Source organism: Solanum dulcamara, chromosome 12 (assembly GCF_947179165.1).
Source record: "Solanum dulcamara chromosome 12, daSolDulc1.2, whole genome shotgun sequence".
Taxonomy (NCBI): Eukaryota; Viridiplantae; Streptophyta; class Magnoliopsida; order Solanales; family Solanaceae; genus Solanum; species Solanum dulcamara.
This window is the reverse complement of record NC_077248.1, coordinates 2,741,513-2,884,751: the sequence shown is the minus strand read 5'-3', so window position 1 is coordinate 2,884,751 and position 143,239 is coordinate 2,741,513. Positions and strand designations below refer to the sequence as shown.

General features: G+C 32.5%; 13 protein-coding genes, 2 long non-coding RNA genes and 4 other non-coding genes across 30 annotated transcripts; 8 read left to right on the top strand and 11 right to left on the bottom strand.

The window, feature by feature from the left end:
* Positions 1-111: 111 nt before the first annotated feature.
* Positions 112-4,133, top strand: LOC129877193 (eukaryotic translation initiation factor NCBP). The gene is made up of 6 exons (XM_055952675.1): positions 112-367; positions 1,668-1,763; positions 1,846-1,950; positions 2,067-2,144; positions 3,582-3,701; positions 3,794-4,133. Exons 1-6 carry the CDS (start codon positions 227-229, stop codon positions 3,923-3,925), a joined length of 672 nt encoding a protein of 223 aa, XP_055808650.1. The 5' UTR covers positions 112-226; the 3' UTR covers positions 3,926-4,133.
* An 832-nt stretch (positions 4,134-4,965) lies between these two features.
* Positions 4,966-5,037, top strand: TRNAM-CAU (transfer RNA methionine (anticodon CAU)). Its single transcript has one exon. It is a non-coding gene; the product is annotated as a tRNA-Met (tRNA).
* Positions 5,038-5,268: 231 nt separating this feature from the next.
* LOC129876814 (ethylene-responsive transcription factor ERN1-like) lies at positions 5,269-6,912 on the bottom strand. The gene is made up of 2 exons (XM_055952307.1): positions 6,238-6,912; positions 5,269-5,538 (listed from the first exon to the last, which is right to left on the bottom strand). The coding sequence occupies exons 1-2, from the start codon at positions 6,910-6,912 to the stop codon at positions 5,269-5,271; spliced, it is 945 nt and encodes a 314-aa protein (XP_055808282.1).
* Positions 6,913-14,368: 7,456 nt separating this feature from the next.
* On the bottom strand, positions 14,369-17,624 carry LOC129877828 (IQ domain-containing protein IQM6-like). Its single transcript, XM_055953367.1, has 8 exons — positions 17,135-17,624; positions 16,924-17,038; positions 16,777-16,842; positions 16,593-16,681; positions 16,410-16,497; positions 15,803-16,042; positions 15,603-15,704; positions 14,369-15,337 (listed from the first exon to the last, which is right to left on the bottom strand). Exons 1-8 carry the CDS (start codon positions 17,602-17,604, stop codon positions 14,582-14,584), a joined length of 1,926 nt encoding a protein of 641 aa, XP_055809342.1. The 5' UTR covers positions 17,605-17,624; the 3' UTR covers positions 14,369-14,581.
* A 7,573-nt stretch (positions 17,625-25,197) lies between these two features.
* LOC129875532 (pre-mRNA-splicing factor prp12) lies at positions 25,198-36,856 on the top strand. Of its 2 annotated transcripts, XM_055950839.1 has the most exons (15): positions 25,198-25,559; positions 27,755-27,889; positions 27,975-28,054; positions 28,192-28,275; positions 28,406-28,493; positions 28,594-28,748; positions 28,906-30,916; positions 31,258-31,568; positions 31,751-32,066; positions 32,159-32,314; positions 32,541-32,682; positions 33,650-33,729; positions 34,803-34,942; positions 35,684-35,792; positions 36,236-36,856. In XM_055950839.1, exons 1-15 carry the CDS (start codon positions 25,380-25,382, stop codon positions 36,431-36,433), a joined length of 4,185 nt encoding a protein of 1,394 aa, XP_055806814.1. In that variant the 5' UTR covers positions 25,198-25,379; the 3' UTR covers positions 36,434-36,856. The 2 variants fall into 2 exon arrangements, with proteins under 2 accessions (XP_055806814.1, XP_055806815.1); XM_055950840.1 differs by lacking the exons at positions 25,198-25,559; positions 27,755-27,889; positions 27,975-28,054; positions 28,192-28,275; positions 28,406-28,493 and having other exon boundaries at positions 28,721-28,810.
* Positions 36,857-39,275: 2,419 nt separating this feature from the next.
* Positions 39,276-48,526, bottom strand: LOC129877833 (uncharacterized). Of its 3 annotated transcripts, none has more exons than XR_008763626.1 (4): positions 48,442-48,526; positions 48,265-48,347; positions 46,951-47,648; positions 39,276-39,579 (listed from the first exon to the last, which is right to left on the bottom strand). It is a non-coding gene; the product is annotated as an uncharacterized LOC129877833 (long non-coding RNA). The 3 variants fall into 3 exon arrangements; XR_008763625.1 differs by lacking the exon at positions 39,276-39,579 and adding an exon at positions 46,392-46,858; XR_008763624.1 differs by lacking the exon at positions 39,276-39,579 and having other exon boundaries at positions 46,392-47,648.
* On the top strand, positions 42,991-45,221 carry LOC129877834 (uncharacterized). The gene is made up of 4 exons (XR_008763627.1): positions 42,991-43,079; positions 43,189-43,261; positions 43,724-43,800; positions 45,024-45,221. It is a non-coding gene; the product is annotated as an uncharacterized LOC129877834 (long non-coding RNA).
* A 6,026-nt stretch (positions 48,527-54,552) lies between the features above and the next one.
* On the bottom strand, positions 54,553-56,000 carry LOC129877089 (F-box/kelch-repeat protein At1g15670-like). Its single transcript, XM_055952568.1, has one exon. The coding sequence runs from the start codon at positions 55,944-55,946 to the stop codon at positions 54,912-54,914; it is 1,035 nt and encodes a 344-aa protein (XP_055808543.1). The 5' UTR covers positions 55,947-56,000; the 3' UTR covers positions 54,553-54,911.
* Positions 56,001-72,890: 16,890 nt separating this feature from the next.
* On the bottom strand, positions 72,891-72,962 carry TRNAG-UCC (transfer RNA glycine (anticodon UCC)). The gene has a single exon. It is a non-coding gene; the product is annotated as a tRNA-Gly (tRNA).
* Positions 72,963-73,397: 435 nt separating this feature from the next.
* Positions 73,398-76,571, bottom strand: LOC129876772 (fatty acyl-CoA reductase 2, chloroplastic-like). 6 transcript variants are annotated; one of them, XM_055952270.1, is made up of 7 exons: positions 76,040-76,571; positions 75,629-75,698; positions 74,846-74,937; positions 74,590-74,751; positions 74,422-74,503; positions 73,949-74,352; positions 73,398-73,863 (listed from the first exon to the last, which is right to left on the bottom strand). In XM_055952270.1, exons 3-7 carry the CDS (start codon positions 74,866-74,868, stop codon positions 73,686-73,688), a joined length of 849 nt encoding a protein of 282 aa, XP_055808245.1. In that variant the 5' UTR covers positions 74,869-74,937; positions 75,629-75,698; positions 76,040-76,571; the 3' UTR covers positions 73,398-73,685. The 6 variants fall into 6 exon arrangements, with proteins under 6 accessions (XP_055808245.1, XP_055808242.1, XP_055808240.1 ...); XM_055952267.1 differs by lacking the exons at positions 75,629-75,698; positions 76,040-76,571 and adding exons at positions 75,296-75,400; positions 75,499-75,622; XM_055952265.1 differs by lacking the exon at positions 75,629-75,698.
* A 2,570-nt stretch (positions 76,572-79,141) lies between these two features.
* TRNAG-UCC (transfer RNA glycine (anticodon UCC)) lies at positions 79,142-79,213 on the top strand. The gene has a single exon. It is a non-coding gene; the product is annotated as a tRNA-Gly (tRNA).
* A 5,592-nt stretch (positions 79,214-84,805) lies between these two features.
* On the top strand, positions 84,806-85,594 carry LOC129876650 (zinc finger protein 8-like). The gene has a single exon (XM_055952139.1). It carries the CDS (start codon positions 84,879-84,881, stop codon positions 85,557-85,559), a length of 681 nt encoding a protein of 226 aa, XP_055808114.1. The 5' UTR covers positions 84,806-84,878; the 3' UTR covers positions 85,560-85,594.
* A 2,454-nt stretch (positions 85,595-88,048) lies between these two features.
* LOC129876986 (60S ribosomal protein L21-1-like) lies at positions 88,049-89,771 on the top strand. Its single transcript, XM_055952463.1, has 2 exons — positions 88,049-88,365; positions 89,388-89,771. The coding sequence occupies exons 1-2, from the start codon at positions 88,129-88,131 to the stop codon at positions 89,643-89,645; spliced, it is 495 nt and encodes a 164-aa protein (XP_055808438.1). The 5' UTR covers positions 88,049-88,128; the 3' UTR covers positions 89,646-89,771.
* A 126-nt stretch (positions 89,772-89,897) lies between these two features.
* LOC129876983 (probable protein kinase At2g41970) lies at positions 89,898-93,266 on the bottom strand. 2 transcript variants are annotated; one of them, XM_055952457.1, is made up of 8 exons: positions 93,223-93,266; positions 92,850-92,980; positions 92,006-92,256; positions 91,724-91,850; positions 91,305-91,578; positions 90,820-90,952; positions 90,653-90,739; positions 89,898-90,364 (listed from the first exon to the last, which is right to left on the bottom strand). In XM_055952457.1, exons 2-8 carry the CDS (start codon positions 92,947-92,949, stop codon positions 90,239-90,241), a joined length of 1,098 nt encoding a protein of 365 aa, XP_055808432.1. In that variant the 5' UTR covers positions 92,950-92,980; positions 93,223-93,266; the 3' UTR covers positions 89,898-90,238. The 2 variants fall into 2 exon arrangements, with proteins under 2 accessions (XP_055808432.1, XP_055808433.1); XM_055952458.1 differs by having other exon boundaries at positions 92,850-92,971; positions 93,223-93,262.
* An 857-nt stretch (positions 93,267-94,123) lies between these two features.
* On the bottom strand, positions 94,124-96,724 carry LOC129876984 (E3 ubiquitin-protein ligase SINAT2-like). The gene is made up of 3 exons (XM_055952459.1): positions 96,125-96,724; positions 94,898-95,284; positions 94,124-94,681 (listed from the first exon to the last, which is right to left on the bottom strand). The coding sequence occupies exons 1-3, from the start codon at positions 96,326-96,328 to the stop codon at positions 94,352-94,354; spliced, it is 921 nt and encodes a 306-aa protein (XP_055808434.1). The 5' UTR covers positions 96,329-96,724; the 3' UTR covers positions 94,124-94,351.
* A 2,187-nt stretch (positions 96,725-98,911) lies between these two features.
* Positions 98,912-103,743, bottom strand: LOC129876985 (DNA-3-methyladenine glycosylase). Of its 2 annotated transcripts, none has more exons than XM_055952460.1 (6): positions 103,324-103,742; positions 103,043-103,114; positions 101,573-101,696; positions 100,789-100,859; positions 99,528-99,585; positions 98,912-99,448 (listed from the first exon to the last, which is right to left on the bottom strand). In XM_055952460.1, exons 1-6 carry the CDS (start codon positions 103,675-103,677, stop codon positions 99,285-99,287), a joined length of 843 nt encoding a protein of 280 aa, XP_055808435.1. In that variant the 5' UTR covers positions 103,678-103,742; the 3' UTR covers positions 98,912-99,284. The 2 variants fall into 2 exon arrangements, with proteins under 2 accessions (XP_055808435.1, XP_055808437.1); XM_055952462.1 differs by having other exon boundaries at positions 99,309-99,477; positions 103,324-103,743.
* A 545-nt stretch (positions 103,744-104,288) lies between these two features.
* TRNAS-GCU (transfer RNA serine (anticodon GCU)) lies at positions 104,289-104,370 on the bottom strand. Its single transcript has one exon. It is a non-coding gene; the product is annotated as a tRNA-Ser (tRNA).
* A 4,371-nt stretch (positions 104,371-108,741) lies between these two features.
* LOC129877497 (protein trichome birefringence-like) lies at positions 108,742-112,178 on the top strand. Its single transcript, XM_055953005.1, has 5 exons — positions 108,742-109,971; positions 110,452-110,644; positions 110,736-110,929; positions 111,020-111,178; positions 111,332-112,178. Exons 1-5 carry the CDS (start codon positions 108,872-108,874, stop codon positions 111,681-111,683), a joined length of 1,998 nt encoding a protein of 665 aa, XP_055808980.1. The 5' UTR covers positions 108,742-108,871; the 3' UTR covers positions 111,684-112,178.
* Positions 112,179-116,889: 4,711 nt separating this feature from the next.
* LOC129876573 (homeobox-leucine zipper protein HOX11) lies at positions 116,890-120,230 on the bottom strand. Of its 2 annotated transcripts, none has more exons than XM_055952039.1 (4): positions 119,816-120,230; positions 118,624-118,982; positions 117,931-118,010; positions 116,890-117,446 (listed from the first exon to the last, which is right to left on the bottom strand). In XM_055952039.1, exons 1-4 carry the CDS (start codon positions 120,123-120,125, stop codon positions 117,128-117,130), a joined length of 1,068 nt encoding a protein of 355 aa, XP_055808014.1. In that variant the 5' UTR covers positions 120,126-120,230; the 3' UTR covers positions 116,890-117,127. The 2 variants fall into 2 exon arrangements, with proteins under 2 accessions (XP_055808014.1, XP_055808016.1); XM_055952041.1 differs by having other exon boundaries at positions 118,624-118,979.
* Between the last annotated feature and the right edge of the window lie 23,009 nt (positions 120,231-143,239).

The window sequence follows — 143,239 nt, the reverse complement described above, 5'->3', positions numbered from 1 at the left end:
AACAACAAATTTATTTTCGTTGGAAAAAAATAAATCCTCGGTTTGATACCGGATAGAACCGATTGTCCGAATGGGTCATCAAACATTTGGGACAACCCGATTCGTATCATATATACAAAATCCCTCTTCATTTTTATTCTGAAAACTCCTCTCTTATCGAACACCAGGTCGGAAATCGGTGGAGTATACACACAAAGAGTTGTCGCCGGAGATTCACCGGAACTAAATGGAAGTGACACCGGAGAAGAAAGAATTGGATAACAAGAACACGAACAACACTCAATCTCTAATCATCGATCCCTCAATAGCCGCCGAGGATCGTGAACGAATCGCCGTTGACCTTAAAGCCGGCTTGCATCCTCTCAAGGTTTCATTTTGCTTTTACTTTTTCCTGCTGTTTCAGAAAAATATTTTATTTTATTTTATTTTTAGGTTCATCAAGTTCAAACGTAGGTTGTTTGATGCGATTTGCAGCTATTTCCCCTAAGTGTTCTCTATTTGATTATATTTTAGTTTTTACGTTTATGGAGTTCAAATTTATATGCTTTTTGTTCACACTAGTTGTTTTGTTAGGGTTTGTATGCAATTTGTGACTATTTCTCAGAAAATGTTTCTGTTTTATTTTGCATAATTTTTAGGTTAGTACAAATTTGTATGCTTTTGTTCATACTCATTTTTCTGTTAGGTTGTTGATGCAATGGGGCTGAACTCGATTATGTGTCACTGCATTATCGAAAGTTCTACAGTACTTTTTATTGAAAAAATAATATTAAGTTGGTATTTTGGTGAATAGTTGTGCTGCACGCAGCTTGGCCCGGACACCATTGTCATAAAAAAATTATTTTCTTAAGTTACCGAGTAATAAGCTGGTTATAGGACCTCATCACATTCATGCAAGAATATAAATTTATCCAGAGGCTTGTTGAACTAAAGAAATAACTAATTACACAACATAGAAACTACTAGTAAGACACATCCTACTAGAGAAAGGAAATACAACATGTGGAGTTGTGGACAAATAAGGCAATGATTTCAGGTGATAAGAATTGGACATAATGTTTCTGAGAGAATCTGCATTAAAATCATACCTTTATACATGATATACTCCAGAGATTCGGGAAATACAATAGCTTCAGGATTTGGAACTGGGCTCATGAGTATGAAGTAACAAATTTTGGGCATCATATGTCCCATATAAGTGATGCTTACTTCCTGAAAGACAAAGACCATCGTAGAGTCTGATGATCTTGTAGGATTCTGTGATTCAATATGCTTTCATTCCTTCTCTGTTTTACTAGTAGCTACTATTTCTTAAACAATCAACACCCACATTGGTGGTCAAATTCGTGACGTGCCTACAAATTTCTGCTTTTCTTCTTTGGAAATGGCCGAAACAAACATGTTCATCACTGTGCCAGTCAGGCCAGGAGGATTTTAGAATTGTAGATGTCTAGGAGCATGCGCACATGATGACTAGGATATGCTTGCAGCATATTATCATGCTCCGTTTTCCCACGCTCTATAAAAATAAATATGCTAGGGACACGACTGCGTAGTTCCATATGCACAGTATTATTTTCTAGGCATGTTTACTTTTCATCTTTTGCTTTCTTTTTCTTTTATGAATTGTGCTTCTGGTGCTCACTTAGCTTCATTGTCATTATCAGAACAAGTTTGTTTTCTGGTACACTCGCCGGACACCTGGGGTTCGATCACAAACATCATATGAGGACAATATAAAGAAAATTGTTGATTTTAGTACTGTAAGTTAATTTATTTGTGGTCATTTTGTCATTACGTGAATTTGACTGCCTTATTAATCTATTATGTGTTCATCATCCATAGGTTGAAGGTTTTTGGGTTTGCTACTGTCACTTGGCTCGTCCAGCAACATTGCCCAGCCCAACTGATTTGCATCTTTTCAAGGAGGGTATTCGTCCATTATGGGAGGTTAGTTTTGATGCTCATGCTAACTATTGCTTTTCTACGTCTTCAGTTTTGTTAAAGTCCTTAACTATGTATATCTCTTACCTGAGTTAATTTCCTGAATATATTTGTCTGTGAAGGATGCTGCTAATTTCCATGGTGGGAAGTGGATAATTCGTTTTAAAAAGGCTGTCTCAGGACGTTTTTGGGAGGACCTGGTAAGCAAACTGCCCCGTGATTGCTGTTTTCTGTCAACTTAACTGGACTTTTATGGCTATAAAACCATTAAGTGCAGATTTAAAATTTTAACTCAATCTATGGGAAGCCATGACGAAATTAAGATCATAAGCTTCAGACAGTATAAAACATGAATAACTAAACAGAGGAAATTTTTAATTGCGTTTTACATAATGAATGCTGAGATGCCCCTTAGCAAACAATCTCACATAGGTTTCCTGCCATAAGTAAGTACTAGAAGCTGACAAAAGAGGATAGTCTAGTGAAAAGGACTCTCTATCTCCAACTATGAGGGGGGCCTCACCAAGGGAGGAGTTGGAAAAGACTGCTTATCCATATGGGGGTTTAAGGAGCAGTGTCTACCATTAAAAGACAAGAGAAGAAGAAGGAAGAGCACTAGAAGCTGAAGTGACTTCTCTGCCAGACTTTACATCAGTATCCTCTAATCTGTTGTCCTAAAGAATGTGTTGTTGCATTGATGTTCCTCATTTTTTTGGTCAGTAATCACCCAGCTGGATTTTTCATGCTGCCTTAGATTCCCAGTATCTAACCAAAAAGTTGAGTCAGTTTGAAGTATTCTCATCTTGGAGTATATGCATTTGCTTATTGTGAATTTACTCAAACAGATGTTGGGAGGTAGGATTGATGTTATTGTTTCCAGATATAACGATCAAAATAAAATCAATCAATCAACTCCTCAACCGTACATCAGTCGGGTCAGCATTAATTTGGTAAATTTCACTAGACAAGTTAAGCATTAATTTGGTGAACTCTTTTAAAATGATTCGTCAGGCTACCCTCATGAGTCATGATCATGTTTGTTTCCCAAGCTTTGCCAGAGGAGGAGTTATGATACTTTATGCATCATTATTATCCTTTTGGAGAATAAGAGGATGATATGTTATGTGCACATTCATCACTACAGCTCATCTGAATGTTGTAATAAAATTCTTTCTACATCCTCAAAAAGGTAAAATTGCTAATTTGGCTTCATCCAAATAAGGTCGATGTGACTTTAGATGCAAATTTTGGCAACTGTAGTAATTTGTCCCCATTTGTTCAAGCCTTGGTGGACAGAGTTACCCGGTGCACGCAAGTTGGCCCGGATATCCCAGTTATTTAAGAAAAAGGAAAGATAGGAACACACTTTAGTATTTAGCAATAAATATTTTAAGGTGGGGTGCACCTGGCCAAGACTAGTGCAACGCCTAGGCAGTACTTGAAGGCCTGGTGTTGTAAGCGACTTTGATGGGCTTTTCCCCTAATAAATGGAGTTAATATCATGTGGACCGACAGTCCACATATCTACGATTGCCTCCAACTGTGGTGTATCATGCTCATAACATCAGGGTCCCTGTTTTTTTGGTAATGTTTGTGTTCCTTTGAACTTATGAAACTGTGATGGATTTCTTGGCTAGGTTCTTGCTTTGGTAGGTGATCAACTCGATTATGGTGACAACATATGTGGTGCAGTTCTAAGCATTCGTTTCAATGAAGACATATTGAGTGTATGGAATCGTAATGCGTCAGATCAGCAGGTATGCTAATTGTATCCCTTAATTCACACCCTCTTATTATTCCATATTAGTCTAAACAAGTAAAACACACTCACATCTCTTGGTTTTGCTAGGCTGTGATGGCATTGAGAGATTCAATCAAGCGACACTTGAAGCTTCCTGGTGGCTATGTCATGGAATACAAAGCCCATGATGCTTCCTTGCGCGACAACTCATCTTACCGCAATACTTGGATAAGATCATAATACTGTAGTTGCTAAACTCTTATTTCATTGTTAAACTTTTAGAAGAGAGATTCTTCGGTTGGTATTTGGTCAAGTGATTTTCATGGTAAAATGGATAACCTTGACCATGTATTATGAGTTAACAATCATGATCTGTTTAATGTCTGTTTCTTCTAAAGTGTATGCACTAAACTCTATTGACAAATGGATTATCCCCAGTAGTTTGTTACCGGTTTAAACTAGCAGTATTAGCTCAAGTATAATTGACAATTGAGTCATTCCCAGTAATACGTTATGCTAGTTGCCACCACTTTAAAGTAGTTGTATTGGCTGCATACTGGGATCATATTAGCCAATGGAACACCGGTGAAAACTGACATCCAAACAGTTTTTTGGGGTATAGAATTCCAGATTTTGCAGTTGTGAGGTCCAAAGTATTCGTTAGGAGAATTATTGTAAAGGAGTAGCAAGGGAGTGAACCCCGATCTTCTTCAAAAATTTGATGAGAAGTTTAAAATTATCTCATATGCCATTTATGATTTGAATTGAAGAAGAAAATCCTACAAAGATCGCTTACGTTATTAAAGTAACTTTTGGATTAGATTATAGAACAAAATCTCCTCTTTCAATCAATCCACAAGGAAACTTCTAAATTTTCTGAAAAAAGTCCAAAAGTTACTTTCATACGAAAGATATCTGAAATCTTTGATAGTCTGAAAAGGGTACACGAATCTAGCCATCTCTTTCTCTATTTAAAGATAAAGGAGGGTGCGAGTTAAATGTCCATCTTTGCACCCATTAGGAATAGTGTGTTCTATACATGACTGATTAATGATGATTCTCAACAAGTAAGATCTCGAGGCTTACTAGATTGAAATTCGATCAGAAATGATTATTTTGGATATTTTTCTAGAATTACCTATAGATTTGTATGTAAGTGCATGATAAGAATTAAGAGAAAGTTGTGGATCAAGAAAAAACACATGCTGAAGTCAAAAACGGTAGTGTGGCATAGACGAACTTACTATATATATACTAAATTCCAGTAGTAAGATCAACAAATCAGAGTGGCGCAGCGGAAGCGTGGTGGGCCCATAACCCACAGGTCCCAGGATCGAAACCTGGCTCTGATATATTTATTTTGAATAAAAGAGTAGCTTCCATTCTCAGCCCTCTTTTTTTCAATCATATTTTATTCAAAGGCATTTTTGCTTGGACTACTAATAATCAAGAAATGCTTTATTATAACATATTTTACTCATTCCATATCAGGCAAAACACACAATGGTATTTCCTTTTCATAAAAATAATATATGAAAACAAAAAATAATAGTAACATACATCCCCTAAATAAAACTTTAACATTACCAAGAATAAGAGAGGGGACGATGATCCCAATGAGACTCATAAGGATCATGAATAATTTCCATGTAATCTTGAACACCATTTACTGCATAAAGTGATGCTGATATCTGTCTTTCCACTTTCATTACCTCAAATTCTGTAAATCCCATCTCTGTATTGAAAGGAATATCCAATAATTCTTTGAAATCCCACGATAATTCAGTCCGCGAAAAAGATGAAAAACAAGAAGAGGAACATGATGATGATGATGTGCCTATGTCTAAATCAGGCTTGTATGTGTTAAAATCATCAAACAGATCACAAGAAAGTATTGTTTCTCTATCGGAAACAACCTCTCCACCTTTCAAGGTAGGGGTAATGTGTGAGTATACACTACCCTCCCCAGACCCCACTTGTGGGATTATATTGAGTATGTTGTTGTAAGAAAGGTGTGTTTCATAAAGATTGCTCCTTTTTGCATTTTCACTAGAAATTGGATCATCACAATTGCTGATGTTTGAACTAGTCACACTAGTAGTACTACTTTGAACAGAGTTACCATCAAACAGTTGACGACTTTCTTGTATGATTTCTTGATCACAAGAAAGTACTGTTTCTCTATCGGAAACAACTTCTCTACCTCCCAAGATAGAAGTAATGTCTGAGTATATACTACCTTCTCCAGACCCCACTTGTGGGATTACACTGGATATATTGTTGTTGTTGTAAGAAAGTATTGTTTCATAAAGATAGCTCTTTTTTGCATTTTCACTTGAAGCTGGATCATCACAACTGCTGATGTTTGAACTAGTCACACTAGTAGTACCACTTTGAACAGAGTTACTGTCGAAAAGTTGACAACTTTCTTGTATGATTTCTTGATCACAAGAAAGTATTGTTTTTCTATCGGAAACAACCTCTCTACCTCCCAAGATAGAAGTAAAGTCTGAGTGCATACTACCTTCTCCAGACCCCACTTGTGGAATTACACTGGGCATGTTGTTGTTGTAAGAAAGTAGTGTTTCATAAAGATTGATCCTTTTTGAATTTTCACTTGAAATTGGATCATCACAAGTGCTAGTGTTTGAACTAGTCACGCTAGTAGTACTACTTTGAACAGAGTTACTGTCGAAAAGTTGACAACTTTCTTGTATGATTTCTTGATCACAAGAAAGTATTGTTTCATCAAGATTGCTCATTTTTGTATCTTCACTTGAAATTGGATCATCACAATTGCTAACTAGTTCACTAGTAGTACTACTTTGAACAGAATTAGTACTACTACTTGTGGAATCAGCTAAGTAATCCAGGCTTTTTTCCTTCGCAATTTTCTTGATATTGAGAAGATTCCTAATCCTGGAAGCAAGAGGGGAATCATGAGAAACACGAGTACTAAGAAAGTTGGTTCGTGTGTTTGATCCACGAAGAAGAATAGCAGCTTGATCGTAGGCACGAGCAGCTTCCTCAGCAGTTTCATAAGTTCCAAGCCACATTCTTATCTTTTGTGTTGTGTCTTTAATCTCAGCTATCCATTTTCCTGATGGCCTTTGTCTTACACCAACAAAACTGTTTGACCCTTTGCTTCTTTTTCTCCCCTTGAATTTTGTTACTTTGTTTAGTGAAATTGCTTCTGTTAGCTGATGTTTTTGGAAGTTAATTTCCATTGTGGAAAAAAAAAAAAGAAGAGTGATATAAGAGAAATTCAAGTAGTAGTAGTAGTAAAACTTTTAAAGGAAGTTGTTTACATGCCTTTGTTCTTATTGTTTGCTTGTTTATATATAAGTTGTGAGATATCTATAATGTTTAAAAGTTTGCTTCTGTCTTATGTTATGTTGTTTTGTTGTGTTTGTTTTGTAGAGGTTGATATATTCTGATTCTTTCTTCTTCTTTTTTAATGTCCAAATAGAAAAAGATTTTACTACTGAAAGATGACTCATTCCTCTTTATGTTTTAGACCTTTTCCTTCTAAAATTTGATACCTCTTCCTTTTCAATTTATGTGATGTATTTGATTTGACACAAAGTTTATGAGTGAAATTAGAAAAACTTTTGAAACTTGTGATCTAAAATAAGTTATATAAATGTATATGTGGCTGTAAATCATCTCATTAAGGGTGAGATGAATATTTTAAAATTTGAAGGATGACTCATTCCTCCGTATGTTGTAGACCTTTTCCTTCTAAAATTTGATACTCGCTTAGTCTTAATTTATATGATGTTAGTCTCAATTTATTTGATTGATAGTTGACACAAAATTTAAGAAAGAAAAAAAGATTTTTGAAATTTGTGGTCTAAAATAAGTTATAAATATTTGTGTGACTATAAATTATTTCATTAAGGATGATATGAGTATTTAATGTTAAATAATTACTAAATATAAAATAATACGTCCTTTTTTTTAGAATTAACTAAAAAGAAATACGAATCATATAAATTGCGACGGAGGAAATACCTATTTTTGTGACTGATTTTCTCCAAGATTTTTTGACTTTCCACACTTGTCATCAAAAGGAGCAAAAAACTAATGAATTTTATGAATTCTTTTTACAAGAAATTAATAAAATATAATATGTGAGACCCTAGAAAGTTATTTTCTCCCATTCAAATTATAATAGGTTACTAAAAGAATCCTCCATTTTGTTACATTCAAAGATGCCATTTGATCCTTTTGCCAGAAAACGCCAAATTTAAACTTTTGCTGGGAAATAATAATCTATTACAGTTTTAAAATCAAATGATTAAACTGGAATATTCTCATCGAATTATTGGTAAATCTTGTTTAGCTAAATACTCAAGGAAATTATAATTTAATAGAGAAGATTAACATCTTTTTCAAGTGTTGTCATCCCTAGTTTTTTAATTTTGTTGAGCCTAATAATGCCAAATTTTCACTTTTGATGGGCAATCATATTCGATTACTACTATAATTTTAAAAGTGTAAGATTTTAGGCAATTAGTTAGCTAATGGACTAACGGTGTTCTAATAAATTACAATTAACAATATTCAATAATGTGGTTTAGTGGTTAATAAAGTAGGTTGAAAATCATAAAATTTGAAATTCAAATTCTCGTGGAGTCAAGAATACTAGGTGATTTATTAATATGTATTCAAAATATGGTGGAGGCAAAAATTGTGTGAGTGTGCGGTTATGCTTCAGTTGCTTCTGTTGGGTGATTGCCCTGACTTTCCTAGTATAATTAAGTTTTCGTTTTCCTAAAAGAAAAACACAATGTCTCCATATTTGGCTATTCCTTTTCTTATAGAAAAAGATTTATGACTCTATAAATAGAGGTTTATTCCTTCTAACTTGGTAGCATTCATAATGTAGTCATAAGGGACTTTGAGAGTTTTGTGTAGTGGGAGAAACGGTGAGACACAAGTGTTACGTTAGCACTTGTGTGAACCTCTTTGTATTCCGAGTGAATTGTGTGAGGTTATTTCTCTCGATATTTTGTACTCTCATATTTATAGTGGATTGCTCATCTCCTCTTGTGGACGTAGGTCAGTTGACCGAACCACGTTAAATGTTTGTGTCTCTTATGGTATATTTCTCATTTGTCTTCTTACTCATAGTCATTCAAGGTTTGCTTTGCTAGCTTTCGCATGACACCTAATTATTTTCGGTCATAATAGCTTCACCCTAAAATAGACTGATGTAGTTATTGTTCTTTTTCGATGAGCTAGATTTATATCTTCGACACACAAGGAAGGACGTGATGCAAAGGAAGTAGCCCTAGCTTCTACCAAGCCGATCATTTCGGTAGCATCTTGCATTTACGCCCTCGTTCGACTGTCACTCGAAAATGTAGTTGTTGATAAGTCAGTCTTAGTGAATCGTTGGCTCCACATGAATTACTCATACATGTGTTAGCGAAAGGCAACAACCCAATTGGTACTATGTGAAATTGGTTAAGGTGCACACAAACTGACCTGGACACACAGTTACAATAAAAAGAATTACAAATCCCCAAATGATACCATATAACATATACCATCAATCGCTTAACCTAGTGAAAAACATACAAAGTTTAAATATCAATAACTTGATTAAGAGATTAATTGTTTGATAAAATTAAACTAAAAGATAATGATGTAACTAAATTAATTAGACAATATAATCGTGCAAAGCTTGTTCTTATTTCATCACCCAAAAAAAAATTCTCTTTTTTGTTACATTCAAAGATTCCATCAATCCTTTTGCCACAAAAAGCCAAATTTGCACTTTTTATAGGAAATTATAATCTATTACAAAGTGGAATATTCTCTCGAGTTATTCCTAAATCTTCTTTGCTAAATCCTTAAAATAATTACAAAAATGAGAACTTAAAAAAAGACAATTATAAATTATAAGATAAGATTAAACATCTTTTTCAAATGTTGTCATGCCATAGATTTTTAATTTTGTCGAGCCATAATTGTACATACTGGAAATATGCCCCTTTGGTATTGCACTTTTGATCCTTTTGATTATTGATAAATCTTAATTTTGGTCATTGAAATAATTGACTAAGCATATATTAACATAACATAACATAACACCTAGACAATTGAATGATTTAGGCAACACAAACTAACATCCTGTTAATATCCTAGGTCATTTGATCGAGCCCCACACTAAGCAAACTAACTTAATTTGGTATTGAAGCGGAGAAGAATAAAGGGCCGGACCCATCATTCACAAGTTTCAAAGATTATGGTTGGCTCGAAGGATTGATTCTAGACGAATTTAGATGTTTGTTTAACAATCTTTTATTATTCACCAAAACTGAACCATTTAGCCAAGCATGCAAATCCACTAATAATATTCTTTCACATCATCAAAAATTCAAATATCCTAATTCTTCACATCTTAAAGGCATCATTCATAACCTCAACACAACCAAGCTGTAAATCAAATTTCGTAATCCTTTCATACACACAGTGCAAAAACCAAACAACATCTAATAATTTTATGCATTGAAAACATATTCAACCCCAATAACGAATAAGGTCTTCTCATGAAAAAATGTACTCCCCTATAAGCTTCTTTTTTTTTTATGACAAGGAAAATCCGCAGTTGCTATTCTTTTGAATGCGCACAGGTTAAAGCCTCCACTCCTAAGCAATAGCTCACAAACCGCACAGTATAAGAACTTGAGGGCCATTTGCTATACTGATAATTTTGGTTAAGGAGTTTTGGAAATTGATTGTTGTTATTCAGATTCTTATCTAGAGTCAATGAATTTAGAATAACTATTAATATTATTATATTTATACATTCTGATTCTTTTTACATATATATTTGAAGTAATTTTCTTGCTCGGTAGATAGATACAAGCTAGATTAGTAGTTAAAGGATTCCTTCAAAAAATAGAGTTGAACACCCTTTCCTTACCGTCAAGTGGCTTTCATCCCCTTTATAGAATAGAGAAAATATTTGCTTCAGGTTGCTAAACACGGATATTGTTAGCCTCATGTCATGACCCGCCACTTGATCATGAAGATGGGGGAAAGATCTAGAGTCTTGGAGAGGTTAATAGAAGACTCTAGAATGTCCAAGAGAATTCTTGAAGAAGGTAGAAGAACCTAGAGTCTTGAAGAGGTTAGTGGAAGACTCTAGATTCTTATAGAAGCTTGTAGAGAAGTCTTGAAAGACTTGGAATTCTCTAGAGTGTGTGGAGAGTTCTAGAGTAGGGACTTCTTTGTAAATATGGAGGGACTTGTATAGCAATTTCTATTTACACTTGAGCCCCTTAGGAGTAGTATAAATAGAGGGGGCATTCATTTGTAGAAAATCATCAAGCAAACAAGCATTCTTCCAAAGCAATACAAAAGCCTTCTTCATAAAAACTCTCTTTTCTTTCTTACAATCTAGCATTCCCTTAGCGATCTAGTCTTAAAGGCTTACTTGAGCTTACAAGATCGTGAAAGATTCGTGAGTAAGTTGTCAAGTGCCGCACGGAGGTCTTAGTTGAAGTCTAAGTCCGTGACAACGTGGTATCAGAGCAAGGTTCTACTAAGGGATATGGCAAGTGAGGGAGACATCAACGCCACTACCGCCACCAACGTCAAGCAAGATGTTGGAAGAAAGCACCGCAAGGGAAAGAAAAACTCTAAGAGAAATGAGGAGGTGCCGCTTGAGCCTACACCAACCGAGGCCCTAACATCCTACTCACCCTCGGCCACTGAGGTGAGTGACGATGAGCGAGGCGAGGAGCCCGTGGACGTCACGCCCGGCATGGAGTGGATTTCAAGGGTGGATGCCGCCCGGCAAGCTATGGAGATATTAGGCAAGCGCTTGAACAAGGTCGACGGCAAGTTCAAGTCTCTAGAGGAATTCACCCTTGAGGAGAACGACAACATCCGGAAGGAGTTGGAGGTGCGCAAGGCTGCCGAGTACGAGGTGAAGGAGGTGATCACTTCCTTGGAGTGTCGGCTCATGGACGCGCTAAGCATGATGGAGACCATGAAGGCCGAGATGGCAGCACTCAAGGGAGATGTGGAAGCGGGAAGATGCATGACATCCAGCGCGGACAGGAAGGCCAAGATTGAGGCTCCCAAGCCACCTATGTTCAAAGGTGCCCGTGAGGCACAAGAGGTGGAGAACTTCCTTTGGCACTTGGAGAATTACTTCAAGTGTAACAAAGTGAAGAGAGACGAAACGAGGATCAACACGGCCGTGCTATACCTCTCGGAGATGGCCATGTTATGGTGGAAGCTCAAGGAGTCCAAGATCGGGAAGGGTCTATGCACCATCAACACCTGGGAGCAGTTCCGGGACGAGTTCAAGAAGGCCTTCTTCCCCAATAATGTCATCTATGAGGCCAAACGCAAGTTCCGGGAGCTGAAACAAACGGGTAGCATACGGGCCTATGTGAAAGAGTTCACTACCCTTACGCTTCAAATCCCCAACCTTACAGATGAAGATATGCTCTTCCACTTCATGGATGGGCTGCAGAGTTGGGCCAAGACGGAGTTGGAACGCCGGCAAGTCAGCACCATCGATGAGGCCATCACCCAAGCCGAAGCCTTGACAGACTTCAGGCATGACCGAGGAAAAGGAGACGAGACGAGAGGTAGTCATGATCAAGGTGGGGGAGATTGTGAAGAGAAACAACCTCATCCCAAAAACTACGACTACTATAAGTCCGATGGTAAAAAGGCTGGACGACAAGGCAATGCCGATAGAAAGGCACAGAATGCGAAGGGGAATGGATGCTACATATGCGGAGGGCCGCATGGCTATGCAAGGTGTCCTGAACTGAAGAACCTTGGTGCCATCCTACGGGAATGGAAGGGGAAAGATGCACAAGGGCAAGAGCAAGGTTCAGACACAACGCAATTGGGCCTGATTGGACTATGCGGAGCTATCGCAAAGCAATCAGGAAAGCCGAAGGAGTACGGCGCACAATATGTAGACATCATGATCAATGGACGACCCGTTCGTGCAATGGTTGACACAGGTGCAGAGGCCAACATAATGACCAAGTCAGCAGCTATGAAGTTGGGACTAAGTTACAGTCCAAGTGATGCCCGCCTCAGGACGGTTAATGCACCCCTTACACCTGTGTGCGGAGTCGCTCAAAGAGTAGACATCACATTGGGCAAGTGGCGAGGTAAGACCAACTTTACCGTCGCTCCCTTAGATATCTTTGATATCGTCCTTGGGCAGGAGTTCTTCCAGCGATGCCATACGGTGATCGACCCCTACCTCCAACAACTCATGGTTATGGAGCAAGAGGGATCATGTATGGTACCCCTAGTCAAGGTGCCGAAGATGGAAGGACCAACCCAACTTTCGGCCATGCAGCTTGAGAAGAGCCTAGAGGAGGGAGTACCGACGTTCATAGACACCATTGCGAGCTTGAGTGAAGACAATAGTGCTAGAGAGGCATTTTCACCTTGCATGAAGAAGGGCGTGATGCCGAAGAAGTTGCCAAGACACTTGCCTCTAAAGTGCCAGAAAGAACGGAGGCCAGTGTTGACTGAACCAAGCAGGAATAGGGACAACATGCCACTGTCATTTTCCTCGTCCACTAGAAGGGACAATCTCTGGAAGAGGCCACATAAGAATGGCATGAAGACTTGTGGCAGTTTCAAGACTAAGTCTGGAGGCTTTTGTAGCAGCAGTGCGCCGAGGTCGTCGCCATATCAGGTGGGGGAGAGTGTCATGACCCGCCACTTGATCATGAAGATGGGGGAAAGATCTAGAGTCTTGGAGAGGTTAATAGAAGACTCTAGAATGTCCAAGAGAATTCTTGAAGAAGGTAGAAGAACCTAGAGTCTTGGAGAGGTTAGTGGAAGACTCTAGATTCTTATAGAAGCTTGTAGAGAAGTCTTGAAAGACTTGGAATTCTCTAGAGTGTGTGGAGAGTTCTAGAGTAGGGACTTCTTTGTAAATATGGAGGGACTTGTATAGCAATTTCTATTTACACTTGAGCCCCTTAGGAGTAGTATAAATAGAGAGGGCATTCATTTGTAGAAAATCATCAAGCAAACAAGCATTCTTCCAAAGCAATACAAAAGCCTTCTTCATAAAAACTCTCTTGTCTTTCTTACAATCTAGCATTCCCTTAGCGATCTAGTCTTAAAGGCTTACTTGAGCTTACAAGATCGTGAAAGATTTGTGAGAAGTTGTCAAGTGCCGTACGGAGGTCTTAGTTGAAGTCTAAGTCCGTGACACTCAGTAGCATAAAAAAAAGTCGAAGGAGGTCCAATAAATACTATACATACATAAAGAAATAATTCTAATCATGTATAAACAGTGTGAAGGGGAGTCTTGGAGTAACTGGTAAAGCTGTTGTCATGTGACCAGGAGGTCACGGGTTCAAGCTTTGGAAACAACCTCTGGCAGAAATGCAAGATAAGGCTGCGTACAATAGACCCTTGTTGTCGGGCCCTTCCCCGAACCCTGCGCATAGCAGGAGCTTTAGTGCACCGGGATGCCCTTTATGTATAAACAGTGTAATTTTCCTCCAAAGGGGGTTCGGATGAACCCCGATGAACCCCTGAATCCTTACTAGTTCCGCCCCTCCCTTCACTGCATCACAATATTTGCAATTTCCCACACTTATGCACATAAACAGTATTTGGATTCTTAAAAGTGAAACAAAGAACAAATAGATGAACAATAGAGGAGAATTCTCACTGATAATGAACTTTGACAGACTTCACTTGATCTTTTTTTTTTCTATATATCTACAAAAGAATGGGGTTAAAGAATGAATGTGTCCTGCTTGACAAATCTATGGGGCTTTGTCAAGAATGATCAAGAAAAAAAAATGTTGATAATAGTTTGCTACATGAAAAAAATACAAAAAAGTTTTGCAAGAATGATTTACTTTCTCCTAACTACTAACCACAATATTTTTGCATCTCTTCTAGTAGTGAGGTTGATTGAAAGAATACCGACGATTCAGAACCAGGACATCGTTTGCCTTCAGTTGCTTCTATAGAAAAGATGCTAGGAGGTCGAGCAGATTTTGGTGGAGTTAGAACTGTAGTAGTTCTTGGAGACAAACACACGTCCTCCATAACACGAAATTGGAGTTCTGCTGGATAGTCCCTCATACATCCAATCCGAGGTCCAGCTCCCGTTGTCCATCTACAAGATAATTGATGAGCTAACTGGAATGACTTTGTTCTTCTATGTGTATCAATTCTCTTCATTATCTTTTCTGTGGGGATAGTTTCTTCGTAGTCTTTTTCATCTTCATCGTCAAATAAATTCAGCTTTGAAACTGAAAGTTCTGTATCTGATAAATATTCTTCTGCTGTTTCATATCCATCTATTGGAGTATCCAAAGACTGTGTGTTGTCTTTTGATCCTCCCAGCTGGCCAGCCTTAGTGAACAACTCAAATGTGTCTTCCCTTGGTGGTATTTCGACTACAATTTTGGGTTTTAATCCTTGGGATCGTCTTGACAACGGAATTGAATTTTCTGTATCCTTGAAATATTTTGTAGTAGGATTAGTCTTCTCCTGGTCTGAGCATTTGGCGTTGCTCTCTTCATTGGCTTGGCTAAAATCTGGTGCAGATAAGCTGTTACGAAGGCCAAAACCACCTTCCTTCCTACAAAAGGTTGCTTCCTCCCCATCACCTGGGGATTTCTGCAAAACAAGGAGTAAAGTTAACAAGTTAAGCCACGACTAATTAATCAACTCAGATAGGTAATGCAATAAGTCTTACAACCGAGTTTATTTACATGAAAACTTTCTAATTAGCTTGACGGCTTCTTCTCTTGCGCCAGTCCCAAACACTTAATTCATTTGAAAAAATATAAAGTGACTTTGCTTATACTTAAGTTTTGATCATTTAAGAGAAATTCACCATCCTGTATGGGGGGACGGGAATAAGAGAAATGTTGTATCCTACCTGAATAATAGTGACATCAATGTTGTGTTGTTCAAGAAATGTCATAAATTCTTCGAAATTCTCCCTTGTTGGGAGATAATGTCCGCTGTGTGGCCAGACAGCCTAGATTATGCAAAAAGATTTAGAGTCATTTAAACCAAATTTAAGAAAAAAACTTGTTGCAGGTTCGGTAGAATTATGATGTTTTATTGGATCTATACCTTTAGAATTCCATCTTCTATCACTAATCTGCCAGCAGATAATGTGGCTCCGCCAGCTAAAAAACTTGAATGCTGAAAAGTGCCTTTTTGCTTCATCCCAATGTATAAGTCCTTCGACACGCTTAGCACAAAGATCCACTTGGCTTCTTCTGGTCCTCCCCTCGTATCAAGAACCCTCCCGCTCTGCTTGTAGATGAATTTTCCACCCACAATTACAACTTCATATGCCTCCCTCTCAACCTGTAATTATACATAAACTGGTGAGTTGCATTAAACATGTATTCTTGACATTTCGTCTTACCTCATGCTGTCATGCAGCTAAAGAAGTATAATCTCCTTAGAAGTGCAAATACTTGTTTTCAAATTTTACAAAGAAGATTACAGATTAACTTCTCTACATCAGATGTTAGTATCATTACCTATATCAAACAATTTCTTTCAGAATTGAACCAAAAGACATTAGTCAAGCCACACGAGTATCTAATGTCCATTAAGCACAACTTATGTCCTTGCATACATATCATAAACTGATAAACAACCACAGGTTTGAACACCTTTTCTGTCAAATGATAACCTTTGTGCCCGGCAGAAAGAAGAGAAAACTCACCGGACCAAAATACTTGATGCATTGTTGAGTAAGTTTTGATCTAGGGCACTTCTCAAGATTTACTTCTTTACCTTCACCTATGTCTAACCTGCCACATTCGAGAGAAACACATCTAATTTAGTGACGTTGAAACTGAAGTGAAGTTATTTGTTTGAATTACTTGTTGATCCAAGAAAATCTCACCAATAGAAGAAGGGTTGTTTACTGTCAGCTTGGAGCCACTTGATGTAATAAAAATGAAGATTATGCCCATAGCGATGTCGAGGATCGATCTGTTTTCATAGTCACGAAAGTAAATCAATGAAAATCTCATAAAAAATGAGAATTCCTGACATTGTTAAGTAAACTTTTTGAGAAAAGTGCTTACTGCTTCAAGCCAATGCTGTAAAGCAAGCTTACAGGCTTTTTCATCTTTCGACAGACCTTTACCAACCTACCAACACAGACAAAGTCCTAAGTATAGCACAACTTAAATAAAGATTCTGAAATGGAGTATCGTAAAATCAATCGATACCTTTGCAGCTCTTGTTAAAGCTCTCGACCAACGAGAAAAAGCTGTTTGGGGTTTCTGAATGTCAAAGAATGATATAGAACTATGCTTGAGTTCAACGGAATCTAGTACTTTCCACCTGTAAATTACAAGCAGAATTATGCATTAAGGTATGAAATATCATGACACAGCTGTCATAAAAGTTTGCTAATCATAAATGATTAAACTACCATACCATCTCTGCTCAACCAGAATAGCACAATCCGCTAGTCGTCTTCTAGTACGAAAACTTTTGTACGTTTTCTGCAACTTCACTGCAGCCTCATCTCTTTGTTTCTCACATACCAATGGTATCATTTTAGTATTTCTGTCAGGCATGCTATGCTTTTCTTCAGAAATATCTTCACTGCTCATAAGGCTGTCTGATCGACTCATCGTCTTCTCCTCGTTATCAAATGCACTCAGTCCAATCCTGGCCTCTAATTCCCTCCTTTTATAGCTAAGCGTTCCTTCAAGGATCATCTTCCCAGAACTGTAAGACTTCTGCATTTTTGATTGATGAGGATTTTGGTCATTGAAATTAATAGGCGGTAAAGCATTCTTCGTAGCATCACTTCCAAAACTCAGTGTTCTCACTAAATAAGACTCGAATTTAGTATCTGAATCGTCAAAATTGGCGAAAGGACATGAATATGTTATTCCCATATCCCTATCAAAAAATTGATAGGATGTCCTAGATTCTGATAGAAGTTCAGAGAAAACAAGAAAAAGAAATTACCTCTGCAGAAGTAAAGACAATGTCATCAGACACTAATATCATCAATGCTTTTCAGGTGATGACACTCCTATGATGATAAAAATAAAACTACACTACTCTTATGTACTTGGTATATCAGAAAAGCTACCAAAGAAAAGGTATTAATACTCAAAAAAAGCAACATTACCAAAGAAACATAGAGTTTGCATAACCTCGAACGAGAGAGAATACGAGGAAAGCCTAAAGGATATAACATTACAATTTGCAAGAGATGCCAATGGATTAGAAGAGTGAGTGAATGAAAGAAAAAGCTAAGCACCATCGAGACAGAAGAAGGTTTCGAATTTTAGCTAACAAGATTGAATTCAATATGAATGCCTCAAGAACACAATTAAAAAAAAATTGTTCCCAAATAAAAATTTCATGGCAAGCAACTACAACGTCCGAAAAGCAAAATTTTGAGATCCATTTGAACAGATAAACACCAAAATATTTTGTCCCAAAACAAAAACTTCATGCCAAAGGACTACAACGGCCGAAAAAGTAATTCTTTTTATATCCATTTTGACAGATAACCATTTTCTTTATATGGTGCTGATCGTTTAATACAATGCCTAACACCCCAGTGAACTTCAATCAAAGCTTCATAGACACAATATCCCCCTTTCTTCAAAATAAGCAAACAAAATGCTGAATTCCATGTCTGACACAACAGGTACCCGATAAAATAGTCCTGGCATGCAAGTTGGCCCGAGCACCATCATCATTAAAAAAAATGCAGAACACCAGTGATGGAGAATATGTGTTTTTCTCAAGGAATGTAACAGGTTGAAGATAACAGAACATCCACTACAGGAATAAAAACATTGACTATGATAATAAAACCATGAAACAAAAAGAAGTATGCAAAAGGTATAGATGATAATATTCCATTAAATGATCAAAACAACAAATGCAATGCTAAAAATGCAATCTTTTTACAATAAATCAAGAAAGAAAGGAAAAGGGTACACATATTTACCAATCAATACATATGAAAATGACAAATTGAGTAACACAAATCAGAATTCACAATGAAACAAGAAATGCATTAAGAGGGTATTACAACATTTTAGCTAGCAATACCTATGAGAATGACAAAGTTACAATACATCATAATAGAACAAAAAGATGAAAAGGGTACAAAAATTTCACCTTTTCTAATACAAAAAAAATGTTCAACTTAAAAGAAAAAGGAAATGCAATAAGAGGGTATATAACAATATTTTACCTAGTAATAGCTATGAGAATGACAAATTAAGTAACAACACATCACAATATAACAAACAAGAAATGAAAAGGGTAAAAAAAAATCACCTTTTCTAGTACAAAAATGCTCACCTTGAAAGAAAAAGCTTGAATCTTGTGAAGCAAATGGGAATGAATGGAACACAAGAAAGTGAAAGATTTAAAAAAAAAAAAAAAGAAACAGAAAGAGGAAAAAAGGAAATTTTAGAATGGAGACCAATTTGAGAGGGAGCGCAAAATATGGGGCTTTGAAGAATTGAAAGAATTTTGGGGGGAGTCCTTATTCAGAGGGCCATGCTCACAGACACTAATTTGTATTGAGATCTCAAAATGTACATTTGCTTATTCAGTCCAACAATTAAAACAATATTTATAGGCAGACCAAAAGAAAAAAAAAGTATCAGTAGGATAAAATAGTGAGTATACTTTACAACCATGTGTCGTTCTTCTTGACCACATAAAGGAAGTTTCCGACCAATATACAACACCATGCTGTGATTTTCGCGTAGTGTATACACATATCTTATTTGTATTTTAGAAGATAGAAAAATTGTTTTTTTGATAAATATTTGATAAGTTTCGGATGAATATATGAGACATTAATTAACTTTAGATATATCTTATTTGTATCTCAGAACAATAGAATATTATTTTTTGATAAATATTTGATAAGATTCCGATAAATATATGACACATTAATTAAGGAAAAGATAAGTTATGTACCTTGATAGCATAAATTAGTTTTACTTGATATGTGAATTTTAGTTGTAACAACATTTTACAAGAGTACTTATTGATTAACATTAATTAAGAGTTTTTAATTATTTGTAATTATATAAATATTTGTGAAACTATCATTACATAAAACTAAAAACTTATGATGCAAATAAGTTAATACCTTTTCTTTTAATTTTTTCTTTGCTTGTTAAATTATACCAAGATGAAGAAAAAATCAATTATTGTTTTCATTTTTCACTTTTCGTTATCATATCATTTTATCGCTTGCCGACACTAATTTTTTTTTCATTACTATTTTCAACGTTCGAATCCCACCTTTCTTCCGAAAAAAGGGAAGGAGAACGATCTTCTTCAGTGGATTCCTGGGAAACCTACAGAAGTAAGAATGGAAGAGGAAAAGGAAATCCTACGGATTGGTGATTGTTTCACTACTATATTTATCTCACATAGTACATATTTTTTCACATATTTTTCTTAAACCTATGATCTATCAGAAATATTTTTATTTTTTTTATTAAATAAAAATAAAACTGCATACATACCACAAACAATACCGCAAGTATGCCTACAATCATGAATTGGATAACATAATAAGAAATGAATCTTGATTTATTAGCTCATCTTCAAAAGTTATTTCTTAAAAGTAAACTTTACGATACAAATTTAAATTAATCGAGTTAGTGAAACTAGCACTCAAAAGACAAAATGATCCTTGGCTTAGCAACTCCATATAATGCTTATACATAGTGGTTTTATTATTGCCGTACATGAAAATTTGAGTGACAGTGTACAGCTAGCTGACTAATTACATTTGTTCTTATACTATTAATATTATTACTATCGTCGTTCGATGCAAATTTCCATATTCCACCGTCACCGACATGTGGAATATTATTGGGTAGACATTTCATTTGCATTATTAATATTTGCTGTTTCTTTTTCTATCTAATCTAATAAAAGTCATCGAAAATGGCAAGATATATAGTTGTTGTCTGTCGATTCTCATAGAATGTAGAAAGGATCTAACATACTATTGTTAGTACTTTTTCCGTACGTAAAACTTTTAAGTATCTTAAAGAAATACTGCTTTAGACGTGGGATCGATTTAGCAGATGCTATAGTTTGTTTTTAATACAAATGTCTATCAAAAATAACTCTACTTCATAAAATAGAGATAGTATCTATCTATATACATGCTGTTCTTCATAATTTTATATACAAAATTATACTGATATATTATTATTATTATTAAGTTTAGTCAAACCTTTTTCTGTAGATCTAGTGAGGCATTCGATTAACGATAAAAATTAAAGGTTAGAAAAAAGAGAATTTCATAATTAAGGACTAAATTAGTTCTTTCTAGTGATGGCAAATGAGCGGGTTGGGTCATATTTGGAAGGGTTGAAAATGAGTCAACATAAAATGAGTGATGATTCAATTCGTCCATATTTTATACGGATAAAAATGGGTTGGGTAAAAAATGGATATAAATGGTACACTATTTTAAAATTCAACATGGAGAAAATATTTTAGTCTTTTCTTGGATGAGAAATGTTGAAAATGTTTTATTTAATTTTATTGTATCATAAAATTAAACCCGACCCCTGACGCGGGACCCGACTTCTAAATCGGACCTCAACCCTAACCCAGGACCCGACTTTCATATCGAGACCTGACCCCCGACTTTCGACTCGGAACCTGACCCTGACACCCCGACTCGAGACCCGACATTCGAATCAGGTTCGATCCTGAATAGGGATCGAAGTCGACACCCAATTCGAGACCCAACTTTCGAATCAAGATTAGACCTTAACACCCAACCTCGATAATTGATTCGGGATCCGAATCTGATACCTAATTTAAGACCCAACCTCAACTCTTGACTCGCAATCCGACTATCGACTCGAGACTGGACAATCGAATGGGATCCGAGCTGACCCCGACATTGATATCCAATCTCGTTGACTGATTCAGGAATCAATCCTGACATCCGACTAGGAACCCGATCCTGATCCGGGATCTGAATTGAGACCTAACACCCAAACTGGAATTTGACTTTTGAATCGATTTGACCTTCGATATTCAATACGGGACCCGACTTTCGATCTGAGACTTGACCTTGACATCTAATCCGGTAATCGACTTTCAAATCAAAATTCGACCTCGAGTCTCAATTTTCGATTGAGACCCTACTTTTGAATTGGAATTCGATCCCGACATTCAATTTGGAACTTTCAAATCAGAATTTGGAATTGAGAATCATAAGTCGAATTTTAAATTTTGGATTAGCACCAAAAATCGGTACCTGATATTTGAGTTTGGGTGAAAGTTGAGGTGTGAGGTTGAAAAAGAGTTTTGAAAAATATTTTTCTTACTTTTTGGAGATAAATCATTTTTCCTAAATTTGAGAAAAATATGATGATTTGAAAATATTTTTACCCATATTTTATCCGTAAATACCCATATTTCTATGGATTGAATATGGATATAAACTTATATTTTATCCATATAAAAAATCATTTATCTAATCTATTAAAATATGAACGAATTGGACGAATTATCAAAATATGGATCCATTTTATCGACACTAATTCTTCCTATTGAATGAAAAGTGACATACAAGAAGCGAGATTATGGAAATGTTGAAGATAAGGGAAGCTAGAGATATATATGAAACAGGAAGCTGAAGATATCAACTTGGTCCAATCAACGTACAACTGGAGTTCGAATCACACTAGGATTGGACTCCTATATTAACTAGGCTACTACTTCCTGTACTAGCTGAAGTCGACTATGATTAGATTATTTATAAATTGTAGTATTGTTATAGTAGTAATAGTTATTGTAGTATGACTCTAATTATAGCTAGTTTAGGACTCTACAATTCACTTCTATATAAGGAGCATGTACTCTATAGTTGTAATCATCAATACAATCCTTGATTTCTCTCATTCTTTTGTTGAGATTCTACATAGTATCAGAGCATTAAAGTCCTTCCTCTATCTCTGAATATTGATATATATAAAAAAAAGAAACCACACGTTCAAACTACAATGACCACCCCCACTAACACTCTGTCTATCTCCTCGCTTCACTACCTCATTGCCTCTTGCTCCATTAAACGTAAATCAACAAACTATCTCATATGGATGATGCAGTTGATTCGGACGATGAGACTAACTTATCTCATTGTAGAAAATGAATCAACTAAAAATAGTTGTTCCACTGGAAAACCTGCTGAGAAAGTTGTGGCTTGAAAAGAGAAAGATATGTTGCTAACTGATAGGATCTCAGGCACCTTGATAGAAGAAAGCATATACTTAATTGTGAGTTGCTCAACTGCCAAGGAGATGTGGGAATGCTTGGAAGAAACTTATCTTCAAGCAAAAAAAGATAAAGAGTTTCAATTCAAACACCATCATTGAAGTGTAAGGCTAGGAACCAAAAAGACTGATGAATATATTAAGAAATTCAAAAGCATATGCGATGGCCTTGTAGCCATACACAAACCATTGGATAAAGATAGCAAAGTAATTAATTTTGCTAGAGATTTAGGTGTCAAATACAAAATCTTCATGAATGTCATGCTAGGTAAGACACCATATCCCACTCTTAATCAATTTGTTAATACTTTCACAGGTTTTGATATAAGGGAATATGAAGAAAAGGAGTCATAACAGAATCCTAACATGTCATTCTCTGCCCAAAAAGGCAGGAGAAGAAGAAACAATAATCTCAACTCCGGAAGAAGAGACAACAGCACAAAGAAGAAACTGCTAGAAAACTGGAGAGAAGCAAATTCAATGACATTATTGAATGCCTTTGAAGATTATCTTCCTCAACAGGAACAACTACCACAAATGTATTACACGGGTGAAGGCAACAATAGTTGGTATACATCTTTTGGAGTGAACATTGAATTGGGTTGGTATATGCTTGCGCAAGATCAACAACAACTAGGATGCTATTCATACCGAAGCATTGACAAAATAGGTCTTTGTTGGATTTTTTTTGGTCTAAGGATCAACTAGGCAGCTATTCATACAGAAGCATTGATAAAACATGTCTTTGTTAACATAGATCAATCATTTGTCTTGATTTGTCAAAAATGATAAATAAAAAGAAAAATCAAATTATAAAATATTTGACAAGTAAATAGGGACAGAAGCCGGAGGGAGTATCATACAAGCCTTAGCAATGCTAGAACCTAGCATAGGAGGACTTATAAATGATCAATCATTATAAAAAGGGGAACTCAAAATATATTTGTCTTTGATAATCTTATCTATTTGTGTTGAGACTTATCTTTTTCTAGAAATGTGTTTACAAAAAAAAAAAGAAAAAAAAAAGAAGAAAGAGGTTGCTCCAATTTAAAATCATAATTTTACAATGATAGTTAATGTTGTGAGACGAAATGATACATCCTTGTTAGTCGGTGCATCTGCCATCGCATTTTGCTCTTGACACTTTTTACAAAACAAAAAGTATATATTATGTTTAAGTTCTCTGTCCATTAGACTCTCCTCATTTATAGATGGCTCTACTATGTTCATTGCCAAGTTTTTAATGTCAAATTAGTTTGTAAATTAAATTGGTATAATTGGAAGCATATGTCTAAATAATTGAAATGTCCAATTATATCCTTGAACATTTGTATGTAAAGGTTCTAAATAGAATTTTTTTTCGAAAAACATTAGTAATAAGATATATTTAAGATCCGAAAATAATAATGAAGGTTTTCATGAACAAAGTACTAATGTATTTATTACTTTTTCCGTCTTAATTTATATGACTTAGTTTGATTTAACATGAAATTTAAGAAAAAGAGAAAAAAATTTAAAACTTGTGATCTAAAATAAGTCATAGATGAGTATAATTTATTTCATTAAGGTAGGTAAAATGAGCATTTTAAAATTAAATTGTTACTAAATACAAAAAGTGACATACTTTTTGGAACTGACTAAATAGAAAAATAAATCATATAAATTGGGACCGAGGGGGTAGGAAAAAGACATTTCCAACCCATTAAGTAATACTAAGGGCAGTTTTGGACAAACATATTGTTGGTGAGGACATTTTCGAACTAAACTATTAGTTGAGAACATTTTTACTAATTTCACAGTGTAAGAGCATTTTTTTACCCTTTTTAATTTACAAAAAGATAATACTTTTATGAATAAAATAATTAATTGACGAAGAAAATAAGGAGTAATTAGATTATTAACAACCACCAAAGGATGTGGTGCAATGCATCAGAGTTGTATGAATTCTTTGCGATGCGCTTTTCTTCAGTAGAACCTACGTGATACGAATTTGGAGCAATTGGAGCCCAATGCCAAATTTAAATTAATTGAACTTTAATATGAAAGATTTCTTTAATGTACCTTATGTCGTACAAACTTAGATTAGTCAAGCTACAATGTAGATATCGAAGAAGGAAATATTAAAAATTAGATTATTAACAAAGTTTAAAGATGTCTCCGCCAAAGGCCACATGGAAATGTGGAATGGATGACTGACTGGTAAGTATAAGTAATTATTAACACGAAACTTTCTCTTCTCTTCTTTTTTTCCCCAAAAAAAACTTCAACTGGAACGAACTCAATGCAATAAACCCTAGTTTTCTCTGGAAATTACCTGATTTATCCGTCCAATTTCGAGTAAGAATCGGAAAAACTGAATCGAATCGTGGTCGTTGATGGCGGTTTCGGAGGAAGAATCATCGTCTTCATCATCTGCCGGTAGCAGCAAGTCGCGATCATCTGCTTCTCGTGGTGCCAGTTATTTGGCTAAGACTGTTCTTAGAGGAAGTGTTGTTCTCCAAGTGGTTTATGGCCGTATCCGCTCTCCTACTTCATACGACGTCGTCTTTGGCAAGGTAACACGGTTTTCAACTTCATTTTATAGATTGGTTGTGTCACCATGTGAATTGCAATGTGTGATTCTTTCTGTGCGTTTTCGCCCTCGATTATTATGTTTTGGAATTATTGGATTGAAATTGGCCTGGGAAAAACAAAATTGATGTATAAGAACATATGTCCGACTTGGGTTTCTTATTCAGGTAAGCTAATAATGATGATTCACTGAGTAGATATGATCCCATTTACTCTAGTACTACATGTTGTTTCCTTGCTTCAATTATTACATTATTTGTTGTTGCTGCTGGTCTCGTTAGCATTTTTTTTCACTGCTGTATTTGCTTTTCACACTTGTTTTTTTAGATCTTCTTTACCTGAGCTGAGGGTCTATCGGAGATTGCTTCTCTACCTTTACAAGGTAGGGGTAAAGCTGCATACTCTCCACCCTCCTCAGACCCCACTCGTGGGATTATATTGGGTATGATGTTGTTGTTGTTTGACTAGTTCTGATAGGGAACTAGTTATGTATTATTGAATACTTTAGCAGACTTAAAAGCTGTTACCTGAGTTGCTTAATCTAGGTAGGGGCACTTATCAATCATTTAGATTTGGAGTATGTCTAAATATAATTTGAATGATGACTAGTGTATTTGAAAGTGTTGTGTAATGGAATGAGGATCATTGTTCCAAAGAGGAGGTTAGGATTGACTTAAGTAAAAAAACTATTATTCTATGATTGATCATGTTGATTGATCTATTTTTATCTTGAAAATAGCCCCTTTTTTCTTTTATTTGCTCATGCAACTATTTTTGGGGTTCCAGTTGATCTTTTCATAGTGTTTTCCCCCTTCTGTTCTATTTAAAGCAAGTGTTGCACCAGTGGCCAGTAACGGTAATGCTGCTGCACCACTATTCCCATTTTAGCAATCCTACAAATCTTTTTGTGAGACTCTCTTCTGCTTTTGATGTTTGAAAGCGTTGATGTCTTATGAGCAGGTTTGTACCTATTAGAGGGAAGTGTCATGATTTAAATTCTTATGTTAATACCAATTCAACCATGATCCAATTATTCATTAGAGGGAAGAAGTAGAATAGATGTATCTAGAGGGTTGTATTAACACAGTTTTAAGTCAAAAGAAATAAAATTTAAGTATGTGTACAAAGTTTTTAAGTAATCTTGTAATATCATGCTGTGTTCTTTTTTTTTTCCACATACATATTCAATTTCTAGAAGAAGTACTCTCTTTATTTTAGATCGCGGAAACAACCTCTTGTAGAAATGCAAGGTAAGACTGTACATAAAATCAATGTGGTCCGGTCCTTCCTTGAACCCCGTGCATGGGAGGAGCTTGGTGTGCTAGGCTGTCCTTTTATTCTGTTTAATGTAGCCTATTGGTGCCGGTTTGTCAAAATTTCTATCACAGAGACCCAGTTCAGAGGGTTTTGACCATCTCACTAAGCTCCCCTGGTTTTCAATAATACCAAAAGCTTTCTATTTGGGATTTGTCTCCTTCACTTGATGAAAAAGTTTGTTGGTCAAGTGTTTTTGTCCAGAGATAAAATCACTTCCTTTAGTAACTAGAGGAGTTTCCAGTTTGGTATCTGCATACTGAATTCCCTTAACCACCAGCCACCACCAGCCAATTCCAGTAATAGGAAGAGACATCAGCAAGATCAGTCATATTGACTGATCTAATCTCCTGACTTTAACCTGACCTCACTGCATATTGGTGGCTTAAGTTCTTCTAGAGCATACACTGCACCTTGAATCAAATGCAAATTGAACTTTCTGTTGTTTAGAGAATTAGTACCAGTGGAAGGAGATCTGGTATTAAATTGTCTGAATAACAGTATACCAACCAAAAAATGTATTTATCAGCAGCAGAGTGTAAACAGGCTATATATTTCTTGAGATATGGCAATTCTGCTTACATATTCCTATCAGGTACGACCAAGTTAATTACATGAGGTTATATAAACTTTGTTTTCACTCCTGCGATATGTTTTCTAGAAGCACTTGTATGTTCTCTTGATTTCCAGATGCTTGAATTATAGTATCTATGCTTATATAGCACAGGTGTGCCGCGTGCTTACTTGTTTATCTGAGTGGATTCCTTACATGTGGACTTCAACATACTGTAGAATGTTAGCTACTTGGTTGCAGTTTTTAATTAGCAAGTTTCAGTGTGTGATATGACAACGGATTTTGATGCAGGAAACATCTATAGAGTTGGTGATTATAGATGAAGATGGAGTTGTGCAATCTATTTGTGAGCAGCCTGTATTTGGCATAATAAAAGATATAGCTGTCCTTCCCTGGAATGAGAAGTTTCGTGTTGGAAGCCCACAGGTGTCTTAGATTGTTTTTCCGACTAATCCTTTATTTCTAAGATTTATACTTATAGCATTTTCCTTTCACTTTTTCTTTTAAATAGCTTCTGGGCAGGGATCTCTTGGTTGTCATTTCAGATTCAGGGAAGCTGTCAGTTCTCAGATTTTGCAATGAAATGCACAGGTTAAATTATTTTTCAACTGTATCTTTTTTCTTTTATTTTTGTTCCACATAAAATGAGCCGTTATTTTTCTTAATCTTAATTCAACCAAGTCGCTCATCTATTTCATTAACAGCGTACCTTTGCACTGTTCACATAGGTTTTTCGCTGTAACACATGTTCAACTTTCGTCTCCTGGAAATCCTACAGATCAAATTGGAAGGATGTTAGCCGTTGATCCCAAGTAAGTTGTATTGTAGATCGACAGATGAAACCAATTAGATGGTTGGCAACAATTGAAATCAGTCACCTTGGGCTACTACTTAGAGATTTTAGATGTCCTTGTTGGTAATTTCTCTCTCTGCTCTTTGCAGTGGTTGTTTTATTGCTGCTAGTGCATATGAAGACAGTTTGGCGCTTTTCTCCAGCTCTGCTTCAGCTGGTAGTGATATAATTGATAAGGTTAGTATTGTGCATACGTTTCCATCTAGATATGTATGCAACTTAATTGCTTGAATAGCTATGTTTTATTCTACTGATACTCTTTAAATAATGATGCTAGAGAATCTTTTGTCCCACTGACAAGCAAGGGAAGATCGAAACTGCCAGTGGTTTCACCAGTATCTGTGGTACCATATGGAGCATGTGCTTTATCTCAAAAGTTGTTTGCCAACCAAATAAGGATTACAATCCTGTATTGGCCATTCTTCTCAATAGGTATGAATGATGGATGAAGTTTGAAAGCATAAGTAATTGTCAGAATGGCTTTGTGATGCAAAGTGGGTTTTCTTCTTTTAAGTTGCATATAACAAATCATCATCTTATAATTTATGGTTTTCTAGTATCGATATGATGTTTCAAATTGGCCCTGCAGGAGGAGATCATATAGGAGTGAGCTCATGTTGATAGAGTGGAATACGAAGGAGCATTCGCTCCATGTAATATATCAGTGTTCTGAACTCGGACCACTAGCACATCATATCGTAGAAATTCCTCATTCTTATGGACTCATGTTAGTATTTCGTGCTGGGGATGCTATAGTGATGGACATTAGAGATCCTCATAACCCTTGTTTTCTTTATCGAATAAGTTTAAATTTTACATCTCCTTCAGTTGAGGAGCAGAATTTTGTACGAGAGACTATTAGAATTCCCGATATTATAGACGAAGAAGGTATATATAGTGTTGCTGCATCTGCATTGCTTGAGCTCAGCGACTTGAATAAAAATGATCCTATGAATATTGATGATGATAGCAATGTAAAGCCGGGTTCGAATTTCGTGTGCTCATGGAGTTGGGATCCTGGAAATGAGAACAATCCTAGAATGATATTTTGTGCGGACTCTGGAGAGCTTTTCCTGATTGAATTTTTATTTGATTCTGATGGCCTGAAAGTATCACTGTCTGATTGTCTTTACAAGACTCTACCAGCCAAGGCACTTTTGTGGGTGAGAGGTGGATTTTTGGCAGTTATTGTTGAGATGGGTGACGGGATGGTGTTAAAAGTTGAAGAGGGAAGACTTGTTTATAGAAGTCCAATCCAAAATATCGCACCAATATTAGATATGTCGGTTGTGGATTACCATGATGAGAAACATGATCAAATGTTTGCATGCTGTGGGATGGCACCTGAAGGATCTTTAAGAGTTATACGTAATGGCATCAGTGTAGAGAAATTGTTGAAAACTGCTCCCATTTATCAGGGTATTACTGGAACTTGGACTGTTAAAATGAAACTTGCTGATTCCTATCATTCTTTCCTTGTACTGTCTTTTGTTGAAGAGACCAGGGTGCTATCTGTTGGTGTGAGCTTTTCTGATGTAACCGACTTCATGGGTTTCCAACCCGATGTTTGCACGTTGGCATGTGGTCTTGTGGATGATGGTCTGCTGGTGCAAATCCACCAAACTGCTGTGAGACTGTGTGTACCTATTACTGCTGCACATCCAGATGGTATTGATTCGTCATCACCAACTTTCACGTCGTGGTCCCCTGATAATATGACAATAAGCCTGGGAGTTGTTGGGCCTAATTTGATAGTTGTTGCAACGTCCAGTCCATGTTTCTTATTCATTCTTGGCATCAGGACAATATCAGCCCGTCATTATGAAATATACCAGATGCAACATGTGAAATTGCAAGATGAACTCTCCTGCATCTCTATTCCCCAAAGACGGCTTGAGCAAACATCTTTTATCTCTAGAACTAGTAATACAAATGGAGTTCCTCTGGATTCTCTTCCGGACGAATTGGACATCAGTAACACCTTCGTTATTGGTACACATAAGCCTTCTGTAGAAGTTCTATCATTTACTTCTGATAAGGGCGTGAGTGTTCTTGCTGTAGGGTCTATAACCTTAACAAACACTCTTGGAACAACTGTAAGTGGATGCATCCCTCAAGACGTAAGACTTGTACTCGTCGACCGGCTTTATGTTCTTTCAGGATTGAGGAATGGTATGCTACTCAGATTTGAGTGGCCTTCTATCTCGGCAGTTTCCTCACTAGTCTCACCTGGCCTTCAGAGTTTTGACAATTCTTGTATGGCTAATTGCACTAGTTCCTCAATTTTTGCATCTCAGAATTTTAGAACTCAACCTACACAAGTGTCCAGTTTATTGGACAAGACGAAGGATTTTCCTGTTTATCTGCAGTTAGTTGCAGTTCGTCGGATTGGCATCACTCCTGTTTTTTTGATTCCATTAAATGATTCTCTTGATGCTGATGTGATCGCTTTAAGCGATAGACCCTGGCTATTGCAAACTGCAAGGCATAGCCTCTCGTATACTTCAATATCTTTTCCACCTTCCACACATGTTACTCCAGTCTGTTCAACTGAATGTCCCAAGGGAATTATCTTTGTTGCTGAAAACAGTCTTCATTTGGTAAGAAAAGTACACAATGTATTGATAACAAAGCTCAACATTGACATCTCATCTCCCTAGTTGCACTTGTCATTTACATATTATATGTTGGATAGGCAAGTACAAGCCATATGATGTGGATTTCCTCTTGTTGCCCTCATATCAGGTTGATGGCAGATGTTCAATATCAATTTATTCATGTTGTCAGTAATCCTGGTCCCCCCCCCCCCCCCAAAAAAAAAATGGAGAAATAAAACTAAAGAAAGGGAGGTCAAGGTGTTTAGTTGTATATATTGATCTTCACCTTTGTACACCTTTAATAGTCAGACATAATGGCCATCCTTTTTTTGTTCTTGTTTCAGGTTGAAATGGTGCCTAGTAAACGGCTTAATGTGCAGAAATTTCATTTTGGCGGCACTCCTCGAAAGGTTCTATATCATAGTGACAGCAGGTTGTTGCTTGTATTAAGGACTGATCTCAGTGATGATTTATGTTCATCTGATGTCTGCTGCATAGATCCTCTCAGTGGATCAGTGTTGTCATCCTTTAAGTTTGAGCCTGGGGAGATAGGAAAATGCATGGAGTTGGTAAAAGCCGGAAACGAACAAGTTCTTGTTGTTGGAACTGGTCTCTCTTCTGGTCCAGCTATAATGCCTAGTGGTGAAGCTGAAAGGTTGGTGCCATCCTCTAAAAGGTTATAGCATTTTACGTCCATAAATCCACAAAGCATTTATTGTGATTGATTTTATTTTCTTCCTCAATAATATATCTTTTCTAGGTAAATCTTTGTTTTTCTGAAGTGTATGCATGAATTTCATGTTTATTTTTTGTTTTAATAAAGATAATTTTTGACAGTACAAAGGGCCGTCTAATAGTTCTTTGCCTCGAGCAAATGCAAAACTCTGATAGTGGATCAATTGCATTTTCTTCGAGGGCTGGATCATCTTCTCAACGGACGTCACCTTTCCGTGAGATTGGTGGGTATGCCGCTGAACAGCTGTCTAGCAGTAGTCTCTGTAGCAGTCCTGACGATAACAGCTGTGACGGGATTAAGCTTGAGGAAAGTGAAGCATGGCACTTAAGATTAGGTTATTCAACCACTTGGCCTGGAATGGTGCTTGCAGTCTGCCCGTATCTTGATCGTTTTTTCTTGGCCTCTGCGGCTAATTGTGTAAGTTGAAAATCTCACCTGTGGACTTTCATGCAAAGTTGGTGTTACCTCTTACTAAAAATATGTTGTTTCTTTTTTCATTCTCCCCGCAGTTCTATCTTTGTGGTTTTCCAAATGATAATGGCCAAAGAGTCAGACGCGTAGCAGTAGGGAGAACAAGGTTCATGATCATGACTCTTACAGCACACTTCACTAGAATTGCTGTTGGCGATTGTCGTGATGGTGTCCTCTTCTACTCATATCAAGAGGTCAGTAGCTAGAGTTGATTTCAAAAACCTCTGTTTCCTTGGGTTGTTCGTGTTTTGTTGGGCATTGGTTTTTGTATTCCATTAGGTGGATGGAAATCAGGAATTCCTTTTCTAGGTTGTAGTTTGCAGGTGACATGAAAATACTTATATTGGATATCACCTCCTTGCATTGGTAGATTTGGAAACTTGTTGCCTTACAAGCTATCTTCTTCTGTCTTGTGGTCAGGATGCAAGAAAACTAGATCAAGTTTACTGTGACCCTGTCCAGAGGTTAGTTGCTGATTGCACTCTTATGGATGTAGACACAGCTGCCGTTTCAGATCGAAAGGGGAGTCTAGCCATTTTATCATGTCTGAATCACTTGGAAGGTAAATTCCACTTACAATATCTATGTAAAATCCGATTTTTAAAATACAACAGCATAGGAAAAGAAAGATCAGGATCTCTGTACATATTTACTGGTTTATGCTACCTTTTCTGTTATTTTTATTAGCTGATATTCTTATGCACATCCTCATCATCATGTTTCTCATACTTTTCTTCATCTACAAACAGCAACATACCGAGTGTATTCACACAAGTGGGGTCTATAGAGGATTGAGTGTACGCAGACCTTACTCCTCATGGGATAGAGAGGTTGTTTCCGAAACACATAACACAACAATTTGAGAGACAATTCAGAGGTAGAATAAAGCATATCAAATAATAGAGAAAGCGTAACAAACCGTACATAGCAGAATAATGTGCTAAACTAAGCATAAGAAACAACAGGTAGTAGCAACAATTAGAGAACAGGAAACTATGCTAATAATGCTAATATTATCTACCGACCTAGCCTCACCCCAGGAGAGCGAGACAACCTCAACTACCATTTATCCTAATTCGCGACCTTCATATCCTCTTATCTAAGGTCATGTCCTCGGTAAACTGGAGTTGCGTCATGTCTTGTCTTGTCATCTCTTCCCAATACTTCTTCGGTCTGCCTCTACCCCGCGTCAAACTCGCTCATGTTAACCTCTCACCCCTCTTACCGGGGCATCTGTACATCTCCTCTTCACATGTCCAAACCATCTGAGTCTCACATCCCTCATCTTGTCCACCGCAGAGGCCGTTCCTATCTTGTCCCGAATATCTTCATTCTTATTTCTCCTGTTATGCCTAAACATCCACCTCATCATCCTCATCTCCGCAACTCTCATCTACTAGACATGAGAGTTCTTAATTGGTCAACACTCCTCATACAACAGAGTCGGCCTAACCTTTTCTTCATCTACTAACTATTTTTAGTTTAAATGCTTTGTTCTAATTTTTGTTTTATTTGGATTTGTTTTGCAGATGATTCGAATAGTCCAGAACGCAATCTAGTTGTAACCTGTTCATTCCACATGGGCGAGATAGCTATGAGAATTCGAAAGGTAAGCATTTGGTTGGAGCTTTTCTGTTTTGAATGATGGTTTAGACCATATTTGTCAAAGATGATAATTTTTAAGCCCTATAATGCACCTTCCGATGGATCTTCTTCTTGTTTGCCCAATTGAAGTAGTATAAATGATTTAAGCAAACCATATATAATACTTGTCGTTGGGAAGCAGGAGAATTTTCCTATAGGAGATAATGGTTGGATGACAAGATGGACATTTATGGTATTTATGGTCCAGAAAGTAGATAGAATGGATATCATAGAATATGCAGAAGACGACTAATCCAACACAGGCGTGAACTCACACGGAATTTGTGCTAGACCAGAAAATTTGATTTTAGCTGATATTTCATATGTCAAGGGATCTGAAAAGACAAAAATCACCTTTTACTGCATTGCAAGGTCACGAACCACTGAACCAGCTACATAATCCTCCATTTTAACATTTATGTATTCTCTTAGATGATGCCCCCAAGCTGAGAAAGAACAAATATGGTGCCCAGTGGTGATGGGGGTGAGGTTCTGCTTAGACAAACATGAACAATTTCCCCAGTTCCGAATATGATGCTTGAGGGAGATGGAGAGGAAAAAATATTTTCTACTCTGTCCATCTATAGCAAATTGTCTGATTTCATTGTTTATTTACTTTTTTAACTTTAAAACTTGTATTTTGTATTATATGTTTAACAAACAGTATTCAACTTTAATTCAGATAATTCTTATACTTCTTAGTCAATTAATTTAATTGTGTACATATGTATTTTCAAGTTAAAGTTAAATGAATACTCGAGCACCTTTGCTTTAAAAAGAGAGAATATTTAGTGATATTGGCTTTAACAAATCGTAAATAATTTAATGGTCATTCTGAAACCTGCTTCGGGTTTTGCTTATTCCCACAGATTGTTAGCAGTTTACTGGAAGTGGGATTTGAAATTTGATGATTTGCAAAAAGAAATAACGCTGCAGCATCATTTCCTTGACTTAATTTTTATGGCAGCTTCAATTGATTTGAGCAATAATAATTTTTGTCGCAGCTTCAATTGATTTGAGCAATATTATCTTTTGCAGGGGTCATTCTCCTATAAGCTTCCAGCTGATGATGCACTTAGGGACTGTCAAGTTGCCAGCAACGTCGGTGACATATCACAAAATAGTATCATGGCTAGTACACTTTTAGGGAGCATAATTATTTTCATTCCTCTTGCTAGGTATCTTAAAACATCCTGTCTAATTTATTGTTCAGGTCACCTGAAAAAGTTAGTGTCCATCTTCATCGGATGTGCTTTGGTCATTCTTCGACTCTGTACCTTCTATTTATCATGCATCTTTTTCTTTTTTAGTCTAGTATGTGAGCTGCTAACTTTTGAAGTATGAATTATCAGATAACAACATTTAGGTGATTGCTTTAGTTCAAATCAGCTAATTCTCTTCATTGAGATGTTAAATAGTTAATATATGCATTTTTAGATGTCCCACCATGTTGGCTCTACTGCAGCATTAGAATGCCAGTGGGACTTCTCCTGGTTCTTGTTTGTGATATTCGAACTGATTGAATTCAACTTTTCTCTTGAATGGCTAGTATAGAGCATCCCAAGATGGATTTTCCTGCTTTACAGTAGTTTTGGAGTTATTAGTCCCTCTTAAGTACTGTAGCCAGTGTCTCTTTTCTTCTTACCCCACTCCTGTCCTGCAGAAATGAAAGAGGAATCAGGGATTGGAAAATTGGAAGGAAAGTGGTCATAAGTAGTTTCTGGAGTGTATTGGTACTCTGTTTTATCCATAAAAGGGAGATGTTAATCTGTTATTAAGAATTAATTATTCGTAACATGGATCAAATGTTGAAGGACTTTAAGTAAATGCCAAAATGTAGTATTTTCAATTGGCTTCATCTATTTCCTCTGCAAAAAATTATTATTGAAGTAACTTTGAAAAGATTTACTTTCTCATAGGGAGGAATATGATCTCTTAGAAGCAGTACAGGCTAGGCTTGCCATCCATCCACTGACTGCTCCTATATTGGGAAATGATCATACTGAATATCGTTGTCGTGGGAGTATGGTAAGAGATATATCTTTTGTTATATATCTGAAGAACTTCTAGTACCTTTTATTTTTATTATTTTTATTTTATATAATGTTTTGGAACAACATGGTCAATGAGGCTTCATATAGCTGATCCCAACGTGCGTGAGACTGAGGCGTAGTGAGGGTCAAGCCACCAAGGGAATAAAAGTGGGAAAGGGCCATTGTTGACTGCTCAGTTGGGGGTGTGCTGGAATAGGATTTACCATATCACACCAGGGGAAAAAAAAAGAGGAGATGTAAACAGTGGAATATGTCCCTCAATCTTGCTCTCTGTAGTTCTCGTTTTCCTTGACAAATCGTTTTAGGTTTGCAAGGCAGAAACCGGAGAGCTATGTTTTTTATATTGCTGTTTATAAATCCACGTGAAACTGTCACTCATCATTCTTGTGCTGGTCTTTTGCCTTTTCAAATTTACAGGCTAGGGCACCTAAAGCTCTGGATGGTGATATGCTTGCTCAGTTCTTGGAGCTTACTAGTATGCAACAAGAAGCTGTATTAGCATTGCCTCTTGGTGCACAAAACACAATTATGTTCAATTCAAAGCAATCTCCTGCTCCAATTACTGTTAATCAGGTTGTGCGATTGCTAGAACGCATTCATTATGCCCTGAACTGAATATCAAGTTTATCTTTGTCCCTGATGCTATGAGGGCTGTTAAATTGGGGTCTTTGATTGACTATCAAATCAAAGCGGCCTTTGCCAGTGCCAATCTGTTCATATTTATGGAAAAAGTTGATCTGCGATTGCCAGAAGATGTTTGGAGCTGGGTTGAACACATGCCAGACAATTCTACTTTGTTTGGCTGTTGTGGTTGGGTTGGGTTTGGGGGGGGGGGGGGGCGTGATTCAGAAATAATTTTGCATTGTGCCTCTTCCCTGGTCATATTGTCTGTACCAGTTTTGTATGTAAAGGCTTCGAGTTTATGTACAACGCCTTTATTTCCGGGCTGGAAGAGGAGGGTTTACATTTGAGATTCTTTATGTAAATTGTGCACTGCAGTAGCTTCTGTTAATTGTTGTAAATATATCTCTTGATTTATGGGCGGCTTTGATAGACATAGTTATTCAATATTTATTTGATAAAATAATTGAGGTGTGCACAAGAAAAAGGAAAGAAAAAATGAACCTCGATTTAATTGGTACAAGTAGTAAATCTTTCTACGTCATGTCATGATCACTTTGGTTAGTGTGGAGTTGCATGAGTGGAATGGAATTGAATGCAAGGCTTTTTCACGTACCTAAAACAAATTAGACGTGATAATACTCATTAAATTTAAAAAGCTGACTACTGATGACTACTTCAAATTGTGTGATTAGAAGTTGGGTGTATTTTGATGGCCTTAATTACAATTAAGGGTGTGTTCGATTCGAATGAAAATGTTTAAAAAGAAAATGAGAGGTTTTTTATTTATTTTTTTATGTTCGATACCTATGCAAAAAATATTATTTTAAAAATATTTGTATATAAGGTGAAAATTTAGTTAGCCAACCAATCGAGTTATTAGGATTACTCGGACTAACTTATCTAATTAAGAGATTTGACTTACTTTCAAAGTATTGAATTTATTATATTCATCTCGTTCATGCACTCGCTATCTATTTTCATTATTCAAATTTTTGACAGCACGAAAAAAAAAACATTGTTCAATTCTTTGACGAAAAGCAAAAGCTCTGCAAATCATTAAAGAAAAAGTATCATTTTATTTATTACAACTTAAAAAATGCGTCAAATCAATACGTAATAAGTAACAAGTAAAAATGGTCGTAACATGTGGCATATCACATTATACTTGCTGCATGGAAAACTTATTGATTATTATTATTAGGATATATATCAATGACTTATCAAACTCTCCGGATTCAGTCTTGCTTCACTGGAGTGGAGCTCCACTATTCAACAAAAAGAAAGAAAGATGCGCTAATTCGATTAGAGGACAGACATATTCGATTCACACCCTAATACCGCTTTTGACATTCTAGAAGATGGAACCTTTGCTTTTGATTTTGATTTAGGGATCATGAGTGGGTGCTGATGATCCACCATATTTGTGGGGGAGGCGGTGGAGGAATTAGAGGACTGGTTCTAGAAATCGTAAACAAGCTGGCTGGGGTCTGCCATTAATTAATTAATTTTTTCAGGAAGAAAGAAAATCCAAATCTGTAGAATTTATTGGAGAATCCCCATCCATATCCGAATTGACTAAATCTAATATAGTATTTTCTACTATCTAATGGTTATCTTAAGCAGGTGGGCAGCCATACGATTGATTGTGTATTCATATATAGCTTTAATTAGTGTTGAAAATCAGTGCACTTTTTGGCCGGCCATTGACCAATATTATGAAATCATAAATTCTTGGAATAATGATCAAGAAAAGATCAACACATCTGATTAAGAGAAATATGAGAAAATGATCTCCTATCCAATTTATAATTTGAATAGATATAAAAATTAAACAAAGAATATCTTATACGTTTAATTTACATATTTTTGTAATACGTACTTTATTGATTTTCGTCGAAAAATGTTAACAATAATAATAATAATATTTAGTGTAATCTCACCAATAAAGATAGACTATATATAAAATCATATCTTTGAGCATGAGAATTCGGACGAGTATATTATTTCCTCCGCTTGAATTTTATTTTGAAAAAAGCAGTCCAAAGTATGACTTCTCCTTTACTAGTTTGTCATGTCTTTACTTCTAACGAAATTTAAAAAGGAAAAGAAGACTTTTTAAAAATATATCAAATAAATGTACTAAAATGTTCTTTAATTTTATAGTCTTATACATGTCATTTAAAAAGCTGAAATAAGAAGTTGTCAAAAAAGAAAAAAAATATTATGTTTAAAAGTTAAAACGGACTAAAAAATAAAAGTAGAACACATAAATTGAAAGGGAAGAAACATTAATTTGACTGTTTTTTTTTTTTGGAAAAATCTATGTTGAGCCGTTCAAATTAGACTTGTCATTTTCAAGAAGAAATTTAATCCATACTTGCAATTTCATTAGTTAGTTTAATTAATAAAGTCTATGGCTAAATATTTTTTCATGTTATCCTTTTTTCTTTTTTCTTTTTGCTATCATTTTTCTTTTAAAATTTATGCATTTCGTCAATTAGTGTGTCATTCTTTTAGAATATCGAAGCTTAATGACATTGTTTACATTTATAATCAGAAGAAAGAAAATACTTAATGCCCCGTCCTTTCATTAATTGATTGGCTTAAAGGGAATTCCACACAATAAGCCATCCAAACGATGTTTGTCTTCCTAAGTCAAGTAATGATGATCCATCAAAGATTTGAAACTTGGTAAAGTATTAACGAAGGTCCTAACTAAGGGTTCTCATTAGAGGTTTCTAGGGAAATGGAGAATGACGTTGTTTCCTTGTCATGTCAATTAGTCTTAAGAATATATATATATATATTTATTTTTATTTTTATTTTTGGTGATGATACAAAACGATATTTTTTACATAAACACAATCAGTAAAATACATTTTATTGTCCTTTGGGATGCCTCAGTTGGTTTGGAGGGTGTAGTGGCTGTCTAAATGCAATCTTTGGTTTGGTCTGACCTCGACGAGAAGGAAATGCAGTAATCCACATGGATGATCCGGGATCAATCCTCCCTCAATACCTTCTAAATCAAGCTTGTCGCACATGAGGGCTTGTCTAGTGCGGTTTACATCCTTTGTGTGGTTTGTAGGCTATTACACAATGACCGGGGGTATATCCAATGCACACAAAGTGCTCACCTGAAGGATAGAGGCTATGAGAGACGTTATAGCGACTGCGGGTTATCATGCAGTTTCAAATATATTTTATTTTTATTTAGAAAGTAACAACTAACAACACAGCCAACCACGACAATATATAATGCAGTAATAATATAATAATAGTCAAAAGAAGGATATATATATAAGAATAAAAAATATGTAATTAGACAAACATACTAAACATTCAAAAACACAAATTATTATCATGTATAATTAAATTAACTTGTCAAGCAGTCTCAAATGAAAAGGCATGTTCTTGTTTTTATTTTTAGTTTAATGAGACAACAAACTTAAATATAATTATCTTTACTATGAAAGTCATCGTTTCACCTTTTTTTTAAGCAAGTTGCCAAATATATACTCTGATTAATGATGTTTTGAATTTAAATCCCTCTCTTATCGTTTCGAATACTTTTACATGACTCAGAAACATATCACAAATCTGAAGTATTTTATTATAATATAAATAGTACACTTGTGGCTTTTCCTTGCGGAAGAGGATCGATAACCATCACGATTTAAGTTATTAGTTAGATCTTTATAATACAGATGATTTTTTTTATCCACAAAAACTAGATATTCAATTGTGATGCAAGAAAGTAGTAACCCATAGTCAGATGTTATTTTTTTCCCACCAGAAATGTCAGTTCATTAATCACGAAACATGAATTTAAGATTATATCAACTTTTTGTGTGTTAATGTTCTTCAATTTTCTGAAATATGTTTGATCGGCTCTATTTGAGCTTAAATTTTCGGGGTCAATTCGTTACGATCTAGTAAATGATACTCATATTTTTTCAAGTATGAATGTTGCTTTTTTTCAAGTTTATCGCTCATGAGACAAGAGTTTAGGATTAACTCAACTTTTAATGTGTATTAGTCCATGAATTTTCCGTAATATGTGATCGACTCTGTTTGAGCTCAAATTTTGTGGGTCCATTTGTGACGACCTAGTAATTGATTTTCATAGTTTACTTGGGGCAGACATTGCTTTTGGAGTATATGGGTCACAAGAAAAGAATTTAGAATTATCTCAATATTTTGAGTATTAGTCCATATATTTTTTGAAATATATCTGACGGACATTGCTCGAACCCAAATTTTGTAGGTTCAGCTATGACAACCTAGTAAATGATACTCATAGTTTTCTAGGAATAGACATCACTTTTTTGGAATTTATGGGTCTCAGAACAAAAATTCAAGATTATATCAACTTTTCATGTATATGTATTAATTAGTCCATAAATTTTTTGAAATATGAGTGATCGACTTTGTTTGAATTCAACTTTTGTGGGTCCATTCATGAGTACTAGTAAAAGATACTCAGAGTTTCTTAGAGGTAGACATCCGTTTTTCTTCTGGAATTTATGGATTATGAAACAGGAATTCAGGATTATTTTAATTTTTTGTGTGTATTAGTCCATTATTTTTTTGGAGTATGTTATGTGTGAATGACTCTATTTGAGCTAAAATTTTGTGGGTCCATTCGTGATGATCTAGTAAATGATACTTATTGTTTCCAAGGGAGAACATTTCTTGTTTGGGAGGGTTAATGGACCACAAATATGAATTCAGAATTTTTATCTCGACTTTTCATGAGTATTAGTTTAGTTCATTAGTTTTTCAGAATATGTCTAACCAACTTTGTTTAGGCTCAAATTTTGTGGGTCCATTCATGACGATCTAGTAGCTTATACTTAGAGTTTCTCAAGTGCCAACATCATTTTTTGGGTGTTTATGGATCACAAAATAGAAATTCAAAATTATCTTGATTTTTTGTGTGTATTAATTCATGAGTTTTCCAAAATATATGCGACCGACTGTGTTTAGGCTTAAATTTTATGGATCCATTTGTGACGACCTAATAATGATACTCATAGTTTTTAGGGTCAGATACAAAATACGAAATTTTGAAATATGTGTGATGAACTTAATTTTAACTCAAAGTTTATGATGTCTATTTGTGATCACCTGGTAAATGTTATTTACTATTATTTTCAGACACACGTCACTATTCACGAAATATTAGTTTTGTTTGATACACATTTTGAATTTCTCAATTAATGTAACACGTAAAGAAGAAGCATTTTTTTAGGCAAAATACTCCATCTATGTACAAACATTTTACACAGACTCAAGAATTCATGAAAACTTATTGTTAAAACAAACGTTCAATATTAATAACAGACATTGATAAGCGATCCTAAATAATTTGATTATAATCAATTCGTGACGATCATAAATTGAAAATCATTATTTTCATTTAAAAAAAGATAATATATATATATAAGTGAAAATCCCCAATCATATTGTAATGACCCTCAAGGTCATTTTTTTGAAATTTTTGTAAAATGACCATTTTACCCCTCCCTTTAGATGCCCCGAGTCATTTCTAATTGTTATCGGGTGTTGATTTTTAGAAAATCCTATGAAGAGTTAACTCCTTGGAAATTTTGAGTTTCATAAGCTTTAAGTATTAAAAAGTGGTATTTGAGGTCAATTGGAGCTACGGGTCTCGTAATGGAATTTCGTCGATTCTAGCAGCTCCGAAATGTCGATATAGGCTTAGGAGACTTTACGGAATCAGTTTTGGAGCTGTAACGAAGATTTGAGGCCTTGAGTTGAGAATTTGAGGAACTTTAAGCCAAGGTTTGACTTTGGTCAACTTTTGGAGTTCCGATGCTCGAAATGGAATTCTGATGACTCCGTTGAATTCGGGAGATGGTTTTTGGTCTAGAATAAGTGTTGGTTGAATTTTTAGAGGTCCCGAGTCCGTTTTGGTATTTTGAAGGCCTAAGTTGGTTTAGTTGCGACTTTTTGAGTTTTGGGCCAACGAAATCTCGAATTCAAATTCTGATGGTTCCATCAGCTCCGGAATGACCAAATTAGGCTAGTAGCACTGTTGGAATGACTATCGAGTCAATCGATACGAGTTTGGGGCTATTTGGCGCTTTTGACTTTGAAACTTAGCATATAGTTGACTTTGGTCAACATTCTTGGAAAATGAGCTCGAATAAAAATTCTGACAGCGCGGTTAGTTCCAGAATGTTGATTTTGGTCTAGAACGACCCTTCGTTCGCTTTTTGAGGCTTTCGGACTAATATCGAGGCCCGTTGTGGAATATGACTTAAAATGGCTCTTGGGTGTGGGACCCATTTTTTATTAAAATAATCTTGTATGGAAATTCTGAATGAGCCATTGAGTCCGGAATGTCGAATTTAGTGGGGTAGCATATTTGGTTTATTTTTATCGGATTCCGAACGAATTCCGACCACCCCATCGGAGATTTTGGATTCTCCAAAATCTGAAAATCACAGCAGCACAGCATCCCCATTTTTTGGGATTTTTCTCCAACTTTAAAACCCCATAACTTGAGCATTAGGGCTCCAAATTGGGTGATTCAAAAGGCAAAATTGTGAGGTTTTTCGTGGAGAACGCATTGGAGAGATTGAAAACTGATTTGGAGCATTCGATTCAGGTAAAAATCGCGATTTTAATTGCAGCTGTCTCCATTTTCGGATTTAGTTTTTGAAGAACTTTGAGTAATTGTTTCTTGACCTATATAAACCCGATTTTGGTGATTCAAGGGTCTAAATTCAAGAGAATTTCGTGAGGAATCTTTTGGTAATCTCAGAAACGTGAGGAGAAGCTTCGTTCGAGGTAAAAATGTGTTTTAAGTTACTGATTTAGTCATTTTCGGAATGAAATTTTGTGGAATTTTGGAAGAGTGTATCTTGGTCAATATAACTCCGTTTTGAGTGATTCTTGAGGCTAGATTGTGGAATATTTCGCAAGGAACGTCATGGTGTAATTTGTTTTGATTAACAGATTTTCGTTTTTGAGAAATCGACGTGTAAAGAGGCTGCCTTATATCGTTTTCTTAGTTTGAAAATGTGGGAATTGATTTTTGATCGTCTTACGTAATTTCCCATCCCGAATTATGTTATAAATCTGATTTGTGAGCTTGGGGTGACGTTTAGAACCTATTTTGGGGGTCAAATCCGGAATTTCGTATGTGGGTCCCACAATTCCCGTTTTCGACCCCAAAATTGGTCCGTCTCCAAAAATTATGAAATTAGTGTCTAAAGGACCGTATCGACGTTGTGGTTCTATTTTTGACAGCTTGGCAGCGTTCCAAGGCCGTTTGAAAGGGAAAAGCTCCAGCACAGTGATTTAGAGCCTGCGTGTTTGGCCTACAGGTAGGCTACGGTTTACCTTTCTTTAGATTGAGCCGTAATGTGTGAAAGCATGTTGAAATAGTTGGAATTTGGGTTGGATAGTTTGATTGTATATCTTAGGTGTTAGAAATCATGCTTTAGGCTTATTATCGGATTTTAGGATATTTAGAAGCATGTATATCTTGTCGTTATTTGTTAGTATTATAAGTAGAGTTGACTGAGCATGTTGTTGATGCGGTGGGGTATGTTGGCCTTAGTATAGGATGTAAACTTGCTTTAGACGTCCCGGCATCGCTCCGGTAGACTTAGATCCTTGTAGAATGGTGTAGCGGGCTAGTGCCTAGTAGTTTGGCCTTAGCTAGGCGTTACTCTTGCTCTTAAAAATACCATCATCCATAACTTGATATAATCGTGACTTTTGTGAGGCGTTGGCAGGACTAGATTTCGTGATCGTTGACTTTGGCTCCGGTTTTAGTTTTGGCGGCATATTGGTTGACTCATTGGAAAGGAGATTCTCAGTACTATTATTATTTAGTTGGAAAGGAGAATATTCGGCACCATAGGATAAACTATCTGTGAGTATCCGGGTACCCAGTCCCGACCTCCATTCTGAATTATCGGGGAGCATCCGGGTACCCAGCCCCGGCCTCCGCCGACTTGCTAGTATGACGAGCATCTGGGTATCCAGTCCTGGCCTCGATCATATCGATGTGTTACGGCGAGCATCTGGGTACCCAGTCCCGGCCTCGACCGCACTTATGTATTATGGCAAGCATCCGGGTACCCAGTCCCGGCCTTGGCCACTTTGAATATTCGGGTGAGCCTCTGGGTCCCAGTCCCAGCCTCGACCCCTAAGTCACCACTAGATCGATTGACTCTTAGAGATTCTGGGTTTGGAAATGATATAGTACTTCGGCTCCTAACATCGCAGATTCTTGGTTTCTAGCCTTGGTAGTTGTAGCTATTTTGTGTACTCGGCGGGCTTATGGGGGTTCGTCTGAGTTTTTATTTAACTTGCGCACGAGTGTCCCGGTTGGGCTTATGGGGGCCCAGTTGGGTATAGTTAGCTGTAGTTTTCATAGGTAGTACTCTTTTCCCTTTTGATGCTTATGTTGACTCCTATTTAGGCTATTCTTCTTTTTCATATTGTTTTTACCTTTTCTGCTCAGTCGGCCTATGATGCCTACTGGGTACCTGTTGTCTTTGTACTCATACTACACTCTGCATCTACTTTCGTGATGCAGGACCGAGCACCAGCTATCGCCGTGGATAAATCGAGCCTGTTGCAGTCAACTTCGGAGACTAGGGTGAGTACTTGACGTTTTTAGATCATTCCTGTCTCCTTCAACATGGATGACCTGTCTTTTGCCTTCTGAGACTAGCCAGTTGTTTTATATATTTTCAGTCCACTTTCGGGACTTGTACTCGTATTTTATTTTGTAGCAGCTCTGTACTTGTGACTTCCAGGTTCTGGGAGGGATCTTTAGTTGTTTAAAACATGTTTTGGTTTACTTCCGCTTATTCATTCTGTTTACTTTTATAATTCGATGCTCTTATATAGTTTCTGCCCTCAAACACATTACTTGAGGTTCCGGGTTAACGGATTGGCTTACCTACTAGAGGGTTATAGTAGGTGCCATCATGACCTAAAAAATTGAATCGTGACACATATATAACTTTAGAATTGACAAAAGATTTTTTAAGGAAATTATGAAAAGGCTCCAATTCTATTAATTTCTTTTGTCAAATATTCCCCCAACATGAGGGGGGGTGGTGGTATTCAATAAGTCACATAAAGGGGGACATCACGTTAATATCTCTTCCTAATAAAACTATATCAAACTAATTAATTGACATAAATCCTAGTGTGATTTATCCCTCTAGTGTAATTTACGGGCTATACTAAATTGAGGTTTATTCTGTGCGCATGTAAAGAATAATAAATGCAAATTTCCTTCTCATAAAACAATTACATATATCATAATTACGGTAGCGTTAGATATTTTTATCACCTTTTAGTTGTATATATATGTCCTTCACAAAGAAATTAATCCTACAAATCAACTTTTACATGCTAAAAGCATATATATATTTTTCAAACCCACGATACATATATAAAGAGTCAAAAATTTTATGTTTATGGGTTCTGAATCACAATTTTTTTTAATTATTGAATTCATGATAAACTATTTACATACTCCCTCCATCCCAAAACAAGTGTTATCTAAGAAAAATCATGTCTAAAAAAGAAATAAATACAATGTGTAGTTTGCTAAAGTAAAAATTAGTTAGAAGAGTACTTTTTAATAAATAATTACTAATTTTAGCGATATTTTTTGTTTATTATCATTTATAGCAATACATAAAAATATTATGATAAATTTGCACTATGTATTAAAAGTGAATTATGCATGTAATATAAATGTATTATAAGTGTTTTAAAATACATTATGCTTGCTGACTAAAAATCGACAAAGTGTATTATAATTATATTAAATTATGTGATAAATATATTATGTCACGACCCACTCTGTAGGCCGTGACTAGAGCCCGAGTTGGGCACCCATACATACCCTTAAGCCCACTTAGCATGTTAGCAGAAGAAACAAATGTAGAAATCAAAAGAGGTCGCTAAGGAGCACATGAAAGCAGATGTAGTACACGAAGGCCGTTAAGGCCATCACGGAACATAAAAGTCCAGAACATATATAGGACCCACAGAACATATACAGAATCCATACCACAAGACTACAGACCTCTATAGAACGATAGCCTAATCATATGACGGGACAGGGCCCCGTCGTACCCTTGATAAACGTGTACAAATATGCAACAAAAAAGTTAATATCAAAATAGGGCTCCGGATAAAGGAGCACCGTCAAATAGCAGAGTGGATATCTTAAGCAAGTGGATCAGCAAAACGAGCATCAGAATAGAATGTGCAAGATGCTTATCACAAGATAATGCATGCGGAAAAACTTATGTCATATCCGGCCACATTACGGAACGCGGTGAAGAAAAGTGGTCGCCATTTCGTCACCGGCGCCACAACACAACATAACTCCAGAGTAGGGAATATCTGCATAACAGATCATATCATATCATATCATCAGACATCAGCATATGTGTACATGGCACAACATAACTCCACAATCCAAGTACAGGTCGTACCTTCCCCCTCACATTGGGGCACGGCGAACAAGGCAGAGAAGTACGCACGATCATGTATCTTCTGGACCGGGCTCGGTGAAGAAAGTATTGAGGCATCCACGAGTAGAGTAGTGAGAAAATAAATGCAATTTAAATCATATTTGAGACTCGACAGAATGATCCAAATGAGCTATCATTCAAAAATCAAGACAAGCGCCATATCAAGTACCTTTTAAATGTTACTATGGATTGCATCAAAATAGAACCTCTGGAAATCTAAAACATTGGCCATCCAAGTGGCTCTAAGAATAGAAACTTACTTGGAAGCATATAAAAATCATATATTAATTTCATAAAGACCATGCCAAAGAAAGAAAGATAGCTTTACATTTTTTTTACTACTCTCCATCATATAGAAGGCTTGAGAGCCATCGCTCCATTATTATGGAAGTTCTAACATTAGGAAGTAGATAAGAGTCATAAATCATGATCGGAGCTTTATGGATGGGATAACCCCCAAAACTTACATCATGTAATACTTATCTCAAAACATGCCAAGAGAAGGAAGGGGTAGCTTTACATACCTATGCCAAAAACATGCCAAGAGAAAGAAGGTAGCTTCACATACCTATGTCAAAAACATGCCAAGAGAAAGAAGGTAGCTTCACATACCTCTTATGGATTATTCTTAACCACGTTCGCCTCGTCGTCTTTTGAACCTATTTAACATGAGAGTAATACTAAGATTAATAACCTTTCACTTTTTAATTTTTAACTCTACAACCACGTATCCATAGGAATCATTTCCTTATCCATTTCCCTTAACTAGTTTATTACTAGCTCCGAAGTTACCAAAAATTAGGCAGCATCTCTCCTAGAACTTCAACATCTCCGAGATTTCAATTTGGTTAAAATATCAACAACCATACCAGCAACAACAACCAGCAGCATATTTACAAGTAAATCACTTCAAATTTACACAATACAAACTCCAAACAACTCGCTTAAAACTACGATACCAAAATAGAGTTTTTAATCTTTATTTCGTAAAACCTTTAACAATATGAAACGGAGGGTTGTGTGGCTGCAACCAGAAGCACCCACACCCTTTTTAAAACACCTTCCAGTCCTGCACCACGCAATCAAACCAGCTGCAACTGCAGCACCACAATCACAATACACTACCCGACTTCGATTTAACTATAACGACTTCAATTTAGTTTGTTTCTAACGTCAAGCATCCTTATGCAATTTTTCCACTTTCAACCTTATTTAAGACATGTAATATACCTCATAACATCATTATAAACTCCAATTTGAAATGGAAAATCTTACCATGCCCGAAACTCGCCAAAACACACCTTAGAAGTTCCTTTAGCACGACTAAAACTTTGTGGCTGCTTGTTGTCCTTTTGGTGCTGCCCCAAATCATAAATTTACATTAATAACACCTTCATATTATCATGATATACCCTAAATAATTAATTCATGGAACGAAATCGGAGGACTTACCCTTTTTTTTCTCCAACCCGTGGCTCTCTCTTCTCTAGCTCAAGGTTTCTCTTCTCATTTTTTTTTCTCTAGAAGTTTGTAGATAAGAATGACTTTGGTTGTAGATAAAAATGACTTATAAAAAATATATATAGGCTACCTTAGGGGGGGGACACGTGTCAACCCCAAAGTGGTGACACGTGTCAAGCCCTCATTGGGCCACTACATTCCCTCCTCCAATCCGGGGCTGCCACATGGCAGCTGGGTCCACCCCTTGCTCCAGCTACTGCCACATGGCACTTCCAACTGCTGCCACGTGGCACTTTCTCATGCTGCCACGTGGCACTCTCTTTTCCTCCTCGTGGGTTCGTAATCTCGTCTTACTTTACGAACTCATGTAATCCTTGCTACGTAAGTTTGGTATGTACTCAAGTAGCTTAAGTATGTAACACATCCAAAGTAATAGCTTACACAAGTAAGTCGAGTCCTACGACTTACTACTTGGCCTCCAATTCCTTCCGGATTCTTATAACGCTATCTCCAATCTTTCTTATTATTGGGTATCACATTCTCCTTTCCTTAGAGTTATTTGATAGCGTTATAACTTATCAGTCTCACATGGTAACTTTTAAGAAGCTTAAGAACCTTTCAAGAAACTTAAGAAGTTTAAGAAGCTTAAGAAGCTTAAAAATCTTTCAAGAAACTCAAAAACCTCTCAAGGTACAAAAGTCTTTCAAGATACAAAAGTACGGGGTATAACATATTACCTATCAATAAAATTTGTATTATAGGTGTTTTATAAATTGTCTTTTGTAATATGTATTAAAACTGTATTATATATAAGTGTTCAGCAAAAATAAAAATGTTATTGTTATAAATGGTAAATATTTTTTTGATATATTATATTTATGTAAGTTTTCCTTTGCTAAACTATCTCTACTTAATAAATGTCATTTGGAAATTGAACATTATTTTAAAAGATAGAGTATAAGTGTATATTGGAAAAATATATTAATTTTTGTCTTGAATTTTTAAGATGATACTTATTTTGAGACAAAAGTATTTATTAAGGTGACACCAATTTTGAGACGGGAGAAGTATGTTTGCATAAATTCTTAAATATAAATACAAATTTAAGAAAAAAGCTATTAAATTCTGTTGAACCCGTAATTTTTAATGCTATGCAATTATACACTTCCAACCTTGACTTTTCTATCAATACCTAAAACCTTATCTAATACATTTCTATTTCCCCAAAAACGTAAGGCACAAAATTGTTTCTTTATTGAGAAATATTTTATTCCACCCTATTGTTTTGAATTGGACACTTTTATCTTTTATCCTTTTTCCAAAAATTGTGGGGCTAACCACTTTAAGTCACTCTCCCTCTAAGTCATCAAATCCAAATTAAATAATTCATCCTCTCAAAACCCCATTGGAATGTTCATCTAAAATATCCAAAGATACAAAGTTTTCCCAAAAGTTTCTTAATTTCATGGCTTCAATCTCATTCAGTCATTCATTCAATTGCAGAAAAATTGCTTCTGTTATTCAAGAATGTCACACAAAGCACGTTAGTGCTCGATCATTTTCAACATTAGTAATTTCTTGTCAAAATCACAAACCAAATGATCTCAAAAGCGTGAAAACGAAGAAGCAAATCAACAAGGGTGTATTTCCACAACTTATATTTGGTGTAGAGAAATTAGGAAAAGGTTTGAAGGATAATTTGAGTCCAAAGCAAAAGGGTGATTGGAAGGATTTGACCTTAATGAGCTTATCATTTGCTGTGTATGTATACATTTCTCAAAAACTTGTTTGTGCTTATTGTGCTTGGACTTCCCTTGTGGGACAAACTTGGTAAGATCGCGGCAAATTCAGAATTTAAAAATCAGTACTTTCGTTTTACCTATTTTTGTTTTTGTTTTTTAACATAGTAATATATTTTATTATGATTTGTATTCCTGCAAATCTATCTCGTCTACTCTAGATCCGCCACACTGAATTATTGTGTTTAATTCTATAATTTCAACCTCTATATGGAAAGTAATTAAGGAAAATTAAGTTCTTGATTTTACTTTCCACCCTTAGTTCCAAATGCAAAAATTCTTATATGTTTATAATTAATTGTCTTTTTGTCACATTCTTTATTTTTAAGGTTTTAAACATTGGCTTTGATTTTTGGTGGTAAATGACTTTAATTTGCCTATTTATCAAAATTCCAACTAATTGTCCCTACTCCATTATTCCTTTGAAATTAGTTTTTCTAACTTTAATTTTGTGGTCCTCTCTTAGCAAAATTATTTAAACGTTTTGCAATTTGACAAATTCTTTTAGAAAACATTCACTAATTAAACGACGGTCCACTTGGAACACACAAATATAAAAGCTCCAAAGTAAATCGAATCATATTATATAATATTAAAAATATCTTTGAATTATATTAACTTAATAATTGATATCAATTCAAGTGAATAATTCGATAAAAAAAAAGGACAGTTCGATGCACTAATTCGATAAGACGAGTATAAAAATGGTGAAGCAATGACGAGGAGCCCAGCTTACTACTTTTGCTCGTTACCAACCTGATTTATACAATAACTATGTTTATTCGTATCTCGAAAATACATACGAAAAAATACGTAGTTTAATGGCCAAAAACACTCAAGTGACGTGGGTGGCATTAGGGCTGTACAGGGCAAATCGATAAACCGCATCAAATCGATAAACCGCACCAAACCGACAAACCAAACCAAATCGAAAAAAAACCCGACTAGTGGTTTGGTTTGACTTGGTTTGGTGTTTGGAAAAAAAACCCGACCATTATAGGGTTGGTTTGGTTTTAACTAAAAAAGTCAAACCGAAGTCAAACCGACCCGATTATAGATATACTACTTTTAAATTATGTTATACATAAAAATATTTATTAAAATGTAATTTATAAATATTTTTTAAAATTTTTTCATAATTTTTGTTTTCTTTCTTACATTTAGATTTGGACTTGAGAAGCCTATCTAAATAATATACAAAAAAAGTTTATCTTATAAAGTTATATTATAAAGTTAAAACTTCAAACAGTGTTCTGTCTCCATCTTATATGTTGATATTTTGTACTAGAACTCTTTTTAAGAAGCACTGTTCTGTGCTTTTTATTAGATACTATGAAAAATCTGAGAACTCCAAAAAAAAACGAAAAACCCAAAAAAACCCGAAAAACCGAGAAAAATTGATATCGAAAAACCCGACTTTTATTGATTTGGTTTGGTTTATAGATTTAATAACCCAACAAAAATAATTTGATTTTATTTATAAAAAATCTGAACCAACCCGATACATGTACACATATTGGATCTCCAGGTTAGTGAAAATATAGTCTTGCATTAATAACTGGAAAAAAAAACTACATATAAGAAATTAAAATATTGTTCATGATAAAAAAATCATGCGATCTTGACACAAAGTAAAAAATATTACATCTAAGTTAAAAATATGTTTAGCTTATTTTGTTTAAACTATATACAATAAATTTCCTTACTCATGTGCAGAGTTCAGCCAAAATTATTAATTTTAGTTTGACCAATAAGTGGAACTCTGTCCTTACTAATTCATTCAACCTATTCAAGTTGGGATTGGTTATATTGATCTATTTATTTATTAGTTTATTTTATTTCAGCTCATTAAAATATGAATTAATATTAATTCAAATTGAGATATGAGAAATCTTATCAAAATATTTTATTTTATTATGACATGCATATTCATAATTAAAAAAAGAAATTTATAAATTACCTAAAAATATTTTCTTTAAAAAAAAATAAAATAATTAAAAATTAGACAGATTAAGTTATGACTCGCATTTTAAATCACGTAACTTTAAAATGATCAATAATTCACTCGTTTATTAAATCAAATCGATCTAATTCGTTCAAATTCCACCCAACCCATCTTAGTCATAAACGAGTCACCAAATTTAAAGATGCACTATCAAACATTAAACTTTTATCTTTGGGTATTTGCAAAGTACAGACAACTGCATACTTTGGGTGAAAAAAGTAGAAAACAACTGCATACCATTATAATGTTTCTGACGTTATTTCAAATTCAAATCACATAAAACTTTTAAATTAGAAAAAAAAAGAAATAATTATTTCTATTTCTAGATTTGTTTGATTAAAAATTAAATAAGTTTAGGCTCAAAAGAATAATTCATTTTTATAATGACCTCAAATTAATACTATGTTTACGTTTAAACTTTTATGGATATTGAATTTCTTAATTTATATGTAGATGTAGTCTGAGAAAGATAGAATATATGCAAACCTTACTTTTACATTAGAGGTAGAGAGGATATTTTCGATAATCTATTGGCGTGAGAAAATCCCAAGCAATCTCGAAAAAAAAAGTAATAGGAAAACCTGCCAGAACCACAAATAATAGTAAAATAGCACATAGTAATAGACAAAAACTACAACAAAATAATAGAATAATTAATATATAAAAAACAAAATATATTAACAAAAGTTGAAGGACAAGAAACCATAAAAGCAATACTACCGCTACTCTAAAAACAGTACAAACATTCAAAGAAGAACAATAGCAACCGCAAAAGAAACCAACAATTGTGAACATAGACAACAGGTGTAGCACAATAGACTACAAGTATACAACTAATACTACGATTAACACAAAGCTGTCAGACTCCTACAAAGCCTAATCTTATCGCAAAAGCGAGATAAAATTTAGTTATCTATTAACCGTCTATCATAATCCGCAATCTCCATTCAAGGTTATTTTCTCGATAAGCTAAAGTTACGTCATATATTACAACCTCTCCTCAATACTTTGTAGGGTTACCTCTGTCACTCCTCATATCCACTGTATCTAACTTCTCGCACTTTCTCACTGAAACACCTCTGTATTTCTTCTTCACATATTCAAATCATTTCAGTCTTACTTTATTTATCTTAGCAACCACAAAGGCCTAGTCTTTAGCATGAGAGCATCAACCCATAGAAAAATAACATGATTATGCCTAATATGCATAATTTGACCATCGAAATATATAATGAAGTGATTAGAATTTCTTCATATCGACAAATCGCTGAAAATAAAGAATTCATTTAAAAAAATGCTTATTTTTTTAAAATTCAAATTAGTCGAGATAGTAAATTTAAATAGCCAAAGTCTAAACGCATGCTTTATTTGGAGGGAACAGAGGAATGATTACTTTTATAGAATTTCTCAAATTTAAAAAAATAGTCCCAACAATGAATGTACAACATGGCCGACATTTTTTCTTTTACTTTTTTCTTCCCATTTTGTTTTTAAAAAAAAAAAAACTCTTGATTCTTTGAGAGGACATTTTTGGATATATATATCAATTGTCTTTCACAAGAAAATATTTTACAGCTCATTGTTCTTATCCACTTTACTTCCCTACATATTCCAATTCCCAAATTGTTTATTTTATTATCTTTATAATATGGGGGACCTCCATAGCCAATTTTATAATTACGGGGCTTTGGCATTTATATGTTGTGGCCCAACAAAAGTAGTTTATTTTACGAAAATATTATTTAAATATATATTTTATTTTATTATAATTTTTATCATTTAAAAAAAATCAAAATTTCTCTTAAATATACATTATTTTCATCGCGATAATACATCTCTACTCTTCTTTCGAATAAATTATTCCTCTCTCAAATACAACTCTCATTTATATATTTAAATGTTCTATTCCATTTTTGATATATCTTTATTTTCTCTGATACATTATTTCTTTCGAATATATTCCTCTTTTATGCAAAAATTCAGTAATGAATTTTTTTTAAAAAATAATATAATTAACTATTAATATTATGTAATTTACGTAAATTACACTTATTTTATTTGGATCAAAATACTTGTTCAAAAAAATAATTAAAAGTTTAGGCAATTACAGTAAACTTTTAAGGTCATTAACGGTTTTGCCACTCGACAAGTACACAAAGTGGCTTTTGTACTTGCCAAAACAGATATTTCACTGCACTTTTTGTGAGTGTAACAATATGAAACAAAAAACACTTGAAACGAAACGGATGCATAGAACATTATAAACTATGGATAGAATAATTACTCAAATTGTGGAGATTACAATCCAAAGTTCTAATTTTCCATAAGAAAATCACCATTACTCAAATTGACATTTTCAAAGTGGGGAAAAAGTACAGAGTAACATACAAAAAGAAAAAATTGTACTAGTCACTAATATTGCCTCTATATTTTATACCATACTATACTGTATACTCCAAACATAGATTTACTTTAAAAAACTACTATGCTTAAAAGCTTTCTCTATCCACATTAAAATTCGATTAAATCTGAATTCATGCATTGCGGAGCTCATATCTGGGAGGACACTCGCTACCGAGTTTTTTCATTCCAAAGACTCAAAGTTGGAATTTTTTATATATTTTACATAAATACTTACAATAATATTATCCAAAATTTCAGATCTCCACACAGCATCCAGATTGCACAAATCCTGAAAACTCATCAGGAACATCAATCTTCGTCAATTTACTGTTTTGCCCTTCTTTTTTGTCGTGTTCGACGAAAAAGAACCCATGCGGGGCACCTTGATAGGCCGACCCGGTAACCAACGTCCGATCACCAAGATCCACACCACATGCTCCGACGTTAACATTCGGGTCGGATTCTGCCCAACATGTTAAATTTCCATTTTTGCCCACACCTACACATGCCCTGGGACACTGGCTAGACCCCCATAAATTCTCAACTCCTCTCCACTGTCCCGTAGTGAGTTCATATAACTCAGCACTATTCTTGAATTGGCCTTGGGTTTCCGTGTCGTAACCGCTTACCACACAGAAATCAGAGCCGATAATCACACCTTCACACTCGTCTCGCTCCTCGCTCATCCGAGGCAACTCAGTCCACTCGTTAGACGCAATATCGAAAACCCAAGCCGAACTCAGCGCGTTTTTGCTCTCATCGTGACCGCCGGCGATAAAAACCCGTCCTCCGACAGCTCCCATAGCGAAAAACGACCGAGCTTCCGGCATATCCTTACGCTGAGTCCATCTACGAGTAATGAAATCGTAAACAAACACGTCTTTAATCGGATCCCAGCTTGATGGATTCCATCCACCCATAACAATAAGCTTCCCTTCCGTGGATGCAATTTGACAAAACATTGGTAACCCATCTGGGTATTTCGGAATCGGGTCGACCCGATCCCAAATTCCAGATACTGAATCGAAAACCGAGATCGCATACCTGGGTTGTCCGGTGGGTTTAGATTCAACTGGAGCTGGTAAAGCTTGTACTAAACAAGCGGATTTATGGGTATAACCCGTTTGTTTCCGATGGTAATAGAACGCTTTGCTTTGAAGAATTCGGCACCATCTTCGGCAAACACGAGAAGCAACTCCATGAGTTGAATAGTGTAATCGGGTCAAACACTCGAGGGCAATTTCCTCGGGTAGACCCGGTAGTAACTCAGTGAACTCATCTTGGTTCATTTTTTTTAATCTAGAAGGTTTTTTTTTTTTCGACTGAAGAAGATGCAGTGATGCAGAAATTGGGGGATTTTACGTTGCTATTTATAGTAAGAAATGAAGAGTGTGAGAAAATGATATTTTATGGTTGATGCACTAAGATTATTACACGTGGAATCATCCATTAGATCCTTGATAAATGTTAAAATGCGGGCGTCCATAGGATAAAAAAATCCATTAAATTGCTTATAAATATTAGCCACACAATGCTTCGATAATCCTTAAAAAGATGGAATAATCGAATCTATATTTTGAAAGAGGAAAATTGAATCATATTGAATTCAATTTATATATGATTATCGAAGCATAATGTGTTAAAAAATCGTTATATATTTATCAAATCTCGACATTCATGAATATATTTTGATAATTCAAATTGTTCAAAGTCATTATTGTGCTACTTCAAATTTGTTGATGGTTCTACATAGATAATTTAGAGCTTGTTTGGATTGGTTTGTGCCTTTTGATTTATCAGCTAAAAGTTATAAGTTAAAAATACTAACTTATAATTTTTAATGTTCAATGTCATTATTGTGCTACTTCAAATTTGTTGATGGTTCGACATAGATGATTTGGAGCTTGTTTAGATTGGTTTGTGGCTTTTGATTTATCAGTCAAAAGTCATAACTTAAAAATTCTAACTTATGTTTTTTAAAACTTATTTTTAACATTTTAGCTAGTGCTTATAAGCATTTTTTTTTTAATTTTACTCAAATACTTAAAAATTACGTTGCTTTAAAGCACTTAAAATAAGTCAATACATACGGATCCTTAATTATGATGTGATTTTTCAAAAAAGGTATAGTTTCTTTTATATTTTTAGATCTTTTATACCAAGTAAAAAGAATATCTTTTGTATTTAAAGAAAATGAATGTGGACTTAATCCATATTAATTTGGGATTCTAAAAAAAGAGTGAAGTTTCTTTGTATTTAAACTCTCAAAATGAGAAAAATCCATTCAAAATTTCAATTAAAAGATCATTTAAACTTTGATTGAGAAAAAAGGTCCAACGAAAACAACAAGAAGGTTCCTACGATGATATTAGATTGGATACAAAATTTTAAAAGATTAAAAAAATATTTTTAATTAGCTAAAATATAAATATACTCAATCAAATTCTTTTAAAATCAAATCAGAATTTATCAACAACTATAGGATCAAAAATAAAACTCTCTCTAAAGAAAACCATCGTACAAAATGAAACAAAATAATTTTTTGGTTTAATATATAGTTTAGCTCCCTTTAACTTATCAGGCTATTGCATTTAAATATTTAAACTAAATTTTATTTTAATCGAACATCTCAATCTCTAATATAATATTTTAATTAAAAGCTTCTGATTTAAATTTTTAATTATTTTCTTACACATATTTTATTTATCTATTAAATAATTAAAATTAATTATATATAAAATATATCATTTCTTTTAATTAATTCAGTAGCTATTGTGTATCATGCAAGAAAAGGACATGTGGATATTCTGTTGAGGTTGAGTCTATATTAACATAACCTATATGTATGTAGAAGAATATATTAGAGAAATGACAATTTTGCCAATACATATAAAAGGAAGAAAGTAAATAAAAAAAAGAGAACAAAAGTAACAATAAAGCAGAAATTGAATGGCCATTTGGAGATAAAAAGGATAAGAGCTGTTTTTTTAGTTTTATCAAGAAGTAGGCCCCACTATTTATATGTATATATATATATATAAATAATAAAAAAAAAGCTTAAATATGTCATCAAAATTTGAAAAAAGATTAATCTATGTCATTCGTGAAAAATTTGGCTTATTCATGTCATTATTTGTTAACTAAAATGACATAGATGAACCAAACTTTTAATGGATGGTATAGATGAATGTTTTTTCAAAGTTTGATGGCATATTTAAATTTTTTCCATTTTAAAAAATAATTTAATTAATGATGTGGCCGAATCATAATTGACCACATGTATAAAATAATTTTGTAAAATAGAAAATATTTTTAAAATGAGTCTTTTCTTAAAATTCGATAATATATTTAAGCCTTTTTTATTAAAAAATACGTTTAATTAATTGACTATTTAAATTTTATTAATTTGATTCTTATCTTAAATTTTTTCCTCCCAATTTCTCTTCCTCGCCTAAATTGAAAATTCAATTAGTTGGATTTGAATTATCCGAAAAATACAATGCATAATATATATCAAAAGATCGAATCAAACCTTTTACCTCCAATTTTTTGTCTTTTTTCTTTATAAAAATATTATCCACGTGGCAGATAAACTTTGTATAACTTAAATTCATCCTTCCTAGTCAGCACCAATCTATGGGCGTCCCACTTTGCCTCTAAAGGGGAAAAAAGTTTATTATCAAGGTATTATATTCCATTAAAAAACATCTCAAATAATTCATAAATTTTTGAATATTCATAAAGAGATCATGAAGACATCAAATATAATTTTTTTTAAAAAAGTAATTTTAACTATCAAATAAACTCTTGAATATTCATAAAAAGATCAGATTTTGAATATTTCGTAAACTCTAGAAATATTCATAAAGATCATATCAAGATGTGAACGAACTCTTCTTAATAATTAAATACTTAAGACACAAATTCTTTTGTGCATATCAAGTCCAAATCATCCTAGAATACGCTATTAACAATCCTCGAATCACGAAGAAATCTTAGGAGAGAAGAATCAAGGATAAACGGATTTATACTCATATTATTTTATTAATAAAATTATATTTTTTTCATATTTTATTTGTGATTGTAATTTATTTTTCATTACTTTATAAAATATTGTTGCAAATAGATACTGTTCAAAAAATAAGCTTTATGGACTTGTAATTGAAAAATATTGCAGCAGATTCAGAAATCATTAGAAAAAATTGTTTTTGAAATTCATGACATTGTGATAAATTTCAAAATGATTAACAGTATCTTAGAAATTTACTTAATTAAATTCGAAGTTCATGTGGTTATCATGATATTTTCATAATAAAAGGTTATTACTTTTCGATGAATTTTTAAAATTTATGATACTGTCATAGATTTCCAAATCTATAATAATATTCTAGACATTCACTTGTTTAAATTAAAAAATTGTATCATCGTTTCAAATATGGATTAGTTTGCTATTTGAAAAGTGGTAAAAGGTATAGATTTTATTTATAAATAAATTATACCTAATATAAATTTAAATTAATCAATTTAATAATTTTCAAACATAAACTGTTAAAAATAAAAAAGGGGGTAGGGTGGGGTGTGGGTGAGTTGCAAGCCCCCCACAAATTAGCAAAAAACGGTGAGCGATTGGAATGTGTTTTTTTTTTCCTTTTGGATTCTCATATGAAATCTGATTTCCGTATTGAAGTTCCGATTAAATTAGAATTGCATATTGTAAGATTCAATTAAAGGTGACACTCTTAATAAAAAAAATTTCATACTCAAAATTTGAATTCAAAATCTCTAATTAAAGATAGTAGAATTTTATTACTAACACCACAACCTATATTAATAACTGTGAGTGTATGAATACAGTGTGTAGCTTTGATTATTTGAAGGTGACTTGACAAATTAATATCATTAAAAGGGGTATAGTATCTTATGTTAGTGTAATTGTCTATGTTATCTATTCACAAAAGCAACCAACTTATCCACACAAATTGAAATCATTCAATGAATGGTTTCCATATTTTCATGTTATCGATTTGTGATATTTGGCCCACAGTTTGACAATACTACTAGTTAAATCTATTCACTCCTGCAATTTCTCTCATCTTTTGTTTTTCTTTGGGTGTTTAATATTTATTTTACGATTTAATAAATTTATACTAGAAAAATTCACTTTGAGAAATAAAGTGATTCTTATAAAAATAATTACTTCATTCGTTTTAAAAAAATGATCTAATTTGACTTGACACAGAATTTAAGAAAATAAAAAAGACTTTTCAATTATGATCATAAATTAAACTTATGTCAAATGTATCAAAATTTCATTTAATCATATGACCTTAAATATGTCACGTGAAAAGTTAAAATTAAAGTATTGCCAAAAAAGAAAATGGATCATTCTTTTTGAAACAAACTAAAATAAAAAGTAGGTTATTCTTTATGAAACAGATGAATTATATAGTAAGGACATGAGCCTAAAATCTTTAGTTAAGAAGAAATGAGTACTTACCTCTAAATCACAATCTTTATGTATCCTAAGACAAAATAACATTTTACTATTGATTCATTGTCGGATTCAGAATTTTTTACTAGCAACACCGACATATTCAATATAGTGTAGAAAAGATAGAGTGTATATATATCTTAGAAATAAAAAAATTATTTTTGATAGATTTATCAAAAAATAGTTTAAGGAAAAAAGTAACACTAAGTACAAACTAAGAAACAACTTATATTATCTTTTTTTTTTTAAAAAAATTAATATATATATATATATATATATATATATATATATAAAATAAAGAGATCAACGTCTATCTATAATAATATACATGAATGGTAATCTTGACTTATGTGAAGCAACGTTAACTGATTTTGTAGTCACTATTCTTTTGAAATAATATGTGAATTTATACATATATTTTACCTTTATAATAAGTACTATATTATGAGTACAGTTGGATAGCAATGACCTCCAATAGTAGGATTTGGTCTAAATAAATAAATTTGAAGGTGGGCTCATAGTTCAAAGCAATTTCTAACTATGCCATCTGTTTGAAATTAATATAATGAAATTTTCAGATTCAAATTTCAATAGAAACAAAAAATATGAAATAATTTATTTTTATTTATTCTAATTTTAATGGAGATAAATATCTGATATCTCTCTTAAATAAAAGAAGATCGACATATATTCTGTGGAGTTAAAAGTGCGTGTGAACTACTTCAGACATATTGATTATATTATCAAAAATAAATAAACAATTTTATTTTAACAAAAGCTTCTGGAAACATTAGTATGATTTTTTTAATTATAACAAAAGACTTAGTCAACTAGTCTATGTTTTGTTTAATAAAATGGTATCTTACCTATTGAATTATTTGGATGTGATGTTATGAGGAACCCACTGATTTGCCAACTTACAACTACATACCCATAAAATTATATTTATTCCTTTACTTTTTTTTTAATTAAGCTTTCAGGGCCCATTGTCTAGCCAAAAGACACCACTTTTTTTTTTGTGTGCGTGTCCTAGATTTGGAAAATCTGAATTAAGGAGGGTAAAACAGACAAAAAGAAAATGTTTGAAACTGTAGGTTTTGAAAGATACTAGACAAGTTGCATTGAGAATTAAGGAAGAAAAACATTATAATTAATTATTTGTTTGAAACTATAGGTTAATTTGGACAAACACTAGACAACTTGCAATGAGAAAAAGTATTGCAACTTGTATACAGAATCATTAAGGTCAATTTCCGGTAGGAACTAGTCTATGTTATATGTGCTAGTTTTTCTTTTTAGTTTTTTTTTATTATATAAAAATGATACTTATATTATTATTATTATTAATATATTATAATAAAAGTATTGTGCAAAGAACAAGGTATTGTGAAAACATCGAAGGATTAGTTATCAGACATACTTGTTACGTTTACACTTGTGTGAACTTCTTTGTATTTCGAGTGAGTTGTATGAGGTTATTCCTCTCTATATTTTATACTCTCATATTTATAGTGAATTGCTAATCTCCTCTTATAAATGTAGGTTGATCGAACCACGTTAAATATTTATGTCTTTTTTGATATATTTTTCATTTGTCTTTTTATTTATGATTCTTCAAAATTTACTTTTCAAACTTTCGCATGACACTTGATTATTTATGTCCTAACATAACATAAGTATTGTTTATCATATAAGTGATAGTAGTAGTAGTACGCTAATATGAGTATGTAGACTAGGAAAACTCACAAGTGAGTCATTACTTTAATATTTTTAAACAATTTATTTTTATTAAAAAGAAACATCTTTCAGTAAAACACCCTTAAATTTAGGTTCAACTTTTAAAATAAAGTTTGATTGCTTCATATTTTATTTCACCGAATAGTTCTATTACATTAAAGCCTCTTTATTTTGCAGAATTAATTAAGTCGCCCAATGATGAAACCCCATGTGCTAACTTATAAATAAAATAATGTCTTTATTTGATTTTTCCACAAAGATAAGACCACCGCAATTTAGTGATATATTTTTTCTTTAAAAAATTATATCTTACATTCTTCTCCTCTTCTCCTTGTACTGATTTAAACTTTTGTGTATTATTTAGTTAACCCTTGTGGAATTTAAAAGATTTACTATGAAAGGGAACATAAACGCGTATTCAATTTTTAAAGTTTATAATTTCTTTTAATAATTTAATTTAAATATTTTAAGACATATATAAAATTTGAGTAAAAGCAACTTCTCTATCTTTAATATAGGAATAAATTCTTTGTATACTTTATTTTTTCTAAATTTCACATTAATTATATTAAATATGTTATCGTTATCGAGTTTAAACAAAGGTTATGATGAACTTACCGGATCCACCCATAGACCCCACATTGAGGAGAAGAAGGGATAAGACAGTGACACGTTTGGTTGTAATGTGATTCACTGATTGGACTGAACAATGGCCAGTTGAGTTGCTTTGTCGTAAAAATTGGGATATGACTTGGAAAGTTGCTTGATTTTTGTAACCAAGTCAAGCACTAGCTACTTTGTTATGTGTACGTTTTTGGACTCTTGACAAATTAACCTAGGATTTATTTTTAATAGATCTTTTACACCAAAAAATACGTATCATATATAGATAGGGGTTGTACGTAACAAATATGGTAATGGTGGGACAAATCTTATGTGATGCTCATAACGATAGAGGGCGAATTTCTAGATTGATAAAAATAATTTTTTTTATAAGATATAATACAAGATCACAAAGTACACGTGTTTTTAACTCAATATACATGGATACCAATTGTGTAAAGCAAGACAATGCTTTTATCAATCTTTGTGAAGAAGTGCTTGACTTGAAGTCAAGTTACTAACAAAGTAAGTTAGGCTCTAGTGAAATTTAAAAATGTTATAAAAAATAATAGAAAAAATCACCGGTCTATAACGACTTTAAGGTATCGAAAATTTTTATAAAGAGCGTCTCAAACACTCGATCTCAATATATATCAGATTAATTAAGCTGTAAGTTTCAATCTTAACTAATTCTAATTTATTTATTAAAAAAAACATCTCTTGAAAGGCTTGTGTATAGTAAATTTCAAACTGAAAGATCTAAGTTTCATATTTATAAATACAATTTACTAATATGGAACAATTAGAATAAGGTACATATAATTTGGTCGGAAGTTGAGTCATGTTTTTTTTTTTGGATAATTTTAGAAACGTCTCTCTCTATGTTTTGTTTCATAATACTAATTTTCCTTATAGTTTACGATATTATATTTATTTATCATAAAGTTAATCATATGAAATTTTAAATTAAGACCACATACAAGGTCCCATCTTCATGTAACAACCCAATTCACTACTATTATTAGGTTTGATGTTGTTACTGCTTCTCCTTTTTAGAATTCTATGTAATTTTTTTATTAGTTGCCATATATTTTTTATTAGCGTATTTTCTTTTTCAAATTGTTTTGAAATATGTTATTTGAGTCGAGAATTTATAAAAAACAACTTCTTTATTTTCATGAGGTAAACATTAAATTTATACTTTTCTCTTATTAGACTTTTCATGTAGGAATAAAGTAAATATATTATTATTGTTATTATTCGCATGGAATCTAAATCAATATAATTTTAAAATGTCACTAAAATCTAAAACTTATTTACTTATATATCCAATATTGTTCCTTTTAATTAGGATATTGTCCTTGATTTCCTCATATCCATAGTTGATGATAGAACATTTTTTATGATCATCCCAGCCAAACAATAAATGATGAATTTGAAAATACAAGCAGAAAAAAATAGTAAAAAGGACAAAAATAAATACTAGTAGTAAAAAGACAAAGGATGATGGCTCATTTTTTATTTATTTTTTTTCTTAAACAAAAAGTTTTTTCAAAAGAAAAAATGATATCCTCCTCATAGCTAGAGGACTAAAATTATTCACTAATATTTAAAGGAAGATTTTTCCTTATTTAATTATATTGTGAATTTATGGAGATATATATTTTAATAATATCTTTGATTCTTTAATTTTCATCTGAACAGTTTCCATCTTCTTAGTTGTCTCAGACCCTCAAATATAAAAGAAGAAAAAAACTATACTTCTTTTATATAAAAAAAATGATAATAGATGAACACGAGGAAAATTCATCAACAACATATTCAATATAATTTCGCAAGTAAATTCAGAGAGAGTAGAATATACACAAATTTTACTCATATTTTTGTGGAGGTAGAGAAATTAGTTGTTTTCGATAGGCCTTCGGCTCAAAAAAAATATAATCAAAGCAAAATTGAAAAAAAAATAACGACAACAATTTAACAAGATAAACAAAGAAAATAAAGTAACATGCAGTAGTAAAAAATGAAGAATGAGATACTACACTAATACTACTAAATAGAACATGAGAAGAGGAAATTAGCTCCCTACCCCTCCCACATAAAAGTATGATGTCACTTGACTACCTACTATATATCCTTCTACCCTAATTTTCAACTACATACTTTTTATGTAGCGTCACGTCTTCAGTAAGCTAAAGATGCATCATGTCTTGTTTAATCATTTTTTTCAATTCTTTTTCATCCTACATCTACATATATTAAAGTCTAGTGTGTTCACGCACTTTCTCTTCACATGTCCGAACCATCTCAACTTCGCTTCCCTCATCTTGACTGCCAAGTAGGACACCCTCACCTTAATTATTATCATGTATATCTTTGTTCCTAATTCTATATTCTCTCCTAATATGCCCTCCTTCCCTACATACATATATATATATATATATACACACACAACAACAACAACAATCCAGTGGCATCCCACAACGTGGGGTCTGGGAGGGTAAAGTGTACGCATACCTTACTCCTACCAAGGTAGGACGGCTGTTTTCGGGAGACCCCCGGCTCAAAAAAAGCATAAAAAGAGGTTAGATAAGGCCAAGAAGTTAAGAAGTTACGAAGTTCAAAGCGATATGGTAAAGCAAATAACGAGAGCGATGCAAATAAAATAGAGTAATCAAAGTACAGAAAGCAATAGAAAGATAATAGCAAAAATCAGAGCACAAGAAATTATAGTGCGCTAATGCGCCTACTAATAAAGTAGAATAACGTGACTATGTACTAGCCTTTTGCCCTAATGTGGGTCCTCCACACCCTCCTATCTAAGGTCTTGTCCTCGGTAAGCTGTAGCTACAGCCATGTCCTGTCTAATCACCTCTCCCCAATATTTCTTCGGCCTACCCCTACCTCTTCTGAAACCATTCATGGCCAACGTAACCTCTCACACCTCTCTCTCTCTCTCTCTATATATATATATATATGCTACCTTTATTGTTTGAACGTGTATCTTCTTGACTGACCAAAATTCTGCCCATATAATAATGTAGGTCTAACCACCACTCTGTAGAACTTACTTTAAATCTTGATGACACATTCTTATCACATAGTATCTCAAACACAAGCCTCTACTTCACCGATCCCATTTCAATAAGGTGCCCAATTTTCTTTGATTATATATTCAAATAAATATTTAAAACTACCTGTTTTGAATTTGACTTGTGTATCTATATTCGCTTTCAGCTCCGCTTTGTGTGCTATGCCGTTGAACTTGCACTTTAGATATTTTGTGTTTGTCTTGCTTAATCTGAAACTTTAGATTTTAAAGCCTGCATCCAAATTTTTAATCTATTATTAAATTCATCACGTATCTCGTACGTTAATCAATATTATGTCATCTGCGAATAATTAACGCGTGAAGTGTCTTATAAGTCAGTTAGTCAATGTGAAACAATTAAGAAGCTATATATTTGATAGTCAAATAGAATTCGCATTTTGCTTCTATTGGATTTGGATAAGATCATTTAATTTTCTTTTGAAATCATCAAAAGACCTAGTCAATAATTGTATTTGTATTTTAATTATATCTTAATTTGCACTCAAATAAATGATTAATAGCCCAGGAAGTCATTTAATTAAGCTGCTAATTTGTGTATCTATCGACTATCTGTCATTTTCTTCAATAAATTCCCTTTTAATCTCTTATCCCAAATCTTTTGCCAATTGCCACTCTGTACATCTAATCTTTTACAACAAAGCAGTCCTACATATGTTGATAATTGTATTTCTGTCCTTTTCATTATAAGGACCTCAAAAATGAAAAAGATATGTTCTATTCGAAAAAAAAGAATGAATGAGAATCGATATGTTTTAGAAATAACTATTATTCACATTATTCCCCCTAAATTTAAAACACATAAATTTAAAATTCTAATTCTATTCATGGCATCAAACTTAGGTCCCAAGCACTATATATTTTCAAGCCCTTCCTTCCCCACTCACACCATGATCTTCACATGTATATTTATAAATAAATAATTGAGTTTCACATATCATTCGTATCGCATTTATTGTTTCAATTTTGTTTAAATTAAATTAAATTATTATAAATAAAAGGATATATGTGTTTTTCTTGAAAGAGTGTATATTTTAAATGAAAAGGTGTATCGTTTCATTCTTTGATTATTATTAATTCTATTTAAATTTAACTATTGGAAAATTTTAATGTAACCTTTTACAAAGTATCTTTTCTTACAACATTCTCCATAGAATTTGTTTCTTCTCCAAGAAAATTGAGTTCATGTTTTTTGCTTTTCAATATGATTTTTTTTCACTATTTACTTGGTGCAGAAACTTATAGGTTTATCATATACACTAAAACTATTTGCGTGCAATCCCATAACTTTGTTAGTTGCCATCAGTTTTAAATTTTTTGTGTGTTGGATTTGACACATATGCATAATGAATTGTTAAACTTTATGACCAATTGCATCGTTGAAATTAGATGAAAATGAAATCCAAACTTAGATGGATCATGAAAAAGAAAATTGATAATATTCATTTAATCGTGTTTCATCTCGTTGAAGTTTCACTATTTCTTGAGAAGTACAAGGAAATACTCAAAAGGATACACAAATTCTCATTTTTAATTTAAAAATTCACTTAATAAAAGGGCAGTCCGATGCACTAAAGCTCCTGCTATGCGCAGGATTCGGAGAAGGACCCGACCACAAGGATGCATTGTACGCAGTTTTACCTTGAATTGAGAACACATAAATTTAGAATCATTATTTTGTATTTGTAAAGGATAATAAAAAATATTGAATACACTCTCTTTCTTAATGAGATGAGGTGTCCATTTGGCCATGGATAGTTTTTACTTCTTTTTTTTCTTCATAATTTTATTCTGAATAATTGTTTAAACATAAAATTGTTATAATTTTCTGGACTTTGAATAGTACTAAAAAATAATTTTCATTCCAAATCATTCACAAAACCCCCAAAACAACTTCAACTTATATTCATGTCCAAACAACTTAAATTTTCAAATATCATTTTCAACGTGAGAAAAAAATACTCCTACTCTTTATTTTTTTTCTCTTCAAATTTCATAATTCTTATGTTCAAATGCCCATTAATAAACATAAAAGTTTCTCTGACTTTTTTCAAACCAAGAGTTTTAAAAGTTTTTTTGTTTCTTAAACTGTCGAATCAAATATCTTTACATAAATTTACGGAGTACTATTTTAGTCATGTGTGGTTAGTTGACGTACCAAATTAATTAAAATGAACTACTTTGATAGCTTCCATATGGGATAGTTGTAACTTGTAAGAATTACGTATACTCAAAGACCAATACTGGTCAATAAATTAAAGTTTCCTCAAACTTTGCCTTTTATTCTGGAGAAAATGAACACTGCCAATTGGACATCATATGCAAATGTTGCTTCTTATAATATGGCAAATTATGTCAACTATTTTTTTTAGTATAATAAAATTGTCAAAGTAGCTATATATATGCACCTTAAATATGTTAACCAAATTAAGTACCAAATGACATGGAAAAAATCTTGTTGAAAGCGTAACCCCCGAATTGTCCTTATAATGTGCGATCCACATTTAGTCGAGGAAAAAGAAAAGTTGAATTCACTTGTATATCTATTTTCAATTTATAATCGTTACAAATTTGAATAACGAATGCTTCTAGAAGAATACAAATATATAGGACCACTTCCCTTTTAGCTATTTTAGATAATACCAAACTTCACTTGATCCAAAAGGTTACTATATATATTCATTTAATTTATTCTATTTTGGATATTATTATATACTTGCAACTATACAAAAATGTTACGTTACCTTCCCCCCAAACCTCACTCACAAACCACCCACCCACCCACCATAATAATTATACTAACTACTCTACGGTTAGACTTGTGATACACTTGCACATGCACCATTAATTGTGAAATTTTAATTGTGGTGTCAAATAAAATAATTATTGCCTTCTTTTTCTGTCATTTTAGAAATGATAAAATTCGCTCAGTCTGTTTAAATTTGGACGGTTCATTGACTTGCATGCTTCAGACTTCCTTTTAATTACATGTCCAATTTAGTGTATCTAAAAGTTAAATTGATATGTAGCCTAAATTGATTGATTAAAAATAAATAATTATTAGGTACTTAAATAAATTATAAAAATTAAAATTAAGTGAAAATTGAACAGATTGATTGTTGAGTCATGACATGTTTGTTAGCCCATTTAATTCTAAATAACTTTTAGGCCGACTATTAAGTCAATAATCAATTATTTATCAGCTCATCATATTTTAATCGATCCAAATTCAGCTTAATCTGTTCGTTTCACACTCCTAATTTTACTTTTGAAACTAATAGCTGTTGGTGTTATCTATTTATGTCTCGTTATTCATTTTAAATGAATGTGATTGATTAAAGAAAAATAATTCCCACCATAATTTAACAAACCCTCATGCATTTGGCCTGCCTTTATAGGGTTCATGTTGCTTTCTACCACACTAATTAATTAATTACAACTTATATTTTGTTTTTTAAGTACGTCGTTTTCTTGATTTAAATAATTACTATAATGAAAAAAGTCCAAAGTTCCTAGCATTACTTGAAAATGATGTAGCAATTTTGAGACGCAAGTTTTATGAAAAACTATACTTTTTCCAAAACCTTCTAGACTCTAAAATTCCATTCCCTCTAAAAAAAAATTCCTTTTACTTTATTGGAAAATATTATTAGATCGGGTCCATCCATAAAAAATGCTTATTAATCCAACCCTTAAATGTTAAAAGGGGTGAAGTGAAATTGACTCAATAATTGAATACAAGTTAAATTTATTAGACATGATGTAAGTTATATTTTTGAATATTTGCGTAGTAATTATAGGATTTTACTATTGTATCAACTATGATTTAAAATCAATTTAACATTATTTTTAGTCTCAATGGATAACTATAAGGTTCTATATATATATATATTCTTCTTTTGACTAATATTATATATACCATTGTGGCAGAGTGATTAAAATTTTTATTAAAAAGATTCAAAATATAAATAACTAAATATACAAACTAATTCTAAAATTTTTAATATTTACTATATACATACATACAAAATAATTAAAATCATATTTAAATATTATCATTTCATCAAAAAAAGTTCGTATAAAACCCTACACCGCCCTGAGTGTACTGCTATTATTGTGTTGGGTAGAAAATGTCACTTGTCACATCAACCCCCAAAAAATAGAAAATTTCTTAAGATAAATTGACAAACAAAATAGGTCATGATTCTCCACTTCTCTAGAAAACCAAAACAGTGACATACACTAATTGAGAAATGGACAAATTTTAAAAGAAAAAATGATAGCAACAAGAAAGTCTATTTTGAACAGCTTAGATTTATTTATTTTTTCAAAAATAAAATAAAATATATTCAAATTAATAGCATACTCCTTCGAATTATCGAACTTAAGAGTCATTGTTCGGATATTTGATGTAGTCCGTTACAAATATTATTTTAATTATATGATACTTTTCACAAAAAATCAATTTAAAAAAATAAAAAAATCGTAAGCACAAAAAGATATTTGTATGATCATTTTATTCTATTCAACAATTAATCAAATCTCTCTATTAATACCTTATTTCAGCACGAAATAGGAATGCAAGATTATTAGAACTATATTTGAATAATTTTTATATAGTTTACATTATTTGAGTTATTTATCCTCCTTTTTTTTCTTCTTCTAGTTACAAGAAATTAGTACTTGAACATTATTCCAAGAATTTAATTTTGCCAATGATCTCAGACCCCAATGTCAACGATCGACCAGCCAAAAAGTGCACTGATTTTTCAACATTAATTAAAGTCATTGATCTAGATTTGAGTCCAATAATAATGGATATGTTTTCCATGCAGTATGTATAATGTGGTCATGTAACACATTTTTCAATTTAATTAACATACATTTTGTTGTAAATCTAAATAAATTTAAGTAGTGGGGATACAAATGGTCCATAATATACAGAGATAATATAAGAAACAGTATTTTTTAAAATAAATAAATAAATAAATTGTCTAGCTTTACATACTAGATAAAAGGTTTGAAGTTCCCTTAAATTTTATAAAAATATGATATTTTTAATTTTTGAGATGAACTAAAAAGAAAAATGTATCATATAAATTGAGTCTTAGTGAAGTAATATTTTGTAATACTAAAGTTGTGCAACTTCAAGATCATCCAAAGAACATATAGCTCTTGTACAAGTTTACAAAAAAACAACAAAAAATCCCTTTAAAGTGACTTATAAAAGCAGCCAAAAGTTAATTAATTGTTTGTTAAATGCAAATGGTAACAAAATAGGACTCCTTCTTTGGAAGAGTCAAAATTAAATGATTGGATTAAGATAAATATGGTTGTGTCACATGTTTTAGATATACCAGATTTACATTATGACGTTTTTTACTTTATTATCTAAAGCTACAAAAAAAAACATGAATAAGCAAATTTTCTTCAACTCTATGATTATTTACAATATGATCAAGTGATGTAACATTTTTTATTTAAATGATTTCTTTCATTGAATTTGACCATTTCCAGTAACAATATGATAAACGAAGATAATATCGGATGTCATTAACAGAGATAAATAAGGATTTTAGTTTATGAGTTTTGAATACTAAAAAAATCAGTTTAGTGATATCTGGATAAATTATTTATGCATATTAAATAAATATTTTTCGCAAAATAATTGAATTTTACCAAAACTAGTGAGTTATGCTAAACAACAACATATCAATCTAGTGTAGTCGGAAGTTGAAGCTTAACAAAGCCTTTAGAATGATAATTACAGTAAAAATAATATGATAATCGAAATACAAGAAATAATAAATGGCAACAGAAATTGAAGTACAAAAAATCTAACGGAGCAATACTACGACTACTAGTACTAATACGAAGCCTAAAAATGTCAACCGGCCTATGGAAAGGGCTTTACTACCCTAGAATATAATGGCCCACCTACTATCTCAGGCCAGATCCAGATCAATATTGGTTTTGAGCCCATAAGTAATCAAGGTATGGGCTGTTGTGTGGACCCTTATCATAGCCCACTTTGTAGTAGTACTATAATCCAAAGGAAAAATTACTTAATTGAGTGTTTTTTAAAAATTAATTACTGATTTTAGCGATATTTTTTATTTATTACAATTTATAGCAATACATAGCAATATTATGATAAATCTACACTTGTATTAAAAGTGAATTATGCATACAATATAAATGTATTATAAGTGTTTTAAAATATATATTATGTTTGTGTAGTAAGAAATTGACATAATGTATTATAAATCTATTAAAGTATGTGATAAATGTATTATCTATTTATAAAATTTGTATTATATACGTTTTATAAATAGTTCTCTGCAATATGTATTAAAACTGTATTATAAATGTATTATAAGTGTTTAGTGATTTTTTTTTATTGCTATAGATGGTAAATATTTTCTTAATATTGTATATTTATGTAAGTTTCCTAATCCAAATTCCTAACATTTCTAGCTTTTACAAAATTAGACCCATATTTACCAAAGAAATGATCAAGCATGTTGTTATTTTTGGTCACTTAGGCTGAAGCAGTGGCTTGCTTGTTTATTTTTTATGTAGAATACTCATAGTCTCATACTCAACCAGAATCTAGTAACTTGTGCCCCAGCAAGCCACCCCAATTCAACTGCCAAAGTTTGGCTTTACTAAACTAATAAATAAGGCTCGCTCTAGGCACTCACCTTTCCAGCTTGGATTTGGAAGATATGATACTCAAAGTTGTAGATCTGGTCATCTTTCATATCGAGCCATTGAAGCAGCGCATTGTGCTATAATCAGACACTTTCATCGTGCTATGAGCGGACAATTCCAAAGAAATAATAAGATATGGATAAGAGTTGTCGCAGTTATCACAAAAAAACCAAATAGATTCAACTTATAATTCATGTGGTCGAGGTCCGAGGGCGTGTAAGTATATGCAACAAATTAAAGTTGTAGAGCTGATCATCTTTCATATCGAGCCATTGAAGCAACGCGTTGTGCTATAATCAAACACTTCCATCGTGCTATGAGCGGACAATTCCAAAGAAATAATAAGATATGGGTAAGAGTTCTCGCAGATATCCCTATTACCGAAAAAACATACTAGGAAACCATAATGTGCACAAGGATTGAGGATTATTTGGCTATCAATGTTGGAGTCCTAGCGAGATTCAAAATATAAAAAAGAAAACACACACACAAAAACCAAATAGATTCAACTTATAGATTATGTGGTCGAGGGCTGAGGGCGTGTAAGTGTATGCAACAAATTAAACTAAAAAATTTTAATGCGTCTGCCGGGAGTCGAACCCGGGTCTATTGCTTGGAAGGCAATTATCCTAACCGTTGGACTACAGACGCTTGTTGATATCTAGCTCAACATATTAAAACTTATACAATTGTATTTTCTGCCTTGAAAACACATATGGATAGTATGATGTCATTCAAGAATTATTTATAGGAAACTCAGAACATAATTTTGCATATTTTGTCATTTATTTAGAAAAATGATAAGTAATCAGTTAGGATGTGTTGATTAATTTGTATTCAATGAGTAATTAAGTTGATTACTTTTGCAGAAACAGAAATAAGCAGTCATTTAAATTTATCAATTGATATGTTATTGCAGATGCTCAATTAATTAATGTTACCAACAGTATTTAGTGAATAATCAGAGGATTTCTATGTGTGTAGAAAAATACTAGTAGGTAATTTCTTTCTATTTGTCCAAGTCTTGTTGTACAAATTTAGCACTTATGTTGGTGGAAGGTAACAGGTACCTAGATATCACGGTCATAAAGAAAAGGATACATTTATATATATATAATATGAGAAAATTGTGAAGTTTTCTCTGTAGGGATATAAGTTGTGAATTTGAGTCTATTGTTATAGAGTGTCGGATCCTTTAAAAGTACATAGTACCTTTTTGGAGGATCCAACGCGAGTATAACAACTCAAGAGTGATAGATATGTCATTCATTGCTATGTTATTACATCAGTGATTAACAGGCTGAACTTTCCTTTCATCTAAATCACATAGCTATGAGGAGGAAAAAAACGTAAACAATTCTAATAAGCAGAGTTCTATGAAGATGTAGTACTGCATAACCCTCTTCCTTTCATAACATGCTTCCTTAGCCCCGGAATGTGGACGTTAGAGATGTAATCTTTCCAATCTATGTTCTCTACATCGAAACCAAACTGTCGTGTTTCTTCTTTAGACATGCATTCCATCAAACTCTGAGTATTGCTGTTGTCAAATCTGGTAAAATTTGTCTTTCACTACTAAAAAAAATTCAGAATAGGATGGTAGATAGCGCGGATAGTAAAACAAAACAAACTCTTACCTTCCTCCATAAAAAGTATATGGTTCATAAATATGTGCTAAGTAATTCGCTTGTTCCACTGATTTTCTACAGAGATTCTCGAGTTTCTTTGATAACTTTCCGTTAGTATTAGTATCAGATGTATCTGTTAGTCCGCTTCTGTTAATTACATCATGCCAGAGGTGGAATGACAGGTCTTCCATTGAGCTGAAAAGCTTCATTCTTGGGACATGAATTGGTCTTCCTTTGGAGTCAATATATGGCGAAGAATTGAAGTGATCGTAAAGCAATGTAGCTAAATCCTTGAAGATTAATGGATTTACAACAGATGAAGCAACATGGTAAACATTACTCCCTGGTTTTCCTCCTGCTCCATGCTTTGCAATCGCTGCCAAGGTTGCGTTCACAACCATGTCAGCTGGAACCTACACAGAAAGATGTTAATGTTGATCATCACTGCAACAACATAACTAGATCACTGTGAAAAAACTTACCACGTCTAGTACTCCGTTGGGATCTACAAGGAAACCGGTGAGTTGCCCTTTGCCATAGTATAGAATTATTGGATCCATCATCCTGGAAGGGAAGACTAAAGTTATCGAGAGATTGATTACATCGATATGAGGTAATGTATCTCTTTTACATTTCAAGAGTATTATTACCTGTTTCCTTCCATCCAACCACTGAATGGTTCTTTATAGGTGCTCTCTATAACGCTTGGTCTAATTATTACAACTAGTATATTGCTTCTCATTTTATCAATGATCTTCTCTCCCATAGCCTTGGTGAGCACGTACGTGTCTTGCCACCCAAATTTGTTAGCTCTGATCATGTCACAACGACTCTTCTTTTAGTAAAAATGTTATATAAATTAGTTTGTTAAGAAGAATGATGAAGGAAGTATATGTAATGCAATACCTCTCCAATCCAAGTTCTTTCATTTTCTGACCTACTATGTTATCTTCTATAGCTTGTTTAGATTCCAAAATCAACTTTATCTCATCTTCAACCTGCAAACTCGAGAGAAGGAGTTTTCATGAGTCTCTTTTGTTATACTGTCCCCAGAACAGAACGGCTTTTCCATGATTCTTCCTTGTCGTTGTCCATTAGCATAAGCTGTTGGAAGTAGAATAAAACTTACAGTAAGGGCAGCTTAGTGCACTAAGCAATCAGCTCCCACTATGCTTGGGGTACACAACCTTACCCTGCATTTCTGCAAGAGGCTGTTTCCACAGTTCAAACCCGTGACCTCCTGATTAAATGACACCAACTTTACTAGTTACGCCAAAACATACACTAGATGGTTTCTAAATAGATGACCCCATCATTATCTAACATGAATATCTGCTGCTCATGATCTATATTTACTTGTCTGTGGATATTTGGAGGAAAAGCTTTAGCTTGTGGCATTGTTTTGCAAAATTCATTAGACGGCTAGGTCCACCGGTGTTTATATCAAGTGCAACATCATACCTACAAGTTTCATCAAATCTTCAATACATATACTTTTTTGGCAGGCACAAGAAAAGATAAAGAAAATGATACAACAGTTTGTGAAATTCGCAATTTACCTTTCATCAAAAGTAGTATTAGCAGAAGAATTTAAAATTATATCGACTTCTTTAGCAATCACATTAGCTAAATCTCTGTCTAATCCAAGATGAGTTTCACAAACATTTCCAACCACAGGGACCAACTTACTCAACATGAAAGTATGGTAAGATTTCCCATGGGCTTGTTTGAGGTTCTTGAATATGTAAGCATTAAGGATCTACAACGCAAAAATGTGAAAAAACTATGTCACAAGTGAGGTCCGGAGAGAGTAGAGTGTATGCAAACCTTATCAGATCAGAATGACAGGAAATAAACTAATATAAAAAGTTACAAAAGAGTCAAAAGCAGAGAAGTGCATATCTTCATCTTTCAATCTATTCATAGCAACTTCTTTATTCTCTGCCTTGACTAAGATGAATATTTTGTTCACATCAGGAGTTGTCCTTAAAAACTTCTCAATTAAAACTACGTATTGTTGACAACACAAGAAAGAGTGTTGGAGAAGTCAATTGCAAACGGAAAAAATGAACATGATCAAAAATCAAAGAAACTTAATACCTTTAGCCAAGAAACCAGTTGCACCTGTAATGAGAAATGTTTTGCCTCTAATGAATTTGATAATGCCAATACCATTACCATTTGAACTCAAATGCTTATGATCTTCGCTATTAATTATGCTTAGCATCGATGATCTCTCCGTTATAACAGAAGAAAGATTACTAGCTTTTACTGCATTTCCACCACCACTTTGTCCATAGATCACATTGTTGATCTTCTTAGGTACAGGGCACCTATCGCAATTATTAGACAATTTCACTATATTTATTGATACATAGAAGGAAGAACTTAGACTACACAAAGCCTCCATGGTTACAAAGAGAAAGTGAAAGCAAGAAAAAAAAAGTATATTAGGAAAATGTCAGGAAGATTATAGCTATGAGCTAGGTGCAAAGTTGGCTTGCAAACACTACTAGTTAGCTAATCACTAGATTTTTTTTTTTATGTTGTTGTTGAGAAAAAGAAAGTCAAAAACAAGTCAACTAACTGATTTCTATAATATATGTGAGTTTGGTTTGATATAAGAGGGAGAAAAAATATGAGGGAATTTTGAAGAAAAATAAAGTTTGGTTTATGAATATTTAAAGTTAGGAGAATGACTCCAAAAGCTCTCTTTTTGCCACCAAAAATTTCTTCACACATTTTACCAATGGCTAACATAGTGGGTAATATTTCAGGGTTGGTTTGGTAGGACGTATTAGAAAAAATAATATATGTATTTAATGTCATGGTATTATTTAATCTTTTGTTTGATAGGAATTTCAGCTTATATATAACTAATACATAGCAAATCAATATATTATCTAAATAGTTCAATACAAGTGTTATTAATACATGTCCTTAATACACCAAATTAAATACTCCCTCTATTTCATATTAACTTAATTTGTGAGGCAATACACACATATTAAAAAAAACATTCAAGGACATAATTTGAATTATACTTTCCACTATTGCCTTTTGTAAAATCATAAATATAATTTTGGAAGTAGTGTGATTTATCTCCTAGAAAATATAAAACTTCAATAAATAAAAGGAAAAATATGAAAAAAGTTTCAAACATTTATCTTGAACTTTGAACAATTCAATTATTTTGAACAATGAAAAATCCCTCAAAAATTTACTTAATATGGAATTGAGGTAGTAATAGATACGAAATTATCAACATAACTAATCTCAATATTACTAATATATTTATTCAATACTATTTTTATACACTTTATCAAATGACCCCTTATTATTGTTCTTAATTATTAAATTATCACCCGTGTATAAAGTCAAGATATAATTAAGGCGGAACCCATCGGTGGCCCCCTAAAGTTGGCACCAACTTTCACTTAGACGCCTCAACTAGGCTTTGTTCATTTTAGACACCTCAAGTAAGGCCCCGATTTGTCATTTTGACACTTTGTGCTGACTTGACACATTGCGTGTGCTGCACTCATTTTGAGCTCGTGAAGAGCGTTTTTTTTTTTTAAAATTTTTTTTTTTTTTTTTCTTGTTCTTCTTCTTCTCTATTTTCTAGCTACCATTTTTCATCCATGGTAAAATAGATTTGAGCCAAATATAAAGTGAATTCGAATGCCACAAGATTTCCTCAAGCTTAACAACCTTTTTTGTTTTGTTGCCTTCTTCGACCACAAACTAACACCATCACCTCTCGCCTAAAGACCTCTTCGTTGTTTTTTTCCACCATTTCTCACCACCAGATCTCCACTGCTCCTCCCAGAACCACCGCGCCTCGTCACCTTCGTCTCCTCTTTCCCTTTCCCTCTTTCAACCAAATCGCACCTCTCGTCATTCCTCAGCAACACCAACGAGCCACTGAACCAAATGACCACGAGCAACCCAGCACCACCGAAATCTGGCAAAAAATACAACCAGACCACCCGTTTGCTCCAACCAGACCACCAGACCAACATCCTTTCTTCTCTAGCAAGCAAAGCTCACACTTCGGCACCAACATCAACAACAACATCGGCGACAGCAACATTAACAACAAAGAGCATCGATGCTCCAACGAACTCCGATGGAGAAGACGACGGGAGGGGTGGGTGGTGCTGGAGAGACCACTAGGAGGGTGTAGGGTTAATAGAAGTTGATTTTTTATTATTTTTAAAAAAAATATTATTTGGATTAAAAAATTTCACATGTCATCAAGTTATTGGTCATTCTTTTCAACTCAAAAGTCATTATTTAAGAATTATTTTTGATATATATATATATATATATATATACCATGTGCCTTCGTTTAATTCGCCACTTTTGACATGTCATCGGCGAGTGCATTACACAAACTTTATATATTTGAGTGATTGTAAAAAAAGTGTCAAAATAACACATTGGGGCCTTACTTGAGGTATCTAAAATAAACAAAGCCTAGTTGAAATATCTAAGTGAAAATTGGTGTCAACTTTAAGGGGTTACCGATGAGTTCGAATTATAATGTTTAAGAAGAAAGAGTGTGATGATGTTGGGCAGAAAGATATTTTAAAAACTACCTAATTAAGTGGTGGAGTTAACTAGAAATTATATTGCACCTTTGACTAAGAAATAATTAAACTAGAAGTTTTGTACTCTTTTCATATATTTTTTTCAGGAGATAATTAATTAATTAATTAGTAAGAATATTGAAGCTAAGACTCAAAGCACCATTGAGGAATTTAATTAGTCAATGTTACTTAATTGAGTATTATATATAGTAGATGGAGATATAAAAGAGTTCAATTATAGTTGAATCTTACACATTGAAGCTAATGCAATCCGGTCAGGTGTCGAACTCTTTTATCTTCGCCAAGATGCTTTATCAGCGATCTTTTCTCATCCTGAAGTTGATCTCCTGTCCTCTACTGACCTTTTTTTTTTAATAACTCCGGTGCTAGAGTAAGTTTACGTTTATTTCGACTAATTTCATGAAATTAAATCCATATCATCTCCCATCACTAACATGTACTAAGTAAAATTATCCATCAAAATTAGAACAAAATAGGAAAGCCATGATTCTTTAAGAGAGATTATTATTTGTATTAGAAAAGAAATTTTTTTGGCCAAGAAAAAGAACACATTGTTAAGTAAGGTTAATATGTGCAAACATCTCACGAAGCGTTTGTAGTCCAACGGTTTGGATAATTGGCTTCCAAGCAATAGACCCGGGTTCGACTCCCGGCAGACGCATTTGTATTTTTAAGCCATTTCTTTTCCTACGAAAATATCAAACTATGTTGATCACGTGGTCGTTATCTTATTTTTTTCATTCTGTCTTTGCTTATTATCTACTAATTTTATTTTAATATTTATCCTACATTTTTCAATTTCTATTGTGTGACATCATATAACGATGGAAAATAATACAATCTATCCAAATATTATTTTTTATTAAAATAATATAGTACAATACAATATATTATGAAACGATAAGTACCAACCTTCTGAGAAAAATGTAAAGGTGTAGATTTGCTAACTTAACGACTTCTAATGATTCTTTTGCTTTACTTTAATGCTCTTTTTTTTGTGTGTGTAGGCACATTAATTACAACAAGATCAATGATTAGTCTCCTTGGAACATGATTAGCAAATTATATAAGTAATGGAGTACTACTATATATTAGTTTCATGTTTATGGATAATATTCACCTAATAATCTCTATGTTGCTCCTATCCCATAAATATAACAAATAACGATAAGATATGTATGTACCTTACGTTTTTTCGATTTTATATGTAAGAATATATTAAATATATTATTGTTGTTGTAATCTTTATGTTGTTCCTTCATGCAGCTTCTCTAGTTGTTGTGCACTGATAGTGAAAATGAAAGAGGCTTATACAATTAGATCACTTTAGTTAACTACATTTAAATCACTATAATAAGTATTAATTAGTAACATGATAACAATGTAAGTAACCTACTATATATTGGTTGTCACATGATAAAGAACATTGGTTGTCTAAAAATGTATAACTAAATTAAATCCCTGCCACATCAGTTAGTCATGAAGATAAAACTCATGTCATACATACAAGCTAAATTGAAACATGATGGAAAATGGCATTAGCAGTGGCGGAGCCAACATTTTTTACTTTTAAAAAGTTGACATATAAAAATGTAATTAACGTACGAAGAAGTCAATAAAATTCAACATTTATATATAATTTTTCTGCAAAAGAGATTCAAATGAACCTCTTGCGCCCTTAACTCTGGTGTAGTGTAGAAGTTTGCAATTGGAAGGTGTGAATGGTTCTATATATAAATATCAGAAAAGGGCCAAAAATACCTTTGAATTATAGCAAAAAGTTTAAAAATACTCTTCATCCACCTTTTGGCCTAAAAATACCCTTCTACTCATTTTTTTGGTCTAAAATTAGCCTTCCATCCACCTTTTTAGCTAACTATAACTCTTGAAGCTAACAAGCCTCTTTTTATTTTTTATTTTTTAAAAGTAATTATCATATGTCATTTTCTTATTGGATGAAATAAAAATCCCACCTCCACTAAAAAAATTTCATAATTTATTTAAGCTAAAAATAATATACCTCTTTTAACAGTTAAGAATGAAGCCAAAAACCAAGGACCAACTAGCCTACTATGATTTTGAACAAAGATAAAGACACCTTAACCACTACTAGTGAACATTTGAAAAAAAAATATAACAAGCAATGAATTAAAGAATTCTCATGCATTAATACAAATTGTACTACTTCCTCTCTGTCTCAAAATATTTATCATGTTTCGCTTTTCAAAAGTCAATTAAATTAATTTTTTTAATATTAAAATTTAAATATTCAATAACTATATAAAATATACTATAAATTTACAATTCTTTTTATATTAATATAATTTAAATATACATATTAAAATATAAACAAATCTTTTTATGTAATTCAACTATCTAAAAACGAAATATGACAAGTATTATTTTGAAAAGCAGAGGAGCACAAGTGAAGACTCAATTAAAAGATTGTACTTTTTGTTACCAAACTTAGTTGTCTTATTTATAGTTTTAGCTTCAACAATATTGTACTTTTGTCACCATCTTTATGAACCTCCAATTCGTTTTTATTAGCCATGACTATCAAGGGGGCCTCCACCTTATTATGAAGAACAAGTCAAGAGTTCAATATGTGGAGGAAGTGAATTGTAAAAGAAGATACTAAAAGAGAGAGATTGCAAGTTGTCTCAATTACAGCTAAATCTTTCTAGAACAATTTCTTTTATGGAAAAATTACTTGATTGAGTTCTTTTTAAAAATTAATTACTGATTTTAGCGATATTTTTTATTTATTACCATTTATAGCAATATATAGCAATATTATGATAAATCTACACTTGTATTAAAAGTGAATTATGCATACTATATAAATGTATTATAAGTGTTTTAAAATATATATTATGTTTGTGTAGTAAGAAACTAACATAATGTATTATAAGTCTATTAAAATATGTGATAAATGTATTATCCATCTATAAAACTTATATTATATATGTTTTATAAATAGTTCTCTGCAATATGTATTAAAAATGTATTATAAGTGTTCAGTGAAATTATTTTTTATTACTATAAATGATAAATATTTTCTTAATATTATATATTTACGTAAGTTTCCCTTCTTTTATTTGAGTTTTTTTTTTGTTATCGTTTGGGATAGCGATTGACTGTTATATATATTATGAGAACATTTAACATTTAAATCTTATTTGACTGTTATAAATAAAAATTACTTTAATAAATATTATTATTGAATTTTTGTGTTATACTCTTTAAAGTTATGAAAAATCATTTATTTTTAAGATCCTTAAAGATATATTCAAGTTCACAAGAGCTTTTGACCGTTTCAAATTCCTTATTGAAACAATCACAATATTTATTAAAGTTATATCTCGATTAAAATATATGATAATTAATAGATTCTTTTTGTTATTATAAAATAATAAATATACCATATGAGTTTTTTGTAATTGTTTTTTAGATGATTCATAATTTTTTTATACTGTCAATATATAATAATTCAAATTGAGTGTTAATAATACAATAATACATGTACTTTTTAGGAGAAGTGGGTGGGACCATTAGATATGATGATGCCAAAAACATTGCTTATGAAGAAAAGAAGCAAAGTCCCACAAAGTGCAAGGACTTTCATTTTCTGTCTCATTCTTTTTCCTATCTGTATTTAGAAAAATATATTACCCAAAAGGTTTTCATAAATAGTCAAACAAATATATTATTTATATTTTTAGTCGATATACATAAATTATACTTTGATTTCATATATGATCATACATATATCATATACGAATTATACATATATTATATATTCATCGATTATCTTTAGTTTAAGCAATTGATGAGTAGACAATTATTTAACTTAATTCTTCAACAAAGATATGTAGCTTGAAGCTTTAATAAAATGAAATGGAAACTTTTTTCAGAACTAGATTTTTTTTTTCTGCGTCAAATTATTTGCGTGTCTCTTTTACTTCTATTTTTTTTTTACAAAAAAAAAAAAAAACTTTGAGGGATTTTTAATGCTAAAGATGCCCCAATATTAACTAAATCACGACTCATAGAATCTATATTCTTATTCAGAGGTTGAGCTAGACTTATCTTTGGTTCAGAAGCCAGCTAACATATGTTTTCACTGATACCCATAATTGAGAGAATCTATTCCTTGTATATGCCTTAAGATACTACTTAATATATGTATAACTAATTTATCTAGAATCTAACAAGTAAAAATAAATTTAAAATGTGGTCTAAAATTCAAAATTTTAAAATTTTCGATCCGTCTTTAAATTAAAGATTACTTTTTGATGTTATAATTGATTATAAAAGTCAAATTTTCAGCTAGAATTATACAAATATATATGCAGAGTGGGGGATGGGAAAATGAATTATAGTCTCTTAAGTCAACATCTAATATTAAAATCAAAGAAAAGAGAGGACCACTTTAGCAGTGACATGAAGTGAAATAAATTAAATGGGGGAACATATAATTCATGTGATTGTCCTTAACTTGCAACTACCATAAGAGTGTATATATATATATATAATTTTAAGAATTTTCAGATTAGAGCTTTTAAAGTGTGAAAATTCCTAGTATTGCTTTCCCGACCCTATAAATATGCTTTACATGACACAAATTATCATGTAGTAGGTATATATAGTCCTAAATTTTTTCTTTGTTTATTTTTTTTATATTTATGGGACCATGCATCTTGGTGAATGATGGTGAAAACAACACAAGAAAGTAGACAATAGTAGTAATAAAGAAGCATCACCAACTATAAGTAGCTGGTCCTGCTATACATATTATAGATCCACACTAGAGAAATATGCAGGTTGGATAATTAATTCAACCCAAATTTAATTTGGTCCCAAGAAATTAGAATCATTTGAAATGAATAAACAGTTTAATTTAAGGGGTATTGATTAGCTATTTTCAACAAAATTGACACATACAAAACTTCAATGATTATTTGTAAAATTAACGTCCAAATTATTTGTTAGAGTAATTAATATTATTATACATGATTCTATGACGTAGCTTTCTTTTATTCTCAACTATCAATATGAAGTGAACGATAAATTCGAAATGGACCTGATTAACGTAACTAGTCAATCCTATAAACGTTAGCTCATGAGGTGAAAATGAGACAAAATTATATAAAGAGTCACATGGAAGCCTACCTTCCTTCACCTCACAACCAAAATTGGACATCTGAATCACGAATGATATATATAAGATGAGGATTCAATATCGAGTAAATAATGTGTTAGGATCAAATTAATATTTACCATCATGCTAAAAGCTATAGCTGATAGTAAGAGTGCACCTTTATTTCTTAAATAAGCCATGCACCAAGCAAGAGTCATGTTGATCGTGATTCTGATCCAAGCCACCTCAGCCCCTTCGTGAACCTTGTCATAGAAAGGATATTGGTGTTACATAACACAATGAATTGGGATGAGTCTGATTATAATATCATGATTAAAATTAATGTGAATTTTAAGTCTAATTCAACCCAAATGCTAGCTCATGAAAAATATCCAATAAATACATAAATCCACTTGTCAGTAGCCTTTTGTTCGAAACCCTAACATAATTAATTACAATAGTAGAACTAGATTTCTCAAGATATGTGATTGGCATATTGTCTGGTTACCATGAACATACAAATAAATGTAATGAAAAGTTAGTTCCAAATTAATACATCTGACCACTTCCTTCATATATCACTCCCACCCCCCAAAAATATACACAACATATAATATAGGGGCATAATATATAAATGTGCTTTTTATTTTGGCTTCAGCTAACGTTTACATTCTTCAATTTTGGGTGTGCGCAAGTAGACAGGTCGTTTGGTTGAGAATAAATTATTCTGAGATTAATTATTCTGGGAATAACTATTTTGGGATAACTTATCCTATCACTATGGTATAAATGGTGGGATAAGTTATCCCAAACTTGGCAACCAAACAAGATAACAAAATTTTATCCGTGGACTATTATTTTATCCCATGACTATTTATTTTTATCCCTCACATCAAACTCAAACTCCCCTTAAACTTATGTAAAGTTGAAGTAGACACGACATAATACACGTTGGACACAAATTTTCATGTAAGACGCATGCATGTGTCTACTTAATCAATTTTATATAAGATTAAAATGTCTATTTATGCACATCCAAAATTGTAGAACAAACCAAGTATGCTTTATATATTACAATATATACTTCTCTCCTTGTGCTTTACCGTTATAAATTCTCTCTTGTAGACACTTTTTTCTTTATCCTTTTCTCTGCTATACTATATCTTTTTACTCAAAAAGTTTCATGGATAGAACTAGAGATAGAGAAACTCAAGATTTCATGAACGTTGAGTCTTTTTCCCAACTACCCTTCATGAGGCCAACAAAAGAAAAGGCTGCAATTAGGCTTTTTGGCAAAGAATTATCAGGTACTACTGGTCATGAAGATCAATCAAACGACAATCATGATAGTATTGGAGAAAATGGAGAAATAATTAGCAATAACAGAAAATTTGAATGTCAGTATTGCTGCAGGAACTTCCCAACATCACAAGCCCTAGGTGGACATCAAAACGCTCACAAAAGAGAGCGTCAACATGCCAAGAGAGCTCAATATGCAAAATATGATCAGTACAACGCTTATTTTAATTCAGCGTTGTACACCACTAGTAGTACTACTAGTGGTCATCATCATGTGAATAATAACGGCTATAGCCATTATTATTCGCAACAAATTATTCGCGATATAAATGAAAATCATCGTTCATTGGCAACGTTATGGAGAGTACCTCCTGCAGCTCATGTTCATCATAGTAGTAACTCTTATTCAGCTCCTAGTGTTTCTAATTTTGTTAGGCCAGTGTATAATGTTAATGCAGATTTGAAGAAGAACACAAATAATAGCTCGATTTCTGTAACCAGATTTGGGTATGAATTGAAGGAAGGAGTTCATCAAGATCATGTGAGTTTAGATCTACACTTGTAAACAAAATTAATCCAAGCTGAGAGTCTCTGTTTCAATTTGTTCATCTCGCACGCCTTTTCTTTTTACTTTGTGTTTCCTACTTTGTTTTGCAACTCTTAATTTCAACATCGCACATTTTGATACATTATATTATACATAGCTTAGTTTAAGACTATAATAAGATTTTAAAGTCTTATTATTTTGTTAAACTTCATGTCAAGTAAACTAAAACAAATAGAGACGAAATTAAAGGAGTAATAATTGTTTTTATAATAGTACGATCGAGGTGTCCATGGATGTGTTTGTATAATTATCTTCAATCAGCACAAATTAATAACGAGTAATTCCACCATTAAAATTTTGAAATAATTCATTTTGAGATTAATTAGGTTATATACACAAGTCAATTATATTTTTGTTTCTTATATATAGACATGTTAGTACCTGCTAGCGGCCAACATGAATTCTGGTAGGATGATAATTGGGATTCATCCGCCTTTAATCGGAGATTTTTAGGTTTAGACCCATGCGTGAAAATGCGAGTACCAAACATACCACTGAAAACAAAAAGATGGTATTTGCTAGCGTAAAAAATTGTGTGTACAGAAATTCACATAAATTTTAAGCCGTAAGATTTACTCCCTTTTTCCATGTCCCGATAATACATTTTATTTTTTTTGGATTTGTATTAAAATAAATATCATATTTCTATATTTAGAAATAGTTTAATTTTGAAAATTCTCAATCTTATTTTGATGAGATAATTTATAGTCACACAAACATTAAAGGTTACAACATATCATAATCTCCAAATTTTTTTTTTCTTTCAAATTTGATAAATATTGGTTGATCGTATATTTCAATATAGTTCTTTAATACGATATGAACTATCAGAGTATTTAATCTTGTTGCTTTCCATACTTTCACACCTCAACATCAGTAGGTTTCTTTGTTAAAGTATCACATGAATTGAAACAGAAAATAAATAAATATATATATATATATATATATATAGAGAGAGAGATATACTCTATATAAATTGAAGGGGAATGTTGTCCCTTTCCCATAGAGAGCTACATATAATCTTGTGTCCTACAAATCATGTAGGCAGTAGTCTAAGAAATTGTTTGCTTCTCTATTTTAGGAGAGAAATGGAACACTACTTTAGGCCTGCATTTGATAAGATGTATGAAAAGGGCATCAACAAGGAAGAAGCATATATTATTGGTTTGAGATTTAGGACAAGCTAGCATTGATGAAAATTAAACATTTATTTATTTGGTTTTCAACATGGTGTTCACTGTTCAGTATTAGTATTGAGATCCGACTAAATTTGAATTCACCATTTCTGTAGATGATGTTTCCAATAAGATATTTTTTATTTCCAAGAGCTCGAATTCGAAACCTTTGATAAAAAAATTTCGTAAGAAATAAAGAAATCTCAACCATCGCACCTACTACCCAAGTTGATTGTACCTGCATATTGCTTTCAATACAATCAATGCATGTACATCAAATAATTAATGACACCTCCCTCATGCTTTGGACCATAGCTCTTTTAGAGTTCCATTACATTTTTGCCAATTCCAAATTTCCAATCTTCCTCTTTCAATCTAATTACCATAACCACCACAACTATCCAATGGGTCCACTAGTAAATGCAACATGTAATTGGGACATTGAAAATTGAAATACATATAAGGACATAGATCTATGTAGAGAAGATGATAAAAAGGGAACAAATGAACAAATAATTTGAAATTTGGATTTTGGACCACTGCCCACCAGAGAAGGAAATTTTTGTATATAAAGTGAGTTGTTTTAAAAAAAAATTAAAATGTGGGTGCAGGTGGTTTGTATTGGTAATTTAATTTATACCCCTCATAATAAATTTAAAAAAAATTCAGAATAGATTTATATTTTCATATCTCAATATCCCATAATTTATGTCAGAACATACCTTCAGTTGCTAAAGAACTTTTTCCCTACTAGTTATAGATTCATTTACCAAATGACAAAAATTAATGACCAACTCATTTGAGGGGAAAACATGCAATTTTATGAAAATTTTCCTCATTGTCTCTTTTCAGAATAGTTGTTCAATAAATGATTATTTTTTATATCTCTTTTATAACTTATGAAACTTTTAGAGATACGTTTTGAACAAAGAAATTTTTTTATGACAACAATTGATCAACGTCTAAAATCTTGTAAGTTATTACAAACTGTAGATGACAATCTAGACCCGAGTCTGACGTTGTTTAAAAGAATAATTTTAAATGATTATATTTGCACAACTTTTAAGAATAGGAACAAAATTTAAATGATAGCTTAAAATGGGGCATCTGCGTAAATCAGCCTGAAAGCTCAGAGGGCAACCCATTCACAGAGACCTAATCAGATGAAGCCCAATTATGGTGAAATAGTAATTGGGCTAAATGAGTAAAAGCCATATATAATCCGGCCCAACCCATCGAAAGCCCTAAATCCTCTTATATACAATCATCTCTTTCGTTTTGCTTATTAGGGTTTCAGTCGCTTCCTGCACGCACGCCACACACACCGATTCACCGGAGAAAGGCGGAGGAAAATGCCGGCCGGCCATGGATTGAGGTCTCGTACGAGAGATTCATTCTCTCGTGCATTCAGAAAGAAGGGTACAATCCACCTATCAACGTACCTGAGGATCTTCAAAATCGGTGATTATGTTGATATCAAAGTGAACGGTGCAATTCACAAGGGAATGCCACACAAGTTCTATCACGGCCGTACTGGACGTGTCTGGAACGTTACCAAACGCGCCGTCGGTGTTGAAGTTAACAAGCAGGTCCTTTCTATCTCTCTCTCTCTCTCAAATTTTATGTGAAACTGAATGAATCAATTCATTTGCTCTTCAATTATTGATTTGTAGCTTAAAGTAGGCAATCGTTTGTATCCATTTGTTTCCTGCATATGGTTTGATAGGAGTTAATTATACAATAGGCGAATTTATATGAATGAATTGGACTTCAGCTATTAAGAGATTTCAGGGCCTTGAAGTGAAGAGCATTTCTTGTTCCAAGTAAAATCCATGATTGGAGCTGTGTAGTAGTGCACACTAACCGAAAGCCTCGAGCTTTGTTTGTGGAATGATTCACGGATAACAAATGCTGAATTGCATTTTTTAATGGTGGAATTATAAGGTTTTCTGATTCTTCATATCGAAGAAATCACATTTTATAATATAAATAGCCATAGAGTTAATAGATTTTTTGAAATGGTTTTTTGAACTCATAGAGTAAAAAGTTTTCAATGTAAATATCAAATTGTTTACATATGCAGGTAGCATTACACCTCGTAACATGAAAGCTTCCTAGTTTCCTAGTTTCTACTTAACTGGAGCTTTTCCGTATATACAACAACAACATAAGCTTTGTAGTCCCACAAAGTGGGGTCTTGGGAGGTTAGAGCCTACTAAATGGGTCCACTGCTCAAGATGAAAATAGTCTAGAAAAAGAAGTAAAAAATATAAAGGAAACAACAGACATGCTTTTCAGTATATAACCGAATAATTAAAAGACATGCTAATGTTTCTTGGTTGAATCATCTCTTTTCTCTCCACTTTTGTGGGATTTTACAGGGTATGTTGTTGCATCATATCTTTTCTTTTAGCTTTTTGGTCAGATATTCAAGTGCATGTTTCTTTTGTTTCCTGTTATGTAGCTTCGAGTATATCCTTTTGTGAAAGTCTGCTGATTTGTGAGTTGGTCGTTGGATATTTGCTTTTCTTATAGACCTTGTTATTTGGTTCTCTTACACTAATGCTTGGGATTCCTGTTTAACTGTTCTCTTACTTGTTCTGGATCTCAGGTTCGTGATCGTATCCTAAGGAAGAGGATCCACGTTAGGATTGAACATGTTCAGGCTTCCCGATGCACTGAAGAAGTTAAAGAAAGGATCAAGAAGAACGACCAGCTAAAGGCTGAGGCCAAGGCCAGAGGAGAGGTTGTCAGCACAAAAAGACAACCCGCAGGACCCAAACCAGGATTCATGGTTGAAGGCACTACATTGGAGACGGTTACCCCCATACCATATGATGTGGTCAATGATTTGAAGGGAGGCTATTGATTTTTTACTTTGTTTATGAGCTGGTGATCGTTTACGTTCTTTTATGAAATTGAAAGACAAGATTAGTTTAATCTGGTGTCACCTCAGACTCTTGGTTATATTTATAAATTTTGTTTACAATATGAATTGAGCATTTCATTTAACTTGTTGCTCTTAATGGAAGTGCAGAAGTATCTATTACTACTTGATTCTGTGCACTAATTCATTGAGTTTCGGGTTGAGCTATTGAACTAATCTGAATTACATGAATGTCATGTTATGTTTCCTATTATTTCATAACTTAAAGAACGTAACTTCATTGATTGACTTACAATGGTGTTTCATTTGAATCATAAATATAGTGCTCTCACAAAGTTCCAATAGGTAAAATCATTGGTATTCATAGCAACATATCACAAATAACCTCGTATTGGCAATTTTAGCTATGCCCAAAATTCTCATATTTTTATCAAGTTTTCGATCTGTTGAAGCAGACTGGATTCAGAGTGCATAACCTTATGTGCTTCTGCTACTATTACGACCATACAAGAATACATCTTTATTACAATTTGAGTGGCCTGGTTGATACTCCAAAGTATTAAGTTTTGTAATGCCTATGTATTAGACTCAGGTCCTGCTGGTTTTGCAGTGAGAAGTGGTTGCAGTGCCTTGACCACTATCGTCATATTTGGCCGAAAATCTGCCTCATATTGAACACAAAGTGCTGCAACAGCTGCCATCTGAGAGGAAAATATACACAAAAGCCATAACAATTAGAGGAAGATAACATGATGTAAAAGCTTAGCTAATATTAAATGGTTATCCAAGACCTCTTTTGACTAATGTTTCTACAAAGGGTTCAACCATCAGGTTAAGACGACTTATATTAACAAGTAACTACCTAGATTAAGCTTAACCCTGTCATAATCAGGTTAAAATGTACTCATAGTGTAAAAAGAATTACATTGTCAGTATAGATAAGTTAAATTCGTTTACAAAATACTACTTGCAAAGATCAGTAAGAAAACCTTAGCAATTGCTTTTGCAGGATAGTCATTATTTAGCTTTGGATCGACACATTGCTTCACTTTGTCTTCACTCAATCTTGGAGTTGCCTGCAGAAAATTTGAGTATGAATCAGCTGACTGGTGGTATAAATAGGTTCAATAACAAAGAGTTAAAGGTAAGAACCTACCCAAGTGACAAGACTCTGTTGTCCTTTGGGCATTGTATGATCTACTGGCTTTCTTCCCGTCAGGAGTTCCAAAAGAACGACTCCAAAACTATAGACATCACTTTTCTGTGTTATCTGTCCTGTCATTGCATACCTGCACCATAGTATGGTCTTTATGTTAGTTATCTACTTCTTGTAGCAAGCGTTTTATATCGTTATCATGGTTCTTGTCGATACTAAATTTCTTTTTTCTGTTAACGTTTAGTATATCTATCGGAAACAGTCTCTCTACCTCTGAGATAGGAGTAAGGTCTACGTATACTCTACCTCGATCCTCAGACCCCACTTTGTGGGACAACAGTGGAGATGTTGTTGTTGCTGTTGTTGTTAATGTTTAGTATAACGATGAGTTATTTTATGAAGCTTGGTAAACGGGAAGCCTACTACGAGGAGATAAGCAGGGGTTGCAGTTGCAAGTAAACACAAACTCAGAATGCAGGGCTTACTCTGGAGCGTGGTAACCAAATGTCCCCAAAACTCTAGTGGAATGCAGACGAGCTGCTGTGTCTGAAGTCTGGTTTGTCAAGTTGAAATCAGCAATCTTTGCTGTAAAATCATCAAAGAGAAGTACATTGCTGGACCTGACATCGCGATGAACAATAGGTGGCTGAATTTTTTCATGCAAGTATTCGAGGCCTTTTGCTGCACCATAAGCAACTTTAACTCTCTGATTCCAGGTAAGAACTGGACCAGGCTCCGCACCTTGGACACCTTTCCTACCTAGAATAAAAACATCCAACAATCAACTAAAATGCTACAACAAATCTCATATCCATTTGATATCTTTTTGTACTAATGCTTGAGACGTTTTTGAAGCGCTCTTAGTGAAACTCAAAAGCAATTTTTAAGGAACAATTTGACATACCATGTAATACATCATGCAGAGATCCCATAGCTGCAAACTCATAAATCAAGATTCTATTGTTTGCTTCTAGACAATACCCCATAAGAGTCACAAAATGCTCATGCTTAAGTCTTGAAACCATCGATAACTGCATAGGCCAAAAAAAAATAATCAAATCTCATATAGATTGAACATCCTTCCTCGGAAAATTATACTGTGTATATAGGTCAAAAGTTACTTTTTGTACATATATATCAAATTTTTGAACACCCTTTATTGAAATTTCTGCCTTCGTCACTTCACCTGTGCTGTAAAGTCGGAATCTGGTTCTGGTGAAGAACTAGTATCCAACTTTTTGATTGCTGCTTGCTGTCCATTGCTTAATTTAGCAAAAAATACGCGTCCATATGATCCTTCTCCGATCAAAGCCTTCTGACCAAAGTTGCCGGTCAATTTATTTAGCTCGTCCAAGGGCAAAACCGGTATCTCGATTGGTAAAACTTTCTGAGGAGTTCCATTTCTTGTACCACCCCTTGGCTCTGCTCTATCACTAACTACAATACCCAAAATGTCTAGTTTTAATATACAAAATTGAGTACCTAGTTTTGTATTTTTCATGTGTTATCCAAATGTTACTTTCTTAGTAGAGCAAAATAGAGAGACTTTGAAAATAAGGCCTTAGTTCCAACCTACTTGTTCATGTAGATAAGGAACAAACTTGCGTAAAAATGAGAGAAGGTCCAAGAAAAATATTCAAAGATGTATAATATATGTATAAGTAGTGCATATTGGCTTAGTTGTAAATATTTTTGGCTGAGCGACCAAATGTGTAATGCCCCTTAAAACAATGTGATACTCTGTGTTTCCCAAAAGTAATGCTCTAGATTTGATCCCAAAGATTATAAAGCTATAACTAAAGATGATTCTTTCAAGTATATGAAATGAAGGTAGGAGCGCATAATACTTACCTGTACCTGGTGCTTACAAATTAAAATGAGAATACATATAACTTAATCATGGTTAAATGACTAAGATGCATATAAAAGTGTATATGCAAGACACATGTCTTAATCTGTATTTATTGATTAAGAGTAAATATCGAGTACAGGTAAAAAAAAAAAAAAAAAAACTATGAGTAGGATCGTACCGCCAGCGTAGGGATTGCCGGCTTTCTGAGGGGCTGTATTTTGGTTAGACGGCGGACCACCGCTGTAAACGTCCTCTTCTCCACCTCCACAGCACGACATTATACGTTAGCAATAGATTTCCCTAGGAATACTGAAAACATGTTAATTAAAATACAATTCCAAAAAAAAAATTGTGATTATTCATAACATGATTGCATGATCAATGAAATACAAGATTATATATTGTTAAATTGGAGAAATGTTACATGCCAAAAGAGGATGTACGCTAATATATCATGGAAAATGAATACAATTAACCAACGTGTTAACTTATGATTACGATAAATTAGATCGGATTTTGCTCTCTTTTTTTTTTTTTTCTCGAGGCAGTACCTCGATGAAGGATTGAAAATCAAAGAAAAAGGAGATGAAGAATTGCTTGCATTTTTCTCTTTCTTATTTTTTTTTCCGTTAATTTTCTCTTCTTTTCTTTTTCTCAATGGAAAAAGAATGGATTTTTTTTTCTGTTTTAAACGGGAAAGTCGCATGGACTCTTTAAACCATTAAAAACAACACATTTCTACGTACTACTAATAATTAGTATACGTGACTCCCTTCTCTTTGCACGTCCCTATATATATTTTCAATTATCATGCACTTTCCCTTTTCCCTTTAATTTTTTAATATTCAACTATACAAAAACGTAGAATAACAAATTCAGTATAATTTTATAGGTGGGGTTTGGGGCGGATAATGTGAGCGCGAACCATACTCCTGCCTTCAACTATAACAAATATATGAACCATCAAATTAAATCTATCTACAACGGCATCATTTGTCTAGATTTTTTTTGGTTGCTATTGCAAAAATGTTATTATAGAAAACATATACTAATATAATATAACATGAAAGATCAATTCTAGTAAAAGAATTGACCGTTATAGTAAAATGTTGTTACAAAAGATTTTTGTTATAGAAAAATCTGACTAGTTACAATCGAGGTTCATAGTTTCTTTTGAGTTCTCAAGGGAGGGGGAAAGGACTAAATTGACCATTTTTTTGGATCAAAAAAAGTCTATGCTTATTCCCGAGGTACCATCATTGCATATTGACCATTTCTTTTTATAAAAAGAGCTATTGCTTGATATTACAACATATTCCATATGCTGGCTATGAATTCTTCCAGACATCTTTGCTGAAAAGTTCAACTTTTAGACAGAACTGAAAGGCTAGAATAAAAAATGTTTCAATTAACAAATCACTTGAAGGAATTGATCAAATCTCCCATGCTGGATCAATGAATAAATCCACTTTATTTCATTCTAATTACTACTAGTCTCTTTTACATCATTTAAGTTGGAGTATGACTTCCAACTTACATGTTGGTTGTGTTTGGTAGGGGGGAAATGTTTTCCCTCATACCAAACACACCCGTTTTCTTCCTAATTGATCATTCTGAGGCCTACTATAATATACTTGAGAGCTTCTGAAAAGTCGACACTATACAATTGCCTAGGCATTGCTAACTAGTCGAATGCTCCTTCCATATACGACCTATGACCTTCAACGTAAGCTCTTCCCCGTTCCCCCCAGAGAAGGAAATTGCTAAGCTTCTTGGAATAATAAGTCCATCTTGACAGCCGCGAACTTTTCTATGGCTGTCTCGTATACTCCTAGGAATACCTTGCCATGTCAACTTACGGCCAGAACCACCAACTTCTAGACTATAGTTGAACATTTTGGCCTCATTTTCCTCGCCCAGAAAACGTAGAAATGCCATGTAAACCGGTGTCATGCCTAGTGAAAACGCCTCAAAATGCAAGACGAATTGTCTTCCAAAACAGTCAAAAACCTGCATTGAGTGAAATATGTCATTGTGCAATCCAGGAACCATAACATAAGAGATGGGAATTCGTCTATCCAACAGATTTCTTGAGTGTCCGAACTTGTTGATGGAATGAAAAGGAAGGACATTTTCGAGTACTTCTTTATGTAACACTTTTAGGCAACTTTCTCAACAACAGAATTTATGACCAAAATTAGCAGTTAAAATCAGCAAAAGACTTACTGTGAGCATCCATATTGCATTCTCAACTTCTTGTGCATTCGATTTGACATATCGATGATTGAACGTGCATCCTGTATGCATATCAACTTTGTGATCCTCCTTGAGATGCAATATTAGTGTTGGAATGTCCCCTTTTATCGAGCATTCTGATCCAGCGTAAGGACAATGGTAAGGCCTAAATTTGCAATGTCTTTCGTGTTTGAGCTTTCGATAGTAAGGTAATATTTTGTGACAGCCAAGATTTTGATGTCTGCAGGGCAATTCCAGTGACTCTGCTACTTTCTCTAAGGCTAAGCACCTTATATTTCCAAGCTCAACTTGGCAAGTAGGACAGCAATTATGTGCTCCAATTTTGCAGTTTGTGCATAGTGTATGACCATTTGGACACTACAAGGATTGTATTTACATTGAGTGTGAGATTAAAAGAATCAAATAAAGAATGAAATTTGGGTTATTTATCTGCAAATTATGTAACATACTAATGTAAATGAAGCTATTGATAGGTGTTCTAGCAATCTGATGAACAAGTAATAAACTATTATTCCTTCATTTTAGGAAGACTTTATGATGATATACAGAGTCTGAGCACCCAAGGGTGCGTCCTCTTGGTGAATGAAAAACCTTGAGAGACATGGTTAAATACATAAAAATTCGCTAGGTGATATTTTTCGATCTGCCTGCAGAGTTAATCGATATTTGCACTAGTAGAAGATAGCAAGTACTTGGTGGAATAGTCGAGGTGTGCGCAATACCGCGATCCACAAACTGACGCGTGGCACTCACCTTTTATTTGGGTATAGAGAGGGGAAACATAGCATGTCACAAGTGCGAGGCTGGAACCCGACTACTTATGAGCCGGGCTTTTAGAGATGAGGCCTTTTTGCAAAGACAAGTAAATTTCGGATCACCCAACCCTGCAACTAATGAGAAGGCTCTATTGAGTAAAGGGAAAACATGTACTTTGTCACACTCCTTACCTTCCAAAGGTACCTAGACTACGCGCCAGCGCAGCAGAGCGAAGACCTGGCCCGGCCACCACCACACCATTAAGAAAATAACACTATTAAAGAGTTAATTGTAAGTTATGTTGTTCAGACTCTCCAAATTAAAAAGTGTTGTCACACCTATATCTGATCCTTTATAAGGAAGTATTTTTGAAAAGTACGTGCAACATAGATAACCATTTACAATTTTACACCATATGTGAACAAGAAGAGGAGTAATTACCTGGTAAAAAGGAGGATACATGGACCTTTTGCAAATTGGGCACTCAAGCAACTCATGGACACCATGGACTGAACACTTGTGAAACTTTTCACTAATACATGTAATACTTTTCTCTAGCTCATGTGTCGTTGTTGTGTCAAATCTTGTAAAATTTGGCCATGATTCAACAAGTTCTTTGCAACTAGCACCACCTCCAGGAGCCATATTTGTAAAAAACTTAGATGATATACTTCAATTTTGCACAACTTAAATAGCCAAAGATTAAACTCTGATAAGTCCAAGTTTATGGTCTCTTTAGAAACACTTAAAAGACTAGAAAATCAAAGAAAGGAAACAACGTTAATATTACGCAAAGAATGACCATATATACAGATAGAAGTCCAGATGCTCATTTTGACTTGGTATATAGTGGAAAAGACTACTATTATAAAACAATAACAATAACAACGGCGCCTTAGTCCCAAACAAATTAGAATCGGCTATACTAGTGTACTAAAACAAAGTTTGGGTATATAGACGTTGAATTATTTAAACCTTTTCGTATGTTTATTTTTTTATATTTTAACTGATCTCCTTTGTGTAAATTCTGGCTCTTGTCACTAATTAGTTATATGAATCCTTACTATGCTAACATGACTAAAATGGGGGGCGGGGGGGCTACCCAATTATCTTATACATTCATTTTAGGTCGTTAAATAAGTTTTCTTTTACGTATATATACGATATGTTTGAATCCTCTTGACAACAACAACATACCCAGTGAAATCCTACAAGTGGAGTCTGGAGAGGGTAGGATTTACCATTATCTCATGGAGATAGAGAAACTGTTTTCAAAAGACCATTGGGTCTTGAATCCTCTTGACACTATTCATATATACATTTCTATATTTTGACGCTCGCATTGAAAATCCTGATTTCTCTATTAGTAAAATATATTCTCAACTATAATAAATATCCGTCTATATATATTTTTTATTTATTTATTTCCTTAACAGTGGAAAAGACAATCAGAGGAAAAAAAATCGATGAGTAATTATTGAGTGGGGACTTGGTCTGATATTCTTTATATTCCCTCTTGTATTTTTCTTATTTGGGTAGATGAGGTAGGTAGAAATTTGAACTAATTTAAACCAAATAGATTCTTTCAACAACAATCCAAAGGAAATTAAAATCAGAAAATAAAAATAGCTTTTCAACATAGTTGCTATTATCTCTCAAATAAACAAGAAACAACCAAACACAAATATTTCATCTGTATATTATATGTTTAATACATCCATTTGGCAAAAAATATTTTAAAAAGACAAAGACTTGAACCAAGGCTCATAAGGTTAAATTAATATCGTACAATAAGAAGTAACGAAGTCAGGAATTTGGTTTAAAATGTTCAAAACTAACGAAGGGTATATATGAGTCACTTTCATAACGAGGGGTATATAAACTTTAAATGATAAAGTTGATAGGTGTATCAGGCTCCTTTTCCTTTATACAATATAGTTTTTCATCGAAGAGTGAATATTCGAGTGAGATGAGAATAGTTGAGAGCCAATAAATTAAACTTAAGAGTTTCATTTAGCTAAGCTGAGTAAAAGTCACTGATTTTATAATTAAAAAATTATATATATTTTATTAGAAATGTTGAATTTCTCATAATTAGTGGCTTAGTGTAGTAATCTTGTACAGTTATGTTCTTGTTGCTTTTTGTCTATGTTCCTCTGTTGAGCTAGGTACATTATTTGATTTGGAAAATCACAAAAAAAATAAAAAATCTATACTTGTTGGGGCACCACCAAACTAAAGGGATAATTATGTGGTTTAGCTAATTCAATCCTCTTATTATTCTTTATAATTTTAAAAAATTACATATATAATATAGGATATTGTATACAACTATACATCGAATACACTTATTATGCGCACGAATATAATGTGTTTCATTATTGTTATGCACCCCAATACATTACATTCTTATTCAGGGATATTGTATATACGCGTGAATATAATATATATCACTATTAATATGCGTGTAAATACATCGAATTCCGCTATGTTTTGAAACCAAAATATTGCTATGTTTCGCACTTAGCCAAAATTTTGCTATTTTTCACAAATCGAAACGTAAATAGTGCTATTTACGAAATTTTCCCAAACAATAAAATTAATAATCCTTGATAGGAATAAAATCTGCGTACACTTTACCCTCTCCAGATTCCACGTTGTGGATTTCACTGGGTTGTTGTCATCCTATAAAATTAATAATGAAATTGTCATATAAAGACAGCATATTCACACAGAGACAATTCAATGAATTGATAGCCCAACCAGCAATCATCAGGACCACCCTTTTATGTTTTCCTTAATCTAATATATTCACTACTTTTAAATGAAATCACTGAAAAAGGACAACAAAAATAACGTCCTTGAGTTTTTATTTTGTCATCAAAAGCATCTTTCTTGGCTTCTTGCAACCAACTAATTTTTTCATGTAAGTTCAAAATAGGTTTTGCAGAGAACTCACAAACAACCAAATCTTCTCCTAACCTAATATTTGAGAGCAGCACACCTCCTTTTCATAACGGCGGTGTTCAAATCAATTTGCATGTCTGACTCAATAAAAATAAAATAACGTCTACTGGCCACTTTTCAATCACGTTTTTGAAAAATAATTACGTTTAGTTCGACCCATAAAATTTGTAATTCCATGATAATGGCTATTTTTCAATTACCAGGGCTAAAAGGTGGTTATTTGTGAATTTTACCTAATTGCTTACCTACAAACATTAAATATAAAAGAAGGATGAATATATATCCAGCGAGCGAGTACAGATGAAACAACCTCTCTACCTTCTCAAGGTAGGGGTAAGACCGAGTACGCACCATCCTTGATGACCCCATTTGTGGGCTTAACCCGAATATGTTGTTGTTCTACTTAAGAGAGATAATCCAACAAAATGGGGTATATTTGTAAGCCACATAACCAAGAACATGAATGAGATATATGCTAAATCAACCAAAATATACACAAAAAGGGGGTAAAATGAAAGGAGGGGACTATAAATCCTCTACACTTATAGACAACAGCTTGATTATTTTCTCTCACTCCCCCCCCCCCCACCAGGTGGGGGGTGGGGGAGGTGGTATCATGGCACCCGTTGATGTGCTAAAGAGGTCTAAGAGTCTTTTTAGGAGCACTGATCCATGAAGAACCGGCGATTGCAAATCTCCACAATGCATTAACATGTTCTGGCAAAGCATACTCAATACCAACTCTTGGACCAACAAGTATATGTTCTGGTTCTGGCCCATCTAAGAGTTCTAAGCCGCCTGTCATATGCATAAGAGTACGCGGGAGTCTAATTTAGTAGTAGCTAAAAGTTGAAAGATGGAACAACAGAATGTTTACCCGCAGTGTATAGAGCGTGGCTAGACCATTCTGTTGATAGTCCTAATGCTTGACCAACCTACACAGAGACGCCAATAACTCTATCATGTAAAAGAAAGGTTGCAATCACTAAAAATCATCTCTTTAGGGAAATGAACATATTCGAGTGATCTCATAATTGTTTTGAGATGACATAGCAGGGATATGATGGACAAGTACTTTCAAATGCTTCTATTAGATATTAATCTTACTTCTATTTCTTTTTCCCTCCTTTTTCTGCGAGAGTGCTTCCTACTTGCTATGATGCGATCCTAAAAAATATGCACTACTTTCGGAGGATCCAACATGCACCTATCGATATTATTGAAGAGTCCGAGCAGCATAGCCTTTTTGTACCTCCTTATTGCCAATAGAATGTTAATGACAATAATCCAGCTATTTCAAGCAACTCAAAATCAGAATCAGGCTCATTTTCTAATGGAAGGTTGTTGTTTGCACTTGAGAAAGCTCGGGCATGGAAACTATTAATGCTCATGGCAGAATGACCAGTAAGAGCTACATGCCTGAAGTGAATACTGTTCTCCTCAAGTCAGAATCCACTAGTTTAGACATAAACATAATTCACATCTTCCGTGTCAATATATGCTATTGTTGTATATGAACCATATTTTCTACCTCAACAATTCTTTTGCTTCGGTTATCGTATTATTTGTTGTTTTTACTATATTTATTTTTCATATTGTTTTTTATATGCATTACTTGAGCTAAGGTCCATCGGAAATCACCTCTCTACCTTCACGAGACAGAAGTAAGGCTATGTACACACCACCCTCCCCAAACCCCACTTGTGGGATTACACTAGGTATGTTGTTATTGTTGTTACTATTATCATTTTTATAACCATTTCTTCCAAGCATGTTATACCAACCAAGCTTCTAGTGTTTAAAAGAATTATCTTTCTTTTACTAAAAAATTAGAAGATATTTCTCTAAATGTAAGCAACAGAATTCAAATTCACATAAACAGAATAGACACATTTGCTCTTCACCTTTCTACCAAAATGAAAAATAGTTGGATGGAGAAAACAACAAAAATAAAATTGTATGCTTTAATTGCCCCCTGGGCTTAGTTCAAGTGGCAAAGGTTGAGGGACTAAGTCTAGTATTTAAATGGAGAAGGATAGAGCAAATAAACTTTTGGTAATCTTTAAGAAAGGCTTGATCAATAAAAATGACGCTAAACAAGCAACTTAGTCCTACATCCAACAAAGGTAATAACTTACCTTTCCAGGACCTGCAAGAAGAATGGGCTTCTCAGTTTTTATACCCCGACGCTGCTGAATAGTACCCAAGCCTGCAGAATTTACACCATAATTATTGAAAGAGAACTCTAAAATAGCATTTCAGCTTTGTTTGTTAGAGATAATATACTAGTCCAACAATGCAGGAATTGAGAAAAAAGATCATCATAAGTAGGGCAGTGTGCTTCAATGCCAATGTGTTCTATATAACCTTGCTTCCCTTCTAGCATGCACGCATTCGATTTTGTTTTGTTTTTCCTTTCAATAAGGTCCATTTATCATGCAAGCATGGGATTTCAACACATAAATCATAATTCTAGATTACTTACAAGTGATCATTTTAGAAGTATCAAGGTGTATTCAGGATATTCAAACAGTTATACCGGTGCTTTTCTTCCCTCGCCATATCTCTGACTATCTTGATATTGGTAGATGATATCAATTAAAACATACAAGTTTTAGTTAATTATTTTAGAAGAAGCCGACAAGAACTATAGCTGCTCCGATAACTTTTCGATGGATGCATTTAATAACCCTATACTATCATCTAATTGTTTTCTGAGGTGCACTAATGCAACAAATGTAAATTGGTTAAAATGACTATGTTGCTTCAAAGAGTGAAGAGATCACTAAGATAAAATGGGATACTACGGGAAGTGCACACATTGACTTGCAGTGGGACTAAGGAGATCAAATAGAACATATTAAACTGCTAAGCAAAGCAAATTAGGAAACATGAAAAGTAGGAGTATGTAATTCGATTTACCACTGATGGGAGCGCAGGAACGAATCAATACAGCTGCTCCAGCTTCTTCCTTGTCTGCTACAACATTGAGCATCATGTGGAGACCGTAGCAGATGTAGACATATGCATGACCACCAGGACCAAACTATAGATCACAAATCATTAGAAAATCTAGAAGACATGCCCTGATATACTCTATAACATACACCCATGCTAATCAATGTCACTGCACAATACTACTAAGAAATGAAAAATTGTTCAGTTACAAAGAGCACCTTGAAATGTTTCATATGGCTCCAAAAGGTAATAGATCAGAAACCTATTGACTATGCTCACCAAAAAATATGTCCAACTCAGGATCAATTTTGTACTTCAGATGTAGAGCTAAAAAATTACGTAAAATCGTCAATGTTTTCTTCACACAACCAAACCTATGAGATTGATATCATTTTAGCATACCGTAAAACAATCAACTTTCTTCTTATAAGCAACTACAACCTGCCTTCTCTAGAAAATCTGAAGACACGTGCCATTTTTGCCAACATCGATTTACAAGTTTGAATTAAACAATGTGTTAAACTTCACATAGTTTAAATAAACCAATATCTAGGCATAGGGAAACAACAACATTTTCTTTGGGTAAGTGACAGCATTACATTACATGTCATGACAGACAGTCAACATTTCATATCATATCTCCAACTCTAACTTAATAAGGGGCAGCGCGACCCCCTTTAATAATTTCTGAACAACTACTCATGCAATAGAGCATAGCCCATCTATTATCTTGCACAAATTTTAGATTAGAAAATAAAGAAAGAGGGAAAAGATTAAACTTTGAAGGAAAATCATTCATTCAGAAACTCAATAAATTTCTTGATGCTCTCTACAATTATCCACTCTACTTCACTACTACACAATTCTGTACTACTCTTCTTCACTACAAGAATATAGGAAGAAGCGCCTCCATTTGTAATAGTGCAAAAACCTAATTAACTAGAAACTGGAGAGCTGATTCCTATATAATTTTGACAGCAAATCCTAATTAGACGTGAACTAAGTAAACTAAGAAATACCATATCCTAAACAATTTTGGTTTCATACAACTTTGAATTAGTCTTCCAACAAACTTGGGTGAACCAAAGCTTTAAGAGAGAAGGCACATTTTTTACTACCTCAATTTCAATTGGTTTGTCTGATTTTGACTTGGTACGGAGTCTAAGAAGACTTTTTTGTGATCTTTCAAACATATCAACATGTCATGTCTAAAGTTAGAATCAGAGTTGCTATAGAAAAAAAAAAGAAAAAAAACATTCTTTTTTAAACAGACTAAAAAGTTAAACAAACTAAAAAGAAAAGTAAAGACAAACAAATTGAAGCGCAGGGAGTATAAGTTATCTATGCAACTAAACACTTAAAACACACTTCTTCACAGAATTCACCATTAATGTATAGCAAATGACTCAAAAATATCAGCTTTTAGAATCTTACCACAGGGGCAGTCCTAGCTGTTTTCCCAAATCGACCATGACAAGCTGAATCATTTGGCCTATAAGCTTCCACCTATCAAACAAGAACAACAACCCCATTATTCAAATAACCCAATTCAAGAACAATGAAGCAGCAGCACACACACATTAAATCAAGAACACCAACAACATTAAAACCTCAAAACAATGAAGAAGCACAAACACATTAAATCAAGAACACCAACAACATTAAAACCTCAGACCACAAACACATTTAATCAAGAACACCAATAACATTAAAACCTCAGTTATCTGAAGAACAACATCATCTCTCCTAAGGAACTTGCCAAGCAAACGTGGGGCAAGATCAAGTGCATCAATTTGGTAAAAATCTCGGGTCAATATTGGAAATTTATCCATGAAAACTATAAGGGTAGTGTTAATTTGAGGTTTGGGGAGGTTTTCTTCAGATTCTGAGTTGGGTTTTGAATCTTTTGATTTGTGCTTGTTTTTTAGTTTAACTGTTGTTGTTTTGGATGATGAAGCTTTGGTTTTGGTGGCAATTTTTTGAACACTAATATTGTGATTTGAATCCTTTTTTTGACGATGGATTTTCTTCATTGGATTAATAGTAGCATTAACTTTGAGGAGAACCATTACATAGGGTTCATTGGCTGGGTGGAAAGAACTTGTCAACTGGGGCTTAACAAAAGTTGCAAATTGTCTAAATTTACACGTGTTTGGATGGTTGTATCCTTGTATTTGTATTATTAATTTAAATATAATATTTTTTTTAATTGTTATTTAAATTTTTTTATATCATATCATTTAAATTTACTATTAGCTAATGACAAAAACTCTCATTTTATGTAATAATTGATTTGGTGTGATCGCAACGTTATCATAATATTTTCTTCTCATTTGTCTTTAATAATCTTATTTTATCATTTTTATAATAGTTCTACCACATACTCTACGTTGTTGTACGTTTATCATTCAAATTGTTAATTTGTTACATTATATAACGACATAGAATAATACAATCTATTCAAATAATACAATATGATACAATATAATATAATATCATTATGAAATAATACGTAACAACCATCCTTTAGAATGAGACTTATGTTTGATTTTTAAATATAACAATTGTACATATAAATTTTAAGTTAAAGATAAAAAAAAAAAAAAAAATCCTCAACCCTGCAAATATCAGCCAATATAAGTATGCAGAGATTGGCACAAAAAGGAAAAATAAAAAAGATCGTCGCCTGAGAGATTCGAACTCTCGCGGGGAAACCCCATGTACTTAGCAGGCACACGCCTTAACCACTCGGCCAAAGCGACATTTGTATATTGCTTTTCTTTTTAGTGTACTAGGTTTCTTCATATCAATTTATGTGACGTAATTTAACTGAATACAAAATTTATGAAATATGATAAGACATTGGAATGTTCCAATATAAATACCAAGCATCACCAAATGAGAAATAAATTTTAAAAAGTTGAAAAGCTAGTGTCCTTCACTAGTTATCTAATATTTTCTATGTCTCAATTTATATGATTTACTTTTTTTTAATCAACCCAAAAAAATTATACAATTCGAATTTAACTTTAAAATATATGTTTTATTCTTAATGAAATTATTTATAGCCATACGAATATCCGTGACTTATTTTAGATCATAAATTTTATTTTAAAAAATAATTTATTAAATTTTGTATCAAATCAAAGTTCCTTAAAAATCTCTGCCTTCTTTAAAATATCCTGAGCAGTTTTTATAGGTTGAGCCCCTTTTTTAAGAAAATATAAAATAGCAGGAACATATCCCCGGGCGAAAACTCGTGATAGAAGGAAGCTCGCACACGGCTGAAAAAGATATAGTTTATATAGAGAAGAAACCTAAGGTAAATTAGGCGTGAAGAAGTATCAATTACCTCAATATAATATTATTGTGGGTGCTCTTCCCATGACTAGTATGAAAATAAATGTGAAAGAGGACACACATGGTATAAGTGGTTCATGCCTAGGTTGACACCTCTAAAACGACATGCATGCCACTGTTTTTACAAAAATATTTTTTTATTATTTGTAATTTTAATTTTATATATAATCTATTTAAAATCATAAAATTTTAAAATATTTTGATGCATTTTATTATATTTTTAGTTTAAAATCATGAGATTCAAAAGTTTAATTTACTTTTTCAAATTTTATGTCAAGTCAAAATTAAACAAATAAATTAAAACGAAAAGAAAATCTTTCTTTTTCTTTTGAGCAGGAAACAACCTCTCTCTTTTTTCCTTTTTTTTTTTTTAAATTTCTCATCTAGTGTTTGATATTCACATTTCGATTAAATTTGGATACACGTTCATGAAAAGTCTTAATATTGAGGATAAAATCTTTCCTAACAAAAACAATTCTATACTCGATAACAACCCAGCTCTCTACTATTATAAAAATAGATATAAATCTGTGTTTATCCTATCTTCATCAAATTCTATTTGAGATATTACACGCAATATGTTGTTGCTATCGTTGTTATTATTATTAGTTTTGGGATAAATATGATAGATCTGAATTTCTTTCGAGTCATTTTCTTTTCTTCTTTTCTAGAAATTCGATTAATTAGTCGGTAGTGGAAAATTAGGTGGATTAAAAGAAGACTTGTCCTTGGATCCTTGAGTTTTGTCATTGTTATCAATTTATATAATGGTGGGGTAGTTCAAAATCAATTTTTTTCCCCCCTAAATATGCAATATTTTCTGATCATGTGATCATTTTAATTGATATTGAGTGCTATTTCAGAATTTTAATTACGTGTAAGTTTTTATCAACGAAAGTTGTTTTATTAGACTACTAACAACGTCACAATCACGATCCCATATTGTTACATTTATAAGATGAGAAAGGGACTTATTTTGACATAATGTTCATTTATAAGTAATGGATTTGATTTGACATAATGTTCATTTACAAGAAATAAGGGGTTTAATTTAACATAATGTTCGTACAATATCACTTAATTATGATTAAGTGATAAGTGATTTGACATGAATGGTAGGTTCAAGAGTGGAGTTGAATATACGGAGTAATATATGGTACGTAAATTCAGCAGCTTTTGTTCAAATATCATATATATATATATATATATATATATATATATATATATATATATATATAAATATTATATACGAATTTAAAAATACTATAGAAAAAAATAATGAAATTGCATTGTATCTCGAATATGATAAATTGAGAGGATATTTTATAAATATATAATATTCATCTTGAATATATTAATTATTTGGCGCCTAATTATTTTTTTATATTTCGAATAATGGGAAGAAACAAAAGAAAAATCTCGTTATTATTTCAATAATTTGTGTAATTTAGCAAAAGTGCAAGTATTTTTTCATATCTGTTAGTAGTAGTGTTGTATAGTTTTGGCACTGACAAATATGCCAAAATAAAACCTATACAATTTGCACCAAACATTCAGTCCACTAAAAAAAAAAATATATGTGGCATTTAAAGTTTGTGACCTGGGATGCCAACTCCCTTGCTGGCTTCTTCACCAGATTTCATTTCAACCAAACTTAATTATTTTTTTATATTGAAATGATTGTGGATCATTAGGTTTGCCGATAATAATAAGGTCCGGTGAGAATAAATTACACAAACATTATTCTAATCTTGTAGAAGTAGAGAAATTGTTTTTTATAGATTTTCGATTTTATTATAGTATCTCAAAGCAGTTTGAGAAAACAAATAGAACTTGAATCTAAGTTAATCTTAAAATTAGTTGATGAGGAAAGAATTGCTCAAATTTATATAAGGAGATTACTAATCCTTTTCTCAACTAATTAATGTGAATTCTTCAACAAAAATTAGGATACGAAAATGGAAGCAATAATAACAATGAAATAGAAAGATATAAAGAATATCAACAAACAAACAAACAAGCTAGTGCAAGAAAAAGAAATATAGAACAAAATGATTCTTTGACTGAGATTTAATAAGAAGTGTTTATATTCCTTTTGTGAAATAATATATTGTTTGAACTGAAGTTGAACAATGAAAGTTTGGTCAACCATTTTCAACTTGTACGGACACATAACACCTTAAGATTCACTCTATTTTTCAAATGTTCATAATTTTATAATTTTGATGATATTAGGAGTTTCAAGCTTTAGGTAGGCAAGCTCCTAATAAGGGGGTCAAATTTCCATATTCGGTCGATTCAGATAGTGCACGTTTTTTTTTTGAAACAAATTCACATTGTCAAATTCTGAAATAAATACGTATTGAATATCAAGTGAAAACCTAAAAACAAAACTAACATATTTAAAAGTTTCAAAAGTTATACTACAATCACGTAATTATGTATGTCATAGCTAAAATAATATTTCTTCTTTCACAAGTTCATTGCCTAGTCCGGAGGCTGATTTAGAGGTGGCGAGGGGTTCATTTGAATCCCCTCGATAAATAATTACTATGTATATAAGATATTCTATATTGAACCTTTTGAAAATAAGACTCAAAATTTGTCCAGATGTTAAAATTTTATATTAAGTAAAGCCAGAGCCAGGCCAAACATACACACGTGTAAGCATTCTGTGATTTGAATTAATTAATTTATTTTTAATAAAATAAATAATTAATGTTATCTTCATCTGCTGGTTTTTAGTGATTTATAGTTTTTTTCTCCGAAATTCTCTCTGATGGCAGCCGGCGGCACCGGCAGTGGCATTCTTGCTATTAATCTCAAAATAAGTGGCATTTTACTCAAACAGTAAACACAACATTCACATAGTTCCTAACTTTCACTTTTCCCAACATGAAGTTTGTGTGGAATTATAATTATAATTAGAACATCCTTGAATTTGACGTGTAAAAATCTCATTAATATTTCATTCACTAAAAAATAAAATTCACAACTAAATCCAAATTTTTTATTTTTTTTTGTAATTTACCACTCTCCTCTTCTTATACGACATAATTCGAAGTTGAAAAGTTAAACTTTTTCATTATAATTGTGTATTCAAACATATAAGTTTAAAGTTTTTAAAAAATAATTTATATACTTAGAAATTATTTATATACTTAGAAGTTTTTAAAAAATAATTTATATACTTAGAAGTTTTTAAAAAATAATTTAAAAAATAATTTATATACTTAGAAATTATTTTAAAAAATATTTTAAATTATATAAATTACAGTAAATGTTTACTTATATCTCTTGAAATCGAATCATATTATAAATTGGAATATCTGAAATATGATCTAACAATAAACTTCTTATTTAATTTTGTCAATATAATAATGTATTACTATTATTATTATTATTTTACCTTTTTATATATGACATTTATTTAAAATTTGAATTAATTTAAATTCTTACCATCTAACGTCAAGCCCATTAAAAAAAAAGACTAAATCATTTTTTTTTGTCAAACTCAAATTTGAAAAAAAGACTTAACCCTCTTTTATTTCGATAACTCGGACTCGAAACTTTTATTAAGGACGGATAAAATCATATTTTCCTATCACAACCCATATAGTATATATTTTGTTAAATGAGATAAGTATTAATTCAGTTAAGATAATAAGTAATAATTTCAAACTCTTATTTAAATTTATGTTTTTTTTTTTTTACGTTACGCACTTGTGTTATAACTCTTCTTTATTTGTCTCACATAAAAACACACACACATTAAAAAGAGTCCATATACACCAATATTTCAATATAGCCAAAATCTCAAAAAAATTCTCTCTCTCGTTCTTTTTCCATTTTTGATTTTATAAAAGAAAGATTGTTTCTTGATAGAGCTTGAGCAGAAAAACAATGGCAGAAACAGCAAAATATGCCACTATCAATGGTGGAACACTGATTACAGACTTGAAAACTCAGTTATCTCTTCTCAAAACTAAAAGAAGTGTTGCTTGTGCTTATGGGTTTGTGTTTGTTTTCATTGTTGTTACTACTTTCTTGGCTTTTAGTCCTTCACCTAACTCTTCTTCACCATGGTTTACCAACATTTTTTCTTTAAATAAACAAGAAGATGGTGGTGGTTCTTATGGATCTCAGTTCTCTTCTGTTTTCTCTAATCTTTTTCCTAAATCTTTACATCATCAAGTTCTCAATGTTACTGCTAGTGATGTTGTTCCAAGAACTTCAAACAACAATTTTGAGCAACCCCATTTGGATAAAAAAGCACCAATTGGTGAAAAGACTCAAAATCATACTCTGAATAATGATAAAGTTGGAGTCTTGGAAAAGCCCTTAAATTCTTCTGTGTTGAGTAATAAAGAATCATCTCAGACTCAAAATAAAGATTTTGATGATAAAGTTGGAATCTTGATGGCAAATCACAGCACAATTGAGGTTTCTAAGTCTCCAGCAAATGTGAATCAGACTCAAAGTAAAGATTTTGATGATAAAGTTGGAATCTTGAAGGCACATCAGAGCACGATTGAGGTTCCTAAGTCTGCAGAAACTGTGAATCAGACTCAAAGTAAAGATTTTGATGATAAAGTTGGAATCTTTAAGGCAAATCAGAGCTCAATTGAGGTTCCTAAGTCTGCACCAACTCTAAATCAGACTCAAAGTAAAGATTTTGATGATAAAGTCGGAATCTTTAAGGCAAATCAGAGCACAATTGAGAAAAATTCAGCAGCAAAGACTTCTTCTGAGGAAAATAGTGCTAATGGGAATGGAGAAAAGGGAATTACAGAGAGAAGTGCTAATGGGAATGTAGATTTGGTTAAGTCTTTGTTGAATTGTGATTTCTTTGATGGGAATTGGGTGACAGATGAATCTTACCCTTTGTATAAACCTGGTTCTTGTTCTCTTATTGATGAACAATTCAATTGTTTTCTCAATGATAGGCCTGATAGTGGTTACTTGAAGATGAAATGGAAACCCAATGCATGCAGTCTTCCCAGGTATGGGCACTTTAATGTTTCTTGTTTTTTCCCATTTCTAGTTAGTGTAGTTTTAATTGTCTTGTCCAAAAAAATTATTCTGAACAATTTTAATTGGAACACTCCAAACTTTGAATATGCACATGTAAACAACTCAATTGGTCTCCTGTGTGGCAGTTGAACACTCCGACTTACAAAATGATCATCGAGACACCTCCAAAATTTATGTGCCACAAGCTGGAGTGTTTAGTTGCAAGTTGAAACATGTATATGTGCACTCTCAAAGTTGGAGTTCTTACAAAGTTTGAGTTTCCCTTACATTTTAATAAAGTTGATCTCTTTCATCAATTATGTAATGTATATTGAGATCTTCATAGGGTATATGTGGTGTTGTTTTTCGATATAAGGAATTAATAATCTTTGAGATAAATCAACTGCTGTAAGCCTGTAACATTCAGTGTTTAATTGTTCTGATGGTTCATTTTTGGAACTTATTATCAGATTGAATGCCACTCATATGCTGGAATTGTTAAGAGGAAAGCGTCTCGTCTTCATTGGCGATTCTCTGAATAGGAACATGTGGGAATCCCTTATTTGTATTCTTAAAAACTCTGTAAAAGATCAGAAGAAGGTTTATGAAGAATTTGGAAGACACCATTTCAGGACAGAAGCTTGGTATTCGTTTATATTCGAAGTAAGTATCTGATGTAGCCGGATTAATTTCTAGTAGCAGAATTCATGGACGATGTGTTTAATCGTTGTTTTTTCTTCTGTAAAATTTTCAGGAGTATAAATGCAGAGTGGAGTTCTTTGCGTCTCCTTTCTTGGTTCAACAATGGGAAGTTGCAGATGAAAAGGGAGGGAAGAAGGAAACGCTTCGACTTGATTTGATCGGAGAGTCAGCTGATAAGTATAAAGACGCGGATATCTTAGTCTTCAACACCGGTCACTGGTGGACTCACGAGAAGACTTCATTGGGGTAAAACTTGTTTATGTGTTCTTCGACATACATAATCATGTATTTTTATGCTCTATTTACTTCAACATTAAACAATGCTGAATGTTTCAGGAAGGACTATTATCAAGAAGGAAATCATGTGCACAACGAACTTAACGTTCTTGAGGCCTTTCGGAGAGCATTAACAACATGGGGAAGATGGGTCGATGCTCATGTAAATCCCAAGAAGACGTTTGTTCTCTTCAGAGGTTATTCTGCTTCTCATTTCAGGTAATAACGCGAAATTCAAAACCAAATCACATTAACTTATCGATAGCTCTAGCTCTAGTTCTTTACGGTGTAGTTTAAGATAAGGACTTGTTTATTACAAGCATTAGCATTGTTTTCATCACCATTTAGATTAAACTTTATGTACTTCCACAGCGGCGGGCAATGGAATTCTGGCGGGGCATGTGATAGTGAAACAGAACCGATAAAGAACGACACATATTTGACTCCGTATCCATCCAAGATGACAGTACTTGAAAACATCTTCAAAGGGATGAAAACTCAAGTCTCGTATCTCAACATCACAAGAATGACGGACTATAGAAAAGACGGTCATCCATCGATATATAGGAAACTGAATTTGACTTTAAAAGAGAGGAGATCACAATGGAGGTATCAAGATTGTAGCCATTGGTGCCTTCCTGGTGTACCTGATGCTTGGAATGAGCTGTTATATGCTGAACTTTTGGTAAGACTACGCCAAAAACAACAAAAGAGAAAGTCATAGGTAAAACAAATACTATGTTGCTCGGACTCTTCAAAAATATTGTCAGGTGTTTGTCTGATCCTCAAAAGTAGTGTGTTTCTTGAGAATCTGACACGGATGCACGGATTCAGTAGCATTTTGGAGAGTACGAGCAACATAGAATTCACGAACACATATAGAAGGTGTCGATGTACATTGAAATAATGAGTAAAGCCTATACTAAAAATAGTGTTGGCTTTGTTATCGAAGTTAAAACACCTGAAGAAAAATCCAAGAAAGAATAAATTATTATAGCCTAAAGTTGTGTACACATCAACCTTTCTAGACTCGATTCCACTTATGGGGTTACATTGGTGTGTCGTCATTGTTGTAGTAAATTATATAGTATATGAGAGGAAGAGAGAGTTGAAGTTTCCCTTGGAAAAAAAGGAATTTTGTTGTTTAATTATAGTTCTCTCATGCTATAAAGTATTTTTCAAGTCTTGAGATCTTGAAAAGTGTAAATTCTTCAATTAATTTATTTTATTGGATCTTAGAATGTTTTAAGGTATGTACTTATTATTCTTATAGATCATGTTTGTCGAAAATCGTGAGTTTATATTAACATTATTGTATCTTGTCAAAGATATGTGTTCAAGCTTTTTTAAACATAGCATATAGTTTTTAATCCTTTTTCATTAAAGTGGTTTAAATTAATTAATTAATGTTGACCGTGACACTAATCTTTTGATGCTTTTGATGAGAGCTTCCGTGTCTAGTCTAAAACCTTGGAAACTAATTACTCTCTACTTTTATATTTTAATAAATCCTGTTTCTTATACTTCACATGGGATGTTTTGACTTTAGAGTTGTCACTACTTGTTTTGAGATGGAATTATATGTTTCTCTATGTTGTAACAATTGTCGGTGTTCTACGTGTTAGAATTTTTATTAAAGAGTTAAAAGAGAATTTAATATATATAAGTAAAATATAATTTCAATAATATAAAAAGGACTATAATTTAACGTCCTAGTCACGGGTGGTACTACATACTGACAATTATGATTCAAAAGCACTTTGGAGCTTCTGATTCAAGTTTTTGGTTTCTTCTTTCGATCCCAACTGGTACTGTTTTTCACACTTTCCACTGGTGTAGTTTAGTAATTTAAATTAATGGTGCTTTGAAATTCTAATTTTTTTTTATTATTACTACTATTTTTGTGGCGTGGAGAACAAGTAATAAAATTCTCTTGATTTTCTTAAATGAACAAGTAAAATAAAAAGAAAATAGCGATTTTAGTTCCTATGTTATTGCATAATTTCAATTAGTCTCTGTGTTATTTGATTATGCATATTTAACTTTCATTTATTTGAAGTGTGCTGTTTTAGTTCTTGAAGAAAACAAAAGTTAATTATTTAATAAAATGATTATTTGATAATATATAAAATAAAATTAAGAATTGATGATTTTAAATAATTGAAGAATTATGTATATAAAATTAAAATTATATTTTATTCATTATCTTCATTTTATTCAAATGTTTTATGCTCTATTTTTTATTCCTTAGCGACTCTGCTGAAAAATTTCACAGAATTATCCATTTCACATTATTCGGTCCTCCTTGATCTGACATATTTTTTTAAAAAAATTTAATTAGAAGTTTTATTTACTAATTTAGATTAATGATGCTTTGAAATTCTAAATTTTATTATTACTATTATTATTTTGTGGTGTGGAGAAAAAGTACTAAAATTCTCTTGATTTTCTTAAATGAACAAATAAAACAAAACATCTAGATATAGGGAATAGATTCTTGACTGGAGCAACTATTCCAGAATTTTTGGAAGAATTGTTTAGCTAATAACACTTTTTTAAAAATAAAAATAAAAATAATCTCTTACACAATTTATGCACTTTTTAAACCACATTCCTGCAAACTGCAAAGTTTATGAGGAGACATTAGATCACATGATATATTTTTTTTAGTTATTCCATACGCACAAACGTTAGACAACAATCTAATGTTTATGTTATATTTTTTAGTTATTTCAAACGTTAGACAATAATCCAATATTTTATTTGTATGATCCAAAAATATATAAGCAAGTATTAGACTAAAGTCTAATATAATCCGGAAGGAAAATTTCCTAAAGAATATATTTGCACAACTTTAAAAATAGGAACAAAATCTAAATAAAGGTCTAAAAAATGTCATTGGCATAAAGAGAAAAATACATAAAATAGACCCAGATTAAAAGTAATTATTCGAAATTGCCCAATCATAAAGTAATTTTAGAAAATATCCCCTTTGCTCCAAATATATACCTGAGATATCCATTTAGTCTAGGCCCAATTCGCTTTTATGATACCATCACATCATTTATGTATATGATGATATCATTTAGTATTTGTGCAGTTTTTCCTAAATGTTTGATTCCTTAATGATAGCATAACATATGCAATATATTTTTATGGTATCATTGAGGAATTTAAAACTGCTTCATTAAGGATTTTCAATATCATAATAATATACGAATATAATATGGTAGTATCCTTCATGTAATATCGAATAACTTAGGAAAACATTTATGATACCATCATATACTATGATACCAACATGAGTTGTGGTGCAGTGGTGAGACTGTTTCACCCTTAACCAGAGGTCTCGAGTTCGAGTCTTAGGAATGAAAAAAATCTCGTTGGGAGTGTCACCCCCGAATGGGCCCTGCAGTACGCAATTCAACATTTGTAATTGTATCATGTCAATATATGATATATATATCATTCAACATTTATGATTTTATCATTTCAATATATGATATATACTTGAAAGACTGTTCATTAGTGAATTATATCATGCTATTATATATCATATTATGTGATGACGTCATTGAAAAATTATGAATTCCTCACTTGTAGGACTGCTCATCATTAGTCAATGATACAATGCTACTAAAAAAAGGGCAGCCCGGTGCACTAAAGCTCCCGCTATGCGTAGGGTCTAGGGAAGAGCCCGATCACAAGGGTCTATTGTACGCAGCTTTACCTTACATTTCTGCAGAGGCTGTTTTCAAGGCTTGACCCTGTGAAGATCACATGGCAGCAACTTTACCATTTACCAGTTACTCCAAAGATTGACTTAGTTGTACATGAATGAATGTAGGAAACCTTAATAATATCATAACAGTATATGAATATATTGTTATGATATCATTAATGAATGAGTAGTTTTGTGAATGAAGGAAGGAAGGAAACCTTAGTGCTAGCACAGTAGTATATTTACATACTGCGATGGTATCATACATGATTTGAGGAGTAACGATTATATGAAACACTCCTTAATGATACCATGTCAGTATATGTTGGTATCATAGAGATGTCGCTGAATGATTGAAGTAGACATCAATGATATATACTGTGGTTGTATCATTATGGATTGAAGCAAACTTCAATGATACCATGTCAGTTTATTGATATTGCGATAGTGTCATGGAGGTCTCCTGCTTTGAGGGAAGGAAGGAAAGTCGCGAGTCGGATACTTTGGGGGGTATAAATTTAAAGGGGTATTTATCTATAATTTTTTTTATGAGACATGGACTTAGTTTTCCCTTGCATAAATCAGCCTAATTATTGATGATAACGGGCCTCGAAAACTAGTTCAATGGTGGATCTATACATTTTAGTCCAGAAAATTAACATTTCTGTATAAACATAATGGGCCTAACAAACTAGCCCAGTGGACCCTATATATAGGTATATATGTTGGATCTCAATGGTTCTTATCGGGTTGGTTCGTCTTATGACTAACTAATGATAAATTGATAATAGTAAACCAATAGACATGAGATAACTATTTCAAATGATCGAATTAGGAATCAACAAATTTCTCTCTATTATCACAAGACGAATGTATTTGAATCTTCTGACTTCTATTATGTTTCAACACTATTTCGAAACTTTTGCATGTTTAAGTTGTATAATTTAGAGGTTCCTTCACTTTACATATCGAACATCCACAAAATCAATATACAATATAATTTTAAATAGACACAACATGCTCATACTATGTATCATTTTCTTCTTTTTGTCCTTGGTGGGTGGGTGGGTGGGTTGGGGGCTATAATTAATAAGTGTATACATTTCTATGATTTCAAACAATGGCATAAGGTTGATGTCACATTTATACTAGAAAGCAATATCTTGTGAAGTAATAATAAATACTACTGCAAGTTGTTGTTATACGTACTGTACTCTTAAACTTATCATTAATGGCATAGAGGGGGGGGGGGGGGGGAACTCTCCCTGTACCTCATAGAGTCATTATTCACCTTACTATAGCATTTATTTCTCAAGAACTTTATTTAAAAATGTAACTTATTTTCCCAGAAATGAACCAGTTTATTTCAATTTAATAATATCTTTAATTTTCGAACTATATCATTTTAAAGTGTTAATTCTTAAGCATTCTCTTAGTGTTTGTAAGCAAGTAGTGGCAGAATCAAGATTTTCACTAAGGGAATTCAAAATATGACGTGGATTTAATAACTACTATATATACATAAAAGATATAATTTCAACTAGGTATATATAAACAGTTTCATTGAAGAGGACTCTGATAAATCCTCTCAGCTCTATCTAACTTCGCCCATGATTGGAAATACGTCAAACGCCTCTCCGATCTAGATCTGTTCCCATGTTGGGTTAGGGAAACATATGAGCGATTACCTTCGCGAATCCAAACACTCTCACAAAGTTCACAATAAGAATAAGACCAATAAAGAGACTTCACAATTTGACTTGATTACCCTCTGGATGGGGTATATAACTTAAATTCTCGTTAAAGTTTTGCATACTAATGGTATATATTTCAATTTTTTACACTATTAAGTTAAATTTACCTATAACAAGAATAACTCTTTGTATGGCACGTATTAAGGTTCAAATCAAGATTCTGAGTACATGTTCTTTTATCATCATATAATACACAATATAACTTGAATAAATATTTTTGTTGTATAATGTTTCTTGAAACCACATATAGCAAATTAACAATAACAGTAATATATTCAGTGTACTTTCATAAATAGAGTTGAGAGAATATTACGTAAGCATATCTAATTTCTATCTTTGTGTGATACATTTTCGATAAACCCTGACTTAGAAGTAAAGAAAATGGCTTAGCGCGCTTACACACCCAAAGCATTAATATATAACAATACTTAATTTGGATTATTCATCAAATAAAATGAAGGAAAAATAACTTATTTCTTTCTTCTAATTAAAACATCAAAATTTTTAGCAATAAATATTGTTTTTTCCCTCTAAATTCCTCCCAAACTTCTTGCCTAGCTAGTTCTAAAACTCACCATTACAAAGTATAGTTTATAATAAATTCAAAACAAAGAAAGAAATCTTTTAAATCAAACAAATAACAATAAGCAAAAAACACCTAAGTCAAAATCCTAACAATTATTTGTACACTGATCATTTGGTCATTAAGCTGATCAACTTATGATTATGAAGCGCCAGTGTGTTCGAGGGGGCGGTGGCGGTGGCGGTGGTTGTAGTCGTGGCAAGTGTCACGGTGGTGGTAGTAATGGCAGAGGTTGTAGTGGTTGCGACGCGCTCACAAGACGGACACATAGTGAGAGTGGTGGCAGGAAGTTGCATGTAAAAAGGTTGTGAAGATTTTAAAGCTCTTAATTCTTGAAGTTCTTTGTGCAGCCTTTTATTCTCTTCTGTCAATGTCTCACAACATTTCTTTAAATATTCACAATCTACTTCTGTCTGCTTCAATTTTGTCCTGAAATTTTTCAAAAGAATAATCTTATAAATTTAATTTGAATTGAATATATACACAGTACGTATTATATTTTATTTTTTACCCTATCAATAAGTCACATCTATCACTTTTAGTTATTAGAGTAATTATTCTCTATGTCTCAATTATATAGTACTCTTGTTTTGACTAAGCTTGAAGTTTAACCAAAAAAAAAGATTTTTGAAAATTTATTATTTATAACAATCCTCGTGACCGTTTGGTTCACAGGAATTATCAGACCAGTTTTATGCTTACGTTACTATTATTGATGATTTGATTATCTTAGACCACAAGGACCCCAGTCGTGTTTAGCATGTGCCAAATAGCATTTTTTCCCCTTTGTAACTAAGGTTTTAATTGTACGCAGGTTGCGACTTAGACATTTGCATGATTATCGATCATTAAGATTAAATTGTAAATTTTGAAGTTAAAATATACTATATAATTAATTATAATGCTTAATTACCTTGCTCTTCTGTTTTGGAACCACACTTCTACTTGTCTTGGACGAAGATTTAACTGCTTTGCTAGAGCAAGCTTCTGTTTCTGCAATTATAATTTTTCATATTTCAGAACATCATCATCAAGAACAATGTACCATAAAAATTAATTTAATAAATAACATCAAATAACACCTAATTTTTCAGTATTTAAAGTTATATACATTAATAGTGTAGTATTTTTCCCACGAAATCTTATAAATTTACTTGTTAGAGAAGATCAATTACAAATATGTCTCATTTTCTAGGTCATTAAATTCCAATTTTCGAACATTGACTTCTAAATCCTTTAGGTAATCTGATCACGTAAATATTTTTCTTTTACATTATCAATATATAAGAGGTAACCATAACACAAGTCAATATATTATATTAATTGACTTCACAACTAAATATTTATTGTGTTGTGATCAAGAGGTCATGGTTCGAGATATGGAAACAACCTCTTGCAGAAATGCAATATAAGACTGTGTATACTGAATTTTTAAAATTCAGTCCTTGTCCAAACCCACGCATAACAAAAATTTAGTACACCAAACTACCCACATATTATAAGATCTACGCTATGACAAAAGTTACTGAATTTACGTGCCTACATAAAAGTCAAAGAGTGAATTCAAAACAATCATGAAAAATAATGATTAAGAGGTTTGACTTACAGGGTTGAGAGTGTTGTGTTCTTTGAAACTTTCTTCAAGAAAAGCAGATTGTTCTTTTGTAAGTCTAAGTTTTTTTCTAGCTGAAGCATCTAATTCTTCATCACTTGCTCTTGAACAAGAATAATTATTAATATTATTACCCCATCGATTATAGCGTTCACATTGATCTCTCTTCATATTTGTTAACTTTCCATTTTTATATATCGGAAAGTTCATCTGAAAACTTGATATTTCACTATTCGGAGATGAAAGCGCCGCCCCTTCTTCACCCTCCTCCGCCACCACTAACTGCATCCGGTTCATCTCCAACGCCTTTCCCTCAGCCGGTCCATTTGTTAAACCGGCCGGTTCAATAGCTACTGTTGAATAGTTCGAAATATGGAATGTTATTAGTTATTATAATAATGAAAAATAAAGACATCTGTTTCAAAGAATTAATCAAATTAGATTTACATCCTTTTCAACAGCATGCTCTATAATAATATATATAATTAAAATGTTTATGATAATTATGTCAAACAATCTATTTTTCAACAATGTGTTTTACACGCCTCTTTCAGCAACAATATTTCTACCTCACAAGACAAAATCCTGACCCTTCTACTGGGATCGATCTCACTGAATATATTGTAGTTATTGTGTTCTACACACCTTCTCAATGTTTCTTTTTTTTTTCCAATACTTTCTTTCTATGAAAATTTTCTCAAGGAAAACAAGTACCAAGTCCAAAAAGCGTGGCAAGTCATTAGAAATATCAACTTGATCGATCTCGATTCAACAAAAAATTAAAGATAATGTAAAATAAATTCTGTTTGATATACTAGCACAATTTTTTTTCTTCTGAACACTATATAGAACAAGAGTTTAATTAAGTTCAACGTATTGACTATATAAGAAATATTTATATAAGTCATTAAAAATTAATTGCTTATGATTATAGTAAGGGACCTATATGTTATAGCAGGTTAAATTACACTAATAATGTTTAAGTTAATTCATTACACTATTGTTATAAATAATTTAAATCCATGGAGCAATATGATTTATCAACAAATCAAAGAAAGTTTGTAAGAGCCCATAAAAAGGGATAAAGAAAAATTATAATAAAAAACTTAAATCGTTAAAGAGAGCACATATTTATTTACTTAATTATGTCTTCAACAGTTCAAACAGATGAAGAAGATATACTCACAATTTTGAGAGAGCCAAGGGAAAGAGAGTTGTGAAGAGGTGTTCTTAGAAACTCCAGGAGAAAAAGGGAGGAGATCAAGTTGAAGTGATGGATCTATTGATGACCTAATTTCTTGATGTTTTCTTGATCTTTTTTTTCTTCCAACTTCATCTTCACCTTCATTACACTTCCCTAAAACCATGCAAAACCCTAAATTATCATCTTTGCTCACCTTATTCTCATTTAAAGAGGAAGAAGAAGATGATGATTTTTCAAGAAACAATATTGGTTTTGGGGTATTATCCCCTCCTAAGCTCAAAGCTAACTCCATATTGAAAGAAGAAACAAAAAAATTTGGAGGAAAAAAAGAAGAAAAGAAGCTTTTGAAATGGGAAATAGTTGTGTTGAAGAAGAGAGAACCTAAAGGTCAATTTAAAAGAAGGCATTGTCCAATCCCTCTTTTAATACTCTATTTCTACTAGGTGTACTTTTCTTTTTCTTTCATCGTATTTGCTATTTGATATTTGTATTATGATTTGTTTAAATTTATATTCATGTATTGTAAAACTTATTTTTGAGGGCGTTTCTTCTTATAGAATTCTTTTTATTTTTAAGAACTCAAACTCGAAACTTCTAATTAGAGATTATATACTATGTATTTATTATTGAATAGAAAGATAAAAAGAAGAAAACCTCAAAAGGCTCTTCAAAATTCGCGTTTACTTCTATGTCCCAATATATGAAGCATTATATCATTAAATAGCTATTTTAAAAAGAAAATAAGAATTTTGAAATTTATGACTTGGAATAAGTCTTTAATATTTGTATGACAATTAGTTGTTTGATAAAATATTAAATAAGAATTTTAAAATAGAATTTTTTAATAATTAAAAAAAAATGTCCTTAAAAAGTAAAATTGGCCGACAAATACTAGTTAAATTAAGAGTGCACGTGAAACGACATAAATATACAGCGGGTTTATACTTATTACACTCTCTAGTAGGGGTGGGTTTAAAATTTAAAATTTATGTGTATTTTAAGTTAATATAGAATAATAATAATTAGATTTTTAAATTAGTGAATTATTTAATACACATATAATATTTAAGCAAAAGTTATGAGGTTTACATAAATCATATTGAAATTATTTTATTACACATGTGCTTGGACGAGAATACAATAGTTTTTTTAAAAAAATCTTATATTTGTATTAAATATTCTATTAAATATATATATAAATATATAAATATTTAATTATTAAATTTAAATTCATAAATTTTAAATCTTAACTTCGTGAATCCATAATTACACCGTAAATCCACCATAGAGTATTATTACATAGGATTATATACATTGTCTCTGTCTAAATAACTATTAGTTGTTATTTTGGCAACTCTTATCGTGACAATACTCCCTCTATTTTATATTAGTTGATAACTTTTCTTTTTGTGTGATGTTTAAAAAATTATAAATAAGAAGATAATTTTACTAATTCACCCTTTAAAAAAAAATTTAAAAACAAATGTGAACATTTTTAAAAAGAATTAATTGCAAGGATAATATAGAAAAAATTTAACTAATGTTTTCTTGATTTAGTAAGATGGACATCTAATATGTCATAACTATTTTTAGTATAATGATCAATTAATATGGGGCAGAGGGAGTATAAACTAAGTTTTATATATATATATATATATATATATAGTAGAGTATAACTTAAATCATTTTCGCTTTAATTGTGTTCTCGGACTTTGAATTTTTAAGTTGCTTAGCGCTATTTATTAAATTATGAGAGGTGTCAAATAGACGGAGTAGATTGAATTTTGATAAATTAATAAATGAATAATAGTTGATCCATTCAAAAGTTTTTGTGCTGAAATGAACTAACATGTGGATCGTAATTTAATTCGCATAAGTCTAAGTTTTATTTTTTTTATATATTCTTTTATAATTTTTAAGTACCTAATAAAATTTTTATTTTGTTTATTATGAATATGTATAAGATCAATTAAAAAATTATATTTTTAAAAAAATATTTGAACAAGATTTATTATGGATCAATTTGGGCTACATATTGAAATTGATAGAGTTAATAAATAAGTTTTTGAATGGATTGCCCCTATTTCAGGATGATCTTTAATTTTTTTCCCTCATATATGTTGGTCTTTAATTTTATCTTTATACTCATTTATTGAAAATTTATGGATCAAAGTACCATTATATATGACTTAATTCGCTCATTATAAGCTTATAAATTTTTTGGTTTCGCTCGACATATGTTGAAGAATTAAGTTATGCCGCATAAATTATGTAGTATTTCTATAACCTAATTTGCTTGACATAATTATAGAGAACTTATGGATTCTGAAATTAGTTTTTTGCTTTGTTTGACATAATGTCTGTAATAATTAAGTTGTGTGGTACAACATAACTTGTTACGCCTTATACAACATAATTTGTGGGGTTTTGAAATTGAACTTTTATTTCATGTGGCATAAGTTCTATAGGAATGATATTATGCAGTACGGCAAATTTTGTTATGCCCTTTACGACATAAACTTGTGGGATATTATGCTAGGAAGATATAAGCTTAGGTTCCGCAATTTTTTGTTGTTGTTTTTATGTCAAGAATATTTTTGACATTTTTTTGTTACTTAAAGTGATGACGACGAAAAATCAAAGCCCACAAATTTAAGAGACAAAAATTAAGCACCACCTTAAAATAGGAGCATTTGTGCGAATGGCCAATTAATAAATGGACTGATCATTTACCGTTCAAATTTAAATAAATTGAACGAATTATATTTTCATAGGCGAATTTTATCATCTGCTACTAATTGTGATTTATGATTGTGCGCGGTTTAGTTAAGTGAATGGTTAATATTAGTTCACTTAACCAAAAAATTTAAAAGATGATTTGTTTATAAGTTGGGTGATTTTATTAATTAGATGCCGATTAATTAACTCTCTATTATCTGAGTACTCGTGATAGCAATTAATTGTAAGTCATTTACATGTTTTATTTCTCATTATCAAATTATATTTTTGCATGCATATTTATTAAGTAAAATCTATGGACTATGTTACAAAAATAAGAATACAATTATGAAAAGTGTGATTTTGATGTCCAGGACAGTGAAAGCCATTTGAAGTCCAAAAAAGAATCTCAAAGTTTTTTTTTTTTCAGTCGCCTGTGTTTGACTTTAATTTTAGTTATTACTATTTCCAAAATAACCTCCTTTTATCGTAAAATATTTGTCATATTTTATTTTTCGAAAGTTAAATTAATTCTGAGTTGATAAATTAAATATTTTAAGATTTATTCTTTTATTATTTGTGGGATGAAAATGTGGACTTTTTATATGGTCCTGAACAATTTTACTCAGTATCAGACGCATCTCAATTCATTGTTTTCAATGTTGACCCCACTTCCCGCATGCACACACAAAATCTTATATTGTTCACACTTTACCTAGATGTCCGGTCTTGAGCGTGTGGAGGGTGGGCGTACAGTGTTACAGTCCCACATCGTTTGTGAAATGGGAACATGAACTTTTTATATGGTCTCGGACAATTCTCCTCTCATGATTTAGCTGTTGGAGTTAAGTTAGATCCAAGGTCCATTTTTTTGCAAAAAAAAGCTTACTATCAAAGACAACTCTATTCTCATACGGATAAAGTAGTACTTACCTCTCTATCACAATTTTTGAATCTAAATATATAATTACAATATTTTCTTACATATATATCTTAAATTTAATTAGCAATAAGAAATGATTAGATTGACGCCACATCTAGAATATAAATGTTGAATTTTGAGTTTCAAAAATAAGACATTAATATTTTGAGTTATAAATTATGAGACACCCACCCTATGTATGAGGAGCTTAATTATAACTCAGACGCATTAATGGAATTGTATAATTGCTGCTTATACGGCTACCAAAATCATAAAATAAAATAAAATAAACTGATATAGCATGACTTAATTAAAAGCAAAAAGTTACTATTAATGTAATGAGCGTCGTTAATATCGATTAGTACATATAAGTTGCAAATATTAATCACGTTTAAAAATATAGCAGGGGCCAAAAAATAGGTAGCCATAATGAAGGATGATTAAATGATCAATCATTAAAAGGCCAAAACCATCATTGTTTACAAATTTTAAACGTAACATGTAGTAAAGTTGTTCGTCGTTAATTAATAATTTCTGTGATTTGATTTGAGATTTATTGTGATTGGTTATCTAAATTAAAATTGTGACTTAATTAAGACATTTTATTGCGATCGTCTTAATCATAAAATAAGAAAAAGATATGTAATTTATATGTTGATTTTTTAAATTTTTCGTATGTTTCCTTCTTCTTCTTCTATTTTTTTTTTAAAAAAATCTTTTTAGTGATTTTTGTTATGATGAAAATAATAAATCATATCTTGTGTTAGCAAAGGAATTACAATGGCAAGAAAGAGGGATGAGTGGAGTTTACTATTCCTCCGTCTCATTTTAATTTTTGCTTTAGTTTGTTTATTTCTTATAAATAATAATAATAATTTTTTAGAAATTTAAAATTATATAGTTCAATATTATTTCCTACTATAGTCTTAATATTTTAAAAAAATAACGATATATAGGAGAATACAACCAATCTACTTTTATTAGATAAACATAACTTAATATATAATACCTTATTTATTATTTTTTAATTAATACGAAATGAGAAAAAATGACAGATAAAATGGAACGAAGAAAATAACATTTAAAAAGGTGATTAAAAGTTTGGTCGGATTTAATATGGAATTAAGACCATAATTTGCCCCATAAATTGAACCCACCCCCAACATATGTTTTATCTACCAGACAAACAAACCACATTTAGCAATTCCGAAATATAAAATACAATAAATGATAGATTAAACTTTGTAGAAGTGTTAAATATTCCTATTATTACTTACTACCAATTATCACGACTTAAATGATTAAAAGCCTTGGTGACGTTTAGCCTAAATAAAACTACAATGGATGTCTCTTGGAATCCAATGATGGTATGTATAATGGTTTGTTGGCTTATCGGTTGAATCATCATCATTCGTTTGCTTGCTTACTTTCATAATAAGGCGTTATTACAATTAACTAATCATATTTGTGAAAACGTATAACATATATTTACTAACGTTAATGTGACTTGAAATATTGAAATGATTCATATTTTAGAGTCAAATATCGATGAGCGCATTAAACTATTCATATTACTGATCGGGACTCTCATCTCCCCGACACAACGATACAATTGATAAGAACGCACGTTACTATTAGGCTTATAGCCCATCGTGCAAGCTGCTTACTAGAGGCTCGATATGTCAAAAGCAAGAGAAATCTCATCCTCTCTTTCTTTTTTTCGCCCCCATATATGTTTTGATTGAAAGAGGGAACATGAGGACGTAGAAAAGGAATCCTATCAACTTGCTTCAACCTAAAATAATAAGTTCATGAGCTTGTCTTATTTCATTGTTGAGAAATGAAAGAAGATTCGAGAAGACTTCCATCTTTAATTTCATTCTCACTAAACTTGTAAATATTGAGTGCAGAGTAAAAAAAAAAAACTTGTTTCTTTCACGCGTACTGTTGATTTAATATGGTAAATTATTGAGGGGTAAAACGTACAGTTACAAAAATGTGGTCCATTTAACACTAGGGGAGTAATTTTGGTTGGATTTTAATTGAGAAACAAGAAAATGTGGGGGGGTTTAAAGAAGGGGGTGGGTGGTCCACAAAACGCATGGGATTTGGCTGATTGATTATTTGAAGAAGGGTCCTTTAAATTATTATTTTTAATATTCGTATTAAAACTCGATTAAATCTTAATTTATGTATTACAAGACTTATTTTCGTAGGTGATACTGCTAATGTAATTTTTTCATTTTTAGAAGTTCGAATTCAAAACTTCTAATTAAAAATTAAAAAATCTCAATCATTTTATCACAACGTATTGATGAACGGTCCTTTAATTTTATTGTTTTCTACAATAATGATAAAAAAAAATTCAAAAAAAAAAAAAACAGATACACATGGCCAGGAATATAGGTCAGGTTTGTCATGCTTTTGGGATCCTTGCAATTATTGAACTCATGCATAGTCTTTAATGATAAGAATGATAAGTTCCACATTAAAATGGAGAAATATATTATATGTATATATAGATGGAATTATTGGAAATTATTTAGGGATGGCATAAAATCATAAATTTGACATGGGATAACTAACCCCTTTCTCCTTCTCCACCCACAAGAAAGGAAAAAAAAAAGGAAATTGAAGAGAAAAAGAAACTTATCAGAATTGAAATTTTAAGTTTTATAGGTTCTGAATAAATTATTTATATAATTAAGTGAATTTTTAATATAATTATAAAATTTAAGTTAAAATTATTGAATTCATAAACAGATCTACAACTTTGCCGCTAATGGTTTATACATTTTATTATTTTTAGATCAAACATCCTTCTAGTAGTCCTTTTTTTTTTAATTAATAACTAAATAGATAGTTTTCTTTATGCATTATGCCAAATTTCTGGCCACAATTTAAGCAAAGGTGAAAAGTTAGTTCATGAAATTTAAATGGTTTTCAATAGAGGTTCCCCCCCCCCCCCCCTCCCCCCATATAAAGGGCCAAAACTAGGGAGGCGTCACTATTTATAATTCCAATTTGCTATGTATTATTAATTCTATCAATCCATAAAGTTAAATATCTCTATAATAGTGTTATTTATTTTAATAATTTTTTTAATATTATAGAAAAATATTATTATAATAAATATATAATATAATATAAAAATATTCAATTATGATTTTTTAAAAACTATTATAATAAAATATTATGATAAAGAATAATTGTTATGAAGAGATATGACTGGAATTAATTAGTTTGAAAGGATCGGACGAAGGCCTTAAATCAGTAGGGTAATAGCATAGCTATTATTGAACTCCTATTACGTTACTTAAGCCTACTCTTTCTTCAAGACATGAAATGAGCAGCCGAAAACGGCGGTACCTATTTGATTTTAGATTCTTTCTTTGAAAGAAAAGAGAAAAGGGTTGTATTTTTGTAATGCAATGGTAACAACTTATGTTATATATTAAGGTCTTCAAACCTAAATTTTTTAGGCATAATTAGCAATTTAGATATAATCATTACCTAAGATCATATGTAATTTGAGAAGAAAAAAAATACTTGAACATAGAAAATAAAATATATTGTGATTGATTAATCATATATATAATAATCTTAGTGTTAATCACATTTGAATGAAATGTCTAGAGGTCAAAAAAGGAGGAAGAAAATGCAATAATAGAAAGAACATTAATAATGAGAGATATACTCATGATTAGTGAAATCTTTTCCTCAATGATTTTCTCAATGTGGTAAATTCAAAACCAAAAAAAAAAATGAAAAATGAAAAATGTGAATAGGAAATTAATAAATAAATATTGTGGAAGGGCATGTCACGTGAGTGACGCATGCAATAATTAGGTAAAGAAAATTTTGCACCTAAAAGATGGCATACATAATAAAGAGTAGAAATAATTATGTACTGAAATACTTAAGTTGTGATGGGGATAGTTGCATCATCCACAGCAGACAAATTCCTTACTTAGTAATCATATGTATATTAGGTGTGTGTAAGGAAAATGTTTTTTTTCCTTTTAAAAAAAAATATTTTCAAAGTTTAATGTGTAAGTAAAAGATATTATCATAAAAATATTTGTATATAATTAAAAATAATTACTATATATGAAAAGGTGGGGTTGGGGTTGGGGTGGGGATGCGGATGCGGATGCGGATAGTGGGGATGGGGATTACGTTGAAGGGGATGAAGATGAGGCGTGTTAGAGGGTGGGAAGAACACAAAATTTGTGGAACTTATTTCCCTACTTTCACTGTGAAAGTATTTCTTATTCTTTAGAAACTTATTTATTTGTAATACGATCGAAATGATCAAATGTCATACTAAAGCTAACAAAGCAAATATGAAAAGACGATAATTAAATCAGATACAATAATATACCAATTAAAAAGACACAATATTTTTGCGTAATTCAATCAATCCATCTAAATCTACAAAAGGATATTAACAATTCAGTACTATATAAAAAAAGTATAAAACATCGAGAAATTAAATCTAACAAAATTTACTCTAAATAAAAAGAAATTTACACAAATGATAAAATAACACTTGCGTTCCACAAATTTCTTCCTTAAATAAGATTCTCAAATCCTTTAGGATTACATTGTGATGATATCAAATAAAAAGAAAGTATATAATCCTTTCAAATCTTTTTTTCTTTTTTTTTTTGATAAATATCTAAATGCAGGTTTATATCACCGAAGCATAAACTTTTCCTGTTGACACAAACTTTATAGTACCATCTTTTCATTTGTTCTATCATTAATTTTGTGCTTTGACGGCTTTTTTCTTTAAAAACAATAGAATAAATTGTGGGGTGGGGTGGGGTGGGGTGGGGGGTAAGGAAAGAAGAAATGGGAGCGAAAATTATAAGGAGGAAAATCAAACTTTCACTAACAAATGAAATTTTTAAATAGTCAATTAATTGAGCCCTTAAGATTTTTTTTGATGACTTGTTTATATTATTGGACCCATTTTGCAGCTAAACTGATCACTACATGTTTTATTCTTTGTTTAGCCCATATTTACTATATGTAGTGATGAATTCAATATTTGAATTTTATGAATTTTAAATTTTAAGGCCAGCTACCTCAAGTATTAGAAGTGAATCTAAATTACGTCTATGTTTTATCTATATTTAGTAAATTTTCTAACACATACTCATAAAATTTGAGCTAAAACTCACTAATAACAATAATTTTGAGCAATCGTAATTGAAAAATAGTCATTACTCTTAATATAAAAAAGTTTTACTTGTGTAATTTGAAATTTCAAACTACTAATTTCTTTCCAAATATAAAGTTAAAAAGTGGTTAGTGATCGTTATTTCTATGAAAATGATGGACCAGAGAAGTATTGAAAGGGAATCATTATTTCAAGTTTTCTTCTTGAACCTTTTCTCAAACGTATAGAAGTATGAGGTTTTTGTGAAAATAAAATCTTGAACTATCAAAAGGTCGTATTGAGATGGATAGAATCCCTTTTGAATTCAGTTTTGAGTATAAAAAAGTTCTAATAAGAAACATTTTCCTTTAATTAATTTTACGTAATATAATTTTAAATTAATTGAATCCCAAAATAAATATTATACGCCAATTGTTGACCATTTTACTCTATTCTTTCTTTTTTGCTTTATATGTGGTCAGAAAAGAAATGATCAATTATTCTTTCACTACTTTAATCATAAATCTCAATTCTACAATCATAACTTGCTATAAAGCATGACTCCAAGAGTGAAAAAAATTCACTTGATATGCATAAAAATATAATATTTAAAAGTTTATAAAAAGATGTATTTGTTATGTATGGATGTATCTATCCAAGTGGTACCCAACCACTTGGATAGTTGGGCAAGTTAGGCAAGAAAATTGACTCCTTGTAATGCCTATATAATATGCACATTCTGTGCAAATGAACGAGTGAATACATACAGAAAAACACGCACAACTCCTATCTTTTCCTCTTTCCCTCATTATCTCTCTTGTTATTATTTTCTCCTTCTTAAATTATTAATCTAGTCTATTTTACAACACGTTATCGGCACGAGGCTCCGGCTAATTTTCAAGGTAACAAAAGTGGTAAGAGTTTTATTTAATTTTATTTTTATAAAATGGCAAATATTTCCAAAATTGAATTTGTTGCTTTGGATATCTCTGGAAAAGATTACTCCTCATGGGCACTAGATGCCGAAATTCATCTTGAATCGATGGGTCTGGCAGACACCATCAAAGATGATAACACGGCATCTAGTCAAGATCATGCAAAAGCTATGATTTTCCTCCGCCACCATCTTGACGAGGGTCTTAAATTACAATATCTTACATTAAAAGATCCCTTGAAATTGTGGAAAAATTTAAAAGAAAGGTATGACCACCTGAAGTTGGTCATGCTTCCACAAGCACGTTATGACTGGTTAAATCTGAGACTGATGGACTTTAAAAATATAACTGAATATAATTCTACTTTATTTAGAATTATAGCTCAGTTAACTTTATGCGGAGATGAAATCACGGAACAAGATAAACTTGAAAAAACATACTCCACATTTCCACCCGCGAATATGCTCCTACAGCAGCAATATCGCGAAAAAGGCTTTAAAAAATATTCTGAATTACTTTCTCACCTTCTTATTGCTGAAAGACATAATGAACTATTAATGAAAAATCATGATAGTCGGCCAGTTGGTTCTTTGCCACTCCCTGAAGTGAATCAGGCAAATTCTAACCAACAAGAAAGAGGCCATGACCCCAGTCGTGGTCGTGGTCGTAGTCAAAGAAGAAATTTTAATCATGATGCTCGGCTGACACCGAGAAATAATCAGCAATATAAAAGGCAGGGTAAAAAGCCAGAAGCTTTACCGAAGAATAATTCAGAAATAATATGTCATAGATGTGGAGGTGTGGGGCACTGGTCGCGGATTTGTCGGTCATCAAAACGCTTGGTTCAGCTATATCAGGCATCGTTAAAGAGGGCAGAAAATAATCCAGAGACAAATTTTATCTCTGAGGACAATATTGAGCCCATGCATCTGGATGTAGCTGATTTCTTTAATTTTCCAGAAGTAAATATGAATGTTGATAAGCCCGATAATATTTAAACAATTCTCTTTGTTGTTGTATGTATTAAATATTATGTTTATATTTTTCTAGATCCATGTAATAAAATAAAATTTTGTATAATAAATTATGTATTAATTATAATATTTACTTTCTTTCTTTGTGAAGAAAATATGAAAATGCCTCAAATCTTGTTTGGATCAATGATAAATCAAGAAGATATTTGTGTAATTGATAGTGGAATAACTCATGCTATTTTTAAAGACGAGAAATATTTTTTCAACTTGCTTAGAAGAAAAGCTAATGTTACTACGATATCTGGCAATTCCAAAATGATTGAAGGCTCCGGAAGAACTACTATAATTCTGCCTAAAGGGACAAAAATTGTTATAGAAGATGCACTATTTTCTTCTAAATCCCCAAGAAACTTGTTAAGTTTTAAAGATATCCGCAGAAATGGATATCATGTTGAGACATTAAATGAAATGAATATTGAATATCTTGGTATAACCAAGAGTGTCTCAGGCCAGAAATATATTTTGGAAAAATTACCAACTCTGTCATCTGGCCTATATTATGCAAAAATTAGTGCAATTGAAGCAAATATGATCGTAAATCAGAAGTTTACTGATCCAAATACATTTGTGCTATGGGCCTATGGCATGATCGAATAGGTCATCTTGGATCAATAATGATGAGACGAATTCTTGAAAATTCAACTGGACATCCGTTAAAGAACCAGAAGATTCTTACGAATGATGAATTTTCATGTGCTGCTTGTTATCAAGGCAAATTAATTGCCAGGCCATCGACCCTGAAGGTTGGCATCGAATCTCCTGGATTTTTAGAGCGTATACATGGAGATATATGTGGACCTATTCATCCACCAAGTGGATTGTTTAGACATTTTATGGTCCTAATAGATGCATCATCTAGATGGTCTCATGTGTGCCTGTTATCATCTCGCAACCTGGCGTTTGCGAAGTTGTTAGCACAAATAATAAGTTTGAGAGCGCAATTCCCAGATTATCCAATTAAGGCCATTCGCCTTGATAATGCTGGAGAATTTACATCCCAAGCATTTTATGATTATTGCTTATCAATTGAGATAAAAATTGAACATCCTGTTACTCATCTTCATACTCAAAATGGCCTTGCAGAGTCATTTATAAAGCGCCTACAATTGATAGCAAGACCTCTACTAATGAAAACAAAATTGCCAATTACTGTTTGGGGTCATGCTATTTTACATGCAGCAGCACTTGTACGTCTAAGACCGATACATTATAATAAATACTCTCCGTCACAATTAGTATTTGGTCATGAACCAAATATAGCCCATTTAAGAATTTTTGGTTGTGCAGTATACATGCCTGTAGCACCACCACAACGTACAAAAATGGGCCCTCAATGAAGGTTGGGCATATATGTTGGGTTTGACTCACCCTCCATAATTCGATACCTTAAACCGTTGACTGGAGATTTATTCACTGCTCGATTTGCAGATTGTCGGTTTGATGAAACAATTTTCCCGCCATTAGGGGGAGAGAAAAAGGAACCCGAAAAAGAAAAAAAAATTGCGTGGAAAGTTTCATCACTATCACATTTTGATCCACGCACCCGCACATGTGAGCAGGAGGTCCAGAAGATCATCCACTTACAGAAAATAGCAAATCAAATGCCAGATGCATTTACTGATTTGAAATGGATAACTAAGTCGCATATCCCTGCAGTGAATGTACCTATCCGAATTGATGTCCCAAAAGGACCATCTACAAGTATCATAGCTTCTGAATCTCAAACACGCCAGAAGCGTGGTAGACCGTTGGGTTCAAAGGATAAAAATCCTAGAAAAAAAAGCGTAAGAAATAATAAAGATGATACTACACACGAACTTCCTGAAGAAGGTCAAGGTTTGAGTAATCCTAATATTCCTGAAGAAATCAGTGAACCCGAGACTCAAGTGAATGAAGAACTTTCAATAAGTTCTATCGGTGATGAGATAAATTTAGATCGATCAAAAATTACGGTGGATAATGTTTTTGCATATAATATTGCAATTAACCTCATGCAAGATAGTGAAAGTCTTGAACCTAAATCCGTCGAAGATTGTCGACGTAGATGTGATTGGCCAGAATGGCAAAAGGCAATTCAATCAGAATTAGACTCACTTGCTAAACGTGAGGTTTTTGGACCTGTAGTCCAAACCCCTGAAGGTGTAAAACTAGTTGGTTATAAATGGGTTTTTGTTAGAAAACGAAATGAGAGAAATGAAATTGTAAGATATAAGACACGCCTTGTTGCACAAGGATTCTCTCAAAGACCCGGAGTCAACTATGAAGAAACATATTCACCGGTTGTGGATGGAATAACATTTCGATATCTCATCAGTTTAGCTGTACATAAAAATCTTGAAATACATCTAATGGATGTAGTTACAGCTTACCTTTATGGTTCACTTGATAATGAAATTTACATGAAAATTCCAGATGGATTAAAATTGCCTGAAGCATGTAATAAGTCTCGGGAGATGTACTCAATAAAACTGCAAAGATCATTATATGGTCTGAAACAATCAGGGCGTATGTGGTATAATCGCCTAAGTGAGTACTTAATAAATGAAGGTTATATTAATGATGTTATTTGTCCATGTGTTTTTATTAAGAAAACGGAATCAGAGTTTGTTATACTCGCCGTTTATGTTGATGACATAAATCTCATTGGAACCCCTGAAGAGGTCCAAAAGGCAATTGAATATCTAAAGAAAGAATTTGAAATGAAAGACCTTGGAAAGACAAAACTTTGTCTAGGTCTGCAAATTGAACATTTAGCAGACGGAGTTTTTGTCCATCAATCTGCCTACACTGAGAAAATCTTAAAAAGATTTTACATGGAAAAAGCACATCCATTAAGTACTCCAATGGTTGTTCGATTACTTGAAGTGGAAAAAGATCAATTTCGACCTCCAGAAGAGGATGAAGAAATTCTTGGTCCTGAAGTACCATATCTCAGTGCTATTGGTGCACTTATGTATCTTGCTAACGCAACTAGACCTGACATAACATTTTCTGTTAATTTGCTAGCAAGGTATAGTTCATCCCCAACGCGAAGGCATTGGAATGGTATCAAACATATTTTGCGATATCTGAAAGGTACTATTGATATGAGTTTGTTTTATACTAACAAAGGTTGCGCAGACCTTATTGGTTATGCAGATGCAGGTTATTTATCAGACCCACATAGAGCTCGATCTCAGACAGGTTATCTGTTTACACACGGAGGGACTGCTATATCATGGCGATCTACAAAACAGTCCATTGTTGCTACTTCTTCAAATCATGCTGAAATAATAGCAATTCATGAAGCAAGTAGAGAATGTGTGTGGTTGAGATCGATGATACAGTTCATCAAAGAAAGATGTGGTCTAGAAAATAATGTTAAAATACCCACAATTATATTCGAAGACAATGCCGCGTGCATAGCTCAATTGAAAGGTGGCTTCATAAAAGGAGACAGAACGAAACACATTTCACCAAAATTATTCTTCACACATGATCTTCAGAAGAATGGTGAAATTGATGTACAACAAGTTCGTTCAAGTGATAATCTTGCAGATTTATTCACAAAGGCATTACCAACATCAACTTTTGAGAAGCTAAGGCATAAGGTTGGAATGCGCCATCTCCAAAATATCAAATGAAGCTTTCATCAGGGGGAGTAAATACGCGCTGCACTCTTTTTTCCTTAACCAAGGTTTTGTCCCACTGGGTTTTCCTGGTAAGGTTTTTAATGAGGCAGCATTCAAGGCGTATTACCAGTTATGTGTACTCTTTTTCCTTCGCTAGATTTTTTTCCAATGGGTTTTTACTAGTAAGGTTTCAACGAGGCACAACATCTATGGAGACACATTACACGTGGACATCCAAGGGGGAGTGTTATGTATGGATGTATCTATCCAAGTGGTACCCACCCACTTGGATAGTTGGGCAAGTTAGGCAAGAAAATTGACTCCTTGTAATGCCTATATAATATGCACATTCTGTGCAAATGAACGAGTGAATACATACAGAAAAACACGCACAACTCCTCTCTTTTCCTCTTTCCCTCATTATCTCTCTTGTTATTATTTTCTCCTTCTTAAATTATTAATCTAGTCTATTTTACAACAGTATTATGTTTATATCAAATATGTTTTAGAATGATTTTTCCCTTACATCCCCCCCCCCCCTTCTTTACCACCACCCACACACAAAAAAAAAATCCTAAAGTCTTTTTTCTTTCATTCTCTATTATGTTCAATCCTAATATTTTACTTTACGATTTGACCCTTCACCTTAAACCTATTATTTAGATATAATTATCTTCTCTTATGGAATTAAGAAGGGCTAAATCCAAAGCATTTAAAAGATAAATGACTAATTAACTACTTTGAGACAAAATAATTATAGTAGTTCTAGCAATTTCAAATCTTGTAAAAGTAAATATTATTCTACTATCATGAAAGCAAAAACTCAACAAGTACTCCAAAACTTCAAACAAATACCCATGTTTGATTTTTGTAAATTGACAAGTCACATAAACTAGGATGATAATAGAATATTGGAAATATAGTGACCGTCAAATGAATATGATTCTTTTATTTTTAATTAAAGATATCGAGTTTGAATTTTAGAAACGGAAAAAGTTATATGGCAAAAAGCACTCAACCTTTTAGTATGCCTTACGGAACAAAAATGATCCAATATCTTTGGTAATAGGTTTAAAATAGTCACTTAAGTATTGTTTGAGCAATTTTAATTGTTTAAATTTGTTAGAAATGGACATTTTCAATCTCTATCAAATATTTATATAATTCTAATTATTAAATTTAAGCAAAACTGTAGAAATGAAAAAGAAACTATAATAATTGCTAGAGGATGCATCATTATGATCATCATCAAACTGTATTGCAATTTATCAGATTGCATCAAGGAGAAAATAACAAAAATGGTCCATTATCTTTAATATTACTCCATCCATTTCGAGTTACAAGTCAAATTTAGGCTAGTCCGCCTATTATGAAAATAATTATTGGTTTAGTTAGTTTACTATTTTATTCCTATTAATTGATAGGATTTCAAAAATATTAATTTACTATATTTTTCTAAGATATTAACTCAATGTTAATAAACTGAAGGTGTAATAGGAAAAAAAATTCCCGTAATAACTAAATATACAAATCAAATTAAAAAATATTTGACAACTAAATCGAAACGAAAGGAATAGCAGGTTTAGATAGTCATGACTTGTGTATGCCGATTTACCAATAATATATTAAAGAAAGGCGAAAATGACGTCAAGTCTGCATGAAACTTATGGGCTAAGCCACATTTGTGCTATAATGACTATTACAATAGAAAGCAAAATTATTAGACAAAGCAAATCCGAAAAAATTGCCTCAGTTTAAATTATTCTCTGCGACTCGAAAACATGAAGTTATTAAATTTAATGGGAAATGTAAAAATAAAAAGAATACTATGATAATAATGGTTAGAGGATGCATCACTGTGATCATCATCATCATCATCAAACTGTATTGCTATTTTTTGAGTGCCTTTTGTCTCTTCATTTGGCAGCATTTAAACAGCATCCCAAGTTTATAAAAGTGAGATATATGATTAGTAAATCTCATAATGATTAGATAAGGAGAATTAGAAGAGCATGACAATTAACTAATCATGTTGTCTCTCAAGGAAAATACAATATCCTTCTTCCATTCATTAAAAAAAGTGGTAGATGTCTTTTCTCTAGTAAGCACAAACACTTTATTCAATTGGATAAAAGTCTTGAAGTGCTCTTGTGTTCTCATTAATAATTATTACATTAATCAATTGCTTTATCACCTAATCTTAACAAACAATAATGTTGACAATTATGCAAATGTTATTTTCCTCTTAGTTTAATATAATTCAGATGAAGTTATTTAGATTTTGTCGGTTTACCTTCAATTTGCCTCACTAATCAAATAAAGATCAATCTAATCTCTCCCTAACTAAATGGCTACTTTTTTGAAAAAACAAGATTTACCCAATCATTTCACAAACCTTACCTAACTCAGAGATAGAGAAGATATTTTTTGATAGACCCTCAACTTAAAAAAAAAACCGTCCAAAATAATCCAAAAATTGAAATGATTAGAAAGAATAGATAATAACAAAACAACATATAGCAACAAAAGTCGAAGGTAAAAAAACTACATAAGCAATACGATGACTACTATCCAGCATGGATGAATAGCATGACACATTGTTACCTTCTACCTAGGGCTGTTCACAGTTTTGGTTAAAACCAAAACCAAATCGAAAATTTAATCAAACCGAATAGAAAAATCAACATTTGGTTTGATTTGGTTTGGTTTGGTTTGGTTTTAAATTTGAATAACCGATAATATTTGGTTTGGCTATGGTTATAGGAAAAAATAACCGAATAAATAACCGAACCAAACCGATAATTATGAACTAACTTAAATTTATAATTATTTATATGTATAATATTAGTTTTTCATAAATAATTAAAGATATTTTATACCTTTTTTAATTATTAATTTAATATTAATCTACTTATTTTTAAGGCCCAACAATCCAAGCTCAACTCTCAGGCCCAATTATAAATTCTAATAAACACTAAACAGCAGTCCAAGTCCAACAATCCAAGCCTATTAGCCCAACTCTCAAGCCCAATTCTAAATCCTCAATTCTAAATCCTAAATTTCTAATAAGCACTAAGCGCTTAAGCAGCAGGCAGCAACATAAGGTAAAAGTTAAAACTTTAAAACCCTAGTATCTGTTTTTCTTTTATATTTTTGTTCCTCTCACGTTGGTTTCTCACAAAGTCACGGACTCACAGTCATAGACTAATAGTGGAGGCTCAAGAGCAACCTCAACTCCTCAACCCCAAGTACAAGATTGTCAAAATTTGAGAAGGTTTGTAAGAAGTATTTCAAATTTTAAATTGATTTTAAGTTGTTTTCTTTTTTGTTTCGAATGTTTAAGTTGTTTCCTTTTCTGTTTCGAACATTTGTGGGCCGTGAGGAAAAAAGAGCTTCGTAAGAATTTGAAGAATGTAGAGAGAGAATATTTGAATTGTCTCGGCTAGTCATAAACTGAATAACCGAACCAAATCGACAATAACCAAACCCGTGGTTATTATTTTACTTGGTTTGGTTATGATTTTAGACATTTAATAACCGATTAAATTGGTTTGGTTATGGTTTTAATTAATAACCGACCCAAACCGAACCATGAACACCCCTACTTCTACCCTAATTTGTGCCTTCCACACCCTCCTATATTATAAGCTCATGAGTAAGCTGAAATCACGTCATGTCTTATCTAATCAACTCTTCTAAAATTACTATTTATAGTCAACTTCTTACACCTCCGCTCTGTAGCATCCATACATCTACTCCTCATATGTATGGACCATCTCAACGTCGCTTCCTACACGTTGTCCTCTACCAAAGTCACTTCCACCTTGTCCCATATATCCTCAAAAGAGTTATGTCCTTTTAATTCTAAAGAGATGAATTAATTGATGTGAACACTTGAGAAAGTATCTAGATCTTAACAAATCCCTCATTGAAGGATTTCTTTGAAGAACTTTGTTAATGAAAAGTGACAGTCTAGTATTTCAAAGTTCACTTGTAAAATTGTACTAGATATGTTTTTTTTTTTTTTATTAATTTTTTTTTTTTTTAAAAGAAATACGCCCTTTGGGCTTCTTATTATTATCAAAACTTGTCAATGTTTTGAATACACTGTATCCACTTTCCCAATTGTCTTCCTAGTGTCTCCTCGTCTTCATCTATCTTCATCTTCGTTTCCTCTGTTTGTGATGATGAAGGGTCCAAATTGATGATGGATCCTTTCTGATGTGCTCTTGATCTAGCTGCTTGTTGTGTTTTTTAGCCTTGCATGTCGGTGTGTTGACTCGATTTTCATGAACGTGATGAAAGGGTTAAAAACTCTTCTGATTTGTGTCTGATTTGCCTGGATCTTGTGTATTGTAGCCCTGCATGTGTGTTTGCTGTAGGAGAGGGTCCTTTTCCTTGTCGTCTTTCCATACGGTGTGTTGATGATGAAGGTGCCAAAAGGTGTTGTGTTTTGGTCTTTCTGATGTGCACCCTTCCTCTTTGCCGAATCGTTTTTCATAAAAGTGATGAAGGGGCTAACTCTCTTCTGATTTGTGTATTTTAGCCCTGTATATGTATTTGCTGCTTTGATTAGGAGAGGGTCCTTCCCCTTGTCGTTTTCCATTTTTGTTGTTTAATCTGGTCCTCTGTTTGAGGTGTGCTGATGATGAAAGTGCTAAAAAGTGTGGTCTTTCTGATGTGCACCCTTCCTCTTTGCTGAATCTGTTGTGTCTTAGTGATAAAGGTTGTCTAGTATGTGTGCCTATTCCTCTCAGTTTGTTTTCCGTCATTGTAGTTGCTGGTGTGTCTGACCTGTCTTCTGGAGTCGATTCGTTGTTGTTTAAGTGTATTGCTGTCCTATTCTTTGTTTTGTTTAGTCCTTTTGTGTGTACCTGCAAAATAAACAAGCTGTTATATGAGGGATCATTTTCCTCCTTCTGGTTTCGTCTTTTTTCCTGCGTCTCTTTTCCTTTTTCCTCCATCTTCTCAGAATTTCTTGATTCTTAAATAAGGAATTTGACTTTTATCACTATTAAGGATACTTCTCATTTTTGTGGTCAAATCCTTAAACAAGTAGCAGTGCATTGGTCCTTCATCTAGCGCATAATTTGCTAGAGCATCAGCTAGTTTATTTGCTTCTCTTAGGGTATGCTTGAAGATGACATCCATATCTCTTTTGTATTCCTCCATTTCCTCAATCCAGCCTGCTATGTTCCATGGAGGTTTCCAGTCTCCAGTTAAAATTTTTTGAATGGTTTGAGAGTCTGTCTGGAAGATAATATTATTAAGTCCTTGATTTTTACAATACTTTAGGGCTTCCAGTAGAGCCACCACCTCTGCTTCTATATTTGTGGCATCTCCAATTTCATCTGCTTGAGCATATATTAGGTTTCCTTGTGCATTTCTCACACAAAAACCATAAGCACTCCTCCCTGGGTTACCTCTAGAAGCTCCATCTGTGTTGCAAGCACACCAACCGAGTGGAGGAAATTTCCATTTAACTTGTGTTACTTTCAATCTTGCCTTGCCTTCCTCCATCATATGTACCAGATTTTTCCAACCGGTAGGAATAGTTCTAATTGAGGGATTTCTGTGTAGTACTAGTCTTTGGATAGAGTTTAGTACTATATATATTACTGAGCTACTGATCTCCCTATGTCCATGTTTGATACCATTTCTTCTCTTCCACAATTCCCAAATTATAATTGATGGCACTGCAGCGTATATCTGTTTCAATCTAGCAGTTACTGATGCATTCCACCATTTCCCAATTAGTTGCTGCAGCTGCACTCCCTCCATGTTTATTCCTGCAGCCTTGCAGAAATAGGACCAAGTCCTTTTAGCAGTTTCTGATGTTAGGAACACATGATGTATAGTCTCTTCCTTAGGATTTATACAACACCAACACTTGGATACTAGATATGTTATTATTTATGTTATAACATTGTTTCAAGCAATGGTGATATATTATAATTTACTTTATGCATACATATATATATATATATATATAGCGTATACATAAATATAAAAGTTTTTTTTTGAAATGATATGAAATGACACCTCTTAGTAATAAGTGTCTTTGACTCTTTATTATTGCTACTGACATTTTCCCTTCAAGAAGTCCCACCATTGAACTTAAAAAGAGAGAAAACAAAAGGCACTTATTTATTCTAAGAACTTCGAAGACTATCTTTAGGGATTGTTTGGTTCAAAGTTTAGATTATCTTATATAATTTTATATCATAATCAAGATAGATAGTTTTTATAATTATGGTATATTTTTTTTCCCTTTTTGGTGGTAAGACGGTAGCAAGTAAAGTTATTGTCATGAAATTAGGAGGTCACGGATTCAAGCCCGCAGAATAAATTCGCGTACAATAGATTCTTTCACCTTCTGGTCTTTCTATAAATCACATGCATAACGGGGGCTTTAGTGCATCAGATTAACCTATATATAATTCAAATTTTATAGTGAGATAATTCCCTGAAATCAGTAACCAAACCACCCCTAATAGTAGTAAGTTGATTGTAAATTTAAATGGTCATCATTCAATCAATCCCAAAAAACAAACAAGTAATTTTCAAGATTTCAAGTGGACTATAATTTTACATAATATTGATCAAACAAATTAACAAACATGGCCTACCTACATGATCAATTCTTGTTATAATTGATGCATGAGAAAAAACCCTATAATCATTTCGATTGTGGGTGCATGATTGAAAACAACTTCTGATATTTAATTGAGAATAATCATTTTTATTTTTATTTTTATTTTTATTTTTATTTTTATTTAAATAGTGGCAATGATGAGAAATGTTTGACCATTTTTTGCTTTAAGTTTACTCCTTTCCTCGTGTGGTCTACTTAATCATGAAGTTTTTTTTTTCTGAGTCAAATTAAAAAGTCATTTTCACTTTAGAATTTTTTGAGATAATATATAAATATTATTTCATGCTAGGATAAAATTCATCATTAGAATAGGGACAAATAAGCCCAAAACACAAGAAGAAAATGGACATTATTGATGGTTTATAATTAATCAGCCTTTGCACAAGATAATGATCCAAGGCACCAAAAGGGAATTATGAAATCCCATTCTACAATTCCTTATACAAACTCCAATACTAAATTTCATTTGGAAATGAGATATGGAGTCATGATCTTAAATCAGTATTTGTACATGTAATTTGAAATCATGTTTTTAAATCTCAAATTCTCTAAAAAGTATGATTTGGAGTTTGAAATCGTGATTTCTATATTATTTTTTTTAAAAAAATATATATAAAACTTGACCAATAAGTTTATATTTTGTTAAAGAAGTTTATTATTTTAAATTTTGCAAAAAATACTAATGCTCGCAATGAAGAGATTGTGCGTACCATGTGAAATGATTATACTAAAGAATAACTAGTTACTAATGTTGACTAGTATATCTTTATAAAATTATATGTATTTAAAAGTTGTAATCACATACGTTTATCATTTTTTATATATAAAAACATGGAGATTGCGATTTATCAATATGGAGCATTGGATATTTCAATATCTTATTTATGAAAAATGGTTTGTTCATTTGGTAAGATTGTGTAAGAATTAGAGAAATTGTGATAGTTTTCCCAACGTATGGGGTTTTCATGTTGATGAAAAAAAAAATACAACTTAAGAAATCTGAATTGTATGTTCAAACAGATCAACTTCATATCAATCTAATTCTATATCACATGTTCAAAAGCAAACTTAGCACATGCGATGGTATTGGGCTAGAAAAGTTGGGCTGAAGAAGTAGAGTAGAGGTGGAGTCAAGTTGGACTTCTTAGGTCCTGAATTTGGGCTTTATTGTTTGTTGGGCTCAACACGAAATTTTACTTTTTGTGTCAAGTAAAAAGCCCATTAGAAAGATCATAAGCAACATGTATAGTATAAGTTATGAGTCTTTATGTGGTATTTCATAATCAATACATGAATAACTTAAGAGATTCTTTATAACTAATTCATCTATTACTAATAACTGCATTATTCTAACTAAACGATCAAAATACCTTCTTCTCTTTTCCGAATAAAAATATTGTCTATATCTACTTACATGCACCTTGATTATTCCATCAGATACTTATCATCTCCAATAGTACAAATATTATCTAACTATATCCACGAAAACCTAGAGAGATCAGGAAAAACTGTTTGGCTTTTCTTTTTGGTCTTAATCAGGATTTAAAATATAATATTTAATAATATATATATATATATATATATATCAACTTCGTTAACTATTAAACAACAAGAAAAAACTAATAAGAAATAGCTTGAAATTTAACTTTTTTTGGAATGGGGACAGTATCTTTTTTCTTATGCATGATTTTTTCAGATGTTCATGCAAAGTTGGCAGGCCATATAAAACGGGCTAAGCCCATACTTTCTTAATTGGACTCTTTTGTCAACATTTTTTTTTAAAAAAAACGATGGCCATTTTTCAGACGGTAATTGAAAACTAATTAGAGTTTGTAAGGTAATTAAAAAATAATTAAATTTATACAAATATAAATTTAAATAAAAATATACATACTTAAAACACAAAAATGCAACATAATATGTTGAATTTAAAACTTTTGCATGTAAAAACTCCAACACAGTGAAGTTCAAAGACTCATTGTACGTGAATTTCAACATATTATAATGGAGTTTAAACTTTTAGAAGTTAAATTCTAGCATATGTGCTGGAATTCAAATAAATAAATAAATATAAGAACTCAAACAAGTTACAGATCTTTGCGCTCTTTTAATAAATTAAAGAAATGGGTCCTTGCGCTTTTTTAATAGAGTTTACCTTTGGTGTACTGACGTGTATTATTTTCTTACACCATCAGGTAATATTGATTTGCTATTGTAGGTTACTAAATATATTTTTAGTAATTATTATTTAGTTTTATTTTTTTGTAAAATAAATAAAGACTGATATTTTTTATTTTTCTTCTCCGTCTCTCTGTTTCACCTCTGCCTTCCTCAGGATTAAATACCAAGAATTTATTAATATTT

Coding starts and splice junctions, on each gene's coding strand:
- LOC129876573 (XM_055952039.1), bottom strand. CDS start 120,125: ATGGAGTTAGCTTTGAGCTTAGGAGGGGATAATACCCCAAAACCAATA. Junction 118,983..119,815: donor CCCTTGGCTCTCTCAAAATT/GTGAGTATATCT, acceptor ACTATTCAACAG/TAGCTATTGAACCGGCCGGT. Junction 118,011..118,623: donor AACACAACACTCTCAACCCT/GTAAGTCAAACC, acceptor TTATAATTGCAG/AAACAGAAGCTTGCTCTAGC.
- LOC129876986 (XM_055952463.1), top strand. CDS start 88,129: ATGCCGGCCGGCCATGGATTGAGGTCTCGTACGAGAGATTCATTCTCT. Junction 88,366..89,387: donor GTGTTGAAGTTAACAAGCAG/GTCCTTTCTATC, acceptor TCTGGATCTCAG/GTTCGTGATCGTATCCTAAG.
- LOC129877497 (XM_055953005.1), top strand. CDS start 108,872: ATGGCAGAAACAGCAAAATATGCCACTATCAATGGTGGAACACTGATT. Junction 109,972..110,451: donor AATGCATGCAGTCTTCCCAG/GTATGGGCACTT, acceptor ACTTATTATCAG/ATTGAATGCCACTCATATGC. Junction 111,179..111,331: donor TATTCTGCTTCTCATTTCAG/GTAATAACGCGA, acceptor GTACTTCCACAG/CGGCGGGCAATGGAATTCTG.
- LOC129876814 (XM_055952307.1), bottom strand. CDS start 6,912: ATGGAAATTAACTTCCAAAAACATCAGCTAACAGAAGCAATTTCACTA. Junction 5,539..6,237: donor ACAACAACAACATGCCCAGT/GTAATTCCACAA, acceptor AACACATACAAG/CCTGATTTAGACATAGGCAC.
- LOC129877828 (XM_055953367.1), bottom strand. CDS start 17,604: ATGGGAATAACATATTCATGTCCTTTCGCCAATTTTGACGATTCAGAT. Junction 16,682..16,776: donor TACAGCATTGGCTTGAAGCA/GTAAGCACTTTT, acceptor CTATGAAAACAG/ATCGATCCTCGACATCGCTA. Junction 15,705..15,802: donor TAGAAGATGGAATTCTAAAG/GTATAGATCCAA, acceptor TGCATAATCTAG/GCTGTCTGGCCACACAGCGG.
- LOC129876650 (XM_055952139.1), top strand. CDS start 84,879: ATGGATAGAACTAGAGATAGAGAAACTCAAGATTTCATGAACGTTGAG.
- LOC129877089 (XM_055952568.1), bottom strand. CDS start 55,946: ATGAACCAAGATGAGTTCACTGAGTTACTACCGGGTCTACCCGAGGAA.
- LOC129876772 (XM_055952265.1), bottom strand. CDS start 76,120: ATGGTAATGGTATTGGCATTATCAAATTCATTAGAGGCAAAACATTTC. Junction 74,752..74,845: donor AAAGAACTTGGATTGGAGAG/GTATTGCATTAC, acceptor TGACATGATCAG/AGCTAACAAATTTGGGTGGC. Junction 74,353..74,421: donor CCAACGGAGTACTAGACGTG/GTAAGTTTTTTC, acceptor CTTTCTGTGTAG/GTTCCAGCTGACATGGTTGT.
- LOC129876984 (XM_055952459.1), bottom strand. CDS start 96,328: ATGGCTCCTGGAGGTGGTGCTAGTTGCAAAGAACTTGTTGAATCATGG. Junction 95,285..96,124: donor TGTATCCTCCTTTTTACCAG/GTAATTACTCCT, acceptor CAATCCTTGTAG/TGTCCAAATGGTCATACACT. Junction 94,682..94,897: donor ATGCAATATGGATGCTCACA/GTAAGTCTTTTG, acceptor CACTCAATGCAG/GTTTTTGACTGTTTTGGAAG.
- LOC129876985 (XM_055952460.1), bottom strand. CDS start 103,677: ATGGTTCTCCTCAAAGTTAATGCTACTATTAATCCAATGAAGAAAATC. Junction 100,860..101,572: donor TTCCTGCGCTCCCATCAGTG/GTAAATCGAATT, acceptor TAAATTCTGCAG/GCTTGGGTACTATTCAGCAG. Junction 99,449..99,527: donor CCACGCTCTATACACTGCGG/GTAAACATTCTG, acceptor TGCATATGACAG/GCGGCTTAGAACTCTTAGAT.
- LOC129875532 (XM_055950839.1), top strand. CDS start 25,380: ATGGCGGTTTCGGAGGAAGAATCATCGTCTTCATCATCTGCCGGTAGC. Junction 28,055..28,191: donor TTTTGCAATGAAATGCACAG/GTTAAATTATTT, acceptor CTGTTCACATAG/GTTTTTCGCTGTAACACATG. Junction 28,749..28,905: donor TTGGCCATTCTTCTCAATAG/GTATGAATGATG, acceptor TTGGCCCTGCAG/GAGGAGATCATATAGGAGTG.
- LOC129876983 (XM_055952457.1), bottom strand. CDS start 92,949: ATGTCGTGCTGTGGAGGTGGAGAAGAGGACGTTTACAGCGGTGGTCCG. Junction 92,257..92,849: donor CGGCAATCCCTACGCTGGCG/GTACGATCCTAC, acceptor TGGGTATTGTAG/TTAGTGATAGAGCAGAGCCA. Junction 90,740..90,819: donor AACAGAGTCTTGTCACTTGG/GTAGGTTCTTAC, acceptor AATTTTCTGCAG/GCAACTCCAAGATTGAGTGA.
- LOC129877193 (XM_055952675.1), top strand. CDS start 227: ATGGAAGTGACACCGGAGAAGAAAGAATTGGATAACAAGAACACGAAC. Junction 368..1,667: donor CCGGCTTGCATCCTCTCAAG/GTTTCATTTTGC, acceptor TGTCATTATCAG/AACAAGTTTGTTTTCTGGTA. Junction 3,702..3,793: donor GTAATGCGTCAGATCAGCAG/GTATGCTAATTG, acceptor TGGTTTTGCTAG/GCTGTGATGGCATTGAGAGA.